The sequence below is a fragment of the Coptis chinensis genome, chromosome 5, assembly GCF_015680905.1.
Source record: "Coptis chinensis isolate HL-2020 chromosome 5, ASM1568090v1, whole genome shotgun sequence".
Taxonomy (NCBI): Eukaryota; Viridiplantae; Streptophyta; class Magnoliopsida; order Ranunculales; family Ranunculaceae; genus Coptis; species Coptis chinensis.
The window spans coordinates 91,128,757-91,272,935 of NC_141460.1; the positions used below are offsets into that span (position 1 = coordinate 91,128,757).

The following is a 144,179-nucleotide window of genomic DNA, read 5'->3' on the forward strand; positions in this document are numbered from 1 at the left end:
AGTTATAGCCATTGAGTCCTGGAAAATCTCAAACATATGCCTTGGACTGCCGACGTATGATGCTGGTAAAACTACGCGCCTTCCAACTTCATCTGGATTTAAGATTTCTATTGGGACATCAGTGAAATTTTGATATAATTCAGCACGAAGTACATCTTGCCTAAATCAGAAATACCGTAATCACATTACGTTCGATTGGCGGCCCATGCATCAACTAAGAATTCTGAAATAGTTTTTCCCTCGCGGAATAGAAAGAATATTCGTTTGAAACGGCAGTAAGAATAAAAGTCCATCATGTGGTGAGGCGGTCGTGATGGTGGTTGAAGTTGAGGGGTCCGAGCATACCGGATCCGGTGACCACCCAAGTTCTCCACGATGAAACATTAACACATAGTGCAAAGGTAAGTATCTTTGGATGACATTCAACGATATGAACAAATTCATTTCCCCCTTTAAGATAAATCACAATGTCTCGCGATCTCGTGTCCGCTCTCTCGCCATCTCCGGGTAAAATAACAGCAATTTCATCGGTGATGGCAAGTTTAGCGGCGTCCGTCGATTGGTCGCCTTTGTAATGTAAATAAGCATGGATGTTGAGATTTTCATCATTCTCAACGAAGGCGATCTAAGAACCTCATATGCATGGAGGAAAGTGTCAGAGAAACGGTTATATTGGAGCATAGTTTCGTGCAGGATCCTAAGAACATCTACATCCAGATTAGGATTTCGAAGCTGCCGAATATCAATCGCACTTGGATCATAAATATAGAGTTGAGAGTATGTTGCCCGCCCGCTGGATCGGGGAATAAGAGCTCATGTTGGTGCGTAGTTATCCATGTATAGTGAAAGGTCGTGGACCTCGACCAACAAAGACATGTTCATCAGCACCTAGACTTGTAAATGCAAACGCCTGATTGTATTGTCTTCTGTACTTTCGAAAAGACTTTGACTTGCAATCATCTCCCTCGTACAAAGTTTTAAGGGCAGCAGGCAATGTCTGCAATGGAGGCATTTTTATTTTTCCTTGCAAACAGCAAGTCCCAAACCGAGGATTTGCTAGCGACGATCTACTCAACCGTTCGTCTTTCCAATGAAGTGCATGGCGAAAGGACTTGAACATTCATTCCCCTAAGGAGTGGCGTCCTTGTTCAATTGGGACGGTTAAGAACATTAGAAGGAAGTACATCATCTTCATTGTCTGTCATGTCATCATTTCCATCATATTGTTGTTGTCTACATAATAGCGATTGTGTCAGCAAAGTAGACGAAAATGCAAATAATGACAAATTTTTCGATAAGAACAGGCGTATACCCTGCATTTTGGTGATGCAATGTTGAAGCACCATTTGATGTTGTTGGATGTGGTATCCCATGAAGTAATGATGAGGTTGAAGACTCGGGGGGGCATACGCTGTAGAGAATACATGTAAGAGTTATTTGTAAAAGTAAAGATCATCTGAGGTAACAAATAATTGCCTATTTAAATACCTTGCATTTTGATGACCCATTTGCAGAATCGGTCGAGCGCGTGATGGGAGGACATCGTAAATAGCCTTACAGGATTAAGATGTCCCACGACTCGTTGAAGAGATTCAGAGGAAGTGAGTAGCTCGAATCCAGGAATAGGTGTAATAGGGCTATGGTGAGTTGGGCGTCTCACAGCTTGAGGAGGAGTACATAGATTTGTAGGAAAGATATTTTGTGAGGACCCGGGCAACCGCTGGAAACCGGGTAAGACTGGTGCGGTAGATTGTGCGAATAAACAGTGCGAGTTATTGTTTTGTTTAAGGTGTTTTTCTCGTTCCCTTCTAACACGTTGTGCCATCATTCTTTTTGTTAATATCTATAGCAAAGGAAACAATATAAAAATCTATATAATAATAGCTATAAATGTGTTGGAGTAGTGACAACAATTTGAAATTTCAAAAATAAAATCAATTAAAAAAACAAGACAGAAAGTAAGAGCTCTATAGTAACACGATAGACAGTATATATAATATAGTTTGGTGGAGAAATAATCGTAGACGATGGTAGAATAAAACACATCGACAATATTAATAATAGGGGAAGTTCAATTCGGTCGACTGAAAGCACCGAGCGACGGTTGAAGAGGGAGGAATGTCATCCGTTGGTATTTGAACAATAAACAAATAAATAATAGTCTTAATTGCAATGCATCAAAGCAATGATGTATAGATAGTAAATCATGAGGTGATCAAGTAAGACACGGAAGGCACGAGGTGGTGAAGACTCAACCTATCTTGAGGGGAATGTAAATCGTCTTTTTGGTTTGAAGGTGCCTCGGGACGGGTGCATTGGGTGCTTGCCCTTATCCATTTGGTGCGGTGGGTTGCTTAATAAAGATAAAGCGAGAAAAAGATTAAGTCAATACTAAGCAATATAGAAGAAAAAAAAAAAATTAATAATTAGGAGCAACGGGCATCGCACAAGTCACGAAGGGTAGTAAAATTCATAACAAAATAATAGAAAAGTGTGAGAAGTTGAAGTAGTACCCGAAAGGCGGTGGTGGTTGAAGGGTCAACCTATCTTGAAATTTCGGATCGTAATTATGGTTTTCATGGTTTGAAGGATCCTCGCGTGGATTCATGGGGCGCTTTGCCCCCGTCCGCCATTTGGGAGGTCGTGTGAAGAAGAAGGCATGAATGTAAAAGCATGAATATGTCTAGCTTACATCACATAGTACACAATCAAAGAATCATTCTTACAAGTACTTGGATGTAAGAGTGAAGTCTCAATATATACTCGTGGAACTACTGGAAGCGAAGTTCCAAAGAACTACCTAGAAGCACATGACAATGGCACGAAATTCACCAACGAAGAAAATTAGAAAAGTTTCTCGGACATCCATAGAGCATAATGAGTTGGTGACAATTAAACGCGTTTGAACTAACTTGTCTTGTTTTTTCCAAGATAATCTCCCTTTGCTTTCTTTGTCAATTCTGATCATTTCCATATGAAGAATTTAAATTCAAATTAAAATAAGAATAAAAACTTATTTTACAAAATGAACAATACCCGCTTGCATTTTGCACATTTTGCAGCAGAGAGACTTTTTTACAGGAAACCCACCACAATAATGAAACAAAAGACGCAAACTGAAATTATTGAGAAAGTACCTTAATATTATCGTGCATAGATGTGATGACCTGAAATATCATAAAGCACAAGATAGCAATTATTAGATAAAGACTAACTCAAGGCACAACAATCATTTTAAATTCAGAAGAAGAAAAAAAAGTAGGAATCGAGAAAACATGATACCTCGGTGAATAAATGATGGAGAGTTATTTGGTTGGCTCTGTCAAAAGTTGAAAATGCTTTAAGAAAGTCCTAGAAAAAACATGGACCCACTTCACAAAATGAAACTATAGATAATATGAATGCATGGGACTGGTTACAATATTTGTTATTTTTCAGGAAATGGGACAACCAATATTAAAACCCATAGTCGGCACTGACATGAAAACTGCAGACTAATGACATGGATACATTTCTACAACCAACTTGTAATAAGTACAGTATTACATTGCATGTTGTTAACAGGTTTATTCTTACGATAAAGCTCGGAAAATAGTGATTTGGCCATCAAGCTCAGCTAGCTCCACACTGATAGCAGGCAGTATTGCCACAGGCAACAAAACTTCAACCCATTAGTACATGTACATTACTAACAAACAGTCTATACTTTCAAATGAGAAGAGTAGCTTTAATAGAAATGTGTATTGAAGTTTTGAGTCCATATGAAAATAGAAATACAATAAGGAAAATAAATGCACCTGAGAAATGAGAAACCGCCGAGACTAAATAGAAATAAGCAGCTCAGAAACGAAGAAAGTCAGATAATGACCGATCGGATCTACGTTAGTTATTTGTTGTTGGATCTACAACTTTATAAAAAAAAAACTTTATAAAAACAAACAGAGATTATTTGTTGTTGGATCTACAACTCTATAAAGTTTTTTTTTTAAAACACAGAGATTATTTAAGGTTGTTTTTAAAACAGAGAGAGTGAGGTTGTTGGATCTACAACTTTATAAAAAAAAGAAATTATTTGTTGTTGGATCTACAACTCTATAAAGATTTTTTTTAAAACACAGAGATTATTTAAGGTTGTTTTTAAAACAGAGAGAGTGAGGGAGTGGTAGAACTAAACTAAGAGAGCGAGAAGAGAGAGCGATTGAGAGAGTTAGATTAGATTAAATCCAACGCGGTCGGATGTTCTTTGTGTAAAAGAAAACAGACGGGCTTTACTCACTTAGATTGTCGCGTCATGCCAAAAGCGAGAAAAGAAGTTTGTAGCCGTAGGATGGGCCCTACGGGCCCTACAATGCTCTGTATTGTTAATATAGATATATATATTATTATACTCCACTAGGCAAAACCGCAAAAGCAAATAAGAAACCATTTTGTACTTGGAAACAAAGTCTAAAAAGTCGTCTGTTATCATTGTATATACTATATAGTAAAGCTGCCTACCACTATTTGCAGCGAAGATTGAAGAATTGAAACAGTGCAAACGATGGAGAAGAACAGGGCAAACAATGATCTCCCTCATGAGATAATTGAGTTGATACTCTTAAGGTTACCGGTCAAGTCTATTCTGCGATTCAGGTGCGTATCAAAATCATGGTGTTCTTTACTTGACGATCCCAATTTTGTTGATAGGCACTTTAGAAAACAATTAGAGGACAAAAACCAACTTGACAAGAAAGCCATATTTGTTTATCCAAATACAAGCTTAAACTCATTAGATTTGGAAACATTTCATTCTAGATTGATGACGATCCACTTAAAACCGGATTTTTTGGAATTAAGATATGGGGATCTAGCAACGGTCTTGTATGTATGACCGCAAAGCAGAACACCATAATGTGCTTATGGAACCCTTCTACTAGGAAACACAAGATCTTACCAACTAATACTTTGAACCACATAAATTATGTACAACGGAAAGTATATGGTTTTGGTTATAATCCAAGTATCCAACTATCGAAGATTATGAAGTTGTAGAAATTAGATTCTTAGCGCGTTTTCCTTCTGAAGTCTGTGTCTACTCACTAAGAAGAAATTCGTGGCGAAAAATCCAAGACATCCCTTACAGTATTCCGTACATAACAACAACGGGAGCGTTCACTAATGACGCACTTCATTGGACAGCATTTCCCTTAAGGTCTTTCAACGCAGTCATAATTGCATACGACGTTGGGGGTGACAGTTTCCGTGAGGTGCCATATCCGGACCATCTGATTAGCTATTCATGTAAGATTGACGCCGCAATATTGGATGATAATCTTTGTATGATGTGGTGTGATAAAGGCCCTTATGAATTGTGGATGATGGAAGAGTATGGTGCAATAGAGTCATGGACCAAGAAGTTTATTATAAGACTTGACCTTGAGTTGCAGTACACATCCCCCGGTTTAGTACCATTGTGCTTTATAAAAGACGGTGCAACTCTAGTACTAGACAGCATATACGATCTAAGATTGTTTGAATTGGGAAGCAAAATTTTGAAGAGATGGCCGGTCTCAACAAAAGATGGATTCAAAAGTTGTTGTTTTGAAGCAACTATCTACACAGAGAGTCTAGTCGCTATAGAGTGAGGATTACATATGTCCGTGCACTCTTCAGGCCTTCTCTTAAACGGACATGAGAAAGCCTGATGCCCTCTTTCGGTGAATGCGTTTTAATCCCTGCAACCGTTTTTAGAGGAGTTTCTTTATGTGTATTTAATGGTGTTGTACTGTTGTGTATTCAATGTCGATCCTATTGAACTTCATAGTTTTTTTTTACATGCCCTTCTTGATGTTGTGAACCTCCATAAATTCATGGGCGCGACTGTCACACATGGCCCAGCACAGAAAAAGACTTCAGAAGTCAGCTGTGATTGGCTGGTGAGGAGAGAGGAGAGAGAAGAGAGAGAATTTAACACATTATTTTACTACAATACACCAATCAGAATTGACTTCGGAGGTTTTTTCTGTGCTGGACCATGTGGGTTAGTTCTATCCTAATCCTAAATTCATTGTGCCTTGAGGTATATTTGTTTATTTATTTCATTTTTCTTTCCGCTAATTACTCTTGCTATTTGTCTAGCTATATTCTGTATCTCTATAGTCTCAAACTCTCTGAAACTTTTAAACTTTTTGATTTATTTGATCCCAAAGGACGTTTTGCATAATGGCAAGGTAATTTCTTTCGGATCCTGATTCTAAATAGTTCATATATGAAAAGACCACACAACTCCAGTTGCACCAAAAGAATAGGCGAACCTGAGTTCTGCACTAATGCTTAAGACCTCCATAGGCAATAGGCAAGCAGCACGCTGAGGCATTAAGTAAATTGGAAAGGTATTTACAACTGCACATTCTATAGTACAATTCTTACCAATACAGAAACATAATGGCACTATAAGAAAGCAACGGCCAAACATTCCAGCTGCCCTGAATTATATTCTTACCATCCCATATGTGTATGTAATACTGATTGGCTTCAAATGACAAAATTATTAGTCGAATTCTTTAGCAGTAACTGTTAAATGCCTCGACTGGACTTCGTGCTCCTTTTTCGGGATGATGTCTACAGCATTTAGAAAATCCACTGGACTACTCTCTTAAAATTCATTTGTTGTTAAAGCAATAAAGCTTAAATCTCTGTGAGGATTACTTGAAGCTTGTATTTGAGTACTGACTCTCAATACTGGGCTGCAAGTTACGAGACAAACTATCCACTAGTACAAGAAAGAATCATCTGCATCAAGCTCGACATTCCCATCTTCAGGAGGAAGCTTGAAAACCCAAGCAGTTACAGTATATGAACACAAACTAGGATGACTAGAGAATTTCAACAGGGAGTGATGAATTTGCCCTCTTTTGGGGGGGGGAGTAAAGATGGTGGCATTGTTACAAGCTACAAACCCTCATCTGTGTTGCCTGATTATTAGGAGCCATTTAGCAGGGTATAAAGTGGACACGACATGTGGAGGGGAACTGGGCTGGAAGTAAGGGTGTCTATGGGTAGTTTAACCGGAACCGGAACAGAAAAAATTATGGTTCCAGTTCTTATTTTTAGGAACCGTTTAAAAATGAGAACCGAAAAAACCATACCATATAAAACCGGAACCGAATAGTTTTTTAAACAAAAAAACCGGGCCAAAACCAGAACCGAACGTTATCGTATTTTTAACTTAAAAATATCGAAATAAAGATTATAAAAACTCAAAACGTTTATTTATATATTACTAAATTTTATTTATTAGTGTAATATGTAGTTTTCATAGTATTTAATATTATAAATAATATAAAAATATAGTTTACAACCTTAAATATATGGTTTTATTTAACTTATTATTGAATGACATTTACTTAAATCAATATTTAAAAAATGACTCGTTTGTGCAAAATTTTGTGTTTTTAGTACAATTTTTTAATAAGATCAATAAAAAATGTGTATAAATAGTGAATCTCTTAAGAACCGAAATGAAAAACTGGAACCAGAAAGAACCGCTAGGAACCGATGGTTATAGATATGGTTCTACAATTTTAAGAACCGCAAAGAATTGGAATCAGAATCGGAACCGAAACCATAAAATTAAATGGTTCTTAATTTTTACAATACTAAGAACCGGACCGTTTACCCTAGCTAGCTGGAAAACATTGCATCCAACAGTGGAATCTCTCAAATTCTTCAAAAGGTGCACTGAAGAACGTAGCATAATTCGATTACAAATTGTAACTTTTACTTCGTTCTTCACCGTTTAATAGGATTCAAAATGATGCCGGTCAATTTCCTTGACCCAATACCTCATATGTCGTCTAAATGTAACATTTGTAATGGATATTGATTTTTTTTTTCAATATTCAAGTGAAAATCCAGCTTCCTCTAAAATTATATGGATTTCTTGTTATTTGGCCAAGGTTATTTTGAATTTTAAGAGTAATCATACATGATACATTCCCCAACGGCCATGTGGTAGCGCCACTACACCTAATAGCTATTCATTATTATCATAACGTATCTCTAAATGTTTATTGAGTTCAGAATTCAAAATCAATTGACTAATTCTCAATGCTTAATTACTTATGCATTACAAACACTAGCAAAATGCATGTGCTCTGCACATGAACGATACACAAAACTTATTAAAGGGAATGTGAATATAGTTAGCAAGAGGAGAGTTAAGTTGCTCCATATTTAACCATAGTGTCTTCTGCAAAATATAATGCATTTCAACCCTCTTCACATCTTATATGATACATACACCATATAGCAGGAATATTATGTGTGTTGGCCCATTTGTGGTTAAGGGAAAAGTGGAAAACGCAGCATATAATTTAATTGTAATAATATGTTAAAGACCATTGCCCACGTATGCAGCCTTCTTATTAAATTTTATTTGGTTTTGGGCAAGACTTATGACTTAAATTGATATATTTTTTTTGATAAAGGACTTAAGTTGATCTGAAGAAAGCTCAAAAAGAAGAATCAAAACGGCAACCGTGATCATGAACAGTCATCAGCATATCGGCCCATTATGATTGTTATCCCACTATGTTTCACTTTTTTACTTGTTTTTTATTTATTATTAAGATGTTTTAAATTTGATTTATATATTTTTTTTCTGGGAATAATCACATTGCTTTAATTGAGATAAAAATAATTAAGTATGGTGATACCTGGGAAATTTCATACCACCTTATTAATGCGAAAATAGTATAAGTTTTCGAAATTATGTTTTGAGTTGCACATTAGTTATTTTTCTTCTTTTTTGATTCAAATGTACACATTAGTCGTTGCAGTTGGTATGCTAAAACTATGTGAACTCACTCGATCACTGGACTAATATAATATACTTATTGAACTAAAAAAATGTATATAGATATTCGCAAGAAATGATAACTTGCTCACATATTGTCTACTAAATCAATCTGACGTTAAAAATAAAATAAAGAAACCATAATAATTTCTAAAAAAAATGGAAAGAAAATACCACAAGAGAATGTAATCACACCACCGGTGTTTTTGTAGATCAATATGTTTTTTCACAATAGAAATATATGATCTCACATGAGGAATAGATCACATTGATCACTCACTGGTGTTTTTGTAGATCAATATGTTTTTTCACCAGTTGTATAAACTAGTATTACAACCTACAATCTCACAAGTCTCTCTAGTCCTTCTCTTCTCCTTTCTCTTCTCTCTTTCTCTTATGGATTCTCTTTTCTTTTTTCTTTTCTTTCTTTTCTCTCTCCTTTCTTCCTTTTTATTCCCCTCTCTCGTCCATGGTCTCTCCTCCTTCCACGTATCGCGGCAGTTACCTTGCAGTTATGGTTCCGCTCTCCATCTCTCCACGTCTCGCAGCACTTCCAAAACGGTTGGGATACCGGATCAAAATGTATAAACTAGATCTACAATGCAACAATGTCTCCCCTCTCTTTATACCAAGATCCGGTCCCATTGTTACCACTAACCTCCTATGTCATGTATACGTCCTATACACCAGTAGGCCTTTTAAAGCATGCTGCAGTAGCATCAATTCAAGGTGGCTGCTGAAGTTGACAGAGTTACATACATGAAAGCCAAAACAACAATATGAAAATAAAATACGATACCAACGGGACCTCAACAGTGTAATGTCAGTATAGGGTATGTAAGAGAAGGTGTTATTTGATAAAGCAGAAGTGCGCAAAACATCCTCTCGAAGTGGAGATCATGGAGTCCTAATAAATGCTCATTTCTTGCCTTCTAGGTGCAAACAGAAATGTCAAACCAACCAGTAAGCCCTGACATCCTATTGCAATGGATCGGTAACTTTCTGCAAGGGCAAAACAAATTGGTTATTGTATCGTTCAGATATCAGGCCAATTATTATATTTTCTATCACCACCAAAATATCACATACAACCAATACATGAACATAATAAAATAGAACGAATACCAGTTCCCATGCCTAACCAAGCTTAACACTGGCTGTTATTATCATGGCCCAAAATGTGTTCCTCTTTTTGGTCCACCAGCCAGCCTGCCTCACAGAAGCTTCATAGACCTTTAAGATTTGAGGTTATGTGTACTATGGAATAACCTGTTGCTATCCATAGACAAAGTTAAGACAAAAATGTCTTAAAGGTACGACGTAAATATCACAGGATGCCTTGACTATTCTAGGAGTTTCATCTAATATAAGCTAATCTAAGTGCCACAATATACATCAAAACACATTCAAGCACAAAACACTACAACAAAACACTTTTCCTACATCTAAACAGGCTGTAAGTGGCATTAAATCCATGGTTTACTCGGAATTTTATCAAAGATCGACACACACTACTCTAAGATAGAGTGATACAAAATGAAGAAACATCATATCATGTCGTGTCATTGAGTGGGTATGGATGTTATAAACCAACAAAAATAAGGATATTTAGAAGTAAGTTACATAAAATTCATTGTAATTCACAATACCACTCCCATCTTGGCTGGCTTTAGCCCACACCTCCTTCGTTTCGTTAGCACTAAGTCCATGAGGATGATCCGACCAACACCAAAGCATGCACTATCATAGGAAAGTTACATGCAACAACCTAAATGACAATGTAAAGAAAACTATAAACATATGACCTGCATTACAATTTAATTTTCAGCTACTTAGGTTGAGTATGCACCTGCATCCCATAGGTTACGTTACTCCTCATGATTATATCCTCCCTGTCCAGTAACCCACAACTTCAACTCCTTTCTATCACTGCCAAATAAAAGAAGTACTATATTACACTGGATGGTAAGCCCATCATGTCTATCCCTGCCTCTTTTATCATAGATGCTTCTAGGAATTCCTTCTAAATAAAATAATGTTTTCCATCACCGCTAAACCATAGTTGGAGTTTCGAGTCCCTGACTAATCACCATGAATCAACATGAATGCATTTTACACAGCGGCCGTGCAGAGCTGGAATTCTAAATGCAAACCGAAATACTGGCCAGAGCAATTGAAGACCTGCCAAAGCAAATTTATTCCAAAGATGGATACGAAGCATGTTTACATTGTATTTCAATCATCATACAAACGTTAATAAAATAATTCGTACACAATATTATAACCAACAACTTCATGACATCTCTCGTGTAAAAAATAAGATGCCATGCATTTATAGACATTAGGAATTGTGTATAAAAATTATGCAAATAAAGTAAACATATAATGAGCGTTTAGTCTCGTAGGTTTATAAGTTAAAACATTCAGTAAAGACACGACAAAAAACTGCAGCTCAAAGCACATAAATTAGAAGTCTGCAAGATTCAATCAACTCGAACCTAATGCACAGATGCATGGTGACGGTGGAGACACCTTTTAATTTAAAGAGAGAAAATAAACACAGAGAAACTCAAAGAAGTACCTTCCATCCTCTTCTTTCTTTTGAACTCAAACTTGAGGTTTGAAATTGAAGGGGAGAGGTAGCAAAGGGAAGAGAGAGAAACCATTTGTTATGGTCCAACACTCACATTATATAGTTTAGGAAAACTAATTCTTATACCAGGTTGTTCAATTATTATTTACAACGTGAAATATCATATTTAACGCTGCAATGAACAAAGGTGCATGGAGGGAGATAATGGAAGAGGGGATAGAAGGCAAGTGGTTTCTTGTAGAAAATATTATGAGTTCAATCAGTGAGATTTGAAAATCAATCATCTTAACCAAAGATCTAAAGTCAATTTTCTAAGCAGATGTTTCGAAAAATTGCAAATAATATTCGCCGAGTGAAAAGGGGTATGAAAATCATACTAACATTATACTGTAATATTTGTTCATGTACTATAGCATCAAGCAGGCTACAACACGTAAAGTAAAAATAGATAAGTAGTTCATTTGAATAGCTTTCAAAACTAAAAAGGAACATCTCCTTAAAGTTTCCAACCTTTGCTTCTTAGAAAGAAGTATAGATCAAAAGGAAGTCCTATAAACGTAGAAGAACACTATCTATCTCACATTATTTCTTTTTATCATAGTTCAGAAGTTTATGCTAGCATGTCTTTTACGTCATGTACGCAGAAGAAGTCAAAATGATGCTAAGAGATAATTTTATTAGTCAGATATTACCTCTCAAGGTCGAGACAACAAACTGAAAAGCAACCTCTTCATAACCTTATTTCCTTGTACATCTCATAATAATGGAATTGTAGAGTGCCACATCCCATACATATACGTCTTCAAATAGCCAAACCGAATCATCCAATCTGCTGCATTTGGAAAGCATGTCAATAGCTAAAGCACTCAAAGAGTCGTAGGAACCAAAGAGTCTTACAAAGACACTCAAGACAATGAATAAACTTTTTCGTCATAGAATAAGTTTCAGCAAGTTTTATTTAATAATCGCAAGGTTGGAAGACCTATAAAAAATTAAGTAAATTGCAAAGAAAAACAAATGGCAAATAATTTTTTTTACTATCCATTGAAAAAAAAACTTTATTATTACCCCAATCACTGTTTAAGTAATTAATGCAATAGGCCGCATGGCAGTATCTGTCATCAATGGTCTTTCTTGAGCATTGAAAGCCTATACTTCCTGAACCTCAAGCACCAAATCTAACATTGAAAGGAGTACTCCCGTAAATTATTCAAAATTTGCAACTATGCAATTTGATAGACGACGTAGCTGACCAAATCTTCCATATATAGAAAGCAAAGACCTAGGAATAAGTACTAAGTCATCTAATTCAACCAGACAACAATGATTGTTAGCTTGAGACACGCCAATGCAATCTCTCTTCTTCTTCTTCTTTTTTATGGCGTTATTGATTAAATAATTATGCTGAAAATCTGACCATTCTCTCTATACAATGAATTAGTACCAGCGAATTGCATGCAGTACATGCCAAAAACTTGACCAAAAAAAACAAATGAAGTAAAATCACAAAACATTAACTAAAAAAAGAGAACTAAAGAAATAAACTATGAAATTATTGACTGTTTGCGTAGGTTACAATTTGGCTTTCAATAGAGCGATTGGTACACTAAATCATAAAAAATTACAACTTTCAATAGTCTTAAGTTAAGTGTTGATCAGCAACATACATTATCAAAGTCGTACAAAAACATACGTATTGCAATTATACGAAGCCAAAAAACTGATGCAAACAGATTATTACAAAAGCAATAAATATATTACAAAAACTATTTGCAATCGATACCGAACCTGTAAACTTTGCTGCTTGAACCAAGGTGACTCCTTGTAATGTTTAAGATGAATTCATTTTTTTCTAGAAAAAATATAAATAAATAACTATTATAGAATACATTCTCAGTAGTACCTGACATCACCTGGATAGCCTGCAATGACATAGAGAAACTTCTGAAATGACTCACTTTCTTTCAATGATGGATTGATCCCAACCTTAATCACTTCTTCATGATGATCTGAAGTCACCTTAACTATATTCACAATAACAATATTCATGAGCTTGAGCTTCTAAAACACATCATACAAAAGTAATGAATCATCAGGTATGACCGTAACCAGCTACATTAAACCAAATTATATGGAGCAAACTTAAATTGGGAAATTGATCGACAGTCAAAAAAACCCACTTTGAGATAGCAAAACCGCCTTTTGTAAAATATATAAATAATAAATAATAAATAATAAACTCAAATAAAAAAAAAAAAAAAAAAAATCATATGAGAAATTACATACCTCTTTCTAAACTCTCTTTCTCCAATAATCATGTCAGAAGAAAACGATATCTTCAATGTTGATATGGTGTAGGAGTCTTATTATATGTAGCAACATTGGTTTTCGGAAGATTGCTTCCTTTAGGAGCTAATTCTTTAGCTGCTGCTTCCCTTCTCTTTTGCTTTTGCTCTCTCCATTTCCTCAGTTGAGCTTCAACGACTGTCTTAGCTTTTTCAGCTTGCTCAGCCTTGTTCACAGCGTTCTTTGCAACGAACTTGAGCTCCCTAATCTCAAACTCTGTAGCTTCAAGGTCCGTCTTCAAACCATGCAATTTGCGCCCCGTATCAGAATAATCAATTAAGTGTGATGTAACATGAGGTGATGATGGTGCAACCCGGTTCCGCTCCCTCGACTTTACGGACCAAGGATTCATATTATATTCCTTCGCTGAAATTGTAACATGGGCTTCACTGTCATCTCTTTCGAGTTCTAGATATTAAGTATATGCAGAAGCTTGGAGATTGACAAAGGTAAAATTTCCTAATCCATCTTCCGCTTCTTTTTTTCCGTTTGGTTTACCAAGGTAAAGCTCTCAATTTCTTCTTCTGTATCTACTTTCTCCATTTCTCGTTTCAACCTTTTCAGTTTCCTTTTTGGCTTTATCTGCTTCCATTGCTAGTTGTTTCACAACAATATTTTGTCCAAATTTAACACTCTTTGCCCTTTCTTCGTCGGCCTCAGCTGCTGCAATCATCGCCCTCCCTTTGTGAACATGTGCTTTAAGTAATGCAATTTCAACCTGTCTTGCGGACTCTTTTCCACCGATTTCATCAGTATCACTCTTTGCCTTCAGTATTTCACTTCTAAGCATATCAAGCTCATGATTCAAAAGGATGGATTCCTCTTTTGCACTTTTTAATTCTACTTCTGATTGCCTTAGCTCTGTTTCCAATGATATCATGTAACTTGCTTGATCAGAGCTCTCTTTTTCCAGTAGCTTTAGCTCTGATCTTAGTTTGTCCAAGTTATCCATGGCATTAGATGCAGCTTTCTCCAATGAAGCATGGAGCTCTTTTACTTGTTCCAGTTCTGATTGTAAAGAATCAATAAATAGGGTCCTCTCTGACAAATGATTCTCCAAATCTTGCATCATTTCGGTTCGTTTTCTCATCTCTTCCAACTACTCCTGAGCATGAACTGCTGCCACCCGCAATTCTTTCTCTTTCTCTGATAAAATTATAGAGTACTTGTTCTCTGCTTCAATTGCAGCCACTTTTGATAGAAGAACAACATCATTAAATTCAGAGACGCACCTCAAAAGCTCCTCGGTCTTTTCCTTCTCCATGTCAACAGTTGTTGCCATTAATTCCACTTCTTTCATGGCAGAAACCTTTGATTCCTCAGCGGCAGAAAGTTCAGCTTTAGCATTGCACAACTCTTCCTTAGTTGCATTCAACTCATTTATTACATGGATGAGCTGCTCTTGAGCGTCTCCAGCTTCAAGGAGCATATCAGACATCTCCTTGACCTTGGACTCAAGTTTGTCAATCTGTTCTCATGCTACTTTGGAATCTTCAATGGCTTGGTCTCTTTCAGCCTCACAGTTCTTTAGCTGAGCAGACAGTTCATCAACAGTTACATTATATGATTCGAGCTTGAGAAGAGCTCGCTTGTAAGCATATTCTTTTACTTCCACTTGCACCTTGTAGTTGGCTAAGTCTGTTAGCAGAAGCTCCTGATTCTCAGACCTCATCTTACCTTGAAAAATGAGGAAAATCAATTGTCTTAAATCATTAATCACGAACAACATCTGAATATATTGGGTAGACCAACATCAAGGTCGATCCTGTCACAGTAATAGCACATTAATGGTCTAATTATACAGTTCCAACCAAGTGTTAACCATGAACTCACATTAAACTTTGTAAATTGTACCTCAGTAGTGCTTATTGACATATGCTTTCTTTGATCATTTTTCTGCCCAAACAAAGAAAGTGCAGCTTGAACCGATTCAATTGATTTTGTATCAATTTCACCCATAGCTTGCTATTTTAAGTTCAGTATGAACCTTGCGGAATTGAACTTGAACGGCAGTGTGAGGGCTGTAACACATACAAATAATACTTAGGAGTTTGGATAGTCCTGAAATTAATCCGATAAAGGTTTTGAGCTGATATATATCATATTTAGTCATAGAGATTATATATATATATATATATAGTAAATGGGAACAGGGTGAATACCAAAAGAAGGTAGAAAAAGAAATTCTTCAACAATTGTAACATAAGATTGGCCACCATATTGTGCCTTCGAAGAATGAAGACACCCACTGACCAAAACATGCAAAAACCAAATTTCACAAAACTCAAAAGTCATTAACACTAACCTGATGAATATGGAATTGGTACAAACAGGACACTCGAGCAATTCATGAACGTCAGTACGTAGCAGGAGGAATAGTTGTTGTTGGTGTTGAAGCAGTATTAAGATGTTGTGAAAAAAAGAAGAAAACTGATGATTGCAACGATGAGATAAAGATGGAAAGAAAACTTTGTTAGTTAATTTCGAGCCTTTTCAGTTTTGGAGAAGAATGATCTTGACCAAATGAAGAGAAGGGTCAATGTTTTAATGGTGTTGAAAATGTTGAGAGTGAATGAGGGGAGATTTGAGAGAGAGAGAAAGACGTTTGGTTTCCTAGTAATTGAATTCGGTATTAATGTGAAGCGTAACTCGCGAACAATTGAATAGTGACGTGTAGTTGATTTTCCACTTGAATTTACACATGAATTTCCACTTAAGTTACTATGTAATCTTAAAGGTATAAATGGTAGTAAATTTTGAAATGACGAAGTAGTCCTTCTTAATTAAAGACATTGAATAATTTGGTTGAATATTTTATCAAGGGTATTTAGTGGTAGAAAAAAAGTTGGTCCAATTTAAATGTCCATATTAATTATGGTGTACTCTATTAATTGAGATGTTTTATGACGATGTCCAATTTCTTTCTAGCATCCATAATATCATATTTGGATTGCTATTGCGCTAGTGCCTGACTTCTTCTCTATGTTGCACGGACGCGGACACTGACGCGGGTGCGGACACAGACGCAGCGACTCGGTTATATCTCAAAAAAGTAGGACGCGGACGCAGCAAAGGACGTGGAAATTAATTAATATTTATAATTTTATTTTATATAAATAGAACATTAAAAACTAAATTAAATATATCAACATTCATAAATTTAAAACTATTAAAGATAAATAGCCACAAAATTAACTTTAATATTTCTTAATCAAACTTTAAAAAATGTCATAATAACAAAACAAAAAATAAAAAAATTGAGTTTTTCAATATTATTTTGATTTATTTTTTATTTTTTTGGGTCAAAATCTGCGTCCTGACCATGTTGACCGCGTCTTGACTGCGTTTTGACCCATGTATGGTTTAGTTGACTGCGTGTTGATTGTGTTGACCGCGTCCGACACGCGTCCATGCCGCATCCGTGTCCGATGCGTTTCTGACGTGGACACAGCCCATTGGTAGGTGCGTCCGTGCTTTAGAGCTTCTTCTATATTTACCGTCATGACTCATGATAACATGTTCTGAAAACTAGTGGATGCCTAGGCCCGACCCAAAAGAAACATTAGCATCGCCAAGGCCCATGGGAAATGCTTCTAGAATCTTGCCGATATATAGATAGTTGTGACCGGGACATGTTGCCCATTTGCTTTTTTGTCACTTTTAAGTTTTAAGCGCTTCTTTTAATTCCTTCATGGCCACCTCTTCTTCCAGCAAGAAACCTCGTCATTCACCGAGCCCATACTCAAATCTTGGTTTGTATATTTTGTCACGTACACATTTTTAATACTGAATATCCCATTCCCCATTTCAGCCTCTAACTAACACTTCTTCTTCGATCTTCTTCTTCTTCTTCTTTTTCTTTATTTTTTATTTTGTTTACAGATCAAAGAGTATACAGGCTTTTCAAAGCTGCTTCAAGAGGGAAGTTAAACCTTTTCAAAGGTTAGATGATTCTTTATTGATTACTACCCATGTTTCTTTTATTTATAGTTAGTTTTCTTGGAGTGATGTATGTTTTTGTGTCTTTGTATAGATTTAGCTGTCGATCTTGTTGAAGAAGAAAAGGGGGTTCTCAAAACCCTAATGGGGATCACAGATAATGAAGGTCGTAATGTTATGCATTTTGCAGCTGCGAATGGGCAAACCCATATATGCCAATATTTGGTGAAATTAGCCGAGGATGTTTTGGATGTCACTCAGGGGCGGCTCAAGATAATCGGGGGCCCTAAGCAAAGTTCAAATAGGGAATCTTCTATGATTAATATATACTAATAAAAATTGTTACATTTTTTTTATTTTTTTTTCTCACAACATCTTATTGATTTGTTTACGTTATTTCATATGATCCCAACTTTTTCTTTTTGTCTTTCTTGAATAGTCTTCACACAAACTTGAAACTTCAATTGATTTATTTAACAAAAAATTGCAAATAGAAAGAGAGAATGCAGAATAATTATATACCAAATAAAACAAATATAGAAAGAAAGAGAGATTATAGGGAAAAACCATAAAAGGCAAAAATATGATATAGATAAGATTGAATTGTTGGCGTTATATATACTTGAATATTTGTTATAGGGTGATGAAGAACTTTAATAAGTTATGGAAGCATGCTACTTTTTGTTGGAGAAGGCGAGGGAACCGAAGGAGTTTAAGTGTTTAACACTACTTCAACAAATAAAAATTGTTACATCTTTTTTAATTTTTTTTCTTACAACATCTTATTGATTTGTATACATTATTTCATATGATCCCAGTTTTTTCTTTTTTCTTTCTTGAATAGTCTTCGCACAAAGTTGAAACTTTAATAGATTTATTTAAGAAAGAATTGCAAATAGAGAGAGAGAATGCAGAATAATTTTACACCAAATAAAACAAATATAGAAAGAAAAAGAGATTATTGGGAAAAACCAGACAAAAAAATAATATAGGTAAGATTGAATTGTTGGTGTTATACTTAATTATTTGTTATGGGGTGATGAAGAACTTAAATTATATTAGTTATGGAGGTGTGCTATTTTCTGTTGGAGAAGGCGAGGGAACCGAAGGAGTTTAAGTGTTTAACACTACTTTAATAAATAAAAATTGTTACATTTTTTTTTCTCACAACATGTTATTGATTTGTTTACGTTATTTCATATGATCCAAACTTTATCTTTTTTATTTCTTGAATAGTCTTCGTACAAATTTGAAACTTCAATGGATTTATTTATTTAACAAAAGAGAGAGAGAGAGAGAGAGAGAGAGAGAGAGAGAGAGAGAGAGCAGAATAATTCTACACCAAATAAAACAAATATTGAGAGAGAGAGAACGAGATTATAGAGAAAAACCATATAGAAAGCAAAAAAATAATATAGGTAAGATTGAATTGTTGGCGTATATATACTTGATTATTTGTCATTGGGTGATGAAGAACTTTAATTAGTTATGGAGGTGTGCTATTTTTCGTTTGAGAAGGCGAGGGAACTGAAGGAGTTTAAGTGTTTAACACTACTTTAACGTGATTTTATGGTTTCCAGCCAATGTAAAAACATTTATCCAACAGTTAAAAATAAATGAAAAACAATAGTGGCTTTTGGTTTTAATTTTTTTCTTTATTTCAATAGCTGGATTATATTGTGGGGGGCCTTGGGCTACGTGCCTAAGCGGAGGCCTACTTTGCTATATAGTTGAGCCGGCGGCCCTGATGTCACTAATAAAGATTTTATTGATTGTAAATCAACTAATGGTGAGAACTGTCCTTCAATATTAATCGTATTAGTTTTTTTTATGTTTGTGCGTTGTGTATTGTGTATGCAAAACTAGTGTTTAACAAGTGATATCTCAAAGAAATAAGTGTTGATATGGAATGCCTGTCAATGTTTGATTTCCCTTCAAGCAATGATGAAAAACAACGTAACTGTTAATGGTTATGATGTTATAGGTGCAACTCCCTTAATCTGGGCATGTATGGGTGGCCATTTGAGCACTGTGTCATACCTTTTCCGAAAGTGGCGCTGATGTTAATGTAGGGGATGAGAAAGGCTTCAGCCCATTACATTATGCGGCAGAAAGAGGTATTTTCTTTGCTAAAATTTTCATTGAAATGACTACTGATATTTAGGATAAATCCAAGTGCTTACAATTATTGTTTACGGATATATATTCCTACACCTAATATTGCTCCGGTATGGAAATAATTTGTAACTAGAAGTCTAGAATACTGCCATTACATCTTAAATTAACTATTTTTTTTTCTAGAATAACTATTTATTTCCATCTTAAATTAACGACTTGCTTAGATATTACTGACTAGTACCAAAAGTAGCTACACAATGTGATCACTTGAACCATAAAGTGCCTGCAGGTAGTGTAGCATTCACAATAAAAGACTGATTGTGTAATTAATAAGATATGGTGATACAATGTTCCCCTTCCTCTCTCAGCGACAGATGGCCATGACATCTTAACTTTACATGACATCTTAAGTTTACATTCTCTCTGTCAAAGAAGCCCATGGAACTCAAATTTTTTCTATGGTTTGAGATATTCACTTGCATTTGTTTAAGTACAGAATCTTCAAATGTGAGGAATAACAGAAAATTTGCGTACTAGTGATCAGATGAAACACTATTTATACTTAGTGATGTTAATTTTTTCAATTGATCACTTGTCAAATCCCTGGGATGTACACATGCAGGAGATGAAGGCTTACTCCAATTCTTACTTGCAACGGGACTTATGAATGTGGATGGCCTCTCAACTTCTGGAAGTCCCTTGCAAAGGGCTGCTACTGTAGGGGAGGCTGGGGCAGTAAAGCAGTTGCTGGATTACCATGCGAATGTAAGTTTCCTGCTCTGGGAGAAGGCTTGGAAGTAGTGTGACAATTGCTTCTTCCTTTTTCGTTGTACATTAATTTTCATATCTTGATACTCAATTATTGTTGTTCTTTGCAGACAGAATTTTATTTCTACAATGTCCATACTGCCTTGGGGGCAGCAATTGTGGCAAAATCCATGGAATCTATTGAACATTTAGTGGAAGTAAGAAAGTTATTAGTCTTATTACCCATTTCACATGCACAACTGCATAAGATGGTCAGTAGCTTATTAGGTATTAACTGTTTATTTATCTTCCCAAATGAATGAAAACATTATAACTTCCAGCTTCATTGCGAGTATGGCTTTATTTCTTAAATGCAATGTCTGATTGCACTCACTTCTGTTAAAGCTTGATGATATACTTTAAAGTTATGCTAAATAGGTATTACGTATATATAGTCCTACTTACACGCTTGATTATTTCTCGGTGCCTATGTCTAATAAATACTTGGTTTGATATTGACATTTGGATAGGCTGGTGCTGATGCGGATGCTATTTCACGTGGTGTAACTCCGTTGGCTCTGGCAACTTCTCAAGGAAACATTGATATTGTGAATCGTTTGTTGAAAGCTGGAGCTTCCCCAGATCTTAGAACCTATGCTGTATGGGAGATTCTCTCTCTCTCTCCTTATGGTATACGTACACACTGAGAGGACCTATCATAATTATTTTTTTATTTTTTTTAACAGGTTTGGCTAAGACCGGTAGAAATTGCAGCTTCAAATGGTAATGCTGAGCTTGTCAATATTCTCTTTCCTCTAACGACTCCACCAATGCCACCGTCTTATGAATGGAGCTTTAGAGGAATAATGAGGTACTTTTCTGTTCCTAAATTATCAAACCCAAACAAACCCGACCTATAGTAGAAACTGGTTAATTTCTAACTGAACCAACTTAATGGTTCAGTTTCCGGTTCCAACTGGACTAAGCCCACTGTTAATCCACTTCAAATTAAAAGGACCACTACTTCATTTAAAAAGGCCAAGGCCAAAGTCAAGTGGTATACAGTCACTGATCCGTACGTCCAACCTCTTTATAGAGTTCTCTCGGCAATCTTTCTTTATTTTTTTGTACCATTTTCAACATACAGTTATTATGGAAAAAGTGATGATCCCTAGAGCGAGGAGGGTGCATATATGCTCGTGAAGATGAAGAAACGAGGAAATAGAGCTTTTATGGCGTTCATGTTCTATATAATAGTTTCTGCTTTAGACTATGTTTACTACTGCCCTTTGTTTTTGTGTGGTGGTTTAAAACTAAAGTTTTTGTCATTTTTACTGTGCCTCAGATTATAGTGCATTCTTACGAATATCTTCTAATGCATTTTGAATGATTAAGTAAATCTTTACCACAATGTAGAACATGGTACTGTTACTTTGAGAGTTTGAGTATAAATATTTTTTTCCTCTTTTTTGAAGAATTTGCCATTTTAATGAATTAGCGGCGTACGTGTTATGAAATTCTTTTGGGTGTTGTCTGAAGATCGAACATGATTGTTGGTTTTTTCTATTTCCCATTTAACATGATTGGGTGTTATATTGCTTAACTTGCCCATTGATTGATCTTAAGACACTTGATGAAGATATGTAAGTCACCCAGTCGCCCCTTCTAGGACTTGGAGACCCAATCTCAGTTAGCAAATGGGCTGAGTACGTGTTGCAGTCCAAACTAACTATTCTCCAACAAAGATCAGTTTGTTAACTACTAACTGACTATTAGAACACGAAGCCACTTTCTCCAATCTATTGTCCCTAATCTGTTGTGAAATCTTTTGGAAGCCATATAAGCCATACCTGAGTGATAGGCTGATTCTAGGATTTGAATTTAGGCTTCATCTACTTTTACATTTGGGGGCATGTTCTGCTTGGGTCGTGACTCGTGGCCTTGTTATCTCCAACACGAAATAAGTTCTCTTCTCTCTTATACCCTTCTATAATTGACCGATGTTAGGAGTTAGTTTTTTTTTTTACATAAAACTGTCCTAATTGTATTAATCAATAGGTAAATTCTTACAATCATAAAACAAGAAAACAAAGCTGAAATTAGTACAGTTGAAACAAACCTAAGCAATGTACTTTTTTTCTTGCTCAAAAATACATGGTACTTCTAATTTTTTACAATCAATACATTCTGTAAATTAGATAGGACGGCATGCTAATTGGCCGTGAGAAATGGTGATGTGAGTTGCATTGCAAACTCTTCTCATTTCACATATATGACTAAAATACCCTTAAAAACTAATCAAAATTTCATGCTTAAATTTTCAGATTCCATGGTCTAGCATCATAAATTCGTAACTCTCGTAACACTAACTCAGAGCAGTGGCCCTTCAACAGATATGATTCGTCTGCACCACTAATGTTAGCGATCCTTGATACAGTGAGAATCAACATTCCAGGACAAGTTCAAACGGGTACAAAACAATGAGGAATCACCATAAGGATTGCAGTCTCCATAAACAATTCCTATCCATTCACCAAACCTTAGCTTTTGCACAAATAGTGATCCAAGTGATGGTTACGAGCAGCAGAGCACCATACCAAGAATATCAACCCATCGTAGAATCTGAATCTCCAATCTCTTAATTGTTTGATAACTTATTGTTGATAACTGTGAATCAACTTTAAGGTTTAATTTAATACTCTTAATTTAGTGCAATTGGGGTTAAACACATTAAGGTATTTGTTAATTACGAACCCAATTTGTGTTGGGCAGACTCCCACAAAAAAAACTATTATTACAAGTGTGATATTGGTTTAAAAAAATCTAAAAAAAAAAATTATTATAAGTATGCCATTGGTCTCCAAAAAATTGAATTCGAAACTCCAAACTTAAACGACCCGACTAGGACGTTTGGACTAAGTCCCAAACGACTTGGCCACACCGTTTGGAACTTAGTCCAAACGACCCGGCCACACCGGTCAAGAGCCCAAAAGCAAACTTTAAATTTTTTCAAAGTTCAAATCTCAAACGACATGGCCACACCATCTGGACTGAGTCCAAAACGATGTGGCCATGTCGTTTGGGATTTGGACTTAGAAAAAAATGGCCACACTGTTTGGACTTAGAAAAATCCCCATCGATATGGCCACACCGTTTGGACTAAGTCTCCAACGATATGGCCACACCGTTTGGACTTAGTCCAAAACGATGTGGCCATGTCGTTTGGGATTTGAACTTTGAAAAAATATAAAGTTCTGTTTTTTGGGCTCTTGACCGGTGTGGCCGGGTTGTTTAGACTAAGTCCCAAGCGGTGTGGCCAAGTCATTTGGGACTTAGTCCAAACCACCTAGCCGGGTCGTTTAAGTTTGGAGTTGCGAATTCAATTTTTTGGGGACTAATGACATACTTGTAATAATTGTTTTTTTTTTAGATTTTTTGAAACCAATGACACACTTGTAATAATTGTTTTTTTTTGGAGTCTGCCCAACACAAATTTAAACTACAGTAATAGGACCCTAATTTAATTGAATGAGTTTAGCTATTGAGGTTCGATTAATGTAATATCTTCACATGTTTAAATTTATCATTTACGGCTGCCTTGATTTGTTTAGATAACAACCCTCCCGCGATACCCCACTTTATAGAATTGGCACCCCTTTGACCAATTCAATTGTACTAGCACCCCTCTATTAATCACATAAAAAACACTCACAGCAAGAAGTTGCCGCGAGATCACACAATCCAGAGCATCAAGTTGCCGCGAGATCCCATATCCCACGGAAGGTGGTTGTCGTGAGTTCTTTTTTCTTTTAAATTTTTTTTAATAGCCACAGTAAAAAAAGTTAGTTATCGCGAGATGGTTGTGTTCACTAAAATGGAGTTTTTGTTTGTGTTAATTATCAAGATTCTTCTTCATTAATTTGATCAAAAAATTTCTTATAACATATGAAAATATTTGTCGCGAGATAACAAAATTATGCATCGATTATACATTTTTTTGTCATGGTTTTAGTGTTGTTCTTGGAGTGTATAAAGAAGCTTTAAAGAAGAAAATGAGGTATTCATATGTCGTGTGTGTTCAATATGCAAAATTTGAAGTGAAAAAAAAACAAAAAACACAAAAAAAAAATGTTCCGCGGCAACAGCCTGCCGTGGGATATGGGATCTCACGGCAACCCAATGTCGTGGATTGTGAGATCTCGCGGCAACTGCCTGCCGTGGGATATGGGATCTCGCGGCAACCCAATTATGTAGAACTATAAGCATGTGGAGTGTAAAGGGATCACTACAACAAAGCATGGTTTTAGCAGCGCCATACTCCATCGCTAAAGGCGCCTTTGAGCGTGGCAAAAGATCTGTCGCAACGCACCAGATGGCGTTGCAAAGGCGTAGCTAAAAAGTGTGTCTAAAATACTCAAATGCAACGCCAAAGGTGGCGTGGCAAATGTTCCTAGTTTGTTGCGACGCCTTAGGGTGCTGCTAATACACTAATTCCGTTGCTACTTCATTTATTAAAATTAAATTAATTGCAAAAAATTTTTCAAACTATTTGCAACGCATGGCGTCACAAAAGAGAGCTTGTAACAACTAGGATGGCGTTGCAAAAGTGATACCTTTAGCTACACAACTAGGCGTCGCAAAAGGCAACCTTTTGCAACACTATTTCAGTTGCGGAAAGTTTAAATATTTGCCTACATAGTGCGGGAAATTTAAATATTTAGCTGAACATTTGGCGTGGCAAAAGATGTCTACAGTACTGTAGAATCAAAGCTTTTAGCTACACCAAAATTGTTGCAAATGATATAAACTCCTGTGCTTTATTTGGGACGCATTTAGCATTACAAATGGTGCAATTCATACATATACCTGTACATTTCCATTTACATAATCCTACCCAAAATAATTTTTATAGAACACAGTAACCCTATAACAATTCACTACAAATCATAACAAAATGAATTTCATTACTAAATCATTCAATACAAAAGATCTTAAAGAATTCACATAACTATTTTTTGCGAAAAAACATCGTCTCACATAATCTTAACAACGTTCAACTAAATTTAGACGAATTATTCAAAACTAAAATTCCACAAATAATGTCTATAACATGCTAATTTGAGCAGCATCCACTCGGAGCTTCTTCTTGATTCTACTACTTCTGGCGACCAATCGACCAATCTGGCACAACAAATTAAAAAAAAAAAAATCACGTAAGTAAATTTATTAGAAACATTAATAAACCTAATATACACTCAAGTTGGCAATGCATGTGAAACTATGCACCTCCTATATGCGTAAATTGGTGTCCATGGCTAAAAGCTTAGAAAGAACTTATCAAAGTTATAACTCGATCACATTCATGAAGGTACAGATCAAATAAGAAGACAAAAATAGTCAAAAACTAATAGATTTTGAACTAAATTGTACATGTAAATGCCAAACCATTAAAAACCTCGCGGTCATAAAGTTATCACCAATGAAACAATAAAATAAGCAAGGCTAAACATCAAGTAAATCAAGCAAACAAGCTCAACTACAAAAAGCAGTTCCAACAGATGGCAGAGTCAGATGTAAAGGTATCGACCAACCTATAATGAGATTTTTAACCCCCTACCTATGATTTAGGATTCAAGAAGTCCTGCCTTCGGCTATTCCTTCTATCTCTTGCTACTGTTTAACAGGAGCGGAATATCCTTTGTCATAACCTTTATCCTTCGGCTATTCCTTCTATCTTTTACAACTATTTGAAAAGTACCAAGTTCTACTCAAAGAAGTTTATCAGAAGAAAATTTACAATTTCATACCTCCGATGTCCCATGGCCAAAAGCGAGAATCAGATATAGTGTTTCAAAAATAACAGAGGAATCTATATGCTCATAGTTGTAGAGCTCCCCCAAGAAACGCATATGTGCAATGCGTCTTTGCTGAAAACTATAATCGTTCAACTCTAAACCCAATCTAATCTCCTCCAAAACCTGAAATAATCATAACAATCTATAAGAAAGCTAGGACAAAGTGAAGGTATACACATAACAATGATCAACTGATATAACTGAAGAACTGCAATTAATCACGTTTGAATATCCCTATTTTAAATAGTAACACTTGATTGTCAAGTGAAAGCCTAACTATGAGTGAGTCTGCATGTTGTGGTGTGTGATTGTCAAGTGTCCAAGAGCTCAACTAGTCATGGCCCGGTGGTTGTATTACTAAGATTAAACATATAAACGGAGAAAATCTACCAAAATACATTTATAAGATAAACTGAAACTTGTCACTAAATATTAAATAAAACAATATTAACTTTGAGCAACGAACTAAAGGTAGGCAAGTGCGGGGGAGCGATCATGGTTGATCCGGACTTAATTTGTTCACTTGAGAACTCTCGAGAATCGGTGGCCTAATGGATCGTGGTCAGTTTTAACACACCATATGATGTTTCCCTTTCGGTGAGTAGATGGAGAATGGAGGGTCGATACAACAATTATAGGCACACCATGACCTTGGGACTATTAACATACCACCAGCCATCCCACAAGGAGCCGCTTGTGTCACTTCTCACCTACCTACGGCCACCACCCTCGGGATGACATCTTGCCGATTGTGTCATCCATACCCTCTCCATACTGAGAGAAGAGTAGACCCATGTCCGTGCCGGCTAGAAATCTATACTAAAAAGAACATAAACCTCCCCTATATAGAGGTTCTTAGATCGTGGGGTCCCAATTTGTCCCTTAGAAATCTAACAGTTGATAAAAGAACAAAACTCACCCTCTATTTTTAATATATTACAATACACTCACGGAGGTTCTGAAGAAGTACCGTGAAGAAAGAGAGAGAACTCTACGAGGAACTTACCCGGGAAAGAATATAATTAAGCCCTCATCTTTTGGAACTACATCCATGACTGTAGAACTAGGGCTTGATGGAGACGCCTAAGATTCTGCTTCAAGGTCACCCTCTTCATCCCTTCCTCCTTCAATAATGATCGTGGAAATCTTCAGCCCTAACAAAATTTCCAGTGGAACCAATCGGGGCGATTCTCGTGGGCTACGCTTTGCATCTTGTTCAAGGAAAGGTTCAAACTTCATTGAGGTATATGGATGATAAAAGCTGCTTGTTCCCACACTTCCTTCATATATATGCAGCCCTTCATAACCAGTGAGTAGCAAAAATTCAGAGCTAATGTCACAACAAAGAGAATACAGATGGTACATTTATAAAGAGCAGATGCATCAGACTGGCATAAGTGGACAAATAAATTACCACTCATCCAGTATCTTGCTAAGTTCCCTCTGCTTCCCAGCTGAAGTGTTCCACGTTTTCATTTGCCTGTACATGCAATAGAGTTCATTCCATTATCAATAATTTATATGGGATAACACTACAGGGAAATATCAATGTCAGGCAGTGGATATGAAGCTAGAAATGAGATTTGAAGAGCACAAACAAGAAAGAGCATTTGACAAACAAATACTTCTATTGGGCACATACCACAAGAGTTAGGACTAAGAAAAAAAAAATCACAAAATAAGAATTATTAGTCACTTCATGACAAGGCTCTCATATTAGACTGAGAATTTGTCTCATTTATTATTGGAATCATACATCTCCCAATCTTGTTCTACCAAATTCGTCCTATTAGAACATTCATGTAATTAAACTTACCTTAAATAGTAGGCTTTGTATGCTGCCGGACCTTCTTTGAAGAGAACTGACAAGCCATTGCGAATAAAAAATGTCCATAACTAGATGAACAACCAACATTCATAATCATATGGTGAGTATCAACATAATTTACTCAGCAGGTGCAGATAGAAAAAAACAAAATGATAAAACAAATCCCAAGACCTCAAGAATTCTAATCAGTATCTAAGCCAAGCAACAATTACATGCTTTTGCATCAAATCCCAACCCAAGTAATACCCAAATTTTACAGATACACTTTCAAGAATTCTCAAAAGTCAAATATGAAGTCGTCACCATGTTGTGAATGTTGTCCTTCCATTGTTGACCCAAGTACCGTTTTATTTTTCCCCACAATCATATGTTTTGCATTTAGTTTTATAGTTTTACACCAAGGCAAAGGACAAACATCACACCATCACCAGAAAGCAGGACAGACAGAAAAACACTGGCTCAACATCCCCAGAGACCCAAAAAATAACACCACCACATGCTACAAATGCTAAGCAAAAATGTAAAGGAATATTAAAAGAAAGAAGAACCAACCTGAATAATGAATGTTTCCGACTTTTATTCTCTAGTAGTAATTTCAAATTCTACACCTGTAAAATAAATTAAAAGAACCAACCAGAAAAATTAACCCAAAAAGAATCCAAAACTAAAACCAATTAACCCCGAAAAGAGTAGCAACCAAAAACTCGAAGCTTGGCCGGTTGATTGGCACTTAGTCCAATTGAAGTGAAAGTGTAAGGCGCTAAGAAATATATGCAATTGAATCTTTATTCTGATGGTTTTTCTTTTGGGTTTTCTTTCCGTCCTTATGCTCAACCGCCCCGCCTTTTGCCTGGTGCTCATGACGCGCTACGGATAATGAGGCCACCTTCACAACCTATTATTGACAGAGAGTATGTACAACGTACTATGAACACCAACAAAATTCAAAATGCTCTTTTACTATCTCTGTTGACTGGGTTTTCAATATGGTGGGCGGCAGCAAGAGAAAAAGATGAGAAAAATAAACCCAATTTAGGGTTTTGGATTTTGGATTTTACTTTTTTATTTTTTGGTTTTTTGTTGGAGCGCCAACAATAAAAATAGGCCCGCCCATAAAAAAAACTTTTAGAAGAAATTAACTCCCGCCCATAAAAAGCCCAATAGCAACGCTTCTCTAGCTGCAACACATACTACATCCAATAAAACATGGACATTTACAAAAGGTTTTTACAACGAAAGTGGCGTCACAAATGATTGAGTTAACTTTAACAGCAACTATGGCGTGGTAAATGATAAAGCCCTCTATAAAAATTGCATTTTCTGTTTTTTGAGAAAAAAAAATTATAACTATTTGCCACGCAAGAGGTGTCACAATAAATAAATTTATGTACAGTTAAGCTAATAGCACGACAAACCTTTAGTAGCCCCATATGGCGTTGCAATAGGTGACCTTTAACAACAATTTTTTGGCGTTGTAAAAGGGTGCGCTGCAAAGACCCCTTTTGTTGTAGTGGATATATAAGGAATAATCATTATTTTTTTATTTTTTTCCCAAAGGGGTGTCAATCCCATAAAGTAGGGTGCCAATACCGCGCCCCAACCCATATTGAAAAGTTGATTTTGGGGTATTTTAGTCATATTAGTAAAATGAGAGACGCTGGGTAATTGACATGCCTATGACCAATCATACTTAAGGGCATCTCCAATAGAGGGTGTAAATCGTATAGAGTGTAAAGTTTATACTCCAAATGTCAAAAAACTCTTTCCAATGGGGTTGTATACCGTAAATAATAGACTATTAGTTTATAAAGGAGGTGGGGAATTCCCCATCTCGCTATTAGTTGATAAATAGTTTGGGCGACACTTTAACCAATGTCCGAACAAAAAAAAATTCGAACGTCACTTTAAGTAACGTCCCTTTCTAATTCTAAAGTAATTTTTTAACTCGGAGTTTAAAATCCAATTTTTTTTACACTTCTCCATTGGGGAGTATATAGTGTGGATATTTAGGGCATCTTCAATGGGGGGTGTAAAATTACACCTCCATATAGGCGCCACCTAGGTGCCATTAGGATTTTACTAGTCCAATTGTAAATTATTGTAGAGTCCATAAATATCCACTCTTTATTGTTCCCAATGGAAAAGTGTAAAAAAGTTCAATTTTAAACTCGGACGTCACTTCACCTCTTTAAATTAAAGTGGGACGTCACTTCAAGTGACGTCCGAGTTTAAAATTTTCAAATTGTGACTTTAGAAATAGATAGGGATGACACTCCAAGTGACGTCCGAATTTGTTTTTACTCAGACGTCTGTTCGAGTGTCGCCCGGGCTTTTTATTAGCTGATAGCGAGAGGGGGAATTCTCCACCCTCTCTATCAACTAATACTCTATTACCTACGATATAACACCCCCATTAAAAAGAGTTTTTTGACATCTAGGGTGTAAAATTTCCACTCTATACGGTTTACACCCCCCATTGGAGATGCCCTTACAATAGTATGCAATTAGAGTTAAAAAATCCTAATGGCACCTACGTGGAGCCTAGTTGGAGGTGTAATTTTACACCCCCCCCCATTGGAGATGCCCTAACAAATTGCATTAATTGTAATAAATTAAGAGTTCGTTGTATTTTTAGGCAAGAAAAAAATACATTGTATTTAATATAAAAAACACCAAAGTACATTGTATATTTAAGGTCATTATGTCATAATACATCTACTTAACAAACACAGCTCGGTTGGCTGGTATTCGATTTCATAAGGTATAAATCGAGGGCCACCATTCCACCATGTGGATTAGGAATTAATTAGAGTTTTAATTCTGAAATTGAATAAAAAAAACCCTTCGGTTAAATTCTCCAAAGCTTTAATTGTGAAAATTAACAAAAGAACCCTTCATTCTCCAAAGCTCACAAAAACCCTTCGTTCTCCAAAGCTCGAAGTTCTCAACGAAGGCAAAAAAAAAAAACGCATGATACAACGGTGGCTTTTGCAGGTCAATTTCTAATTTCTCTAAATGGGTTTCATCAATTGAGGTGTTTCTTTTTATTTTCAATTTCCAGTCAATTGTTTATATTTTCGTACTTATTTTTCTCTCATCAATCAATTCTTCTAAGTTTCTTTTTTCCCCTGCTTTGGTAATTATATATATAGCTATGAAATTAGTTTTTCATAATTGTTACTTAAGTTAGTCCCTGCTATTTTGTTTCCTTGATTGTCGTAAGGGAAGATCAGCTGATGTCTCGATCAATTGGTCAATTATCGATTGTTATCTTCTAACAAAGGAATGTGAGCACTCCTCTGATATTTTTCCTTTGATTTTGCAGTTATATAACAAAAATAAATAAAAAACATGTATTGAAATTGGTTTTTTGTAATTGTTACACAAGTTTGTTCATGCTATGTCACATGATTGTCGTAAAGGAAGGTCGATTGAATTCTCGATCTTTCGTTTTTGAAAAAAAAAATGAAAATAAACCACGATTTGGATTCTCAATTATTTTAAGAAAAGACAATTTGCAGTAACTTAAGTCATTCAGTTCGGCGTTGGCGACGCTGTTGTTATTGTGTGTATGGTGACAAGTGCTGATTCATTTGGTCGAAAGATGAGGTATGCGTACTATTCTTTTCTTGGAAAATTTATGTATCTTATCTCCCTTACTATTTAGGAGGCATCCGCCCTATATAAACTACCAATTTTTATTTTGTAACGACAATCCAATGTACAAGTTCATTGAGCAAAGGTGAGGGAGCAACTTCGAGCTCAAACTCTAACAGAAAAACCCAAGTAATATATATACTTTTCTACACAAAAAAATTCAACTGAATAGTTTAGCGATCCTGTAGTAATGGTGACTGAAACTGAGGTATATATATGTGTGTGTGTGTGTGATTTTATTTAAAGTATGTATAGTATACAAATTTCAAATGAACTTAAAGTATGTACATCTTCCTTTTTCCTTAGTAACATCTCTATAAAATGGTCAAGGAAGTTGGGATATGCATATAATTCTTTTCTTGGCAAATTCGTTTTTCCCACTGCTTGCATGTCTTAATTTTTTTTGTAAAATTCATTTTTGCCCCAGCTTATTAGTAGGCATATGCCAAACGACAGTTAAATTAGGCAAATAATTATGTTAGAAATTAATGTTTGGCATGCACTGTCTTGCAGCATTCGTATTCAACACCTTACATGTTTTGCTAAAGAAAAATATGGATTGGTTTTCCACTAAGATTTGGACTTTGGACTTTGTTTGGTTTAAAAATCATATAATGTATTAAATCCACTTTAACTTGATAAAATTATCATTTTGAGGCATGTTACCTTTTGATGTCGTGGTATGGACACACATATCGATACACCATGTTATACTTGCGAGCTTAAAGGAATGATCTCGACCTTTGAGTTGGGATAGTGTAGCTTCATTTCAGCTTTGTAGTGTGTAATATGTTAGTATTCATTTGTGCATTATTACATATGTCAGTATATGTTTACTTCTTGTATACCTTCTAGAGGCCCACGACCATTGATAATTTCTCCAAAGCAACAAATAATAGCTCTTGACATTTGAATAGTACCCCATAATAAGGCATGATTGGAACATTTGAACATATCAATTCTGGATATTTAAGGATCGTATTGGGTTTGCGCAAAGTCCACTGAGGTCAATATTAGATTGATGACCCATTTATATATTATACGTATAGTGGTATTGTATACTTTCTTATTGTCCCTAGCATACCTAATACTTACACTTATCCCCCTTTCCCTTTCTAGATTTGCTATTCCATTTTAAAAATGTGCGAGTCATTGATGTGGTTTGCACTCCTTTAGAACCCTGGCACTCGCTAAATCGATACATGCAACCTCATGCTCTCCAATATTGTTTGTCCTTCTTACAATATATACACAACCAAATATTCATACAAAATTTTGTGGAGAAGTTTTGAAGGTAAATATTGTCGTGAAGGTGTATAATTTGGGTTGCTCATATAGGATAGGTTTGTTGGACTTAGCTCTTTTATCAATTTATTTATCCTACAGACCTAGGGTGATGAATCATAAAAATTGATTGGTTTTGCAAGTTCATCCCTCAAGACCGCAAGTAAAACGTGAAATTGAAAGTTTGCAAAAGTGATTATCTCTTTAAACTGCCTAGAGATTTGTCAAGATAATAAAATGCTTTAGAATCCTTAATTGTTAATTCTCCTTGCTTAATTTTTTTTTCTCTTAGGTATTTTTCAGAACTTATGTGGCAGGTGAGGTGGTATTGAACATGGACAGGGAATGATACAATACTGTCATGATTTTATCATTCATTTGTTTATTTTAATAGAATCATATATTATGGTTACCATCTGTAACACATTGCTTCTTTTAGTATTGGTTATGCTGCTTCTTGAAATGATTATAGTTTTATGTGGCTCACCAATCACAACCTGTGCAATACCAAATCCCAGGTAATTATATTCTTCATAACTACTCTACTCTCTTCTCTGTTTTACCATTTACTTTAGGGAGTTTTGATCTCAAGATGATGATTTATTTGCTATTCAATTCAATCCTCAATCCAACCTACTGTATGTCAGTTGGTATATTCTCCAAAAAATTTAATCACCAATTTGAAAGTCTGTGCGATGTGGTTAAGGGCCATCCATATAGCCAATTTGTGAGTCTTCCAATTGCAACTTGCAACTGTTTGAACTTGAAATATTTGAAGGTATGTAGGAACTGCTCCGTCAACCTTGACTATCTATGTATTATCTTACCATTATTTGTACTTTTTATAGTTGAACGGTCAATATTAAACACCATCCTTAATGGGTTTTCTGTATAACAGACATTATTAACGTTGCATTAATGAAGTTAGAATTTTTGAAAAGTTTTGTGTCAATGAATTTCTTTTATGTACTATCTTGGGTATTCTCTTTTTTTCAATTCCTTCATAATACTGCTTTAATGGTTTTTAATCAGCATCCTGATGACTAATAAATTATAATGTACAAGAGATTCCAACTGCGACCAAAACTTATAATTCTTTATACAAATAGGCCTGCTCAACTAGAAAACCTCATGGTTTTTTTTGTTCGCTAAAGTTCTTCACCTCTTGGTGCACATTTGGTAAGTTAGCAACTTATCAATTTTTTAAGACAGTTTATGTTCAAGCTAAGCTCAGAGTGATAGTAATAAACGACATGTGAATCATAGGTAAGCTTATGACAGGAGATTTGCAGGGCTCAACATCGGAACGTGAATCTTTGAATGGTGTTGGTATAACATGTGGAACTGGGATGCTTTCATGGCGTCCACCTTAACAAATTGAAATCAAAGTTCTAGGTAACCCAGGTCATGGAGGTGCTAGGATAGTCTGCATAGGCCATGATGCTAACTTAATTGGTATCATGGTATAATGCCATAGTCACATTACTATTGATGGTTGCAGCTAGCAAGAATTGGAACATAAAAAGGTTAGAAACTGACATTAGTGCAGTGGTGCTTGCTTCTAACAAGATGTGCCTTGGAAGTTCTGAGCATGGTGGGAAAGACCTTATGCTCAAATAACATAATGGAGGCTCACATGGATGTTTTGGGAATCAATTTTACAGCTCAGTTTGTTACAACTTTGGAGTGGCCTTTTAGACCATACCATAGGTTTTGCTGATGTACTGTTTTTGATGTTAACTTTATGATACCAATTTTATTATTATTATTTATAATATTGCTCACTTTTCTTGCTAAAGGAACATTTTCTAAAAGAATATTTCTCCTACTTTCGGTTGTGTTTATTGTGTTGAACTCGATCACCATCTTACCTTTGAGAATAGTTTTGTAATTGTTAGTCAATATGTGTTTGCTAATCTTACTTGAAAGTTGAAACATATTTATATGGAAACATAAATAACTGCAACAATTATTTTTCACATATGCTAATGCAAATTATTAAAATGTAATTATAACTTTATGCAATTTCGGCACGGGCATTAACTAGTATATTACCATTTTAGGTTCATAACTACAAAAGTTCATGGACCCTTGTGAGTAAGCCCATCATCTGGCAAGTTTAATTAATGGCCCATGAGGTACTACTAGACTACTAGTACTAACAAGTATGCAAACCTTGCTACGCATCGGTTTTTTTAAGTCTTGAAACCCGTCCCTCGAGATCGATAGTTAGCATGGTTTATTTGGTTTCTAATTGTAAATGGTAATTGTAATTATATAAGAGAGACTCATCTATTTATTTTTTTAAAACAAAATGGGAGATAATTATGTTATTTAAGTGATATTAGAGCATCTCTAGGTGGTAGTATAACCTGCCTTTTTCTTCATATTTGAAGAAAAAATTCGGAATTTCTCGGAATTCCATCTCTAAGTGGCCTCATTCATGGTCGCATCACCTGCTTGTTCGCATTCTTATTCGCAAATTTGGCAATTTGGATGCGGATGCGGAGCGACAATAGTAATGTCGCACGCCAGTACAAATGTCGCCCCACTTTTTTGACTTTGACCACAACTACTGAGCGCCATTACCACTGTCGCGCGCCACTCATAATGTCGCGTGCTCCAACGGGGAAAAAACGGGCAAAAAACGGCCGGATTTCTACATCCATATATCAACACTCATCTCCTTCTTCATTTTCACACACGACACTCTCAACCATTTCACACACAACACTCTCAATGTCACAACCAAAACAAGGAAGGGGTCCAAGTTGGACAAATGAAAAAAATATTGCTCTTACTAGAGCGTGGATTGAGATTGGAGAAGATCCTATAGTAGGGAATGATCAATCGGGACAAGTTTATTGGGAACGAATTATGGCTAGGATGAATCAAATTCAAGGTTTTGACCGCAACCGTAAGTGGAAGGGAGTCTCACAACGTTGGTCGATTGATTCATCGTCTCACAACGTTGGTCGATTATTTTACCGTTCTTCAACAAATATCATGCTATACTAAGAAATCTTGAAGAACAACCTCCAAGTGGGTGGGGACGTGAAGACATTGTAAGATTCGTTTATACTTCGTTTTATTTATACATATTTCGTTTTATATACTACTTGATATTGATTTTTTTTTTTTTTAATAAACGTAGCTTTCAGACGCATCAACAACTTATGCGGCTACTACTGGAAAACCATGCATATGGCAAGATTGTTATAATCTAGTCAAAAATACGCCAAAGTGGCAAAGAACTGAGTTACGCAACGAAACGCTTGCTCCAAGACCAAAGAAGAAAGCAAGATCCGGAGATGTTGAAGGTTTCGATTCTTTACCCTCAACCCCAACCCCTTCAACGCCTTACTCTACCACCCCTTCACCTTCATTGTACTGGGAATACGATCCTAGCAATACCGAAGGTTTTTTAGAGAGGTCGGTCGATAGGAAGCAGAGCAAAGAAATTGAGAAGAACAAGAAAGTTGCTTTTACTGTCGAGGGTAATGTTGCATCCATTGCTAAAAATATGGATGAATTTCTTGAAGCTTTTAAAGAAAGTCGAAGAAATAAAGAAGAGATTCTAAATGGGCAATTTCAAAGTATGATGAAATTGAAGCAAGAGAAGGCACAAAAAAAGTTATTTTTGAAGCAATAAAAACTCCATGTTAGAGAGAAGGAAAATGAGACTAGGTTGTTGGCAATGTCACTCGACAAAGTCAATCCTCGTTTGCGAAGGGTTTTAGAGCTAAAACAAGATGCAATTGTAGCTAAATATGAAAAAAAAAAAAAAAAGGCTGGAGCAAGTAGTACAAATGAAGCTTCCAACGACGAAGAAGCCAATGATGAAGAAAATGATGACTGGCTTGATAACTAAAGTAACTCTAGTAGTATGTAATAAGAGTGATATGTAATAGTTGTCTTTTTTATTTATTTATTTTTATTTTATGTTTCATGTATTAGTTGTCGTTCTATTAATAAAAATTGCAATTCATTTGCTAAATCAAAAGAAGTAAATTAGAATATATCAAAATGATTAAATGAACAATTCTAAATCACACAACATAATAATAATCGTAATACAACAACCTCCTCGACTGTCCTACATACGCCTCCTCTGCCGTGAACTCGTCCTCGACTGTCTTTGTGCTGAACTCTCCGTCTGTCCATGATGTGATGAACTCACCCTTGTGTGATCAATCTAAGCCTGTAACTCATCAATCTGGCATTGCAAATCGTCATAATCCACATGAGCCTGGGAAAGAAGTCTCTCTCAACAACTTTGAAGCGAATACCGAGGAACGCAAGCCATCATTTACATGAATGCTTGTCTTATATCTCATGCGTAGGTCATCCTGAAATAATTATTCATTAATAATTTATGACATTTTCATAATAAACAAAAATAATAAACCAAAACCAATAAAAATAATTACCAGAGATAGATATCCAAGGTCAGGCTCTAACTGTACGACGCGAGTGTCATCAATAGAAGAAATGGGCTGGTAAATCGTCTGGCCACTCGGATTACTCAAACTGAAAACCCAAGGCCACTCTGACTGAGGGGGATCTGGTGCTGGAACAAATGTGTGTACAGGTCCATGCTGAAACGTCAGCTGTGACGGCTGGCCAATCTGGAATTCACGTTTGACACCCAAATTGCTAACCGTATGAATGTTGCCTGTATGACCCATAGCTGGGAGCAAATAACCAATAGACACCCTAAACCAGTAAGGGTAGTACTGCTCATAAGTCTGCAATGTAACTAGGTCAGAAGCTTCTAGCCAAGTCCAATGCACGTACTCTCGATGACTTGCTCTAAGGTCATGTCCTTAGCCTCTGATACATGGGTAGGCGGATCAGGGGGGATACCAAAGTATGTTGTGAGCTGTTTGTAATATTTATCCCCTAAATACCACTTCATATCACTCCCACAAGTGAATACCATCCTCCTATGAGAAATGAACAATGCATATCTACAGTCATTCGCGCCGATGTGCTAAGCTCGATCTGGGTTCGGACATAAGTTATGTTATGACTGATCTCACTGGTCAGACGAGCTCGACGAGGTCCGTGCCAAGCCCTGAGCCTAGGCCTCTCATCGGTATACTCTGTGAGGATAGGATTTGCAGCATGGAAATACTCATAAAACCATACCTCTAAGAGAATGACAAACCCTCCCATCTGGAGGCTACTAACAACACCAGTCTGCCGATAAGCCCTATCTAAACAACGCAACAAATGACAGTATATGGCTCCACCAAAATCAATACCGCCCAACTCATGCAAGTGCTCAAAGTTGGCTAGATACCCCAAGTTAATCGTGGAATGGCCAGAAGGAAAAAAGAAGACGCCCATCAAATACATACAGAAAGCTCTTACATACTCATCAACATGTGCTTGATCATCATCAAAATCAAGTGACAAATAATTTATCAAAAACTGCAACCCTGAATCAGTCATCAACGGTGTAATGTATGCAGCCTTAATACCAGAAATCCTAACACCAGCACTGTCATATGACTCCTCGGTCAGACAAGGAAAGAAAGTCATCATTTGGGCACAACTCTGGAATCCAGTGCTACATCTCAACGGATTACCTAATCCTATACTCAAACCAGATATCATGCAAAAATCTAGTGGAGTGAAGCCCAACTCTCCCTGAGAGAAGTGAAAAGTATGTGTACTATCCCACCATCTCTCAACTAAACCATACTCCCTGAATGTCAGTTTATTATAAGGGATGTCAACTAGATGAGCAAAAGGAGTCTCTAAAATTACATCTCTAACATGGTTAAGTGCACCGACTTTTTTAATATCATCCCACCACGTCTTAAGCGCATGTGGAGTGCACCGAACCTGATACATAACACATCTCTGATGTACACAAAATGAAACTAAAATTAAAAAAATAAAAATAAAAATGTACGTATTGAACTACTAAAATCAACTACTACTACTAATGTATGAAATTAAAAATATATGAAATTAAAATACATAACTGTTGTTCAAGAACAACTCTTGAGACATGCCTATCATGAAACCTCTTAGACACCGGCCTAAGATGGCTGAAATCAATAGCCTCCGCAGGAAGTTCAAAATCGACTTGCTGATATTGAAGCAACAATGGATCGTCAGCCTCAGCTCCCTGATTTCCAACTCCAAAAGTGGTTGGTTCATCATCTAGATCACCAATGGGATTGTTCCAAACATATGCACTATTACCACTGTTTTCTTCTTCCTCACCGTCACCACTCCATCGTGTTTGGTTATTATAAACGTATTCGTCGTCGGAACTCATTTTTTTCTTAGAACTAGAGTGACTAAGTTGAAAAAAAAATTGTGAAATGACAAAAGTCCGACTGTCACGCAACATTATATTAAGCATAGCACGCGACATTAATCTTGTGGCGCCCGCCACCTTTATCCTTAGCACGGTGATCTTGGCGTCGCGCCCGATACTAATAATGTCAGCAGGGTGGGCTCTACAAGTGATTTTGTGGGCGAAATTTGCGACCACCTAGAGTTAGTCGAAATTTTCGACCAACTTCTTCAAATTTTTTCTTCAAATATGAAGAGTATGCTACCACCACCTAGAGATGCTCTTAGGGAGTTTTTTTTTAAAAAAAAATTATCAATAATAAAATAGAGTTTGTTTTAATTTCAATGTGGGAAATGAAGGTAATTATTTAATTTAAGTGACATTAGAGAGGTGTTTTAAATTATTAATAATAAAAAAAAAAACCTTATTCAAATTATATTAATAAAAGTGGGGTTTATTCTAAATTTAGTGAGGGAGATGCTTCTAAATTAAGTAAATACAGAGATTTAAATTTGCTTAGGGCTTCGACCCGGAGTTAGGGAGAGGGCTAAAATTTAACCGACCCGGCAATGTTATCAAAATATAGGGTAGAGATTGCTCTAAAATTTAACATAATTAAAAGACGTGTAAATTGGGTAGAGATTATGAAGTTGTAATACTAGTTCCTGGCGCATTCTTCTTCAGAAGTCAAGTGTTTACTGACTGAAGAAATGCATGGTTAAGGATGGAAGATAAACACCCATTGCAGTATTTGCACTCGCTGAAGAAATTCATGGGGACTGGCTGCATCTCAACTACACGGCTGTAAATTTTAAGACTGTATCTACTAGCATAAGCTGCTCTTTCTGTGGGCGAAGAATCATCTTATCAAGATTGACATTCCCATCTTCAGAGGAAAGCTTGAAGACCAAGCACAAACAGTATGAAAACAAACTTGAAGGACTGAAGAATTTCAAGAGTGGTTCAGACAATTTAGGTCTATTTCAGGAGGGGGGCTGGAGATGGTGACCTTGTTACAGGCTACAAACCCTCATCTGTGACCTGGAATTAGGATTTAGGAGGGTGCTTCCTGCAGTAATATATATAGGAGCCAAGGACGCCAATGGGTGGGTATAAAGTAAACAAGATACACGTCTAGGGTCAGCTGGGCTCGAAGATATTCTATCCAACTGGTTGAATCTCTCAAATTCTTATGCTTATAGGTTGCACTCTGAAGCTCAACTACAACAATAATGACGACTACAAGTTCCAGAAGAAAGACAAAAAATCAAATTCCCTCAAGAGGAACAAATCACAAGTTAACTACAAAATGTTTTTGCTTCTTCAATGTCTAGTCCTTACATGTCTGTCCTATATAAGATTAACCATGATGTCAATTTACTTCCTCATCTGTCAACTAAATGGAGGAATGCAACACTGTCAAAGGGTAGTGAATTTTTCTGTTATTCAAGCATGGAAAGCCAGATTCAAGATGGGTGTGCAACATATTCAATTATCTATAAAACAGAGGCTTAACATACAAGAAAATGAGCAAATGACAAACAAAAGTAACAGAAGAAGTTTCCCTCGAATAAAAAGTCACCCTCTGGAAATTATATTGGTATATCATGTTGCATAGCCATTACAATGTTGAATTCCTTAAATAATGCAACATGCAGTACATGAATTTACAAACAAATTACATCAAAATCAAAAGAAAACTCAAACAGATACCTTGTCCATCTATAGAGGAATGATCATCAAATCCTGAGTTCCAACTATCCAAATTAAAAACAATTCATCCACAGCTAAAAGAAGCACACGATGCAGAACAACAGTTCATCCAAAAATCCCCCAACTCCAAGAAAGTAGAAACCAATAAAAGAAACGACAACTACATTCATAATCCAACTCAAACACAGGTATAACCTCTTGTTCCCCTTGAACGACCAATTCATCCACAGCTGAAGGAACCCCACAATGCAGAATGATAGCCGAAAATCCAAAACCGCATAACCACGAAACCAGTAAAGAACGACAACTGAACTACATTCATCATTAACCTCTAGTTCCTCTTGAACTACCAATTCATCCTCTGCAGCTAAGAAAAACCAGATTAACAAATATGGACAACTCATAACAAACATTCACCGTCAAACTTCAAACACGACTATAACCACCCATGGACGACCCCATGGAACCGCTAACAACAGAAAGCAACCCACCTTCAGCAACTTCATTCTCATCAAGAAACAAATCATCCACACCTCTAAAACACCCATGCAAACCAACAAGGAAACATCCAACCACAACCGAAACCAACACATTAACCCAAACATGAGTAAAAAGCAAAGCCACAATAGTAACAAGACTCAAAATGAATAAAACAACCCTATCATCAACAACCTTATTAAAAACAACAATAGGTTCATCTCTAAAGAAATATAAAAAGAACCATCCTATAAACACGACTAGAAAAACAATCATGGAAACAGGATGCCATAATAAACTTAGAAATAGGATAAGTAATACTATGAGAGTGTAATTGACACGAAAGTAATTGAGATTACGTTTGAGACGAACTAATGCTTCGTTAAAAGTATAGGGGCGGGAGAATGAGGTGGGATCTGTTAGTTCGCGCCATGGTTTACGTGTTGTGAGGATTGTTTGACCACGTTCTTTTGCACGTGTGAGGAATTCGTAGTTTGAGGTTGATGATGATGATGATGTTGGGGGTGGTGGTGTGTACGTGGCGTAACTTTTGTTTGACATTTGATGGAGAGAAGAAGAAAACCTAGGAGAGAGAAATAAACAAAAAACAAAATTTTCCTGGTTTTTAATGGCGGGTTTTAAGAGCTGGAAAGTGGAAAGGCCTCTTTTTTTTCTCGTTTTTACGGGAAAGTTCGTCTTGGGCTTGGGCTTGGATCTGCCATGTTGGTCAAGATGCATCACGTCCCACCATAATATGGAACAATTTTTTTTTTAAATACTGGCTGGTTCGAGCCCCAGACTTCTAGTATCATCACCCAAAGGTTTTACCGACTTTGCTAGTCGACACCTGCTTATATGGAACAAATTCAGTTGTAGTTGTATGACTAATAACTAACTAAAATACTGATGGTACATGACTCTTGAACTTGATCAAATTTGCGAAAAGAAACACTTCAACCCATACGTTTACCTAGACCAAAACTTACTGTGTAGTATATATGATTACATTTTACATGGATATTTCCTGATAGGAGTCATAAGTAACTAGTTTCTCTATAATGAACACAAGAAAATTCTCAACTCTGTAAAGCAAAGTAATGTCATTAGTCTGATCTTATGCTTTTGGTTGATCTGTTCCATGAAATTTCCTCCCAGCTTCAACAGCTTCCCTGTAAAAGAGAAATGATATCAATGTCAAAAACAAAGCACGGAGAAAAGTTGTGTAATCATTAGTTTGATATATCACTTATAACCATGTATTCTACAATTTTTGAAATGAGAAACCCAAATAAGTCATGCAATGCTGTCATACATTATTCATTTAGTTCTATCGGTGCATTGGTGAGAAAAGACTTCGTAAATATTGTACTTGGATATTTTAACCTATTAAGCATAATGCAAATAACATTATCCAAATTGCTATACATATGAAACGGTTTCAAATCATCCAGGTAATCCACAAACGACCTATCTATGAATAGCAGATTAAGTATAACAGTTTTTAAAACATTGCTGGCCCAAGACTGGAAGAAGAATCACACATTATGGCTGAAAACGGGACAGCTTTGGATCAGGTTAAGGTAAGATGTGGTCAAAAGCACGCGCCAATTCCACCACTACTGACATTAAGTTGGCAGCAAGATTTTCCACATATAACATGGGAGGAAAATAAACAGATTGTTCCATAAAGTTCAATATCAGCTATTATATGTTAAATATCTTCCTGGCCAAGTTTTGATAAATTTATATTCAAGCACTATGAAGTGAAAATATGTGGAAACGAAAGAGTTGTTTTTGAGCAAAGACCTGAAAGCAATTACGAGTTCCTTGTTTTCAGGATCTAGCTGTACACCCTCGTAGAAAGCATTTGCTGCTTCTTCAAACCGCTGCAATTAAAAGAAATCGCATATTATAATCCAAGTGGTCTATTGCATGATAATGCCAAAGAAGAAAGAAAATTCTTACCTGCAGCAACCGTAAAGCTGCACCTTCTCTGTAGCAACCTTTTGCCCATTCTGGCTTCAGCGCTCTGCAGGCCTTGGCGTCAGCTAAAGCATGGTCAGCTTGTCCTAACCGGACCCAACAAAGACTCCTATTAGAGAGTAAAGCTGCATTGCTGGGATCTAAATCGAAGGCCTGCATGTGATGACTGTCATCTTCCAATAACAACTGTAGCTTATATTAATTGTAATTAAACCATATGCATTTAGGTAGAAAGTTATTAAGAGAGAAGGGCAAATAAAAGCGTCTTTAACTGCATATATATTTGCTAACCGAACTCAATTATATGTAACATAAATAAACATTCGTGGCAAACATCAATAACAAGAAGAAACTCAAAACAGCATTCACTTGGTCTACAATTTGGATTATCTTCCCTTGACAATGAATTATGCAGGCTTCAAAAAATGAATTTCAAATGGTGAAGAAAGTAATTAAGAGTTATACCATAGGACAATTAGCACTCTCCTACAATTGGCACTATTTTTTTTTTCAAATGTAACAAAAATTGCCGACCTTGTCCTCAAAGAAAGCAAAGAATACTCAAATCAAGTGTAGTTGACTTAAAGTCTGTTGCAAGTCAAAATGCAATTTTGAAAATTAAGAGAAGCTTCTCCTACCATAATGCACGAAAAAACAATGTACTCCAGAATGAGAAATCAGGGAAGAAAGCACCAATATTATTGGGTCAATTTGTCTTACTGCATCAGTGCATAGGGCATGAGATAACTATGGCAGTTTTTTTCTACGTAATCAGATCCCAGATATTTGGAATACTCTGAAAGTGAATCTATAGCCCATAACCTGATCTACTCTTGAAGCCATTCATTCCAATCACACTATTGCTGTTGACAAAATCATCACTAGATATATAAACTTCTATGCAATACATTTGCACAAGTCATGAAGTAGTAATATGGATTCTGTTTCTTAGCCTGCATCCCAGGGTTTCATGACTTTAAAACAGCTTGTGAGTGTTCGATGGAATTGTTCAGAACTAGTTTGTTGCTTAGTCCAAATTAACCAATATACAGTTGATGTACATCTTCTTTTGGGGTATCCAATATAACTACATATGCAGATACTTAGGTTTCTGAAGACGCTTTTAAATTTAGTTTCATCAGTATAATTTTACAAAAATCAAATTTATACCTCAGATGAAAATGAAAACTAAAAACCTCTTTTATGATGTAGAAAACACCATCCAGTAACATCTAATTAAGACGGGTGAGACTAAAACCTCCTAACAAAGTTACCTGTGTATATGCATCCACTGCCATACGATAATCCTTCCTTCTGAATGCATCTTCTCCTCTTGCTTTAGCTTCCAGAGATTTCTCCTTTGCCTCCTGTGTAACCTGTGAAGAGTATAGAATATTTAAGAGAGTAATAATCACCAAAAAAAAGTTGAGGTCCAGATATCCAGAATGAAACATAAACTATATACCATTGCCGTCTTGGACCTCCTTGGCGCCGCCTTTATTAACATACAACTCAAGCCCTTCCTTTTTGTGCAGAGGTGAGCAGTTTAATTGCAATTCAATTAAGGTAACGAACGATAACTAAATTACTAGATTACGATTACAAAGTATCCATTCATACAATCTGCTCATGGCAAGACTTCATATAGAATCAATGTACTTTTAACCTCAATGAACGGCCCAGCATTCAACGCGGGTCGAAGCATATGGCTCAACGGTTGTGCATCTCTCCAACATGTGGGAGATTGTGGGTTCAAAACTTCCTAGCAGACCCTAGAAGTGGTACTCATGTAACTCTTAAGAAGTTTCCATACTCCATGTACAATTAATATCCGAGCCTGGTTTCCTTAGTGCCAACGATGGCTCTCTGTTCGACAACTTGTGGGGCCAGGGACCTTGTTTTGTGGCGGTGACATGGCTTCTTAATTGGACCACAAAGAAAGCATGTCATCATAGAGAGTGGATAGTAGCTCTGATGATGTACTGCTTAGGTCGCAATTACCCTGACAATATAGCCTTCGGGTTAGGTTCCAATAGTCTATAATGACTCCCTATTCTATTAACCTTCGGGCCTAACTGTACTTCAAAAAACACTAATACTAAGAATACCACCACCTTAACCTATTTAAATGTTGTTAAACTGCAGCTCCAACACCTATGAGGTTCTGACCTACAGTTCATTTCACCTTCTAGCCTCAAGAAAAGTTATGCAACTCGGAAAGGAGGATGTGGCAGTATTTCAAATTTCACACATAATTATTAAAAGTTCAAATAACTTAAGTAAACCACCATCCATGATCAATGTCTACACAATTGAGCAACCGTGCGAGTCAAATCAGTCAATATATAACTGCAAGGCAGGACTAACAGTGTAAACAAGAAAAATAAAATGCAGGGAAAGAAATATAGTTGCAGTACCTCAGGCATTTCTTGCTTTTGCGCTCTGGCAATCTCTTGCACATCAGCTTCTTTCACATTGGGTCTTTCCTGCACAATCAATTCCACAAAATTAATAAAAAAAACTAACAAATATATAAGCCTGTAACGAAGTAACTACAAAAAAAAATTGAGTTTTGCACAAACAATGAGCAGATCTAAAACCTGATCTTTGTGGCCATCAGATTGCATATGCTCGATGATTCCATCAATACTCCAGTTGGAAATAACTTGAACAGGAGATGTCACTGGTAAAAGAACTTCAACAGCTGAGCGGTTGCTTCTTTGAGCAGCAACTTGAATAGGCTTCAGGCCATCCTGTGATGACGAAACACATTTAAGTAAAGCAGACTAGAAACACCAATTTCATGATCCAGAATATCAAATAAATTAAAATCTATAGATTGGAAGAGATGAGAAAGGATATGTTTGGAGTCTTCAAAGATTTTAGAACTAGATGCATAAGCACCACATTCAAGAAAACGTAATCTGTTGAAGGCTCCCACTTGAAAGCATCACCACAACCATCTCTCCCCACCCCCAATCCATCCTTCTCAAAGAAAAAAATATAGAAAAATCATAATCAAATTGGCCATAAACTCAGAAAGTTACTCTTAATTTTGAATTTTTGTTCCAGAATGAAGGTTTCAAGATGTTGAAATTGGAACATTATGAATAAATGTGAGAGAATCTAAACAAACAAGATTCAAGGAAAGTTAAGCTCAATTGGTTGGATACTCTCCAGGACCCAGGATTCATGGGCCATGAAAAACCAAAAATCACGTGGAGAAATAGTATTATCACAAAAAGAGGCAAAGATCACCCTCACCTCATCAGTGACATTGGGATCAGCTCCAGCCTTGAGCAAGCAGTTGATGATGTCAGGGCTCCCAATGTCAGCAGCAACGTGCAGTGGAGTTGCTCCTCCAGCACTAATGTTTGGATTAGACCCTGCCTAAACAGAAAAAACCAATGCTTACGTCAGTAAAACAATGAAGTACAGAATAACGCACAACCGCCACAACAGAGCAAATATAAGACAAAACAAGAAAAGGAAGAATGTTCTGGACTCATTGAACTAGAACTGTGCTTTATGACAAAATAGCCAGTGTAAGACTATCATTTGTTTCTGAAAACATTTGACTCAACAGCATTATGTTAAAGGTGAACAGTTAAACAGTAAATATAATTTGCCGCAGAAACCAGGGACAAGCTTATTTTCATCTCATCAAACATCAAGGAGAATCAATCTATATAACTTGGACTTCAATTCAAACATACCCACTTCTAAACACAAGGAACCTACTTTAATAAATATAAAATTACACAAGAAAGAGGTGGGAATATTGTGTGACAATCTTCCGTCAGTGCTTAAAAGGACGCGTGACAAAACTGGAATGCACTAGGGCATGCAATACTATATCTCGCCCTTGGGACAACCTGCCTCAGACATTAAATTGGCAATGTCAATATATAACAATTTATTACAGATATAACTCATTTTTCAACAAAATATTCCAGTGATTAATAGAAATACAAACAATATAGATTCATAAATGACTATTCCAAATTTTCTTGAATTACGAGTGTCATAACATGAAACAACAACTTGGAGACTCATTCATGGAATAGGCAAGTAACACTGAAGTAACCGTTTTACAGAAACAGTATGAAATTATCGACAGATACATGTCCCATATCTTATAAGTATACAAGCCTTGTAGTTTTATAAACTGGAATACTGAATGATTTGAGTACATAATAAGAATACTCCTCCAAAGTTTGAAGAAACCGTTGAATGGGTAAATCATGTACATAATCTAGGTCAATGCAACTTCAGAACCAAATTATAAAGTACACCTAGTAATAACTAATTCAACGCAACTTCACAATCAAATTACATGGGGCACGCACTTGCTTGGAATTTGAAAAATAGTTTGATGGGGATAGACATATGCAAACTACTATTTTTTTTTGTTTCAAAGTGTTGTGATGTCTAAAAAAAATGAACATATCATTCTCACCTGAATTAACAGCTCCAAGCAAGGAAATGAACCAGCCGCTACAGCTGATAGCAGTGGAGTAATACCATCATCAGTTTCAGCATTAGGCTGCACAAGCAACAATGAGAATCAGGACAAGACGAACACGCATAATATTTCATGCTTTATATAACATCTTTATGCAATTTAATAACATTAAGTCTAAGAATGGGCCATGGTCCACCCTTGAATATTAGCTCACATCAGCATGGTATTTTAATAAAATCTTCACAGCCTCTTGTTTGCCATGACCAGCAGCCCAAATCAGCGGAGTACCCGCATCACTTTGTGACTCCACATCAGCCCCTTTACCAAGTATATACTGAAGCAACTCGATGTTCCCTGAAGGAATTTGCATTTTTCAGAATAGTGAGCATTTTTCGTATACGGAGAATGAAGTCAACACGACAATCAAAAATAATACGCATCTCTTAGCAATATTTTAGAGAGAGAGAGAGAGAGAAAAAAAACAACGCGTATTAAACAAAATTTAGTAAATACCTGTTCCAGTAATATTAACGATGTAATGCACAACATAGAGAAGGGCATAGTTCTCGTAACCATGAATCTTAGATTACCGTTTTTCTTGGTTAGGTTACTGTTGTTAGAGTGTTAAGTCACTGAAAAATCATGTTAACATGGAACAAAAACATAAATGACTAGGCCAACAAAATATAGTAGAGTCATCTAGAATGGAACACTTTCATAAACATCATAAGAGGGCCCATACGCCACTTTTTTTAAACTTGAACAGAGGGTAAGTAATACACTACCAACTTGCTAGTTCATTTCGAGTGCAAGATAGCCTTCTTACAGTAAGAGGTCAAATGTAAGTCAATATGTCATATGGACACTAAACTCAGTAAATCAGATCTATAGTATGTGAGAGAAACAAAAAAATGTCCCTGTTGCAACACTATGGAGAACGTCGTCAAGATCACAATCAAAAAGTACACAATCTCTTACCAATATAAACAAATAAATAAAACTATCTCCTTCTCCTTCCTGGAAAACAAGAAACTTTCTTCTAGCTACTTTGTATTTGCACATATATCCTGACAATCAATCCCACCATCTTTACTAGAAATAATACCATCATTCATGAACATTTTGAGGTTTTATTGCAATTTAAATCTGGATATTGCCATGATCAAGCAAATTTTCATTCTTCTCTATATTGCAATAGAACACATAAACATATTATAGTCCAGATACATCTTTATTTATCATGAGATATATTGCATCTCTATAGCAATATACAATCAATTTGCATAGCATAACAAGTTAACAACCCCTAAACACAGTATATACAAACTCAAGCATTTATTCAAAAAAATAAAACCACACGTATCGACATACAAGAAAATACCTGTTCCAGCAACATGATGCAAAGCAGTGGCTCCCAGTTCACTAGAAGCATCAGGACTGGCACCACACTCAATAAGATACTTAGCAGTGTCAATGTGTCCTTGTCGAGCTGCGTGAAGTAAAGGAGTCTCACCTGTCAAAAAAAAAACCCAACATAACAATTCATATCAGTAAACATAAACAAGCAATCATTTGTAAATAAAATGAGAAAATAAACAATACCATCTTCGTCTTTTGTGTCGACCTCGAGCTTCAATTCCTCTATGATGTACTTGCATACATCAGTCCTGCCTTCTCTAGCAGCAAAGTGAAGTGCCCCACGTTTGTTAGCATCCTTAATATCTTCCACAGTCTTCTTTAATCCCTTTCCTTCTTCATCTAGCTGTACAGCAAGTTCTACACACCAACAACAATATAAGCTACGTTTTAAATAAATAAACAGATAAAAATATGCAAGGGAAATAAAACTTACTTTTGAAGAGGTCGAGGTTTCCAGCTCGTGCAGCGTTGAGAAAGTTTTCAACTTTTTGTCTCACTAACAAAATATAATATAGCATTAACGAATAATAATAATAATTGAAACAAATACAAAGTAGTAAGTTATTATTTTACCTGCGAGAGCATCAGAAGCATCTTTTTGTGCCATTGCTAGTTTCTTCTTCTTCTTTTTTAGCTACTTTTATTGTAGAGCAGGTTCGAGTTCGTTCAGGGTTTAAGGAGAGTTTAATGGGTTTTAGTATTTTGGGCTCGGCCCAAACTTAGCCCATTTAAGAAGGCCCATTGGACCCCACGTAACATGTTTTTCGATACATCGATCGAGCGAGCCATGCATGTATATTATGCTAGCCCTTGGTTTCATAGATGGGTCAATTTGAAGCTTTGAGGTTTGGTCGTCAGCCAGTGGAAGTGAAACTTAGTGAGGAGGAGCAACACTTGTTGGATGCGGATTATCGGCTTTATCACGATAATGGCAGTGTTGCTTATCTGGCTACTGATGATGCTATAGAATTGGTTAGGAAACTTTTTGTTAGTCCTATGGGGCAAATCACTGAGGCATATAAGTCCGTTCGCAAATTACAACCTGATATTGATATTGTCAACTTCCTGCGCAGTGATGATGCTATGTATGCTTTGCAATATCTCTCAGCCGCTTTTATCCGCACCAAGGAAGTTTTATTATCTCTCAGCGAATCTAGGATCGAACTGCTTTCCAAACTGTACCACATCCCGCCGGTTGTATTTTGCCCCAGCACTAATACGCGTACTGTTGTCCAGCAACAAGCTTTCGAAGTGCCACAACTTGGAGGGGAGACAGGCCAGCTGATGTATTACGTATTGCTGGTTCTCAACGAGATTATGAAGCAAATGGGAATCCGAGGATCTCTCAGTAGTAGCGGGTTTGCTGATTTGTACAGTGGCGCTGTGGCTGCCTTCAATGTAGTGAAGACCGGGTTGGAGGAGGAAGAGTCTATGATCAAGGCATTGCTCAAATCTGTATCCGAATCATTTCCATACGATTCTGATGAGTGCGGTTGCGGTCGTGCTATTGCTGATTTTAGTTCGAAGCTAAAGGAGGAAATGGTTGACGAGTTGATTGGCTGTGTTTCCTGGATGCGTATGTGCAGTCAGGAAATGAACAAAGCAATTCAAAAGTTTGTTGACACGATCAATCTCATTGCGGGGAGATCTTAATACCATGGGATAACTGAATCTTTAAAAGTTGATGTGTTTATGCGGCTTAGGACTTTAGGAGAGATCCATGTATTTAAGTACCGATCTTCATTATATTAGATTAGACGTGAAAATAGTTTTTAAATTATGCTGAATGAATAATTTTGTATCTAAAGTCGAATTTTCACTGCACCGGGTCCATGTCATGCGAAATTCATTCTACTGTTCCAGATTTAATAGCGAGATTGATGCTGCCTTGAGCTAGTACTTAAGTATAAATAAATGGGAAACCAAATTGAGGATTACTAATCAATTTGACAAGTCATTGATAGATTTGATCAAATTTATTCTCTATTGTATTCTACGAGGAGATCCTAAAATTCAATGTATAAAACCTACTTCCAAATTTCAGTTTGAGGCAATTCCATTATCAATCATACAACTTAATTAGATTCAATAAAACAGCCTAACTATTTTACAGTCAATTAAGGTTTTATATGCAGTAGTTAGCTTACGACAGTTGGATTTTCATACAATCTTGGTTTCTAAGCAAACACCTTATATCATTTCAGACCAAAGGCCTCAACACAGACACAGAGCAATATTTAGGAAGACATCTGGGATAGCTGATAACAATCAGTTCTACAATATGTAAACACGATTGTAAACTACAGCCTTTAAGTAAATGACAGAAACAAGATTATGAACTGCAGACTTTAGTAAGTTGCAAAAGCTGTTGCTGAAACCAAGTACCAAAAAACAAAAGAAGACTATCATATACTAAAGAAATTCCAGCTGAAAGTCGTCAATCTAGATCCCAACTGAACCAGCATCGCTCAAAAACTTTCTCGGCGAGTATGACCAAAACAGCCTTCATCTTACAACCTGAGCAGTATCATCTTCACCGAGTTGCAGTGGTGGATTTCATTCTAGCTTCCCTGTCAAATGTACGTGAGAACAAGAGAGCAAAAAAAACATTATATACACAAAACGACATTCTCTTGGTGTATCAGTGTATGTTTGACATGGCAACATTGTACTAAATGATTGTATACAGCTCTTAACTGAAATGCATTGCGGAGATCCTGGTTTCCAGGATCCAGTTGCAGAGCGGCAGCAAACTCTAAGGCTGCTGCATCAAACTTCTGCATCATTCATACAATATAAAAGAGGAGAGAAGACATGTCAAGCACACATTCAAGAAATTTATGAACCAAATAATTAAATTGTAAAGAATGGTCATTTGAAGCTTGAATTGGAACAGAGAGAATATAATACTTGCAGAAAAACTGATGACAGATTCAGAAACAATGGACTACAAAATGTGTCATTCCCTGGTAATCCCTGCAAAATCATTGCATGGATACCAAACACAACCAATTTCCATAAATGTCCAATGCATGGCAGGATAAATACGAACATATCTTTGAACGGAAAGGAACCACAAACCACCTAGCCACTATAAACAAAGTTTTGACAGGCCAACTTTATCAGCAAATCTATAATATATTTAGTCTCATATATGCAACCTAAGAAGTAAGAAATAAGAATAGATCATATAAGATACAAATATACATACTTCCAGTATACTCCACGCAACACCTGCCCTGTAGTGCGCTTTTGGCCAGTCAGGCTTCAGCATTACACACTCCATGGCATCTTCTAGAGCCCTGTTCCCATTTTTCTGACGGGCATAACAAAGACTCCTATTGGATAGTAATGTTGCATTGAGAGGGTCTTTGAATAAAGCCTAAAATTAAATTAGACAAACACAACCTAAGCTCAGATAAATAAGTGGCGGAATTTGGAATACAACAAGCTTATGACTAAAATGAGATTCTAACACAATACTTTGGACCAAATACGTGCTTGTTATCAAGCCCTACATTGAGAATGAGTTCAGGCATATCTAAGTAGAAGTACTCTAATGAGTGACAATAACAAATTTAGGCATGCTTAGCTGTAACAGAAGTGACTTCATTTAGTTTTCGTATTCCCTCAACAGGGCATTACAGGTAGTTGAAAATAAAACATGCCAGGATACCTTTGTGTACCAAAAAGTTGCTGCAAAATAATCATTTTTCCGGAAAGCATCTTCCCCCTTTGATTTTGCCTCGGCTACCTTCTCCACTACCACGAGCTCCCACTACATGAATAAAATGTTTAGTAAAAAAATTACCCAAACACTGTAAATCATGTCATGATCAATTCCAGTGCAAAAACGTTGACAAAGAATATGCTCAATTAAGGCAAATACCTGCACTTTTGCTTCTTCAGAATGTACTTTCCTCATTATTCCACCAATGCTCCAGTCTGGATAAGAGGTAATTGGTGAAGTCACAGCAAAAAGAATGCAGACAACTTCAGGATGACCTACTAAGGCCGCAACTTCTATAGGTGCATACCCTTCCTACAAATAATAACATCATTGTTAATTAATAAATATGACCCAGCCAACATTTTTATTTAAAATTCATGTAAAGGTAGCCCTATCTTTGATTCATATGCTCTTATACGTTTATATAGTAGTGACTGGTGAGCAAGTTGAATCTAACGTCACTGTACTTCTCAAAGTTGTCAAAAACAAAATTTAATTACTACGTAGGAACCGCATTTCATCTTGTTTTTTGTTGCCAGTAAACTACGAATACATCATGAGAGAGAGAAAGAGAGAGAGAGGAGTATTCCTCACCTCATTTGTCACATTTGGATCAGCTCCATGTTTTAATAAGCATTTGACCATTTCTACTTCTCCACTAGCAGCTGCGATTTCTAGAGGTGTGTAACTAGAGACATCGTCATTGGGGTCGACACCAGCCTAATATAAATGGTATACGTATTAGGCACCAATAATTATGAAGCATATAACTTTATGTATACCTATGTCAAGGCTTTGTATCAGGACAGGACTAGAAGTGGATAACTTTCTTACCGCAAGCAAAAGTTCCACACATGGCAAGGACTTCATAGTAACAGCTGTGACTAGGGAAGTGTAAAGATTACTAAAGGATAAATTGGGCTGCAAACACAGAATAAAACAAATCATTTCAGAAAAGACACGCCTGATATTGAAAGAGGAGGAAAAGAAACAGAAGAAATACATAACAAAGTATAAAATCAATAGAAGAACCATACTGCACAGCCAATTATTCCCTACTCAAACTACAACATAAAACAGATCATTGTGCTTTTTTTACCTATAAAGCAAAATTCCTCCCTTACCTGATCTTAAAGTTGAGACTGTCCAAATAAGTCGCAGATCACTGGACTCCAATAATGAGTAAACAATGTTATAAACACTATTCACCCTTATCATCCTCCTCAACTCTTGTGTGTATTCTCACATTGTTAATTTGCTTTATTATATTGAATTTTAATTAATATATTCAGTATTCCATTTTAAGGGAAAATGCATTTAAGTGCTTTCTCTTTAACAAATTCCTTAAGACCCATAGGCGGGATGCTAAGTGATCAGATATTGCTTTATGTAAAGTGATAAAACATTAAATTACTAAACTGCCATAAGTAGTAAACACCTTTGTCTCCAAACGATTAAGGAATTCGTGCTAGTTATGTAAACATTACTTGCTATCTGCAAACGTTCATAGTTCATACCCATTTAAAAATGGGTTTTTTGCAGTTTTGTCCTACTATTAATAGAGAAATTAAGATTTGGTACACAAGTAATCGTTTATTGCACTTTGGTCCCAAATTGACAGTGGCAGTTAGTGGACTTTGAGTTGACTGTGAATTTGGCAAACAGCCAAAAAGGCTACATGCTAGCCGTTGGTACTTATGTTCTTACTTCACCTATATAAGGCCATAAGGCCATCTTATACATCTTGTCTTCAAACAACTACCCACAAGTAAAGTACCCATTCATCCTATCGAAATACTCAAAATTGAGATGGATGGATCTTCAGTTCAGTTGTATTTTTCTATCCACCAAAGGTAAGTTTTGAAACCTTATTTCTCTCCATTAATAGTGGATCTGAATGACCAAACGCTAAATATACATATAACACGCAGGACAAAAGGCTAATTATATAAGACACAGTTAGGACTATTCACTGATGTGTTGTTATGTTTTACAGGTTTGCCAGTTTTGCAAAGAAAAAGGGCATTATGCTTCAAAATGCCCTTACATTGGTCTTCACTACCCAAATGCACATTGTTGGGTTTTATTCGTGTGGCTATAGAGTATAATGAAATGGGTAAACTAGAAAACAAGTATCTGAAGTGCTCATTGAACTATTGTAGGGTTGTGTAGGAGATTTACACCAGCAAAGAGGTGATTGTTTCAGTCTGTCAACTGTGTAGCAAGGAACAATTTCCTCTCTGCAAAGAGTGTCGCGTATGCGATAAATGTCATTTACCTACCACTTGTGCAAATGTGTGTGAGTGAGTGAGACTAGATCAGTTTCCTATTGTAATCAGTAGGGTTTCCCTAATCAGTACTATTTTACATGAATAAATATGAACTTTCTTACATTTAACACATCAGTAAATAACCAAAATGCATCTCTTCCTTCATTCAACAAGTCAAAGCAATACATAAACCAAAATAAAGCAAGTTAGAGCAATGAAACACCACCAAAATGCTACAAAAGCTACAAAGTATCATAACCAAGCTACATCATCTCAAAACAAACCAAACAAAGTACCATAACCTAGTTTAATAGACATAGTATTATAACCAACATAAGAGGACACCAAAAAGTACTGCAGTCATTGTCTACAAACACAATGCAAGTGATCATAAGTACTGAGGCTGGGATTGAGTCAAACACTCACTGACAACAGGGGTAGGAGTTGATGGTCCTAGTTTCCTAATCCACCCGCCTAATCCTCTACCATTGCCTCCAGTGGTGGAGCCAGGTACCCCTGCCACCGGGCGTGCCCTCAACTTCAAAAAAAAAAAATGCCATCACTGATATGGCACAAGTGATAAGGAAGCAAAAAAAAAAAAAGGTGGTATGTACGTGCTGACTCGAGGACGTTGATGGATTGCGAACTCCTACGTCTTTGGATCATATGATTCCAGTGAGCAAACAATGCTCACCTGCACCAAGGAACCGAAATCACTCCCAACGAAGAAAAGAAAGGCATCCTCAAATGTTTGCTATAGTAGAATGGAACTGATTTTTCCTCCTTTAGTCCCAGATCTAGGCAGCAAGATCAAGAAATCGCGTATCTCAGACTTCACCACAAACTAACTCATTATCTATCACCTTGATGATATTTGGTATGCAAATTGTATTTAGTATTTAGTAATCAAAATACCTTGATTATGTATTTACTGAGGTAGAAACGAAACAAAAGGGATGTGTTGATGTCTGAATTCTCACTATCTGAATGATCAATATTTGGTTTGATACTTTCTGAAATCTCATATTTACGTTCATTTTCAGAAATAGTACTATAAAAAGAATTGATTTTCATAATAGAATTCTTCAATAGGATAACAATAGGATGATTTCTAAAAACACAAAACGTTCGGGAGGTGAAACTTCCTGTTGAGGGAATTGAACTTCAAGCTGGTCTCCTCGGCTGTTTCAAGCCTTGGATGTTGATCGCTTCCGATCGTCATATCTTTAGGATTTATAACTTAACGAGGTCGTACTCGGGTTGTGCGGCCACCTTTTTTGCTTGATCTGCAACTGCTTCTTCCTGACTCTTGGGCTCTGACGCTCTTGCCTTCTGGCTCGAAAGTGAGATCGATATCCTGGAACTCTAAGCTGCCATTGAAGCAATTATTGAACCAAAAGCAAAGCACACAATTACTTCTTTGCATAACATGTTTTGATCCTTGTGAGTCGTTTGCTGCTTTCGATAAGCAAAAGTTGATCCATTTTGCTCGACTTTATCCTGATGATTTTTCAGAGATAGATCAGATGGAATTATCGGATCAGCTTAAGAATTATATCATTGATGTGCGTTCCAATACTAAGTTTGGCAAAGTAAATGGAATTAGCGGTCTAGCCAAAAAAATAGTTGAGACAAAGAAAGACATTGTTTTGTGATCGGGTTTAAATTTTTAGTTAAAAAAAATTAGTGTATTGTTTTTTTCTTATGCTTGGTTTCTGGGTGGCTCACCCTCACTTACATTCCTGGCTCCGCCACTGATTGCCTCTACCATCTCTCTTGCCACCTCTAGCACCACCATTACCTTCAGCTTCATTCTCCTGCACATTCCCAACTTCAAAATTATTTTGTTGTTGCTCCAAATTAACATTACCAGTTTCTCCTTTATTCTGATGCACATTCCTACCACCTCTCCTGCCACATCTAGTTCCACCTCTAGCACCACCATTCCTTTCACCTTCATTCTCTTGCACATTGTCAACTTCAAAATCATTTTGTTATATGTTGTCCACATTATGCACCCTACCACCCCTTGTACCACCTCTTCTGCCACCTCTAGGTGCCCTAGGTATATCATTAACACTAGGATTTTGATGTTATTCTTCTTCTTGTTGTTGCACATTTTCACCTTCAACATCCACATTTCCACCTCCAGCCTCTACCCGGCCACCTTCAACTTCATTGCAGTTAGTTGTCTTTTGTTTCTTGCCATTTTTCCCATTCTTACCATGAGGACATGTCCTACTATTGCGCCCTGGCTCCTTACATTTTCTGCATTTCCTCTTGCTTGTTGCTCTCTCTTCATCATCACCTCTTATCCTTTGTTTTCTAGGTCTTCCAACCTTCCTTTCAATGGTTGGAGGTAGTACCTCATCACCAGGCATAATCTATAAGTCAAAATCCTGTAAATATATAACTATATACAATATACTAAATAACAAGTAAACTTAGCAAGACATTCTACCTTGCCCCATTCATCCTCATTGTCAAAGGAAAATATCCAACCAGCATAAGTTGCCCTAAATGCATTGACATGGTATGTAATAAGGACTGCAGTACTTGCATATCCCCCAAGTCATTAGTATGCAACCTTATTATAACTAAAATTGACAAATACAAAACTTAAATGAGACTAACCTAGCCCAACTTTCTTTGGAAGGTCTTAATTGTTTTATAATTGTTATAGCATGAACAAATGATACCCCAGTCATTTGCCAAACTATGCACGGCATTTGCTTAACCAAGTCAATTATAAACTTCTTATATATCACTCTTGATATTAATAGCACAATATAAAGTAGGTGGCACACCATGGGTCTTGTACCTAGTGGACTTCCTCTCACGTTTTTTAGTGATAAAGACAATAGTTGGAATCAAATCATTATCATCCATCTCCATAAATAGCAACCTTCTATCATGCAATAACCCCATCATTGCTAAATTGTACTTGTTCACAAAATTAATGAGGAGTTTATCCCTAATCTTTAGAATCCACGAGTTAATTAAATGACTCACTAAAGTTGTTGGCTATAACATCACATTTTGTTGTGAAGTCAAAATATGATCTAGCCCAAGTACTCTTGGCTTCTCTTTCCAACCACACATTTGCATCAGGTTCATCATCCTCCAACTGATCCATAAACATTTCATGTTCCACCAGTTTATATGACTTTGCTACACCCCAACTCAAACTTTCCAAGTAGTTACCCTTAAAAGTTTGCTTGAAATTCTTATACACATGCCTAAAACAAAACCTAAGCATTGAAAGTACAACACACAAAAGTTAATACTTGCCATATAATTTAGCAGTTTAAGAGCAATGTAAAACATATAAACACATAAAAATATACTTGTGATTAGACTCAGGAAAGTTTACATGAACAATTTCTATAAGTCCTTTCTGCCTGTCTGAGATAAATGTAAAGCTTCTCTGCATACTTGTTCACATGTGCTCTCAGATTGAGTAAAAACTTATTCCAACTTATCTTCACCTTTGCATATGTAGATAGCAATGGGGAAAAGCTCATTCATTACATCTAGACCAATTGCACTCAGCACACAACCTCCATACTTGCCTTTGAGAAATGCACCATTCAGACCAATGATAGGTCTACATCTATTAACAAATCCATTTAATGATGCCTTATAGGCCATAAAAAAATCCAACAAACTCACCTGTTTCCCCATGTCTATACCATTTTGCAATTGATCTTTCATTGCTCTTCAATATTTCTGTTTTTAGTACAGATATCTTAGTGTGACTCTCTTCATAGTTTCTATTAATCTTTTCCAGCATTTTAGACCTTGCTCGACCTACAAGCAGTCCAATATGAAATAGCAACCCCAAACTCATATAACACTTGTGCCATGAGGTCCTTTGGTGACAAATTTGGATGAGCTCTCACATATTCTTTTAACTTATCAACTACCCAAGAGGTCTTGGCTCGATCATATTTGTTACTCCCCCCATCAGCCTCACAAGTGTGAGTAGGTACAAATTGTCTCAACCTAAAAGTATGCTTACCTGACAATCTACAAAACACCCTCCACCTGCAATCAAAATCCTTACATCTTAACCTCGATCTTTGTTTGTCATTTTTTATCTGGTGATAAGTAAACTTTTGATCAATGGCCAAATCCTTCATGAATTGTCTACATTCCTTGTATAGTTACCAACCACTATACTCCTTTGGCTCTCATTTCTCTCATTATCTTCAGCTTCATATTGGTTCATTCTTAGTTATTTTAACAAAAGACCTAACTTCATCATCACCATCATCATCTTCAGAATCAGCCAAGTCAGGATCCACATCATTACCACTGTCACTGTCATCATTAAGGATAAATTCTCCATCTTCAGAGTCAGATGATTTAGCACTTACATAACCATTATAGATGACCATATGAAGGCCAAATGTATCCCCAACTTCCAGCACCCTATCAGCTTCATCATCACTAATTCCAGCATCAAATTCCTCAACTTCATTGTCAAACAAATCTTCAAAAGCCATGCCACTCTAAAAAATCTCTTAAACCCAAGTACTCACAAGATCCACATCATCAAACTGAACCCTAACTTCACTAATAGGCTCTTCAACCTCAACTTCACTAACATGCTCAACCCTAACCTTTGTGGCTGAAGTACAAAATTTAAATTTTTTTACTACTTTGATAATGGTGGGAAGTGATTTATCTAAATGAATGACAGGGTTAAGTCTAGGGGATTTTCTCAGCTTAAAACTGATATTTGGCGGTACTGGAGAAAAAGTGTTTAATCTAGGGGATTTCCTCACTTCAGTGTAAGTGGTAACTGCTTTTGAAGTTGTTGGAATATGAACAAACCTAGGTGATCTCCTTAGTTCATGGACAATAGTTACTGAGTTTAGAGTAGGTGGGGAAGGGGAATAAAATAAAGTGGGCTTTCTAGATGGGATTTTATGTGGCTTATTGGTTAATGGATTCAAATGCACTGGGCTTTTATGTGGAGGCCTGGTGATGTCAACAGTAACCATGGACACAAATAAGTGGTACTTCTTATCCCCCTCAGCCCTAATTAGATCCCACATTGACAATATTTCTCCATCAGACTTAAATGAACACAAATTCCCTCTACTGATATATTTAACACATGAAACAGGTGCATCCCAACATGTTTTATAAACTCTTTAATCATATCTAAGTAACACATCTCATCACCGTCTATAACTAACTGACTTTGTGTGCCACCTCAAAAGTCAGAATACTTTATTTTTCCAGGTAAAAGTTTGGCCCAAATAACAAAACAACATATTAACTATGTTAACCAAATTGCATTCAAAATACATATAATGATATATACATATACAAAATAACAAAGTAATGAATTAAACATGTTAACCAAATTGCATTCATTTGATTAACTCAATATATCATTTGATTGAACATAAAACATTCAATTGATTCAACTTAAAACATTCATTACATTACATAAAGTCAATATAATAAACAAACTACAAAGTACTCACAGACAAACAAGGACAACATTACACAATCATTTCTTCCTCTTATTCTTGAGTGAAACTTGTAAAACTTGATACTCCTGACAACACATTAAAGCTAGCGCAATCACCCTAGCTTGAGTTGAACTTCCTTCTCCTTTAGCCTCACTCTGACCCTCACCCTTACACTTACCATTACCTTTATCCTTACCCTTACCCATTTCCTCATTTTTATCCTTACCAACATTTGGTTCATCCTCTTCATCAACATCTATAACCTCATTCAACCAGTCTAAAACCTAGAAGAAACAATCCTCGTAATCCTCCTCTGGATCATCATCTGAACTATCACATGACCAATCACATGGGAGTCCTACAGGCACCCCATGTTGAGCTCTAACTTCTTCTTTGTGTTCCCTATATTCTATGACATGAGTTATAACTTCTTTATGTGACACATCATCACCATGTTGATCAACATATGCTCTAGCAAACATAACCTCATCTTTTGGCCAATTGTTATAACCAAACCTGACTACAGACATAAGGTGATCTGGGTAGTCCTCACCCTTCCTAACTTTAACCTTAGCTTTACCCTTCCCCTTCCCCCCCCCCATTTCAGATATCTGTGTGTGATAGAGTTATGAGCGAGTGAACTAACATCAACATTCATTTCATTCAAACATGATATAATATATATTGATTGAAACAAAAACAAACATAACCATTAACACAAACATAATGATTCATTATATTAACTTAAGTTCATTTGATTGAAACATAAAACAAACATAGCCATTAGCTCTAACTTCCATCCAACCCACACATGAGACACATAATCACTTCTTCCTCTTATTCTTAAGTGAAAGTTGAAAAACTTCATACTCCTGAGGACACATTAAAGCCTGCACTACCTCCACAGGTTGGCTTGATCCTCCTTTTGCCATAGCCTTGCCCTTACCTTTACATTTAGGAATATCAACCTCCGGACTATCAGGTTCAATGCAACACTCCCTCATATAGTCAAACCAACATTGCTTCATCAACTCTTCCTCTTCATCATCTTCTGGAAATGAACATGGTAGTCCTATAGCAACCCTTTTTGCTTCTACTTTGTCTTTCCATTCAAACAAATAAGCATGGAGTTCTTCAAGAGAAACATCATCCCCATGCTTATCAACATAAGCTCTAGAAGCCATAACCTCATCTTTAGAACAATTGTTATACCCAAACCTTATTGCAGACATTAGATGTCTTGGATAATCCTCACCTCTCCTATGATTTGGAGATTCTCCAGCATTCCTAATCTTACCCTTACCCTTAGCATTACTCTTCCCCATCTGTGTGAGAGAAGTAAATTGTGTGAGTGAGTTATGTGTAAAAGACTAATGAGTAAACATTAGACTCTTGTTTTGCTTTTATAGAACCAACCAAGTCAAGTCAATATATTGGGAAACAGTTACGTTTTGAAAATTTGAACATTGAACAAAAATTAGCTTAGAGCATAACAGTTAGGGTACACATGCATGGTTGGATCAAGACAATTCAATACAAACTAAATACAAACAAAAGTTCAACTGAACATTGATTTCATTAAAATAAAAAAAGCCCCAATTAAGATTTAAAAATTAGGGTTTGGTCCAATATTTAAATTTCAAATTTGAAAGTACATGCAAAAAACAAATAAAGTACCAACATTCAAACAATAGTAAGGAATCAAGCATGGCAGAAAGGGAAACAATGAAACATACTAGCAAACCAAGCAAAACAACTCATTTTCGTATTCAAATAAATCGATCTTCAACTCCTTCAGTATTTCTTCAAACTACCGTCTTTCATTTCAAGTCTACTCCACCTCCACCTTCTCACTCTCTAAATCATTTTATGTACTAAACTAATAAAAGATGATGATGGAATGATGGCACGATAAGGATCACACTGTGATCGAAACTTCACCAAACTTAAAACCATAGATTATCAACCCTAATTTTTTGAAGATGAGCGAGAGAGAGAGTGTGTGTGTGAATGATTTAGACACGTGCAATTAATCTACAGTCATCTCGAGCACTCATGGGCGAACATGAGTCGTCAATCTAAAATGAAGATGATCAACACATAGCCGTTGATTAATTTCACGTGTAGTACACGTGTTAGGGTAATTTGGGTATTAAGAAAGTATAGACGGACCTCTGTCAATTTGGGACCAAAGTGCAATAAACAATTAATTGTGGACAAAACCTTAATTTTGCAATTAATAGTAGGACTAAAATTCAAAAATTCCTTTAAAAAACTAAACCAAGCTTACATCAGCCTTGCGATCCAACAAAATTTTAACAGCTTCATGATTCCCATATTGTACAGCCCTTTGCAAGGGGGTGCCTAAACAGGAGAGGGAATTCACAGTAGAACCTTTTGAAAGCAATAAGTGGAGTAACTTCAAGTGTCCTGCAATTACATAAAACGCGTCTGAAACTGGAAATGATAATAAAAATGGAAATAATAATAATAATAATAATAATAATAATAATAATAACAATAATAAAGTGTGGGTTTTTTTAAATTTTCTGGGTGTAATCACAAAAGAAGATAAATTGATTTTTTCATCAACCTTTGATAGATGTAGTTTGAAAGTTATTTGAAATAACAATGGCAGGGTGCAGCCCACATTAAAAATCTGTGCCTTCTCTTCATACTCACAATTCAAGCCTTGTGACCTTGTCTAATAGCTCGAGCTATCTTAATAAAAGGATAAATGCTTCAACACTATCACTATATCGAACTTCATACGTTGTGCTTTAAGTGCCCCAATTGTAAACTCAAGATGTTAAACAAATGTATATTTGTACGTTTTGGGAGTGACTCATATATATATATATATATATATATAGAAAGAGAAAGAGAGAGAGAGAGCTATTTTGGGAAAAAAAAACCCAGAATAGGGCTTTCGAGATCATAACAAACGGTTATCAGGGAATTTGCAGTCTGATAAGGTTAATTGTTCATTCTTTTTATTTGAAATTGTAACTTGGTCACTATTTTTACTTGGTCACTCATTGTATTAAGCTATTACAGATCGAGATATCATATTAATCATCTCATTTCATTGATTTGTTCTACTCCTGTCCTTCCTTTTCTGGCGTGTTTCCCTTTTATCCAACCAATAAACTGAGTTGGCATCAACCAACTCCCCTATAGACATGAAGACCATATGAAAAGCAAAAGCACACTACGCCCACAATTGAGGAATAACTCTGCATAATATACTCTAAAAGACATTAAATTAAATTTTTATAGATTAGCTGAAATGTAAAAGCGAGAAAGAGTTGTACCTATTTCTGCAGCATAATGCAAAGGAGTAAAACCAGAATCATCCGCAGTATTAGGATTAGCACCCTTTTTCAGTAGATAAACAGCAGTTCCCAAATGTCTTCCTAAAGTTGCACTGTGTAATGGGGTTTCACCTGTAATAATAAACCAAATCAACAATACACCGTCATGACGACTGTTGTTTTTCAGTACCCATTTCACCCGAAAACACATAGACTCAAGGTTAAGTATTATGGACCTTTGTTATCTTTGATATCAACATCAAGTTTCAAATCATTGATCAAGTACTTGCAAATATCAGTGTTTCCCTCTGCAGCAGCAAGATGAAGAGCAGATTCGCCTTTTGAATTCTTAATACTGGCAACTGTTGCCGCTATTCCCTTTCCAACATCAAGTTCCGCAGCCAAATCTACTCCAAAAAATATCGGTTATAAGATAATACCATAAGTCGAGAAACACAAATGTAGAAAAGTTAAGAGTGAAGCTGTTACTCTTGAGACGACGTAGATTTCCATTGGAAGCAGCTTCAAGTAAGAGTTGAGCTTTTGTAGTTGTACCTAACAAATGAAAAAATAGAGAAATCAGAAATGATCAAAGGACAACTTGAATATGAAACAAATAAAGGGTTTGGATGTCTGCAAAGTAAAACAAACCAGAAGAAGCCATGAAGAAGTTGTTGCTGCAGTTGGACGTTTGTCTGAGTGTGTTTCTGGTGGTGAAACTTGGAAGTATATAAAGGTTGTAAAGAGGAAACGGTTTGTATTCTCATTGGTAAAACAGCGCCAAAGATATGAAATTTTGTGAAATGACAACAAGAGCCATCAGTAAGCGTGCGTGATATGGAACTGATTACGCATTGCTTTGGAAATATTCCAAGTTACCCTCTAAAAAAGACCAGTATTAATGTAGGCATGTAGCAATCCATTGAAAATTGAAATTGCCTCCTCGTTCACTGGGTGCACAACTTCCACCAAAACTTATTGCAGTAAATATACGGGCACGATAAACACTTACCCCTCAACCATTGCTGCCCTTGTTTTCGAACTATTCAACGTGAAACGCACACAAGTTTACAAATTTCCAACTTAAATTTTGATTTTTGACTTTTCAGAATCTTCATAATTGATGATTCTGTTTGACGGTTTGATCACAAGTCCACAACCCCCTGTATAACGGCAAATGGACCAGATCATTCCCGCCAAGGTTCCTATTCAAACTATGAGTGCTTTTATTATATTGATTGAAGCCACAACATTGCTTTTGCAAAATATCTACTAGAAAGATTTAGAAATCCTTAGTTAAGTGAGAAAGAAAAGAGAGCAAGATATAAGGAACTCGATCTCCAATGCACCTAAATTAAGATATAAAATAATACGAGGAACAGTAAACATTGATAAATACGTTATTTTCAGACCATTAACCATTAACCATTAGACCAAAGCAAAGAGCAATTCCAAAAAGGCTAACTATAAAATGTAAGCCAAGCTTCCCTAGAAGCACTGTATTATATTAACAAGATTATGAGCTGCAGAGTGCAGACCAGAAAACATAGCTTCCAAACCAAGTGGTAAAGATATGTACACATTTACTTGTGATACGTCATATTCAAAAAGCCATCAGATTTGTCTTCTACGGAAACACAAACACTCAGAACTGCATAGCGTGTACGACTATAGATCGTTCATGTTGCAAGCTGAGCAGCTGAGCAGTATCATACTATCATTTTTCCTCATTCGCCTTCATTGATTTGAATCTAGCTTCAACAGCTTCCCTGCCACAGGAAACAGATGAACGAAGTAGACATAAGTAGACATTTCTCTGAAACCAAATGAGGTATGTTGTCGTTTTATCTCCCAAGACTTTATGAACTCATCACATATCCTGATATCCAACTCCAACAAAAGAAAAGAAGATGCATGCCGAGTGCCCACATATATTACATTTTTCTAACAAACGATGGCTGTAAGAAGCTTTGCAGAAATCTGCCTTCAAAAAAAGGAAGAAAACTTTAAATATAGAGTTAATTGTTCATGAATCATCATGATGTCAACCTATGTTACATGGACACACCATATTTCAAAAATAATCTGTGTCAAACACATATCCACGTGTCCGTATCGGACACACAAGGACACATTGTGTGTGATATACCTTAGTTTTTGATATTTCGGTGTCAGACACTCCGTATCCGTGTCTAATTTGGACACACATGTCCGTGTCAATGTAACTCAGATGTCAACCATTATCAAAATTTACATTAAATATATCATTTACCTTGTAAATAGAACCACTGAACTTTGGGGAAAAAATTATAAAAAAACAAAAACAAAACAGACCGTGGATAAGGAAACACCTTCGTTCATTTTCGTGAAGATTAAAAATTATTTGACCTGTACGTACAATAATAATAGAGTTAAGTGACTATATTTACTAGAACTCAACTGTAAAGCGTTACGAAGATCTTCATTTTCTGGTGCCAGCTTCAGACCCTCAAGGAACACATCAGCTGCTTGGTCAAACTTCTGCAGTGATGCATATAGCAAGGAACAAAATGATAAGAGAAACAAAATCCTAATTCAAATATATTGGCCTGAGAGTTTATTTAGAAGCAAGGCATGATATTATGAAGCATAAATTTTACGTACTTCTAATATGGTATACGCTGCACCTGCCCTGTAGTACGCTTTAGGCCAGTCGGGCTTCAACGTTATGCAAGCCATTGCATCACTTAGAGCACGCTTCCCTTCTTTCATGCGAGCCCAACAAAGGCTCCTATTGGATAGTACAATTGCATTGGAAGGGTCTTCATTTATGGCCTATGTATTGTGAAAAATAATAATCAGCAGAGCAAGCAGTCAACGGTGTGTGAGAAAAGAAGGGAAAAAATGTCAGCTCAAGTGAATGTTTGTAGTTAGAACAAACAAATCTCAACAAGTTGAAAGGTGACAGACATGGGGGAACAAACTAATTCTCTCTGGGCAATAGAATTGAAACAACCTCTCCATGAGACGACAAAGATGTCAGACAAACATGTCAGTAAACGGACAAATAGAAAGAACTTTTCACCAATGAAAAACATGGTATCTATTTCAAACGCATAAAAATCAGCTTAATGATAATCCAGACAATCTCCTGATCTAGAAAAGGTTAGATCTATTAAAAAATTTAAAATACACCAATCTCCAAGAGAGAGCCATATTGACCAGACACAACGGAAGATCGTAAAAAACAGGAAAATAGAAAGAAAAGCTACAGAAATTGGAAAAGAATATAGTTCCTGCACTGTATGCATGCAAGCACGCGCAAACCTCCTCCCCCACCCACACACACACACGGGGGAGGAGAGGAGAGGGGATTGGAAGGTGCCTAAGGTAAATCATTCTAAGGCAAGAAGTTTGGTTTAAATAAATTTATTACTGTTCCTATTTAAAATCTCGTTATTATACTGTCACACGATAAGACTATCTTCAAAAGGGATAGAGTGGATGCTTCATATTTTCTCTTTGTTAATTGACGTCTTTTCGGCTCACAAGTTTGTGAGTTGTGACCATTCACGGATACTCTGACACCATAGACATAGTATAAACTGAGCCAAATGGAAAAACTGTAATGTATCATAAGTTCATAATAACCAGAGAAACTGACAATTATAAAAATTATAAAAGGGCAAAAAACCATTTTAAGAGAATCCCTCAGGTAAACCTTCGACATTCTTTGCATTCACAAGCAGAACTAAAGACTACAATGAGCTCCACCAACACGCACTCAAGGAAACACTTGCTAATTTATACTGTGGCCACAGTGAAGCATGCAGCAAACGTATTTCACCAGTTCACTCTCATTATCATGAGAAATAAGAAATTCAAAATTAGGTGCAAGTGTATTATACAGAAAGTTAGGTGTAAGTGCACTATATATAATAACAATCATGCACTGGCAAATCTAAGTTGAATTTCAGATTACTTCTAACATCATGAAGCTTCCCAGAAAAACCATACCTTAGTGTACCAAAATATTGCGGAGCTATAATCCTTTTTCCTGAAAGCCTCTTCTCCCTTTGATTTCATTTCCTCAAACATTTGATTAACTTTCAGCTTGCTCTGCATCCAATAAAAATTTCTCATCAGAAAGTTGAACTTAACTTTATAATCAAACCCAATGCAGAAAAGTTGTCAACTGGTGTAAAATGTGCCAGACACCATTAGTAACGCCTTGTCACATGTTAAAATGCAGTTGGCAATGCTGCCCAAAATCTTAAATCATTGGTGGGACTTAAACGCCTAATCAAATGTTAAAATGCAACTGCCCCACTGCTGCCCAAGAACTTTAACCAACTGTCGATATTTAAATGAAACAGTTCACTGATCAACTATGAAAAAAATTGATTGTGAGTGAACTGGTCAAAGAATCAACCAAATTTTCTCCGTCGAAGAAACCTACAGGAAACCTCTTTTATGTCACATTAATTACTTATAAATGACAAGGGAAAAGGAGAGTCCCCAAGGTGTACACTGAAAATAGACCTACAGAGTGCCTATCATAATGTAAAATGAGGAGATAACTGATGCTGTTACGAGAACAGATTAAAAAATAGCAGGACTGCATTACAACACAGAACTACCCCATCATGGAAAATCAATACCAAAGGGCATTTTTAAAATTTTCAAGGCGTAATAATATCTGTCTTTGTTGGTTATGGACAGAACAGCAGGCATGCTAGGCAGAGGAAGGAGAATATAATAATGCTACGGCCCAAAATGGAAAGACCAAAGAATCACCCACTTATTATTTCATTATATTTATTTATGTTATTTTATTGTAGGATTGGTGACGTGAAAAATTGACAACACCTAAATTTCCATCTTTGCAATAACTCAATGCAACTGTTTATACTTTAGTCTTTACACCGACCTCCCTTCCAGTTTGTAACCTCACGTCTTCACCCCTTAACCCAATTTCCAATCACTAATTGACAAAAAGACCCAATATCTTTCTTATTAGAACTTTCGTCCGAGTGGGTCTGACACATGAATTTTGGGACAAATCTAAACATTATTGCTATTTTAATCTTCAATTTAACCTACATTACCACTGATGGTCAGAGCTAACAAGAGCGTACAACCGGAAATAGGCTCGTTTGGTTCACGGAATCCTGATTCAGCGAAATGAAGATAGAGTCAGGTGGAGTCATTTTTTCTTTAAAAGGCAGAGTGTGGCAAAGAGCAAATTATTTATAAAAGTTCTAGAGAAAAGCAACAACTATATATTTAAAAAGTTATTTTCCACTAAAATTTCTACAAACATAGATCTCTACCCCTCTCCCTCCTCAAACATAACGACATTCTCTACTTACTCTCCATTTCCCAGGAAATCATGATTCCCTGAATCAAACTGAGCCTTAATGTTCTCCTGGCGACAAAAGTGACCCTAAGTACGATAGATTTAGAACCAAAACAAATCTCAACAGATTCTCAATACATTTCATTAACTATTTCTGGCACATGCCAAGTATCGATATAAAGTTCACCAGAGATAATGTTGGCATTAAGGAATAATAGTTAGGATGACACCAGATGGCTTAGCTCCCAAGAAATGGGACATTTAGTCATCTTAAAGTACAATGTTCATTTGTACCTGTTCCCCTGCTTCTTCAGAACGAACGTGCCTCATTATTCCACTATAGCTCCAGTCCGAGTATGTTGGAATTGGTGAGGTCACAGGTAAAAGAATCTTTACAGATTCATCATGACCATTTAAAGCTCCAGCTTCTATTGGTTTCAGCCCATTCTGTACAATAATGAAAAGAGTTAATTCCAAGAGCCGAATCTTATCCAAACTAAACATTTATATCAAAACCTACTCCTTGTAATGAGAGCAAGCATGCTATCAGCGGAAACTAAAGTAAAAAATGGTTAAAAGAAGCCTTTTCCTACATTGTCAGTCACATCTGCATCAGCTTCAGCCTTTAATAAGCACTTAATAATATCAATTTCTTCATGGCAAGCGGCAATATGCAATGGAGTTACACCGCATGAAACTGCGTCTGGGTCAGCACCAGCCTGTACAAATGTTAATATCAAATCAAGTATTAGATGCATGTAAGCACCACGAGGTAAAACAATCAAGGATAACACCACAATCAAGGATATGAAGGCATGTCAATGACAGAATATAACATGGATGTTATTTATTATCCAAAAAAAGAGAGAAAGAAAAAGAGAGAAAAACTACGATAATGCAAGTGCCAAGCAAATCATTTGCGTCAAAGACAAAGTATAATTCACGGATTGAAGGTGAGAGCTGAAAAAACCAAAAGTTTTCAATGAAGTTGGGAATATATACAATCCATATATAACTATCTATTAACAACATTATACAGCTGCAAATATGAAATGAGTAACATTCTTACCTCAATTAAAAGTTCAACACAACGCAATGAAGATGCTGCAACAGCAGCGGAAAGGGGAGTAGGAACATGATGGAAATATAATCCCGGCTGCAAAGAACAACAAGATATGAGTCAAGAATTAAACCCTGCCCTTGAACGAGGAAAAAATGGGATATATATATATATATATATATATATATATATATATATATATATATATATATATATATATATGAAAAAATAAATAAATAAAGAGAGAAGCAATAATATCACGCAAATTCCAGGCCTTGCCCATGGTGGATACTATGACGTTTCTCATATCGTGAATGCAATTTACATCATGTATAATTCTTTTCATATGAATGACTGCTTATACATGATGATTGTATCCTAATACTTGCATAATTGTCATAGTGTTCACGTGAGATGAAATCAAAAAATGACTACTCCTTCCAAAGGAAGCCTGTATCTACCATAAACACCAACAAGTTCTAATCCTAACACGTTTTCATAAAACTGTTCAACAAATAAAAACAAGATATCAGGGAAATATAAGGGACAGAAATCAGTTCCTTATATGAATATATGCAATAGTCTTCTTGGAGAAAGCTATTTTTTAAGAGTTCTATATTCAATAAAAAAATTAATTGAAAAAACACTAATATGGCGTAAAATGCAAAGAGCCCAAGAGATCTTCCGTTAGTGCGGGGATGGTCAAATGTACATGCTTTACCTCCGCACGTGGAGTGGATCTTTCCACAAAAACTATTTTAAATAAACAACGAGAAGTATACTACTGAAATAGTCTTAGTTGCTTCTGCAAACGTATGACAAGCACTGCCAAAAGCGATAGCTTACATTGGCACAGTGATCCAACAAAATCTTGACCGCTTCATGCTTCCCTTCACTTGCTGCCCTTTGCAAGGGAGTTCCAATACAAGAGAGGGAATCCACATTAACACCATTTGAAAGTAATAAGCGGATTAACTCTTCATGTCCTGCAATAACATAAACTCATCTGATTAACAAAGTACGTCATAGATTCATTCCTCAAATCCAAAACGGTGCAATAAATATTTACCTATTTGTGCAACATAATGCAAAGGAGTGAGACCTTTATCGTTCGTCGTATTAGGATCAGCACCCTTTCTAAGAAGATATGCAACTGTACTCAAATGCCCATCCATGCATGCACGGAGTAACGGAGTTGCACCTGTAACAAAACAAATGAGTAAAAATGTATAACAAGACAAATCCTAATTTAATTTGAAGACAGAAACAAGAAAGTATATATACCATTAGTAGTTTTCAAATGAATATCAAGTTTCAAATCATCAACCAAGTACTTGCAAATATCCGTCATTCCTTCGGCCGCAGCAGCGTGAAGAACAGTTTGGCCTACACTGTCTTTAGTAGTAGCAAGTGTTTTCGCTATTCCTTTCCCATTTTTATCAACTTCCCTAGCCAACTCTACACACAAAATAATTAACAAGTAAATAAATTGTTTTATATTAAATATGAAATAATAAAATAAATGGGAATGTTTTACTTTTGAGACGACGGAGATTTCCAACTGCAGCGGCTACGAATAGTTCGACGGTTTTTGAGTGAGCTTTGCCTGAAAATGTAAAATTAAAAGTTATTATTATTATTAGATTAAAAAAATTATAATAAATGAGAAATGGAATTGGAACTAACAAGCCATGGAGAAGTGTTTTGGAAGTTTGAGGGAAGGGGAATTAATAAAATAATAGTAAAAAGTGAGGCGGTTGGGTTTGGGTTTAGGTTTTTGGGAAAGGGCGCCAAGAATAGTGAAAAGTCTAGGTTATCCTTGGAAAATATCTCATGAACTGTTTTAGTACACTATGACATCAATTTTAGATTTAAATTATACTGAATGTATGCTTTTGTAGTATCATTGCTTCTAAAGACGAATTTTCACTGCACTGAGTCCAGATTTAATAGCAAGATTGATGTTGCTTGAGCTAGTTCTGAAGTATATAAATGGAAAACCAAATTGAGGATTACCCATCGTTTTGATCAGTCATTGATAGATTTGCTCAAATTTATTAAATCCCTAAGCTTTATGGTAATCCACGAGGAGATCCAAAAATCCAATGTATAAATCTTACTTCCAAATTTCAGTTTGAGGCAATTCCATTGTAATCATTAAATCATACAACTTGGATGCAGTAACTAGCCTAACTAGTTTACAGTCAATTAAGTTTTTATCTGCAGTTAGCTTAAGACACTTGGATTTACATACAATCTTGGTTTTTACACCAGGTTTAGCATACGTACACCTTATATTCAGACCAAAGGCCCAACACAGAACAATTTTTAGGAAGACATCTGGGATATATAACAATCAGTTCCACGATATGTAAACATAAAATTGTAAACTACGGACTTTAAGTAAATGTCAGAAACAAGATTATGAACTAAGTTACAAAAGCTGTTGCTGAAGTCCCACAAACAAAATAAGACATTCATATACTTGAGGAATTCCAACTGAAAGTCTGGATCCTAACTGAACTTGCATCACTCAAACTTTCTCGGAGAGTATGACCAAAACAGCCTTCATCTTACAACCTGAGCAGTATCATCTTCACTGAGTTGCAGTGGTGGATTTCATTCTAGCTTCCCTGTGAAATGTACATGAGAGAGAACAAGAGAGTAAAAAAAAATATAGAAATCAATGCTGAAGCTTAGACATTATATACGCAAAACGACATTCTCTTGGTGTATGTTCAATTCTTCAGAATCAAATCTCCAAGGTTGAACAAATACAAAGCAACCAAGAACACATCGTTGGAGACAAAATACTGATTATAGAATGACCTATTGTTTGGCTGTATAATGCTTATATACCAAGGGATGTAACTCATCCATTTCTAAATTGTAAAAAAAAATGTAATACTAGGCATATAATTGGAGCCATATTTTCAACACCCACACACACAATAACTATCCTCCATTGGGGTTTACGATGCTGCATAATGCATGTGGCGTGCACCAATAACTACCCTAACCACCATGCATGCTTTCACACAGTAGTAACATATACGGATTAGAAAATGTCTGACATGGGATCATTGTACTAAGTGATTGTATATAGATCTGAACTGAAATGCATGGCAGAGATCCCGGTTTCTAGGATCCAGTTGCAGACCGACAGCGAAAGCCAAGGCTGCTGCATCAAACTTCCGCATCACTCATGTAAAAAAAGAGTGAAGAACGAATTGTCAAGGATACATACATTCAAAACTTTATGAACCAAATAAATAAATAAAAAAGAATGTTAGACAGAGATATGAGGAATGGAACCACCAAGCCACTATATACAAAGTTTTGACTGAACGACTTTACCTGTAAATCTTTAATATATTTATTGGTATACCACTAAGGGATGGTCTGACATTTGGATTGAAACAGACTCTGAAGCAACAGTACAGGCTTTTGGATCGTCACAGCTGCCATGGGCCTTTATGCACAGATGGAAACATGTCCAAAATATGCTACAGAAGTTTGTCATCACTTCAATTTGGAGAGAAGCAAACTTCTCTGCTGATGTTGCTGCTAGAAAGGGAGTCACACTTACAGACAACATGGGAAGAACATATCTCGGTAGACCTTCATGGGTTACTGATGTAGAACATTAGTCGAGTCTGTCAGTGTCATAAGTGTGCGCCTATGTTCCCTCTATATGTTATGGGCGTGAGCCCCTTAGTTGAGTCCAAGCCCATGGTTCGAGTCTATTAGTTAGTTAGACACATGTCGTGTTACTATTGGTTTATGCTTTCTAGGCTTACTTTAAATAACGGGCTTGTAGTTAGGGTTTCAGTAGTTGTGTTTATGTATGTGATTTGTGATTGAGAGATTCAATAAAAGAGTGATTTTTAGGTCCTCTTTTAATTGTGTTTCAATTAAAATGTAGATTCAATTAAACTGAAGCTTCTGCCAGTAAGATCTACATTATTTGGTATCGGAGCAAATTAATTTCAGGGGTTACTATTCACGGTACTGTTAACCGAAACACTGTTCATCAGGCACTATTCACTATGCCACTGTTCACGGCAATTTTTTTTTTTCTCTAAAAGTCAATTTTTTTTGTGTTGTTATGATGAATCACAAAGCAACTCGAGGTCGTCCTCCATCCATAGATACTCGCATGTCTCGTTTAGAAGAAAGCATGAAAAACATGACATAGATGTTCCAGAACCTGATGGAAGCAAAGTTTCCAGTCCAAAGAAAGGTGCAACAACCACTTCCACCACCACAGAATAATAGTTCAATGGCTAGTACTGATGATGCATTTCAGGTTGATGGTTCAATCCCTCTTCTGAACCTTTTTGCGCCTACAGATCCAGAAAACAACAGAGAGAACAGAGTTGGCATGAAAGATAACACCAACAGGGAACCTCCTCTCAATGAGAAACGTGAGGGTGTACCCCTCAATGATGGCGCCGCTCGGCTGCCGGCAGGTGTTGAAGCCCCCCTATTGGGCGCTCCACCAATCTTTGATAAATATGAAGACGAGTCTTTTTTTGATAAGTACGAAGATCTGATTTGGGAAAATTTTGTGACTCACTTTGACAAATGAAGTGATTTGTTTTTCAAAAAAGCACGATTGCAGATTTGGATTTCCTTAAAGAAAGTCACATATGTTGGTGAAGTTACAAACTTTCAAGATGAGTCATTGGTACCAAAAAATTTTGGTGCATCTTCTGGTTATTATTTTCATAATTTGTGTGCAAGAACATGTTGTGGGTTACTGATTTTAAACCAGGGAAACTGCTATAAAGGAAAAATTCATGGTCAGATTCCTTTCAGCTGGGGTATTGGCCGATTTTCTAAAACTTGTGGACGTGGTTCTCTTTACCTAAAGTTTTTGTTGATTAGAAATTCGATGACGAATTTTTTTTGGTTGGGGAGAGTGATGTAGAACATTAGTCGAGTCTGTCAGTGTCATAGGTGTGCGCCTATATTCCCTCTACATGTTATGGGCGTGAGCCCCTTAGTTGAGTCCAAGCCCATGGTTCGAGTCCATTAGTTAGTTGGACACATGTCGTGTTCCTATTGGTTTATGCTTTCTAAGTTTACTTTAAAAAACGGGCTTGTAGTTAGGGTTTCAGTAGTTGTGTTTATGTGTGTGATTTGTCATTGAGAGATTCAATAAAAGAGTGATTTTTAGGTCGTCTTTTGATTATGTTTCAATTAAAGTGTAGATTCAATTAAATTGAAGCTTCCACCAGTAAGATCTACATTAGTTACAAGATAGGAGCATCCTGCTAGTACCTACTATAGATTTAGATAGTGCTTTGCACTTTTCTGAATCTTTGTAAAGACCTAGTGCTGATTCTGAGTGAGATGTGAACTTGTCACAATCCACTCACACCATTTTTTTGTTCTTTTTTTCCTTTTAATACAATCGAACGAGCTTACCCAGCAAAAACAAAATATTGGTATACCAAATCCAACCTAAGAAGTAAGAAATAAGAACAAAATTCCAGTATACACACACTACACCTGCCAACCAAATATACATAATTCCAGTATACACACACTACACCTGCCCTGTAGTGAGCCTTATTTGGCCAGTATATTACGCAAGTCATGGCATCTTGTAAAGCATTGTTCCCATTTTTCTGATGGGCATAACAAAGACTCACTATTGGATAGTAAAGTTGCAATGAGAGGGTCTTTTAATATAGCCTAAAAAAAAATAGACGCGAGTATGAGATGGAAGAGGAAGAAAAACACAACCTAAGTCAGATAACTAAAAGGTGGAATTTTGAATACAACAAGCTTATGACTAAAATGAGCTTCTAACACAATACTTTGGACCACGAATGTGCTGGTTATCAAGCCCTACACTGATAATGAGTTCGGGCATATCCAAGTAGCAGTACTCTAATGAGTGACAATAACAAATTTAGGCATGCCTTAACTGTAACAGAAGTGAATTCGTTTGGTTATTATATTCCCTGAACAGCGCTTTAGAGGTTGTTGGAAATATAACATGCGAGGATACCTTTGTGTACCAAAAAATTGCTGCAACATAGCAGCATCTTCTCCCTTTGATTTTGCCTTGGCTACCACGAGCTCCCACTACAGGAATGAAATGTTTCATACAAAAAAACAAATAAAGCAAAACATTGTAAATCATGTCAAGACCAATTCCACTGCAAAAACATTGACAAATATGCACAATTATACCAAATTACCTGGATTTTTGCTTCTTCAGAACGTACTTGCCTCATTATTACACCAATGCTCCAGTCTGGATAAGAGGTCATTGGTGAAGTCATAGCAAAAAGAATACGGACAACTTCAGGATGACCTACAGAAGCCGCAACTTCTATAGGTGCATGCCCTTCCTACAATTAATAACTACATTTAGCTAATAAATATGACCCAGCCAACATTTTTATCTAACATTCATGTAAAGGTACACCTATCTTTGATTCAATTTCTTTATATAGTAGTGACTGTTGAGCAAATCGAATTTAACATCACTAGCTGTATGTACTTCTCAAAGTTCAGCAACAAAAGTAAATCACTACAAAGGAACGGCGTAGTATCTTTCTTGTTGTTGCCAGTAAATTATGAATACATCATAAGAGAGAGAGAGAGAGAGAGAGGTATAACTCACCTCATCAGTCACATTTGGATCCACTCCATGTTTTAACAAGCATTTGACCATTTCTACTTCTCCATTAGCAGCTGCGATTTCTGAAGGTGTGTAACTAGAGACATGACCATATATATATATTGGGGTCGACACCAGCCTATATAAATGTTATACGTATTAGGCACGAATAATTATGAAGCATAAAACTTTATGTATACCTATAGCAAGGCTTTGTATGGACAGGACTAGAAGTGGATAACTTTCTTACCTCAAGCAAAAGTTCCACACATGGCAAGGACTTCATAGTAATAGATGTAAGAAGGGAAGTGTAAAGAGTTAAAGACTATGAAAGGATAAATTGGGCTGCCAAAAAAAAAGAATAAAACAAATCATTTCAGAAAAGACACACCTGATACTAATTGATAGAGGAGGAAAAGAACCAGAAGAAATACATAACAAAGTATAAAATAGTCATCGGACTAGATTCGTGAAGTAGGTATGACAACCTGCATCATTTCTACAGGTACAAGACTAAATAATGCACATAGAAGAACCATACTGCACATCCATTTATTCCCTACTCAAACTACAAGAACATAAACAAATCATTATGCTTTTTTACCTACGAAGCAAAATTCCTCCCTTCTCTAGCTGATCTTTCAGTTGAGACTAAGTCATCCAAATAAGTTGCAGATCACTGGACTCCAATAATAAATAGCCAATGTTATAAACACAATTCACCCTCATCGGCCTCCTCAACTCTTGTATGTACTCTTGTATTATTAATTTGTATTATTATGTTGAATAGTTAAAGTAATATATTCAGTATTCCATTTTAAGGGAAAATGCATTTAAGTGCTTTTTCTTTAACAAAATTCCATGTGACTCATACGCATCCAGATGCTAAGTGGTCGGATATTGGTTTATGTAATGTGGTAAACCATTAGTTACTAAACTTCCGAAAGTCGCAAACACCTTTGTCTCCAAAACCATTACAGAATTCTTGCTAGTTATGCAAAGTTTACTTGCTATCTGCAAACATTTACTACCCATTCAAAAAACTGAACCAAGCTTACATCAGCATTGCGACTCAACAAAAGTTTAACAGCTTCATGCTTCCCGTTGTGTACTGCCCTTTGCAAGGGAGTTCCCACACACAAAGGGAATTCACAGTAGCACCTTTTGAAAGTAACAAGTGGAGTAACTTCATGTGTCCTGCAATTACATAAAACACGTCTGAAACTGCAAATGATAAATATGAAAAAAAGAATCATAATACTCAAAACCAAACAAGAGTGGATTTCTTTTAATTTTCTGGGTATAATCACAAATAAATTGATATTTTCATCAACCTTTGATAGATGTAGTTTGGAAGTTATTTGGAATTACAATGGCAGGGTGCAGCCTACATTAAGGTTATGTGCATTCTCTTCATATTCACAATTTAAGCCTTGTCTAATAGCTTGGGCTTTCTTAATAAAAAGATAAATGCTTCAAAACTGTCAGTAGATCAAACTTCATAAGTTGTGCTCAAAGTGCACTAACTGTAAACTCAAGATGTTAAAAAAAATATAGAGATTGATAGAGCTCTAAATTTTGACATAAACAAAAATACGGCTTCGAGATCATAACAAATAGTTATCAGGGAATTTGCATAGTCTTATAAGGTTACTTGGTCATCCTTTTTATTTGACATTTGCTTTTGGATTTGGTGGCATCAAACCTCTTATTGTATTAGGCTGTTATAGAGATAAAAATGTGTAAAAGACACAATCAGGAAATGTTGAAAAGGAGGGAGTGAAACAATCCATGCTCACATTTTTTGCGTTTCTTCCTCTATATTCTTTCATCAGAAAGACGAATCTTCCAAAAAAAACTAAAATTCTGAGAAAGTGTTCGCCCAATACGCTATTGCCTTTGTGTTATTGATAGCATACAATCCTAACATCCAACATCATCATCCAAATGGTGCATATCGTAATATATACAAGTATATCTATCTTCACAGATTCACTCAGTTCGTGTCTTTAGTCCATACATTTTCACCAAATGGAAGTTCAAATTAAGTAAGCAATCAAGCAATATCATATTAATGGTCTCATTTCATTAGTTTATTCTACTCCTTGTCCTTTATTTTTTTGAGTGTTTCCCTTTTATCCAACCACTGAACTGAGTTCACATCAACCAAAAATCCTTTATAGACATGAAGACCATACAAAAAGCAAAAGCACACCATGCGTACATGATTGAGCAATAACTCTACATAATATACTCAAAAACACATTGAATTATCTTTTTATAGATTGATTGAAATGTAAACGCAACAAAGAGTTGTACCTATTTCTGCCGCATAATGCAAAGGAATGAAACCAGAATCATCCGCAGTATTAGGATTAGCACCCCTTTTCAGTAGATAAACAGCAATGCCCAAATGCCTTCCTGAAGTTGCACTGTGTAATAGGGTTTCACCTGTAATAATAAACCAAATCAACAATACACCGTCATGACTTTACCTTTCATTCTTCTTTTGGAATACGTATCAGACAATTGTTGTTTTTCAGTGCTCATTTCACCCGAAAATACATAGACTCAAGCTTAAGTATCATGGACCTTTGTTATCTGGGTGAACTAGTGTTACCCCCATCTAGTGGGGGGAATCGGGTTGACCGAATTTTTTTTTTGGTGTATTTGGGGGGAGACCCTAATTTCCCATCTAGTGGGGGAATCCTAATTGGCTCATCTAGTAGGGTAACACTACTTCACCCAGATAACAAAGGTCCACCGATTTTTTTTTGTGTGTATTTGGGGGGAGACCCTAATTTCCCATCTAGTGGCGGAATCCTAATTGGCTCATCTAGTAGGGGGTAATATTGGTTAACCCTTGTTATCTTTGATATCAAGTTTCAAATCATTGATCAAGTACTTGCAAATATCAGCGTTTCCCTCTGCAGCAGTAAGATGAAGAGCCAACTCACCTTTTGGATTCTTAATACTGGCAACTGTTGTTGCTATTCCCATTTCCTTTCCAACATCAAGTCCCGCAGCTAAGTTCACTCCAAAGAAATAAATAAATAAAAATAGGTTATATAAGATAATACTCATAAGTTTGAGAAACGCAAATGTAGAGAAATTAAGAGTGAAGCTGAGACAACGTAGATTTCCATTGGAAGCAGCTTTTGTAGTATTAGCTTTTGTAGTTGTACCTAACAAATGAAAAAATAGAGAAATCAGGAATGATCAAGGACAACTTGAATATGAAACAAATAAAGGGTTTGGATGTCTGCAAAGTAAAACAAACCAGAAGAAGTTGTTGTTGCTTTGTGATACGGATTTGATTATGCTTTGTGGGTGCACAACTTCCACTAAAATTTATTGCAGTAGACACGACAAACAGATGATCAAATTGAAACCCTCAACCATTGCTGTGCTCTTGTTTTCGAACTATTCAGCGTGAAACACACAGAAGGTTCCAAACTTCCAACTGAAATTTTGATTTTTGACTTATTCAGAATTTCAGAACCTTCACAATTGATGCTTCTGCTTGACAACAAGTCCACAACCTACCTGGTATAAAGGCAAAGGGACCAGATCATTCCCGCCAAGGTTCCTATTCAAACTAGGAGTGCTTTTACTTTACTGTAGCCACGAAATTGGCCTTTGGCAAAACAGTCTACTAGAAAGATTTAGAAAATCCTTAGTTAAGCGAGAAAGAAAAGAGAGACCCAGATATACGGAACTCGATCTCTAATGTACCTATATATCTTGATGTAAAATAATATGAGGAACAGTAAACATTCACAAAAACGTTATTATAAAACCATTAGAGTATTAGACCAAAGCAAAGAGCATTTCCAAAAAGGGAAACTGTAAAATGTAAGCCAAGCTTCCATAGAAGCACTGTGTTATATTAACAACGTTATGAGCTGCAGAGTACAGAATAGCGTCCAAACCAAGTAGTAAAGATATGTGCACATGTACTCATGAAATCTCATATTCAAACAGCCAACAGATTTGTCTTCTACGGAAACACAGACATTCAGAACTAGCGTGTACTACTATACATTGTTCACGTTGCAAGCTGAACCATATCAATGTATCATACTATCATTATCCTCATTCACCTTCATGGCTTTGATTCTAGCTTCAACAGCTTCCCTGCCACAAGAAACAGATGAACAAAATGAAATAAAGCTCATGCTTTCTCTGTCACCAAATGAGGTACGTAGGTCGTTTTAAATCCCAAACTTTATAAACTCTTTACATATCCAACTCCAACAAAAGACAAGAAGATACATGCCGGGTGCCCACATATATTACATTTTCTTTTGGCAAATGCATGGCTGTAAGAACTAAGAAGCATGGGAGAAGTCTCCCTTCACAAAAAGGAAGAAAACTTTTAATATAGAGTTAATTGTTCATAACATCATGAGGTCAACCATTACCAAAATTTACATTTAATACAGAATTTACCTTGAAAATATCACAGGATGGCAGCAAAGATTGTTGAGCAGAGTGAGCATCCCTGTAGGCACAATAGTACTCGTCATTTCCATGATCTTTGTCCACAGCTTTGCGGTACGCAGGGACAGCTTTATCAAGTCTCTGCAGATCAAGGAGCAAATAGTTAGTGGATCACCTTCCAAATGCCATTGTATGGACACTAAGGACATAAAACTGAAAATAAATTATCAACTGAACAATGGAAAAGAATGTTCATCATAGAGAGTACAGAAATAACACAAAGAATTCACATACCTCCAGTATATTCCACGCTGCACCTTCCCTGTAATATGCCTCTGGCCATTCAGGGGTTTCAGCATTACGCAAGCCTGGGCATCACTTAAAGCACGCTCTCCTTCTTTCAAATGAGCCCAGCAAAGGCTCCTATTGGATGGCATAGTTGCATCAAGGGGATTTTCAATATGGCCTACAGGAAACACAGTTAACAACAAAAGGAGAAAAGGAGTTAAAAATAATAAAGTCTATGCATAACTGAATGAATGCAATATGAACACCAAGAAAGTAACTAGTTGAGTAGTTGAGAGCTAGATGGAAAACATATCACCAACATGCAGAATTAACATTTAGCAGGAAAAAAGAAAAGAAACAGAAAATAAAAAGTTGTGTGTGTGTGTACACAAGAAAGAGGATAAACTAGTGGTGTTCCACTCTACCCTAACAAGTTATAACTATGATTGAATCAGCTGGGCTTTCTATAGAGGACATGCGAACTGATATACAGGATAAACTAGTCAGGTGTCCTGACCTAACTGGCAAGTTTTCTACAGCATCAGCTCATGAACAAATCAGAATGAAGAAGCCCAAAATCAGCTGGCACATAGCCATTTGGTGCAAGTACATACTACATTACTACATACACCCTAAGGTATCAGCTATATCCCAGAAACAGCAGCATGGATGTACCGCAACAGATTACATGATCAAGAGAAGGGTCTTAGGCTGGCTGCTGGCATCTAAGTTTGTTGTGTGTGGTGAAAACGAAGAAAACTTGCACCACCTTCTTTGGGAGGGCAGATTCACAAGGTCTGTTTCGAACTGGTTGGGGGGTAATTTCAAGTTCAAGCTTGATTTCCACATGTTGAGATATGCTCTTAAGCTCTCCCAGTGAAACAGACCACTAACTTTGGGAGCAGCTGTTGTTGGCACCATTAAACAAAATGTATTTGCAGCAGGAAAACTCTCTGAAGCTATTTCCTACAGATGCAAGCATGAAGATGAGATCTCAGTTCTTGGGGCATTAGTTCTAGATATGCTCAGCCCAAACCACCTTTTCAGGGAACTTGGCTACCTTCCACAACCCAACAAGTAAAGATAAATACTTATGGTTGCAGGGAAAGGACTACGCTATGGAAATTTGCAACAAATCACCGGGCGGAATGTGTTGCTATTTTGGAAAGTGTTGAACATGCAGTGACTCATGGATGGCTACACTTATGGGTGGAGTCCGATGCTGCACAGCAGTCACTGCTTTCAAAACACAATCAGTACCTTGGAAGCTACAGGGCAGATGGAATTTTATCCAACAAAAGATGCAAACTATTTGCATTACCCACATTTGGAGGGAAGCAAATATATCTGCAGAGATTGCCGTTAATCTCAGTCCAGGATGGTCTAAATCAATCATTTTGTGTAACAAACGCTATTGATTTGTAAATTTTTCATTATTTTTAATATATATTTAAATTACTAACCAAATAAAAATAAAAATCTCATACTGTGTGCATTCATAAACAGAACTACAAACTGTAATGATACTCCACCCAGAAAAAAATACTAAGGCTGGGTGCAATGGCACCCCATTCCTTCAAAACTGGAGGGAGTGGCGGTGGTCATTGCCCCCCATCTCTATTTTACTCTCCATATATAGAGAGTGAAATGGAGGAATAGAGAGTGCATTCCACGCCACTTGAAGTGGAGTGGTTTGTAAAAACTCAAACGGCGCCACTTCAAGTGGCGTGGAATGCAATATGCAATTTCAAACCGCGCCATTTGAAGTGGAGTGGTTTGCAAAGTGTCCCCACCAGATAACATGGTAATTATGAGAACAGTGAATTACTACACTACCCCCACTATTTCTATTTTATTACGGATGTATCCTATTAGCTGAGGAAGAACAAAAATTTCGGTTAAAGGGCGCAGGGGCAGTTTCGTCTTTTACAAAATGCGGGTTTTCATTCTGCGCTGGTTGAAGTGGAGTGGAATGGTTTTTTTTTTTTTTTTTTATTTTCAAACCACGCCAGTTGAACTGGCGTAGGATGGTTCAAACCATTGCTTCGACCAAACCTACTCTCTATCCTCATACCACTGTGCTATTGAGGAATAGGGATAAAGGGTGGCTGACCATTGGACTCGGCCTAACTTATTGTATCTTATTTTATAAATATGGGCAACTGTGCACATTTAATATATGAGGTACAATACTGATTTGCAGATATAGATTTAGAACAAAACAAACAGTAAAATGACACCTAAGCAGAAGCTTCAAAGACAAAAACATGCTAGGTTACCTTAGTGTACCAAAATATCGCTGAAAGATAATCCTTGTTCCTGAGAGCTTCGTCACCCTTTAACTTCGCCTCCGCAAGGCTCCGGTTTACCTTGACCTCTCTCTGGAAGAAGTTAGATGTTTCATCAGCAAGTACAAGTGACTGTTTAGGAAAAAAGATTGCAAAGTCCAATTCATAAATCTTAAATGGGACTGGATGTACCAACATCAATACCTAATCATCTATTCACAAGTATGTGACAAGGTTTAGTGGGTGTTTGGTTCTCATTTTTTCAAAAAAGTATTTTTTCTTAAAAAACACTTTTATGAAAAAGTATTTATTCTAAAAACAGTTTTTCAATAAACATGTTTGGTTGTGACTTTTCTTAAAAGCTATTTTATCAAATCAAACTATGTTTTCGATATATTTTGGCATATCGTGGCATAAAACTAAAGTCTAAAACATCCCGGGAGTTCATTTGCCTTTAGCTCCAAAAGTGTTTCCTTCAAAGAAAAAAAATAGTTTTTAACTTAAAAACAAGTTTTACCTAATTATCATAAAACAAGTTTTTGGGACCAAAAAGTGTTTTTGGATGAAAAACTATTTTTTTTTTAAATAGAAACCAAACACATTTATTTTTTCAAAAAATGTTTTTTCACTAATAAACACTTTTTAGCAATAAATAAATAGGATCCAAACACCCCCTTAGTTTTATGTGATCTTGATGTAAAAACTTGTTCATTGATAAAATGGAAAAAACAAGGCCTCCATTGGAAAGGACTAGTCATCTAAATGAAAAAGACTACAGTGAAGGAACCTATGTCGGAATATACCCTTCCAAATTGACACTAGGATTTTTACTTTCTATGTCGGAGTATACCCTTCCAGAAAATGTAAGTTTAATTTAGAACCCTATATTCCAAGAACACACTTAGGGAGAAAAGTAAAAATTGAACTCTACAATTTACTTTTCTATCAGCAAAACAATGAAAGAAAAAAATAGGTACTTAATCCAAAAACATCCCTCCCCCTCGCACACACAATTCTTAATGTTAGGATAACCACCAACAAACTAACAAACTCAAACGATGTCTTAGTCCACTTACCATTTCTCGCAATGAATATATAGTTAATGTGGGATAGTGTTATAAAATCAAACATAGGTCCTTAGAAAACCACACCCCCACCCCCCACCCCCCAAATAATAATAATAAGATATTAATAAAAAAATAATAATAATAATATTTTTGTAAATGATAAAATAAGATATATTTATGCAATAAAAAAAAATGTAAACTGCACTCCAAGAGAAGACATCTAGCTAAGACAGCCAAACAGGCTGGCATCCCTTAGCCCACATCATTTTTCATTCCATCTTTTGCTCCCTTATAGCAAAGTATTATGGTGAACATTACATCCACGAAAACGCTGCATCAATAAATGAGTGCTTCTACAGCAACACACACTTTGAACACAATTTGTGAACACAAGTCGAGAGATCTTGATTTTCAGTACTTCTTTCTAAACGATGAAGTCCCATGAGTGCCACGTCATTGTGTTCACAATTTTCGGTTCATTTTGTGTGTTGCTAAAGACAAAAGCATATGCTTGACGTTTAGGATAATCCGATGCTTGGGATCTAGATTATTCATGTTAAACATCGCTCTCCTATTTTGTCCACCCAAAATAACCGCTCTGTAAGCGCGGGGGGGCAGCAATTCCCTAAAAAGCTTTTTATGCTCATAGGAAAGCACAGTTAACAATTCATCATTTCTCTCTTCCTTTGGGATCTCTCCTTGCTCCAGCATTTCACCTTCTATCATACACATGACACTACTTGTGGTTGAGATGGTTCCCTCATTCTTATCAGTGTAGGAGGTAAATTGCTATAGTGATTTGATGCTATCACACCACTTACTCCCGCCGAATCCCATTTCACTTGATCGTAGTGGGTTTCCAGATCAGATTTAAAGTCCCAAGTGAAGGGCAACTCTGAAACCGTAAAGAAAGCAGAGCTGACACGGCATCATGAAGGATACATGGTCCTTGCCATTCTTTAATTAACTACAAATACTTTTTTTTTTTTTTTTGGGTATAGAGGGGCATTTAAATCAGCCCTCCCCTATACATATAATATGAAACAAGGCAATAGACCGAATTTCAGTTAAAATTGCAAAGTTGTTAGGTAAACTCAAATAAAAATTGGATTAACTAATGTAAAATTTGAAATCCATGTCGAAAAGAAAAATCAATGATATATAATTGAACCATGCCAGACCCAAAGAAGATCTAAGAAGAAAAAACGCAATCACCCCGTAGGCGGCAAAGGAAAAGACCCAATTTTCAGGTTAATCTTTCATAACAAAGTGTGCTTCATCTCTATTGCAAGTTGGCCTTACCATTAAACATCACTATCCAACAGGGAAATTGAATATGAAAGGAGTCATACATGTACCAGGCTTTAGACACATTTAAATAATGGTGAGCAAGAGAGCCTCAAACAGATTGAACTGAGATGAACAAGGATTATGATTTAAAGTGATAATCTCCATTATATTTTAAAGTTTAATCCATACTTTTCAAGCTTGGAGCAACAGAAACCGAAAAGGCATATATTTTTGGCAAAAATATACAACCAAGTGCCATACTACATGCCATTTACCTACTTCACTGAGAAAGTACACACTACTTCTAAGTGTTTCCTAACGATATGTATTCATCATAAAAGATGATGTGTTGCCCATGTAATATGTAAATTCTTACCTTAACCAACAGATCTACGCAAGGTAGTGATTCTGCATCAACAGCTGCCGCAAGTGGTGTCTTCGTGAGGCTGAAGTACAAACTTGGCTGAAAACCATGAATTAAACTCAGAAAAATATAGAAAAAATATTGACATGTACAACAATGTTATCATCCTTATTGTTGGCGTCAATGTTTTGTGCAACTATTGGTATATTGCTAGTCATATGTGTTAGGAATATCTGACTTAATTATCTTTACTTCTTTCCAAACTATACAAAAATTCTTACTTCTTAATTAAATCCGTTGAGATACATCTTCTTAAGACAGATTTTCCCCCTCGCGCGGTGCTTGAAGGTTGATGGGAAACTGCCTATGAAATTCAAGACTTCAATTCTATAGCTTCGGCCGAACACAACATAGTATTTGTAGGGAGAAGAGAAGTCTGTGTGATGCGGTGTATTTTCTCTCAAATTCATCCACCAGAGTGGTGTCTTTTAGGTGACTCTTGGGAAAAAGTAAGCAACTCTTTGAAAAGTCACATGTTTTGAAAGGACACACCATTTCAAAGAATCGTTTTGAAACGATTGCCTATTTGAAAGGTTGCACCTTTTCGGCATGATGTATTTCGCTTTCAAACCGTTTGCACATTTCGAAAAGGTCGCGACTTTTTCGGCATAATGCACTCGTTTCAAACAAATGCATCATTTTGAAAAGGTTTTCTCACATTACGTCTTGTTTGAAAAACCCATTTCATCTTAAGTGGGGTAACTTGGGAGACAAAACTACTCATTCATATTTAAATGGATTTGAGCAAATCATTTTTCTAACAATCCCGCATGAATGAAAATTTGGCTTCTTCTATCATAAACATTGGATTTACGTTCTTTTACAAATGAAAAGATACCGCGACGTCGGTCAAGTAGCATGGGAGGCCTTGAACTTGCCTTAGTGAAAAAGATCCGGATTTAATTGGACGATCGGTAGACTTCAATTAATGTCCTTGAACCGTCACCGTTTGTATAAACCTAGACAATCATCTTCCGCAGCATGCTGAGTCTCGAATCTTTGTTGGTTCTCCGCGTTTGTGTTCATTTTGGCCTTGAACACTTCTTGGTTTGATAGTGCTTTTGAGACATTTGTCTTTAAAATTCTCATAGAAGCTGGCCCCACTAACACTAGGTGATTTCTATAAAAAGTATCCTGCAATACTTCACTTGGATAACATAACTTTCAAGATATAGTAAATCATTAAAAGCTTGACTTATCCCGGTTCTCATGGCCGGATATGCCTTTATCTTATATAGGAATGGGTTAGAGTATAATATTACTCCCCGGTGCCGAGTCACAAACATAATTGAGTTGGCCCATTGAACCTAGATCTTGGGATCTCCGATCCAACTAGGTTGGTTTTCCATTATGATGACTCTTGGTTGATTATCTCAAAAGCTTTAAGCCCATTCCCCTTGATAATCTTTCTCCTTGCTCTCTTGTTAAACCTTTTGTAAGCGGATCCCAATGTTATCTTTTGACCTTACATTGTTGATTGAGATAACTCCATTTGAGAGCCGGATTATTATGTACGACGATATGTCGAGAGACTTACATCTTCTATACATGCTACTCGATAGCTCTACCAATATAGATTCCGCCATGCACAATCGGCCTACAGTGATTTAGCCCCCTTTGGAATATCCTCTAAGAAGTTTCAAGTCATGATTCCATCGATTCCATAGTGGACCTTTTGAAATTATGACGTCCCTCGATTCCATATATGAATTCCGATTCCATATATAGTGGACCTTGCTATGTCGCTTGTTATAAGGATTTTCTTTGAAATTTATGCATCTCTCCTAGAGCAAAACACCACATTTGATGTCTTTTTTGAGTAATGCTTCAACAAATTTCTAATTTTGAATTGATTAATTCAAGAAGATACATGATCCCCCACATTTTTTAATTTCTCATGACAAAGTCAATAAATTAGAAAACCATTTAGATATATGTTTTTCAAGTGAGGCCTTGTTAAAGAATGTCACATATCATTCATATAGTGTCTAAAACACTTCTAAGACCTCAATTTTGCTTACAAGTATGCTTCTGAGAACAATATCTTAAACAATCTTCTTTATTGGCACTCTTTTGTATAATAGTAAAATGCATACATCTTACAAATAATACAATATTTTTAGAACCCTTTAGCACTAGCCATTCCTAACATCCGGAATGAAGCAAGGATTCTCGGAATCTTGGATCCTAATTCTCTCCAAGTGTGGCATTACCACCACCTTGTTTGCTTTCAAGAAGTCCATTCCAAGAATGACTTGAAAATGGTCTAAGCGAGCTACCATCGAGTCCACCTTTCCTCGCCCGGTTATTGCATCTTAATGTCAACTTCCAAAGCGGAGTCCTTTCACCGTTCGGCTTCTTGGTTCAAGCCTCTCATAGAGCCCTGTACATTTTCGCGAAGTTTCAATCCAATAGCCTCGGATACATACTTAGAGATTAACATTATGAGTTGAACCGGTATCCACCATTGCTAGTAGACACACGTAGTTGTTGAGTTCCACTTCTACTACGAACATAAGGTCGTCATCGGGGACCAAAATGTTCATACCATTCAACGAACTAGTAGGTCTAACAAATGAAATAGGAACAAACATGAATAGGAGAACACGGTGGTGTTGTCATTTCTATTCTAAAAAATAAAACACACCCCGTTATTTCCTTAAACCAAAAAGAAAACAAAACAAAACAAATTACGTTGGGTAAAGAAGAAGAAAAAAAATGCGTCTTAAGTTGTTAGGAATATACAACTTAATTGTACTTACTCTTTACCAATTACCAAACTATACAAACCTTTTGTCTTGTAAGTGTCTTGTACTTTTAATTAAATCCAGCCTAGTGTAGATACACTATGTCCTTAAGATGATTTTCCCTCCGCGGTGCTTGAAGGTTGATGGGAAACTATCTCCCAAGATAGAGCGGATTCTTTTATAGAAAGCTAGCACTTCAATTCTATAGACTCAAACAACACAACATTTAGTATTTGACTAAGAACAGAGGGAGAAGAGAAAGATCGAGGAACTCTCGGTGATCTCGGTGTATTTTTCTCCAAATTCATCCACTATTCTGGTGAGTGGTGTCTTTTCAAACAACAACGGTGACTCTTGGGAAAAAGTAAGCAACTCTTTTGAAAAGTCACATGTTTGAAAGGACACACCATTTCAAAGATATAAGCATTTGTTTCGAACCGATTGCCTATTTGAAAGTTGTTGCACCTTTTCGGCATGATGATTTCGAGCTTTCAAACCGGTGCACATTTCGAAAGGTCGCGACCTTTTCGGCATAATGCAATTTTTCAAACAAATGCATCATTTTGAAAAGGTTTTCTCACATTACGCATCTTGTTTCAAAAAAACCCATTTCATCTTAAGTGGGGTAACTTGGGAGACAAACTACTCATTCATATTTAAATGGATTTGAGCAAATCATTTTTCTAACAATATGATGGAAAATTGAAAACGTTGAGTATCTTCCTACATGCCTTGAGCCTTTCACTATGTAGAGTTCCAGAAGGTCTTAGGCTACACTTCAAAAAAGATAAGATTTACCCATTATTACCAAAGGATATTGGCATTGGTGGTAGTTACCCATTGTTGTGGTGATCATTGTTGTAGTAGAAATATATATATGCCATATAGGTTCGTGCTATCTTTGTTTCCTCAGTTCAGGCATAAATAACACTGTACTTCCATGCCATGTAACATAGCAACCAGACCTTATACCACAGCGTAAAATTAGTAGACGCCGTCTTGCATGATAATCAGCACTATTTAAGCGTCTGCCAGGTAGAGCTACCTTGCCATCCTATTGTTTGTAGAAAATTTATTCCTTTTCATTAATATCTCTAAGAATATAATAAACACTAGCTTTGTACGTATGGTGTTTCTGTGGACACATGCAAGAGCACTTATGAAGTTTGGATCAACAATATATTGAACCAGATTTGGCATTTTTGCTATAGTGGTCATCAACAATATGTGGATATTTTCAAAGTTAGAGCACGCTAAAACTTCCATTATTCATTGTTTGGCATTACTTTTCTTGACTTGCAGCAGATACTACCACAAAATAAAAATAAAGATGAAGTCGGGATTTAGAGCAAGAGTGGACAGCAGCTTACTACTGCAAAGCATAGTACAAAATATCAGGATATGGGTATTTATTGATATTCAATTTCTAGATATGTATCGTGGATATATCCCCCTCTTTAGGGATATTTGATATTGTTTCACATGCAAATATCGTGGATATATCTAAAATATTGACAAATATCGTAGATATTGTGGATATTTATTGATATATCATGATACATTATTTATATTTATTTGAAATATAATGGTAAATATTAACTAAAATTGTTATATATACAAAATATCGTCAAATATCTCCAAATATCACAAATATTATCGAAATATCACTGATATTTACAGTCTTATATATCTCTAAACATATCGTGATATTTATATATCTTTTTCTAAAATATGGATAGATATCTCTAAATATCGCGATATATCGGGATATTTTGTACTATGCTGAAAAGAGTAATTATGTTATTAGAAGCATATATGCCCTGATCCTCTTTGATTTACCAAAGTGCATCCTAGACTTAATTGATTGGTGGGAGTGTGGGACTAGGTAGGGCAAATCATGAAATTGAACTTATAGATGGCATGTTGTATGTGTGCAGGAGTAATTTTTATCTTTGTAGACCTTTCTTTCATAAACTGTGGTTAGTCAATTCTATATTGGTATTTTCTCAGAGAGTGGTCTGGACTACATCAAAGCTATTAATTTCTGGTATGTGTTAATTCGTTATTCATGTGGTGAAGGGTGGCAATATGTTTGAGAACTGTTAACATTAACTTTTTACAAATATACTATTATTTCATATTCTATCAATAGGCTCTACAAACCTCTTACTTCCTCGCTCGGGTTCATTGGGATCAACATGAAAAGTTACTCACAGTATAAGAATTAATTTGCGTCTCCTCTCTATAGTGCTATGGAGTACGGACAAACTCGCGCTGCCTCTGAAGTCTGAACAAGGAAGTGTATGTAAAGTCCAACTTTACAATGAGAGGCCAACTTCAAGAAATTGGAAGTCTTATGAGGTAGGTATGGCTCACAGGCAAAGCGAATTACTCTTACAGAATCAGTTGAGATTCTTAATGCATCATTAAATTTCTTTTGTACCTTCTCTTAGGAAATTTACTAGATTTTTGTACCCGTTCGTTGAACGGGAACCATTTTTATATAATTTTTTTAAATTTTTTTTTATTATGTATAAAAAATTTTACTTCCAAACTATATTGAAACTCATATAATAAATTAATTTACCAAAATTCCCACCCAATAATTTGTTATACTAAAATTTTTTTTTTTAATGGCCTTATGATATCCAAATTTTGGGCTATCGACTAAAAGACTGTATTTTTGTTTGTAGAACTACTGTGTATGATGTGCATTCAAAGAACGGGTGCAGTTTTTATATGTTTTTTTTTAATTTGTTTAATGTATTTTAATAAAATTGATTAACTGTCATTTAAATTTTTAGTCGTTGCTTGGTTAATTAAATTGCAATACAAAGGGATCTTGTATGTATTCTGATCCGTTTTTTGCCGATTGGGGCTAAAAAATATATACAAACTCAAAATTGAATTGAATTAAATTAAGAGAGCAAGTTATTTATCAAACCAAAAGTTTAGTGAAATATGCAATGGGCCTCATTGTTTATTATTGAAAAGTATGGACTTTTGTATGTTTGGGCCTCATTGTTTATTATTAAAAAGCCCATATATTATCCTTGAATAGCACGTGTTTGATGATGTTGACACTTGTTGAATTGAGTAAAAATATTTATCTCTGTCTTCCCATTTTCTTATAATTGACTTGAGTCACCAAACAAAATTGACTTGAGTATCCCTGTCAAGCCCCAGTCACCGTCAAATTGGTTATGATATCTCATTTTGGTTTTCAGAAGAATTCAATTACAGGTATCCTTTGCTTTATATTTTGTTATTGACATAGTTTATTTGTGCTTTAATTTGTTAATGTTTTATTTTTTTGGAGAATAAATATTGCTTAAGCATTGATTGAATTATTTGTTGTGTTTTTGCTTTTACATTATAAAATAAAACAACCGTGATGTGAGATATATTTTTGTTTGTCCTGTAGAAGTTTTGTTTAAAAGAAATGAAGAGAGAAATGTTGTACGTAGCAGGAAGAACAAAATAAACACCGTTATATGACCCTGATTTTTGGAGTCCTAATTTTTTTTTAAGGCGGTAACACATGCAAGAAGAGATTGATGAGATGAGTTGATGAATTAGATCATTCTTTGCGGCACTTGTAGAACCGTGTGAGTACTAATTGTTTCTCTTAATTGTATCACAGGAAATGAAGATACTATCTTCTCTCTGCATGGTCTCAGGCAGTATTATAAGTTCCTCATTCCAGCATACGTCCAGAGTATCTTTGTGAAAACTTGCACACGTTTTTTGTGGGTAAGTTCTTTACTGCAGGAATGATAAGCATAAGTAACTTTAGGATAAATTAAACTTTAATTTGCTGTAAACTTATAAATGTCTATCTCATTTGAGTGTTAAGTCCAATACCTTACTCAAATTGCCTGAAAAACCGCTTTATACACGATGTTCTGTGTATGTTCTTTTGGCTTATCGTCTTTCCTTTTAATTTGAAATTTTAATCCCTGTCTAGATGTTGTTCTTGAAACTGCCTCATATAGTTGTCAATGTGTGTATTGGAGTCCACCCTTTCTAAAACTCTATTGTGTGTATTGTTGTAATTAATAATAGGAAAATATTCTCTCTTGCATATAATAAAATTGAATATGAGTTTAAGGTAAGCTTTGGTGCATGAAGAAGATTATTCAAACCAACATAATCATAAACATATGATAAAAAAAAAATCTTACTTGCTTAAGCGGAAGAGAGGGGGGGGAGAGAGACTACATGTATATATTAATATATTATGATGAATTTCTAAATTTGTAAAATAGTAATTTCTGTGTACATGTCTATTATGTCAATATACTCATCTTTAGATCATTAGGAACAGATGGGAAGACCCCGTTGCTCCATTTTGTGGTTCAAGAAATTATTCAATTTGAGGGCATTAGAGAATCAGAGATCACCATTAAAAAAACTTTCAAAGAACTAAAACTAAGACCTCACAACACAGAAGAATGGTATATAGAAGATTGTGACTTGATCTTGTTTTAGGTCTTAGTGTAGAGCTCTGCAATGTAAATAAGACAGCAACTATAGACTTGGATGTCATTGCAAGCTCGGTTTAAAATTTATCAGATGGAATGTTTAAACTACAACATCTAAGTTAAGAATCTACGTCATCCTAAGAATCACTTGATATTTGTTTTGCAATGAAATGATTCATGTTCCACTGGGTAATCAATTCTCATGGTCAATTTGCAATATAAGAAGGCTTCTATTAGTAGATAATTGCAATATAAGAAGGTGTTTTTTTAGTAGATAATATAGTATATGTGGTGATTGTGGTCCTTGCTAAGCTCAACTAAGTATTAGTAAATATATGGACGTATGGAACATCTTGTACTTGAACTCTGAGTGAACAAAGAGAAAAACAAATGAAAAGACATTCATGCTTATGGTTGTGTGCAAAACTTGCATTCGAATTTTTATTTTGGGGGTTGTCAGGGTTTGTGTCTAGAGAACACAATTGTCATTTTGTTAAATCCATGAGTTCTTTCTTAAAATATGCAGATTATATTATAAAGGAGTTGCAGAAAGATGAAGACCGGGTTCTATCACATGTCATAGAAATTACAGAGTATTTCATGGACATGTCAGGGAAGATGAAGCAAACCCACTAAGAATTTTCGTGATTGTGAGATACTTTTGTGTATGTGTTAGATCAACTGTGTAAAGAGGTAAGAATCTTAAAGAAAATGTATACTCCAAACTTTGTAACCCCTTTCCAATAGCTAAGATACAGTGAAGATCTGAGTACAAACACTAATGACAGGACCATGATCAATGAGGATTCTAAACTTTCAGGACTCAATAAAGAACTTTGTCTTTTTAGGAGTGTTTAGCTTCATATTCTTGAAACTACTTGTCAAGAAATGTTGTAGGGATGTGTTTTCAAATTATTTCTAAAATTGAATATATACGTTTTGGAGTACGTTTATACATATAAAACGTGGTCTTATATGTAGTATTTTACAAATGAAAAATGATTCGGTGAATAGACAGATGATTTCTTTTCTGACTCAACAACACAATCATATAATTTACTATTATTATTGTTTTGTTTTTAAAAAAAAAGAAGAAGAAGTCTCATCTGCCCAATTGTTTACATTGTTCTATTATGTTCATATAATAATTAATTTGTTTCTTTACAACTTAATTGCAGGTTGCAAATGTAAAGGTACTTTCGGAATTCAGTGACCTCTGAAGCTCCTCCAATTGTATTCTTGTTAGCTAAATTACATTCCAACGCTAAAGCCTCTATCTGACTATTGTTTATAAATTATCAATTGTGTCATTGAGAGACCTTATTATAAGATCTATTTGTAGTTTGACACATATGTAACCCACTAAAATTGCCTTAACTATTCACTGTCACATAATCAATATGGTTGTTTCGTTTTGATTAGTTTAAACTTTATATATGGGCATGATGTAAACCTAATTTTTGTAATCAATATTGTGTATATTGCTCTAAACAGTAAAAGTACCCGTTATTTCTTGGATATAATTAAATAGTTAAAAGAAAATGCATATAAAGTTTGACCCACCCAAGCCTTCCCAAAATATTTGCACAAAACTGATTGAACAATTCCACGGAGTAATATATCCAGAGATGACTATTTCAATAAAATTCTTAAGATACATTGTTGGCGGTTAATTATATTAGTATTTTCTTATGTGTAGAAGAAACTAAAACTGATGCGTAGACACTGAGAAAGATCTTAACATAGTTACCACATCTAATAACAAAAGATTTTGTAATACGACAATACTGAAGCTAGAATTGTCAACGCTGAAGCTGAAATTTAAACAAATGTTCTATATCTTGAATTGGTTGTTTAATAAATTGATTGTGACGTGTGTGTGTGATTGGTGGTGGAGGTTGGAGGGGCACCTTCTATGCCCTTAGGGTGTTGTTGGGAGTCTTGTGAACTTTTAAGCACAGTGGTTGTTGACGTCCATATTGTGATGTTTATACGTGCAAGATACACATGGAAAGAATATACTTATATTTTTGTGTTTACACACTGGATATTCTGAGAGGAACTTGGTCTATATATTGTGTCTTGTAAGATGTCTTAATGGGTGTTGGATATGGCTGTCTTGATCTAATATGGAAGTGCTCTAGAAACTGTATGCTTTTATTTGTTTGGCTTGCACACTGTGAAACTATTGCATCTTTCACATCTATATGCCTCTTAATTTTTTACGTTGTACACACATCATTTTGCATTGATATCTGCCACTTTATGCATTTACACTAACTTGATTCTTTGTTTGTGTTTTTACTAATTTTGTTGCTGAAGATGTTGTATTTGAAACTGCAGTGACATTAGGACTTCAAAAATAAGCTGCTTTTTTTTTTTGTTTTATCAGTTAGGAATCAACCGAAGCAGATTATCGAGGTATGTCAGAATTCATGGAGGCAATATGTTCTTCTAAAGGAAGCCTGCTGGGTGTAGCAATAATCATCTATAATTTATTTGGGATATTTGAGAAGTAGAGAGCTCTTATTGGTTTTATTGGTATGTGAATTGTACTATTTATGTAATTTGTCTATGATAATGTGAAGCAGTTAAATGTTACTTTAATGAGCTTAGATGACTACGTTGATTGTTATTTAGCACTCAATGATCTACCTATTTCATTTCTAATTATTTTTTTTTTGTACGCATTTGATATTTGAGTGCATATCATTTGGTAGGATCAATTTCTGAAAGTTTTTGCAAATGGGTTTAGTCTTGGTTCAATTGCTTTTCATTGGGTTTTGCTACCTGCTTTGGAGTTTGTGTAAGTTTATGATTTTAAATAATTTTTTTAGGATTTGAATGTTGTACTATTGTTGCATTTAGCAATGGGAAGCTAAGATAGTGTACTTCACCTATTTAGCAAATGAAAGATTCCTATATCAATATGTTTTAATCTCTTTTTTTTATGGGTGATTCAGAGATAGATTCACATGTTTAACGGGGTGGGTGACTTGACAATGGATGAGGACATGGAAAGGATTGAATGTTAGCAGGAGCTGTTAGCTTTTGCTTATTACTTTAGTTTTCATTCACAATTGTTGTTTTGTGTTTAAGTAGCTAGTTCTGGTTTGATTTGAGAACAAACACTTTTATAAGCAGGGTAACAACTTGTTTTTTTTTGGATACTCACTGTGCTTAGAGTCTTGTTTTTCATGGTCTTAGATTGTTGTGGCAGTCATGGCAGTCTTATTTGATCTTATGAATATTAGGAAAAACAAAAACATTTAAATAAGACATGAGACAGTTGAAAAAAGGGAAGGGAAAATTTTGAAGATTACCTGAAATGAATAGGAGGAAGGAGAACTCGTGGCAGGTTTTTTTGTTTTTTTTTTTGGTGAGTAGGAAAAAGGAAAAGAAAAAGAGACGGAAAGAATATAAACAAATGTCGTGGGTGGTTTTCTTTGTTAGGTTTTTTTACTTTGAGGAGGCGATAGAAAATTAAGAATAGATTAGGGAGATTTAAATAAATCTGGGGAGGTGTTTCTAATTATTAGGACCTCATTTTTTTTAGGAACCACTAATATTGCTCGGGTTGGAAAATAGAGTAATATGGTGAAGAGAGAGAATATGCGCGAGCTTTTATATATATATAGATTAGTGAGTTAATCTTAGGCCAATACATCGTTAACTTTGTTTTGTACCTTCTCTTGGGAAAGTCATGACAAATTTGGCGTTGCAAACACATACAAGTACTATGAAGTAGATTCTTTGCCTCATGACATGTTCAACGAGCCGTCAAGGAGCTTCTTTGTAAAAAATACCTATATCATCAAAACTCATGTGACATTTACGACCTACTCTATTTGTTTTCAAGTGTGAAGGCTCTTCATGGTATGGGGTGACTTTTCAATGTAGATTATGTCTTCAAGTTCTTTGTAATTCTTTCGCTTTATAAGAAGTTCTGATGAATTTTGAGGCCTCCATACTGAACATTTCTTTCTTCAATAAAGTGTTAATTGATGACTTTTAGTTCCGTCACACTAATAATTTAAATAGGACTATCTACCGGGTTGTAGATTTCGAAGTTTGCCTTTTGAAATTTCAATCGGATTTTCACAAAAAAGACAAACTTACCGTAATTTGAACCAAGGCCCAAAATATCGATATCGATCAATATATCGGTGTACCCAAAAACCGATATATATCGGATATTTCGGATATATCCATTTTTTTAGTAACCAGTTCAAACTATTTAAAATATCAAAAATATCGGATATATCGGAAATATCGGATATATATCGGAAATATATTGGAAATATCGGATTTATATTTTAAAATGGTCAAAAAGTCAACCGATATATATCGATTATATCGGCGATATAAAGTTTCATATCGGAAATTCCGATATATATCGGAAAAAAAAGAGTTCTATATTCGGTGGATATATGTCGGAAATATCGATGTCGGTGTACCAAAACACCGATATATATCGGCGATATATCGGATATATCGGCGATATTTTGGTCCATGATTTGAACAAACAATTTGTTAGAAAAATCGATTTGTGATATGAATGAGTAATTTGTCTCCCAAGTTACCCCACTTGAGATGAAATGGGTTTTTCTTGAAACAGTACGTAAAGTGAGAAAAACCTTTTCAAAAGGATGCTTGATTGTTCAAAGCGGTGCATTATGCGAAAATGTGCGACCTTTTGAAATGTGCACGGTTCAAAAAAGGTGCATAATGCGAAAAAAGGTGTGACCTTTTCGAAATAAAGCGGTTCAAAGCGATGCTTTATGTCGAAATGGTGTCTTTTCGAAACATGTGACTTTTCAAAGAGTTGCTTACTTTTTTCCCAAGAGTCACTGTGGTGTTTCGAAGAAGCATCGTTCACCTATAAATAGTGGATGAATTTAGAGAGAAAGACAGACCAGATCATACAAAGTTCTGATCTTTCTCTTCTCCCTCTGTTCTTAGTCAAATATTATGTTGTGTTCGCTGAGTCTATAGAATTGAAGTTCTAGCTTTCTATAAAAGGAATTTCATTCTATCTTGGGAGACAGTTTCTCATCAACCTTCAAGCACCGTGAGGGGGAAAATCTGTCTTAAGGACATAGTGAATCTTCACTAGGCTCGGATTTAATCATTGGAAAATTAAGTTCATTAGTTGAACTAAAAGGTTAATTTGTTTGTTTTTTGAACTGAAAGTTTGTTCATGATATATTTGTTATATCAATTTGATTTTCTTATTTACTTAACAATAAGTATATTTTTGGAATAAGTTTCCTACACAATTAACATATTAAAACAATAATATAACAAAATGCCCAAAATTTGTGAAGTATTTAGTTTTAACTATCAACGCCACATACTGAAGAAGTGGACACATGTTGAAGTATCTACTACAAATGGTGAGATATTTTGGCTATCAAAATTTTAAAACATATATTTTTAATACTAAAAACAGTGCACACATGAAAGCTTACATTCCACATATGTGTACTTCTGCACAATTGTGTAGGCATACCACAAGTACTATGTGTGTAAGCAATATCCTAAAGGAGATTAGGGTTAAGTAGTATTACCCACCACTAGATGAGCCAATTAGAATTCCCTCCCCCCCCCCCCCCTCTTCCCCCTAGATGAGCCAATTAGAATCCCCCCCCCCCTAACACACAGTCAACTTGGTTTGACTGTTAACTTTTAAGTCAAATGGCTGAAAATGACACAATTGCCCCCACCTAATTAAAATTGAACATTTGTTTTTTGAAAACAATGAGGGCATTTGTGTAATTTTTAGTTACTTGACCGTGTGTTTAGGGGGGAGACCCTAATTGGCCATCTAGTGGGGAATCCTAATTGGCTCATCTTGTGGGGGGACAGGGGGTAATACTAGTTAACCCACCCTATCCTAAAAGTTCTCATTTTGAAAATTTTAAAGCAACACTCAATAGTAGTTAAGACCTCCTTACATGGTTAATCAAAAGGAAGTATCACACTCCTTTTTAAGTAGTTTCCTCAATGCAAAATGAGACACTCAAGCCATATATTATGACTATGTAAACCAGCAATATAATAGTGACTATAGTATTCTAGACTAAGTTTATATTTTGTTATGCATATAATAAAAAGAAAAACTAGAGAAAACTTACATCAGCGTTGTGCTCTAGCAAAATCTTAACTGCCTCATGTTTTCCAGCACCCACTGCTCTTTGCAGTGGGGTTCCAATGTTGGAGAGGTCATTAATAGTAGAGCTTCTCAAAATCAACAAGACTATTATGTTGTTGTTGTTTTCTCTTGTAAAATCAATCGAATCAAACATCAAAAACTTCATTACCTACTTCCAATCTATATCACATTCAAGATTTGTTAGAAATTCCCTTGTTAGAAAACATAAATGTGATTACTTCCTTGTTTTCATCATCACAAACAAATTCTATCAACACTGTTCCAACACAAATACATTCTCCTCAGTTTCAAACAACACAAAATTCACAACATAATCCTTTATCAAATAACACAAATACATTGATTTAAACCTTGATGACGTACCTTTTTCAGAGGCAGCATGTAGAGGACTGAAACCGTGCTTGCCTTTTGTATTTGGATTAGCACCATAGATAGATATAGGGGGTGCGTGTGGGGGCGGTCGCACCCCCCCTGAGATTAGAAAAGCTCCACTACCACATAACTAATTGCCTAGAAAAATCTTCAAACTGTAAGGACTTGCACCCCCAATTCTTTTTAGCAAACTTCCACTACTACACCCCCAAAATTTTCACAACTATAGTAAGAATATTATCAACAAAAAAAATAGTATTAAAAAAAAACTAATAAACCAACTTTTTTTTTACTTCTCTTTTTACCCTTACAAAATTATCATTTATCATTTATTTTGAGTTCAAAACCATTAAAAAGATAAATGTTTCTTTAAATGTTTGATGGGTTGATGAGACTAAAACAAATAACCAAAGGCCCAAAGCCCAACCGATCAGTTTGTATAATTCTAATCGCCAATAACAAACTTGTATGCTCTCCTTCCTTTATTTCACTCTCAATTCTTAAACAAACAGTCAGACCTCAACCTAAAAAAAAAAAAAAAACAAAAAAAGTAAAAAACACAAAACACAAATTCAGAAAGGACTTGCGGCAGCTTGTTGCACGTTTGTCCTAATTATTTATAAAACTCATTATCATTATCAATATCAATAAAATTTCTACGTAAAAACAAAACAAAACAAAACAAGGTACTTTTTTATTTTCAATGTTAATCTTTTATAAGTCTATATAATATTATATGTACATTATATATAATGTTATTTCACTCTCAATTCTTTAACAAACGGTCAGACCTCAACCCAAACAAACAAACAAACAAACAAACAAAAATTCAGAAAAAGGACTTGCAGTGCAGCTTGTTGCACACTTGTCCTAATTTTGTCCTAATTATTTGTAAAACTCATTATCATTATCAACAAAATTTCAACTTAAAAAAAAAACAAAACAAGATAATTTTTTAGTTTCAATGTTAATCTTTTATAAGTCTATATAATATTATATATTATATATAATGTTATATATAAATAACATTATATATAACATATAAATAACATTATATATAACATATAAATAACATATAATGTTATAATGTTATATATAAATAACATTATATATAACATTATAAGTCTATATAATGTTATATAGACTTATAACATTATAGGAAGTTAACAATTTGTTGAATCTCGCACCCCCTGGCTCCGTCCATGATCATCACCCATATCCAGAAGGTATTTAACCATCTTGAAATCCCCAATCCTTGATTTGCAAATCAAGGGAGAAGCACCTGAAATCATTTAGATATCAATTAGAAATCATTTTGAAATCATTGTGAAATTGAATACCTGACCGATCTTTGGAATCGACATTCCAACAAAGGTCGTTAATCAAGTAGTCGCACATGTCTACATCTCCTTTCTTAGTAGCAAAGTGTAGGGCATCAAAGCATGTTCCAGTTTTATATCCAACAATGGTCTTAACCAATTATGTGTAAACTTTCGTATCTTTTACAACATCTAATTAAAACAAAACCCACAAACAAACAAATTCAAATTCGGATTCAAAAAATCAAAAGCATAATTCGGATTCGAAACCCTAAAACATACCTTTTAAATTCTAGACATTTCCCATTATCATCGATAAAAGTACATTTGATTTTTCTGTTTTTAGATTTAAAAAAAAAAAAAAAAGGTAGAAACGAACGAACCTAAAGAATCCATGGGTTGTATTTCTTTTGGATCTTTGGAGATGAATGTTTCAGTGTTTTGGCGCCAAGAATGACGTGTTTTAACTTTTAATCATTAGTGTGGTGGCGGTGTGAGATAATGGGATGTTGGGCCTGCTTAAAGTCAATGTATATGTATAGGCAAGCCCATTGAAAATATGAAACGATTCACATGAACCTTATTGAATTGGAATATATTGTGTGAGTCTTGAATTATGTAGGAAATGACAATTACTCCAATTAGAATAAGATCTTATCTTTTTTTCATGGTGCTTTTAAGTTTATTAACAAGGAGCTGTTGCAGCTATCTGTCTGAATCGAGATGGAAAACTGATTTCAAAGCTTCAGATGGCATGGACACTGAAATAGTTGTTCTATAACAATTCACGTCTATGTTTAGTATCATGAAGACTGTCGTAACCATTTGAGATATATAACATTGAAAAATCCATAGAAGGAAAAAAGAAAACTACAACAACAAACAATGTGTAAAGATTTTTTACCAATAATGCAAGAGAAACAATTAATTGTAACTATAATGTACAATAGAGATACAAGAAATTGGGCTAGAGAGTCACATTTATAAAAAAAAAAACAACTCAAAAGCCCGACCAATAATTTTTTTGGGTTTTAATACCCCCTGCATTGTTTTTATCTGCGTAAGTTTTTTTATAGAAAATCTTTAGAATCTAAGCTTTTGACTCAAGACCAGTCCACCACATGTTATTTTTTAATATAATTTATTTTCTTTTTCACCCTTGCAAGATAACTGCCTGCAGATATTTTCTTTCGAAGAAGGGGGAAAAAAAAACTACATGTAGATAAGAAGTTTCGAACCGCCCCCATATTTGTTTCCTTCTTTACATGCTATTTTTTTTTTCTACAATCATCATTATCTTAATCACTTCTAAATTTTATTGTTAGAGATTGACTAAGAAAATGTTAGATTATTTTTTGCTATAGAGTATGTGTTTCTACCTTCATTCTTTTGTTAAATTAAATTTCATTAGGTGTTGTTGTGTTAGATTTGTTAGTGTCTTTTCTGATTAAAGATGTTTATCGCTCTTAATTAGTTGTTTCTTCTTTGATATTTGAGTTTTACTAGTTTTAATTAATAAACTCTTTTCTATGTCAACATAATTTTATTCCTTTTAAAATACAGTTGTGTTATGGAGATTTTTGTAAGGATTGACAAATGGCTCCAATATTTTTTTTTTATTTTTTTATTTTGTGTTCAACAGTATAGCTTTTTTTATTTCTGCATTAAATTTGCGACAATGACCAGATAACTAACATGTTTATATTTGGTTCAATTTACATTACACAACAATTTTATATATCCATTTTTTTTCGGTGCTGCAGTTTAATGTGAAAATCGGGCTGTTAGTGGTTTCACACAGTATGGATACAATCATACACTTTAAGTTTGCATTGCGTAGGATTATATGGTTAGTGAAGTTAAACGCACGCGTGAAAAATGGCGTTGGGATTTTGTAACCAAGCTTTTTATTGAGATGGGTTCAGTTGGAGATGGGAATCAACTTGCCTTACGTACACTCTTCAAGTTGAATATTTAGTGTTAAAAGAACAATCGAAGAGTCACTAGTTTCAAATATGTAACATGCACTTTGAAATGCACTACGTGTTCACTACTGTTGCTTTGATTCCCAAAAAAAGTGGATTTTGCGTTTGAATAGAATTTAGATTTATAAATTGACAGCTATATGTATTCATATTATATGACAAGAATAAGAAATCAATATTACATCTCGACCTTTTATGTTCGACTTTCAATCACTTGAGAGTGCATTCATATTTCCCAAATGAGCTACTTTATGCATATTTTTCTACTCGTATTTGAATCTTTTTTTGAACTTTCTATTTTGGATCATCTTTAAAATTAGAGTCACTGCTAAAATGAAATACGAAATGAATTGCATTTTTAAATGTATAACATCATATGAATTTGTATTTCTAAATTTGGAGTACGGCCAATACAAGAGATTTTACATTCTAAAATGTTAAATAATGATTTCACATTTTAAAATATTGGCATACACATTCCTAAAAAAAAATTGTAACATCTATCTACTCAATTACAAAACAATAATGCTAGACCGACCCACTTATTTGACCTACTATTTGGACCTACTGATGTGTCAAAAGTCATAATCATTGATTTACATAGAGATACGTGTCCATGTATATTGCAATGCAAACCAACGTTATCTAAATAGTGAGTCACAATAGTAGGTCCGTATTATCCAAGTAATGCTAAATAATTAAGTTTCCTTTTCTGGTAGCTTAATGTAATAATGTTAACCAATTAAATAAAAGATTTATAAGGAATGAGATAAACATTTACCATAAGCTTAGAAACCTTTTCCATAAAATATGAATTCTGATTGTGGAAATGAAAGAAAGTTAAATAGAAGATGTTATTCTAAGGGCGTTGAATTCATTAGTTAATGAATTTCTATGTCATATCTAATAAAATTAATATTTGTTAAAATTGGAAATAAATTTATTACATATATTTGATCACGTTTCAGAATTGACGTCGATCTTTCCATTTTTTATTCCTTCACAAGCTTAATTTTAGTTCGAGAATTTAGTTGTCTAAATTTAGTAACTGTTCTTATCTTAAAAGATTTTCTTTTTAGTTATGTAGAACCACCACATTTTGAGTAGCTAGTCGGTTTTGGTTGTTTGCAATATAAGGATATTTTCATCTACTTCTTGTAAAATTGGGTGATGTGTGGACCCTTCTTTTGGCTAGGTCCATTTACTGCAGGGTAGACATTTAAGAAAATTAAAGAGATAAAGATGGAACCATAAATCAAGGGATTTGGTCATAAAATAAGGAACAGGTTCCTTATCCCCAAAAGGATAAGAACCCCATTCTCAAGAGGATCACACACACTCTCATCATGTACAAAGAAAGATTATCATTCTCAAGGGAGATCTCAACTCTTGTAACCAACTAGAAATCAAACACCATTAATGAAGATCAGTGTGGATGTAGGCATCTTTTTTGGCCGAACCACGATAAAATTTGTATCTTGTACTATTTATCTTTCTTGCCGTTTTACGTATTATTTGTGGCGTTGTGTGAAAAATGGATTATCTTCATCAACAAAATATGTGTCGGACCAGTTTAAATTTGGTCCTGACAGTGGCGCCGTCTGTGGGGAGAAGACGAGAAGTCAATGTTCTATCCATGATTTATCAAATAAAAAATCGAAATCTTCATTAATGCCTTTTGGATCAGATCAAATACTCTAGTATATATCCAAATTGTTATCTATCAGTATTATGGTCTACATGTTACTGGGCTACATGTGAGTGGTACGGTAACGATTTGCTACTTTGAAATGGAGATGCGAAATCTTGCATCATGCTTTACTGATTCAAACCCGAGAACTCGAAATTGATCTCAAGTACCAGTAACAAGATAGGCAGATAACTTTAATGTGATCCATGGTTCTTGGGTATAGGTGCAAGTGTTATCATATCAGATAAGTACCTCATTCTCCAATCATAATATTTAGTATGCATGCTACCAAGTGACTTATTGTTGATATTCAAGTACGCTTGATTTCTGTCACTATTATTGTGTGATGTCCCGTAGCTTGTTTATTCAAAATATAGAAAATTTCGTATTCATTGTCAAATATTAAGGAGCCTTAGTTCAAATCCACCTGCATATGGAGAGCCCCATTCCATAAACTTTTCCAAATATTTGAGTATGTAAATTATAATAATGTGGATTACATTTCCTGTTTTGATATAAAGCATTACTGTGTATTCTTGTGATTAAGAATTTAAAAAAAAAAAAAAATACTCCGTGTTTTGATATATGCATATTTTGTTGATGAAGATAATCCATTTTTCACACAACGCCACAAATAATACATAAAACAGCAAGAAAGATAAAAAGTACAAGACACAAACTTTATCGTGATTCTGCCAAAAAAGATGCCTACATCCACATTGATCTTCATTAATGGTGTTTGATTTCTAGTTGGTTACAAGAGTTGAGATCTCCCTTGAGAATGATGATCTTTCTTTGTACAGGATGAGAGTGTGTGTGAGCTGAGAACCCTCCTCTTGAGAATGGGGTTCTTATCCTTTTGAGAATAAAGAATCGGTTCTTTATTTTATGGCCAAATCCGTTGATTTATAGTTTCATCTTTATCTCTTTAGTTTCCTTAAATGTCTGCCTTGCGGTAAATGGACCTAGCCAAAAGAAGGGTCCACACAGGTGACATGTGTCAGTTTCCTATTTTGGTCAAATTGAAGTATTAAATCCTATTTTTTTTTACCCGAGTCTTAGGACTACTAAATATTCTTAACTAACCCCTCTAGCCTAATTTTTTGAATAGAGATAACAACTTTTACACGAGCTCCGTCAAATGTAATTGAAATTATGGGGGTGTTTGGCAACTAATAAAAAGCCATAAGCTACCAAGCTAAAAAGTCCTTACTTGATTTTTCATTCAATGTAAAGTATAAACAATAATTTCCATTGCTTATACTAGTGTGATACATATCATTTTGTTTTAGATACGATACATATCGTGTATCGTACAATATTGAATATATATAGACGTGTTGCGGTGTTGCCAAACACTTTCTAACAGCATCATCAACGCATTGCCAAATCCCATTTCTAATGTGACAGATGGAAATGAATTTGGCAATCTTGACCCCCAACGCGCTGCCAAAACACGATTTGGATTATAACAATTGTCAAATTCCAAACCAAAATACTAAGAAAAATATAAATGAGTCGCACGGGACAAGTTGTCTCGTCCAAGAGGGGGATGCGACAAGTTTTGCCGTAAGCATTTTTTTCTTTTTTTTTTAATAAAAAATTATAACGGCTCAATTTTGTAATGTTGGGCTTTTCTACCGTTGGGAACGGGACAAAACCCCAAATTTTGTCCAAATGTGTTAGTACTTGACTTGTTTTTAAGAATTTTAGACTAAAAACGCTGAGGTGTCACAAAAAAAATATAGCAGCGCATTGATGATGCTCTAAATAGTTTACATGAACTAAATTAGCATATGTCAAGTTTTGAGATAAAACAATTTAGTCCTTTCTTCCGAACTAAATTAGCATATGTCAAGTTTTGAGATAAAACAATTCTAGTCCTTTCTTCCGAACTAAATTAGCATATGTCAAGTTTTGAGATAAAACAATTCTAGTCCTTTCTTTCTTTCGAAAAGATCTGATGAGGGTGTTTTTTTTAAGTACCTAGCGAAGGTAAGGTTGGAATATTGGATTCATCTAAGAGTAAACTGCCAAGCCGAAATGCTATTATTACATGTGATGTCGCAATTTTAACCATTGAAAAGTCATTAAGGAAACTTAAAAAAGATAGTGCTTAAATTGATGTCAACAATACACCTGAAGCCACATTTAGTTCATAAAAAGTTCACAACACGAAGAAGCAGATAGATTATGAAAAGAACAATATATTAAACGTTCAGGAGGAGAAAACATGGAGACATAAATAGAGGGAATCGTCCCATTGTGTGTCTCTCACTATACAGCAACTAGGCTCTCTGAGTAGTCTGTTGCTTGACAGCAATAAGATCCTAGGTATTTGTGTCCATCACGTGTAGGAGCAAACTGCCGTCTCTTCAAAGTTTGGGTTTTCAGTTCAAAGAAATACAGATTGCTTTTGTTGCTCAGTACCAGAGTTGCACCTTTGTTCAAAAAGCACAATGGCAATAAAAAGGTTGATGTTCGAAACTCAATTCCAATAGATAGACGTCCTATGATAAATAGCTTGGTCCATGACTCTCTTGCACCATACTCTTTCATCACCCACAGTTCAAAAGATGCTTCACCAGAAGATACTAGACAAAGATTACCATCTAATATTGCGACTCTTAAGCGACATGAACTATCAAATGTATTGTCAGGATATGCCAATTCACGGAAACTTTCACCCCCAACATCATAAGCAATTATGGCTGAGTTCAAAGATAAACCATTCTTCCGTGATCTCTGTGCTACCCAGTGAACTGCGCCATTAGTAAATGCTCCTTCCCATCGGAAAGGAATACCGTAAGGGAAGTCTTGGATCCTTCGCCATGAGTTTCTTTTAACAGAGTAAACTCCGACTTCAAAACAATTCGATAAGCTCCCAATATTTACAACTTCATAATCTTGGAGAGTTGCATTGTAACCAAAACCATAGATATTCATCACTGGTTTCTCCTCAAATAGTGCAGTTGGTAACATCTTATGTTTCTGAGTAGCAGGATTCCATAAGCAGTTGTTTTCGGATGAGGTGATGAGTACAAGTCCATTACAAGATCCCCAAAACGAGATTCCAGACATTCCAGAAACCCAAGTCTTCAGTGGATTGTCAATCACTCTCGAATTAAGTGTTTCGAAATCTAAGGAGTATATGCTATTAAGTGGATCAAGAAATATAGCGCTTTTATTAAGACAATTTCTCTCCATTGATTGATTATTAAAGTGCCTATCCACGAAAGCAGGATCGTCAAGTAACGCATACCATGCTTTTGATACGCACCTGAATCGCATAAGAGACTTGACCGGAAATAGTGAGAGTATCAACTCAATGATCTCCCGTGGGAGATCATTGTTTGCTCTCTTCTTCTCCTTCTCCTTCTCCATTCTCATCTTCTTTTTTTGGTTTGGAAGTGTGGCTGTTTGGTTTCTTATTGAGATTAAAACTCCGTATTGGTGAGAAATTTAAATTTAGAAAAAACTACTGAAGGAACACAATTCTAAAGCCGTTAAATTAAGTTAAACTTACCATTTACAAGCTCGATATTTCCGGAACGTACTGGAAGAAGAGTTAAGGCCCGAAAACAAAAAAAGTTTCAATGAAGCAAAACCTTCTAAGGTTTTTGCCACCATTGACGAACTTGTCTGTTTTTTTTTCAAAATGACAACTGGCTTACGTACCGACCCAAATACCCAATATACACGACCCTATAAGCCTGTAGAAAGTCCAAAATAGCCCAAACATTGAAAGCCCAAATAGCCAAACTACGACCCTAAAAAGCCCATAAAATTCTTTATAATTGCAACTTTGCAATTATATAAGGTGATTCCATAGGGCATTCATCAAATTGGATTGGGCAACCCCTCAAAAAAAAAAGAAATTTTACAAATTTGCCATATTACAAGTTTGCCATCAAAGCCCAAGCCCAGCAACCAATTCAACCGGTATCGCCAAAACGAACCCTAAGATTCGGTTACATTTTACACTCAAACGATTTGGCCAAGTCGTTTGAGTGTAAACAGAAACGACTTGTCCAAGTCGTTTGAGTGTTAGTTTGAGTTTGAGTTACACTCAAACTACATGGCCAAGTCGTTTGAGTGTATACTCAAACGATATGGAAGTCGAAGTCGTTTGAGTGTTACTCACACTAACACTCAAACTGGCGGCCATGTCGTTTGAGTGTGCACTCAAAACATGACCAACGTTTGAGTGACCATGGCGTCGTGGTTTGAGTGTTACTACTCTAACACTCAAACTACGCGGCCATGTCGTTTGAGTGTACACTCAAACTACGCGGTCATGTAGTTTGAGTGTACAATCAAACTACGCGGCCATGTCGTTTGAGTGTATACTCAAACTACATGGACACGTCGTTTGAGTGTTACTCACACTAACACTCAAACTACGCGGCCATGTCGTTTGAGTGTACACTCAAACTACACGGCTATGTCGTTTGAGTGTATACTCAAACTACATGACCGCGTAGTTTGATTGTACACTCAAACGACATGGCCGCGTAGTTTGAGTGTTAGTGTGAGTAACACTCAAACGACGAGTTCATGTAGTTTGAGTGTACGCTCAAACGACATGGCCGCTTAGTTTGAGTGTACACTCAAACGACATGGCCGCGTAGTTTGTGTGTTAGTGTGAGTAACACTCAAACGACTTGTCCATGTAGTTTTTGAGTATACACTCAAACGACTTGGATATGTAATTTGAGTATACACTCAAACGACTTGGTCGCGTGTTTGAGTGGACACTCAAACGGCGTGAACACGACTCAAAGCGATTCCAAACGACTCAAAGCGATTTCAATTGAATTAGAAAAATTGAAATCCGATTTAAAAAATTGGGTTAGAAACAACACAATTACATCAATAAAATTACATGCACTCTTTATCTGTTATGACATAGTATCTTTATAACCAAGTTAAAACATGTAATCAAACATGCTAAAATCTAAAATAATAATTTGTTTCATATCTAAACTTATTATTATTATTATTTTTTCAATTGTGAATCATAAACTAGTTTGGGGTTTGGGGTTTGGAGTTCAGGGTTTAGAAATTTCGTACTAACATATTTCACTTAATCATTTGAAATAATAATTTGTTTTATATCTAAACTTGTTATTTTTAATTTTATTTTTAAAATTGTGAATCATAAACTAGGTTGGGGTTTAGGGTTTAGGGTTTAGAGTTGTTTACAAATTTTGTACTAACATATTTTACTTAATTATTCAAAATAATAATTTGTTTTATTTATAAACTTATTATTTATTATTTTCTTTTTCAAATTTTGAATCATAAACTAGTTTGGGGGTTTGGGGTTTGGGTTTAGGGTTTAGGGTTTACAAATTTCGTACCGACATAAAAAAAAATTTAATTTCAAACATATTTCACTAAATTATCTAAATCTAAAATAATATTTTGTTTTATATCTAAACTTGTTATTTTCCATTTTTTTTATTCAATTGTAAATAATAAACTAGTTTGGGGGGTTTACAAATATATTTCACTCAATTATTCGAAATATATCAAAATTTCAAATATATATAGAATACTCATTCACTCAGTTTAGAGTTTAGGGTTTACATAGAATACTCAAGTTTCTCTACATACTCAAGTTTCTCCACATACTCAAGTTTCTCTAAATGAAACATGAAGATGAAGAAGAAGTATTTGAGGTAATGTTTGAGGTACAACAACAAATTAGAGAAGAACAACAAATTAGAGAAGGAGAAAATAGAAGATATGTTGAAAGTGAAGAAGTGAAACAAAATGTTGAAGGTCAAGGTGAAGAATTTGAAGATGCGACAAGTCGAGCAAATGAAATTCCGAGAAATCGTCGACGACAAAGTGCAAACCTAAATAATGAGGTAACACTTGATTAAAATGAATACAAAACACTTGATTGATTGAATGAATGAATGAATGGATGCAAAATGAATGAATGCAAAACCCGAGCCCAAACGACATGGCTGGGTCGTTTGGGAACACTATCAAACGACATGGGCATGTAGTTTGAGAACACTACAGAACGACATGGCGGTGTAGTTTGAGAACACTATAGAACGACATGGCCGGGTCGTTTTATTACACTATAGGACTACATGGCTGGGTCGTTTGGTAAAACTATAGAACGACTTCTCCAGGTCGTTTGGGGACACTGTAGAACTACATGGCTGGGTCGTTTGAACTCTCGATGAAACTACATGGCTGGGTCGTTTGGACTAAATTTAATTAAAAGTTTTTTTTTTTTTTTTTTTTTTTTTTTTTTTTTTGTGACTTTGAAACTAAATACAAATTGTTTGAGACTCTTGTTTTATTCTTCTATATGTAGAATTCTTTGCCGCTATCCGGGAACCGATTCTCTGCAAACTCGAATGATGTGGATTGTCAACCGATTTTAAGTGATACAACATAAATTTTTACTACGGAAGAGGTATGATTGAGTAGGCATTGATTTCATTTTTTTTTAAAATTTTCTAAATATAATTTTATTAGTAGTGTATTAATAATAGTTGTTGTTTTTTATGTGTTTAGGTTTTTCATACACGTAGCGAGGCAATCGATTGGGCAACCGCTAGAGGAAGACAAGTTAATGTTGTTGTGGTCATTGAAAAGTCGGAGTGTGCCAAAGGAAACTGAGTAGCAAGATTGAATTTGGCTTGCGAGTGCTTCGGGTGTGTATTGGTCACACAAGAAGAAGGCGAAGAGAGGGCTAATAAGAGAAGGTCGGGAACCAAGAAATCGGGATGTCCATTTAAGTTAAAAGGTGTTTTCAAACGGCAATTGTCGATAGTTGGAAAATTATGGATTCTTAATGGTGTTCACAACCATCCATTGGCGAAGACCCTTGAAGGACATGCATTTGCTACTTTCGACTAACCGTTCGAGTTCGAGTATTTGTCGAGATGAGTAAGTGTGGAATAAAACCTAAACAAATATTGGATTCCATCAAGAATAGGCATCATGATAACATCTCTAGTATATCCCAAGTCTCTACTTGCAAGGCGAAGGTGAGGAAATGGATATGAGCGGTCTCACACAATTCGCGAGATTGCGTGAGTTGTTAGCAAAAGAACATTATTTTGAGGAGTTGAGGCGGGATGAGAATACCGAGGAGATAGCGGGATTGTTATGGGCCCATCCGAGGAAGGTGTTAAGTTGGCTCGGACTTTTCCAACAGTTTTTTTTCATGTTAGGCGCTACCTACAAAACTAACGGTATCGGTGGCTTTTCGTGCAGTTTGTTGGGGTGACTTCAAGCGTGGAAATCTTTCACCGTGTGTCAGTCTTTGCCGATCCGAAACAACGATCGACTATGAGTGGGCCCTGCATCATTTTAGTGGCTTGTTTGGTGACATAAGCCCATCCGTGATCGTGTATCCGCGGGGACTTAGCCACGATGAGTGCGGCGCCGCCGAGTTTTCCCTAACGCACACAAGCATCTATGTAGATGGCATATCGCTTACGTCGTCCTTTCAAAATGTTACGATATTTTTCCAACTACTGAGAACTTGTAGAAGGCCGGTTCTCGTGGAACACCGTAGTCAAATCGAAAACGAGTTTATTTTCGGCGTAGATGGGATGCTTTGGAAAAATATTACGGGGTTGAGTACTCAATTTTGTTTGTTATTTGCGAGAGACTTGGTTTCCTCGCGGGGGGATCGATTCGTATGTTGTTGGGACCAACACATTCACTTTGGGGAGTACAACGACCAATAGAGTTGAAGGGTCTCATGCTTTCGGTGAAGCGTGTACTAGGAAATGCAAACTGTCATGATTTTTGAGTATGTTTAGCTTAATCCACCCGATTCTAGAGATCCGGATGTCGAGATTAGAGCTACGCCCGAGAAGTATGATTGTAACTTCGGCACCACCACCACGGATTCCTTTGTTTCGTGAACTTCGAGAGGCCTTGTCTCACGCAAGTGTTTAGACTTGTTTTTTGAAGAAATAGATACCAGCGTAAAGCGTGTTAAAGATGGAGAGATAAGGTGTTGGTGCTATTTGGCATACGAGCCATGGACTGCCATGTGCTCATGAATTAATTGAGTTTGAAGAGCAAGAGCGGTCCATCCCTTTGACTGCTATCGACCCCTTTTGGAAAATATTGTCTACTTCTCCCAATGTGTCAGTGGGTGTTGGTCCCGATGTTGCACCTTCGATGGACTTGTTCATGAATAGGTTTGCAATGGTTTCTGAAGAAGAGCAGAGGGTTATGATTAGGAAGCTTATGGAGATTGCCATACCAGAAAGTACATGGCTAGTACCGCCTTGTGAGGAAGCAAAAACCAAAGGTCGGCCGAAAGGTAGCTGCAGTAGAAAGCTTCAAATTGGAGATGATAACTCTTCAAAGCGAGATCCATCTCATTTTGAACATTCTCAACGTGACCATGAAGAGTGGGTCGTCACAACCAAACACTTCCCCCCAAAACACCCACACTACACCAAGAAAGAAGTCTTCTCCAAAACTACCAACCCAAAACATCCACACCACACCAACAAATAAGCCTTCTCCAAAAACACCAAAACAACCACACCAAGAAATAAACCTTCTCCCAAAACACCAAAAAACAACCACACCACGAAATAAGCCTTCTCCAAAAAACAATCCACACCTTTAAATGTGAGAGATGGCTTAGACTTTGGAAAGACGAGGGGTCTAAGGATTACGGGTTGGATATTCTGAAGAAATGCATAAATACATTGTTAGAGTCCATGACCACGTTGGCGATGGCGACTACGGTTTATAGAGCTTTCTGCATTGCATTAGGAAGAAGTCAAGAAGAATGGCCACGGATGAGAAGGGAGTTATGCGAAGAGCTTATCGACAACCTCCCCTTTATTGTACTTTGTACAATCAAAGTGAGGTTTTATATTCGATGAAGGAAATCCTACATGAAGAAGGTTCGCACCCTTAAATAAGTGGATGAGCATGCCTTTTCTTTGGATACTTATTTGCTTCAAGATTTAATGTTGTCCTTATGCATTTAGGAGCTCGTCGGTGCTTCCTTCTCATGCCGTGAGAACCCAAGCAAATCTGAGAGAGTGACCCAAGTGTTGGGTAAGCACATGTTGGTGGAAATCATTTTGTTAATGTTGAACTTGTTGAAGATTGTCCGGTTCCTCCAGTAATGCGCCAATGGCTTAGAGCTCGATATGATATTGCTGAAAGTTGGAATTTGGCCTTGACAGTAAGGCAATTGCAATTTATGGCATTGAACATTCCCAATTTAATATGAAAAAAGGAGCTCATTGAAGACCCAACAGTACATGTTATCGACTAAGTTGTTTGTATGTTATCGATATGATATTTTGATGTAATTTGGAACAAGTGTAATTTGATTTGATTTTTATGTTATCAATGTTAGGGCTTTTATTTGATTTGATTTGGAAATCGAGTAATCGACTAAGTTGATTCGGATGGCAATCGAGTGATTTTGAAATCGAGCAATCGACTAAGTGATATATTGATGTAATTTGATATTTTGATGTAATTTAGAACAAATGTAATTTGATTTGATTTTTTTGTTATTTGGAAATAATGTTAGGGCTTTTATTTGATTTGATTTGGAAATTGAGTGATCGATTAAGTTGATTCGGACGGCAATCGAGTGATTTGGAAATAGAGCGATCGACTAAGTTGATTCGGACGTCAATCGAGTGATTTTGAAATCGAATGATCGACTAAGTTGATTCGGATAGCAATCGAGTGATCGACTAGTTGATTCGGACCGCAATCGAGTGATTTGAAATAATGTTCGTATGTTGTCAATAATGACCGAAACTACACGGTCAAGTCGTTTGGCTTTAATACGAAACGACCCAGCCAGATCGTTTGGCCTTTAGACGAAACGATGTGGTCATGTCGTTTGGCCTTTAGACCAAATGATGTGTCCATGTCGTTTGGCCTTTAGACCAAACGATGTGGGTGGGTCGTTTGAGATTAAAAGAGAACGATCTGCCGTGGTCGTTTGGTATAAAGGAAAAACGATCTGCTGAGGTCGTTTGGCTTTTATGCCAAACGATGCGGCTGGGTCGTTTGGAAAAACAAATTTTCAAAATTCGTTTTGTTTTTACAACACTTTCATATTCATCAAATTCCACTTTTCCATTCAAACATCAAATATCAAACACTCTCATTCATCAAATTCCACTTTTCCATTCAAACATCAGATATCAAACACTTTCATTCATCAAATTCATCCATACATAAAATTCCATTCAAACATTAAACCTAAACCAAAAACAAATTACATTCAAACATTAAACCCTAAACCTTAAACATTAAATTCCATTCAAACATTCATGCAAACATCATATCCATCAATTCATTCGAAGTTAACAAAATTACAAACTCTAAACTGAAACAAATTACATCCATCAAACTAAATTACAAAGTTACAAACCCTAAACTGAAACAAATCAACTATAAGCCCACCAATGTACTTGCACCTAGTCAAGTTATGCGCTGTTCGAAGGAGGACCTTGCTTCCTCACGGCATATCATTCCCACCAATTGCAGACTTCTCTCTAGCAAGCGACTGGTTTCATCGATGGCGTGGACGTCATTGAAAAAAGAAAAATCAAGATAAGTTACCAATCGAATGCAAAAATCCGCAGTTAGAAAACTTAATTAAAAATCACAATACTTACAATCGGTGAGCGGTTAGGCGGTGTCTCTAGGGAGGGATGAATAGGAAGAAGCTCGGGATTCACCAAAACTACATGAGAATTCCTCGCATACCAAGTCATGTAGTTTTGATGACACTCCCATGGATAAGGCGAAATAGGTCCTCGGTTGCGAGAGTTGGATCGCGTGATTACGCCATGATTCGAAGTAAAAGTGGCCCAATATTGGTCCGGCTCACCTCATACCGCGTGGCGTCGAAAACGACCGGTTTCATCGATGGCGCCGCTTACGAAAAAGAAAAATCAAGATAAGTTACCAATTGAATGCAAAAATCCGCGTTAGAGAAAACTCAATTAAAAATCACAATACTTACAATCGATGAGCGGTTAGGTGGTGTCTCAGGGGAGGGATGAATAGGAAGAAGCTCGGGGTTCACCAAAACTACATGAGAATTCCTCGCATACCAAGTCATGTAGTTTTGATGACACTCCCATGGATAAGGCGAAATAGGTCCTCGGTTGCAGAGTTGGATCGCGTGATTCTGCCACGACTCGATAAAAGTGGCCCAATATTGGTCGGCTCACCTCATACCCGTCCCCGCCACGGTTCTTGTTCTCAATTTGGCATTGGAGGATCTTTAGGTACAAGTTGCACGTGACCCAACCGACGCGACTAATGCGGCAGCAGTAAAGCTCGACAATGTTGAAAAAAACATAGCAATCCCTCAAAAATGCAATGTCATCGATCGGGTTTGTATCTACGATATTTTTGTAGGGATGCCAAACAACTGAAACAAAATCAAATGTGTCATTAACAACTCTAATGATCAATTACTAAAAATAAATATAAACAAAATTAAATACCAAATTGTCATTGAATTTAATACTTACATTGAACTCATTCAAATCATCAATTATCGCATTTCGATAAAACTGCAATGCATCGTTATTGTGTCGTAATAGTGTGGAGCGATTTGGGATGTGTCTATGAGCACGCCTTGTGGTGAGGCGAGATATAGTTGAAGTTTGGGGACTGTCATGAATACCGGAAAATACTCATAGATCCATGCCTAGATATACACAAATAGTTAACATATTGATAGAGTAATAAAATTAACATTAAAAAAATAAACTCTAAAATACTCAAGTTTTACGTAGAAGAGTCATATAGCTGTAACCCCTTTCACCTTCGCACATGTGGCGGCCCGAGACCTCTATATAAAAGCGCCAAAATTGCTGCACCCCATGCATACTCTTCTATCTCTTTGAATTTCAACAACGGCCTCGGATAACATATAGGCACTCCGGTCCCGGACTTGTCGATAAAAGCGGCACATCCAAAGAAAAGCGAATAAAAGCTCTAACGGTCCGTTGAACATCCCGGAAACTTCGAGGCCTTATCTACCACATTCCAAAGCGGCGTCACATATAGGGCTATCATGAACCTTGTTAGCAAAATGCTTCGGATGAATTCTAGCCTTACTTTTGAAGTGAACTTGCTAGCTTCCATCTCCGCCCTAATCAAATCGATAGGGAGCCCCAGACCAAGATGTAAGAGATTTATCGATTCTTGTAAGTTGAAGCTTTGTCCCCTTGCACCGCTCTTCCTCTAGCTGTGACTCCACAGATTTGGACAACATCGTCCAAAGTCACAGTCATCTCCCCAACTGGCATATGGAAGGTGTTGGTCTCCGGATGCCATCTCTCCACAAACGCAGAGAGATCAATGGTGGATCCATATGCTCGTGATAACCTTCCACGAGATCAAAACAAATGATCCTTCTTCTCAACCGCGGCAAATCTCGAAGACCTTTCACATTCATTTTGAAATTCCATTGGGATAACTTCGCTAAGTGTGAAACACACTTCAGCGCTCAGCGATCCTCACGAAACAACCGAAGCACGCATTAGATATATATGAAGCGAAACAAAAGATTTTGTAAAAGAAAATCAAAGTACACAAGAAAAACAAAATATTACCCTTCTCTCCAAAAACATCGAAGCGACATGCACGCGTGATAGTCATACAACAACTCGACTCATACGGGCCTCCCCATACACACCTCTTTGAAACTCCAAATCATCATTGGATTTTCTTACGAAATCCAATACCGGAGGTGCTTCTTCCACTGGTGGTACGTCTTCTACCACATATTCTTCAACATCATCATCCTGCTCATCCTCCTCCTCACTCTCCTCCTCACTCTCCTCACTCTCCTCTTCTACTATATTCTTCCCTTTGTCTAAACCTACATCTAAACCTACATTAGTATCACTATCTACACTATCTACACTATCTTCACTAAACGAATCAACCTCAGGACCCTCAGGAACCTCTTTTTCCAAATGGTCCCCTCTACGCGCTGATGCCATTAAGCCGTCTGCCCTATGTCTTTTTCTTCCAACTGCATCACCGCTAGAGGAACCGCCACCAAACAATTTCTTAACACCCTTGAATGTAGTTTTCGCTACATTCTTCACATTCTTTGATCGAGGACCCATCGCTACAAAGAAAAATAAAATAAGTATTAGTAAACCATATTTAAATAAACAATGTACAAAGAAAACCACTAGAAGAAAGAGATCATCCCAGTCGTAAAACTAATATACTTATAAGCTTGCTATGATAACTCCAAGTATATATGAAGAAATAGAATGAAGTTACACTATCCAAATTCTATCGATTTTTTGGGCAAAGTTTCCTTTGTTTAGTCAACATTTAGTATACTTAAACTGTCATAACACGGAAATCAATAATGACATCCTTCCAACAACCATATGTACATATAACACCCTATAAAATATTCAACCCACAATACAATTCTGTCCCTCGTCAAGCATAGGGGAAACCACCCAAAAACCACCTTGATTGTACATTCAGTAAATTTGATAGCCAAAGAAAAAACTTCTCACCTATAATGCTTTACAGCGGTTTTGTTCCCCCGTATCCGGACCTAAAGCAAGTACTCGTAAAAGCTGCATGTAATCAAGGTCATTACTCATTAGTCAAGACTCAAGAACATAAGCAATATAAAAGGTGAGTAATGAATGTCTGAGACACTAATCATAAAATGGTAAAAGTATCTTCTCTTATAACATCAAGCCCTAAAGGAAAATACTAGGTATGAAAGATGAGCACTATGAAAGTTTAGCAACAAGATGTAAAGCAACTCATTTTTCAATTTTCAAGCGGGGCTCTAAATCACATGTTTGGGGGTATCACCATGCTACCCCCCTCTAAGGGGTAGCATCGCTAGTATTTCTCTAAAAGCGTATTATTACTAAAATGGAGAACTTTATAGAATGTAAAATAATCTCTAACAAAAGTAGCTTCAAGTCTTGACTTTATGCAAATTAAATGCGAGTCCAAGTCATATTGCAGCTTATCTTTGCAATATGACTCCTCGTGTCATTTACTCGATCATACTATAGACCAACTTAATAGCATCCTAGATAGTAAAACAACAACCCCAAGTCCAGATGATACCCAAACATGGCTAAGCACTGCGATCACCCATCAAACTACATGTTTAGATGGTCTTCAAACTCACAAGTTTTTTAAAGAAAAAGAACTTATTCACGCTACTTTACAAAGCAATATTCAACATGTTAGTAACTCACTAGTCATACACAAATCAATAGTTTCAGTGAAGGCGTTGAAAGTCGATCTTGCAGGCGGAGACTCTTGTCGGATGATTTTCCGACTTGGGTATCAACCAGGAGAGCGAAAGCTTCTAGAATCTTCTATTAAGGAGATTGAGGTCAATCTTTGTGTAGTTGCTATGGATGGAACAGGTACACATAGGACCATTAGTGAAGCACTTGCATTTGCTTCTTTTTTGGTAGGGCGGTGGCGAGAACAATAATTCACGTAGCTGGCTTTGGGACTTATAATGAAAACAATATTATGGTTTTACGCCAAGCGAGTAACGTAATGTTGGTTGGAGATGGAAAGGGCATAACAATTATTACAGGTTCTAAAAGTCTTTGGTGGTGGTTCCACTACCGCCCGATCTGCATCTTTTGGTAAGGAACTAGTACATAAAACTTTATCTAGCTCTTGAAAACTCTAAAGCAAATTTCATGGTGATATAACTTTAGGCTATTCTTTATTGACATCACATAATTTTATGTGACAAGTTAATATTTTGAAGACTAGCTAATCCTATCTTATCAATGAAAGAATCTATCTAAGACATCGAATTAGCTGGTCTTAACTTATTCAATGGTATTTTTTAAACAAACCACACATCCATGTCAGTGACATCTGTTTAAAATAACCATTGAATAAGTTAAAGTTAAAGGTATGAATGTACATCCGTACATAAATATATCTTTAATTACCAAAAAAAAATAAACATATAGTATATGTGAACGTTTCATTATAGGCATCCCATTCGATCTATAAGTAACATCAAGACCGAACCAGATCATCTAACGTTTGACTTTCTTACATAAGGTCGTACAGGTCATACAAACACATGCTTGTATAATACGCAATAATTCTTTTATTTTTATTTGTAAATTTTTTTCTTTCAATCTCTTCTGCAATGGCATGCTCGGAGCTCAAAAGGAGATGTTGTTTGCCCAATACCTACACCAAACTTTCTCTTAAACGGACGGTCCATCGGAAACTTATATAGTGTATTTGATTATTAGCTTATATAGTGTCGTTCGTTAAACAAATTAATAAGACTGTAAACTAAAAGGTTTTGAGACTACACTGTGTAAGCTTATGAAGATATTATATAAGTTTTCGACGAACATGTCCATTTAAGAGAAAGCTTGATACCTACACTATAATATAAACACATATTACAATATAAAGATTCTCAAATACTAGAACTACTATATTTTTTTTTATGTCAGCTGACTAAGGAATGAGCAGCATTTTTGTTGCCCATCCCACATGACATGATATGAATGGGCTTATAACTAATAAACACCAAAATTCAACAGTATCCAATTATAATATGGATTCATAGGCGGACAGTGGATTGAACTCACAAGTTAGATAAAGTACCATATCATAAAGGAGAAAAGCGGGCTGTTAAAACCGGTCGCTCTTCTATATGATCAAATATACATGTTTACTGTATTTGTTTTTACAATATTGTTTTGGTTTAGTATTAATTTTCCACATTGTTAACTAGCTTATTGTGTATATGTTCTACTTAGGTCTTTGGCGGTGATGGCTTTATTGCTCGAGACATATCCTTTGTCAATCTTGCCGGTCCATCTAAGGGTCAGCGATCGCTCTTGTAGTCACTTCGCAGATAAATCTGTGTTTTATCGATGTTCCATTATTGGTTACCAAGACACTTTGTACACCCTCTCGAATCGACAATTTTACAGAGAGACTGATATCTATGGAACTAAAACCTAGTACACTTTAGTTCACACAATCGACACTTAGTACACTTTGTACCCTTAAAAAAAAATATTTTGTTGTTCACTTTCAATGCATTGATTCTCTTTTTCAGTTTCTCTCGAAGAAAATATATAGGAAATTCGAGCTCATTTTCTCATACTATATAAAGATGAACAAGACAAACATCACATTCCCATAACTCATCAAATTAAAATTAAGAAGAACTAACCTGAATTAATTAAAACATCACATTCCCATAAGGAGAGACTTGCTGGTCGGGGTGTTCGACGATCGTGGTTTCTGTAGGCGAGCAGCTGGAGCCAAAAAACGTGAGCTCCCCTTTCCGCTTCTTTCTTCTTTCTGCAGCCACTCAAAGTAAAGCAAGCACCCTTTCTACAAACCTTTCGGGTTCAATTTTGCTATTGTTTATGGAACTGAACTGTTTCAATTGGATTGTTTATGGATTGTTTCAATTGGATCGTCGAAGGTTCAATTGGATTGTTTCAATTTCGCGATTGGATTGCTTCAATTCGGATTTTGGATTTTTTTGGTTAGGTTTCGCGATAATTGGTCGAAGGGTTTTGGCGAGAGAGATGACCGAAGGAATAGGTTTTTCCGGTTTGCGATTTTTGGTGGGGTGTCTTTGGGATTTCTTGTTTGGACTTTGTTGTTTGGGCTGGGCTGGAGGCTGCCCGATCTAATTTCAGTGGCGCCCAATACAGCACCCTTATATAATTGGTGACCAACTGACCATCCTTTTACATGCGTCATACGTGGTAGGGGTTTCATCATCTTGAGTCAATGCGGACATGCCCCATGTTTTAACTTGTAAGGTCAGGTTGCCGAAAATGAAAAATGTGCAAGTTTGCCACTTCGCATTAGCGACGATTGGGCCTGTTTCCAGCGTAACATTTAAAATGGGTTACTCACTTACTTGTCATCTCTTTACGATGCCGATGCCTCAACAGTGACTAGTGATTATTATTCATCTCTTTACGATGCCGATGCCTCAACAGTGACTAGTGATTATTATTCATCTCTTTACGATGCCGATGCCTCAACAGTGACTAGTGATTATTATATTAAAAAAAAAGGTTTTACTAATATTATTCCTGGATGAATAAATTAGAATTTTTCTAGATGGGAAATTAGGGTCTCCCTCCAAATACACAAAAAAAAAACACATTTAATCTGAATTGACCCGGATTATGTAGTGGGGTTAATACTGGTTAACCAAAAAAAAAAAAAAAAAAAAAAAGAAATACAGTGATCAGTGATGGACCAGAAATTTTCTGGAGGGTATATTCAACCTATTCGAATAGTGAAAAATCCGCCTTCGTGTTTACGAACAGATCAATATAGGTTAAATATTTTTCAAAATATTGAAGCGTTTAGAAGCTTATCTTTATATATATATATTATAACTCTCCCCTCTTTAATTGAGGAAGCCTAGCTAGAGTGTCCACGTGTACAGGCTAATTACGATAAATTAGGAGAAAAAAAAAACTGTGGATAGAAAATAAAAATAAAAACGAACTGGCGAGAAAACCCACCGTACCTCTTCCTTCCCAAAATCCTTCGTCTTTCTTCCTCTCCCATCCCCATCCCATGGGATTACTAGAAATCAGGAGACTAAATAGGAAATCAGCCTTTCACAAAACACTAAATTCTCAAGTCAAGTCCTGTCACCAAGGTGGAGGGAAGAGACCCCTAACTTTGTTTTGGCATCATTTGATTCAAACTTATCCTGTCAAAAGTACAATAACATCCGTATTATTCCTTTACCGAAATGATTCCTGTTATGTGTCATGTTGTCTGCCGATTTGAGGAATGATTCCTGTTTGCTTGACAGATTTGAGGTTGGTTCTTTCTTCCCCTTTTCATTATCCTCAGAAATCTTCAAAGGTCTTCTCTAATAATCTGGCATTACTGAAGCTTTGTTGTCAGTGCAACAAGAAGCCTTCTTTGTGTCACTGGGGAAGCTTATCCTGAACACTAGGGCACTGGGGCAGCTTTGGTGGAAATTGTTGCAGGGTTGTTTGGCTTTAAAAGGAAATCACGAAGTCATCAGTTCCAACACCATTGTCGAATGAGATTATTTTTGGGCCACTTCATGAGAAGTATATGACTTGCTTGATGCAGCCTCTCATTATCCGGACATGATTTGGCGTGGATATGTTCTCCTCACTATATGGATTATCTCCACACAAGATCAGATTCATCCAAAATATATAGCATAACCAAGGATACTCCACTTTAAGGTGAAAATGAGTGACCCTGAATTCTCCAATTGGTACTTAACCTCCGGTGGGTGTAGACATTGCAGATTGTGTGTGTAGACATTGTAGATCATTCCATAAACAATCAACCAAAACCAAAATTTCAAATTGTGCCGATGATCCTGAATTGTTTGTGTCCCTCCATTGTAATTATGTTATGATTGGATAATGGATTTATGTGTTAATGCTATCGCTCAATTTTGTCACAGTGGAGTAATTGGTTTCATGCTTTGCTCTGGAAGGGGCGGTGATTGATTTCAAAGCGCCCGGTGAACCCACTAGATGAGAATGAGGACCATAGCAAAGCAAAGGGACCCTTGAAGTTCTACAACCCAGAGGTAGATTTCCCTTATTTGGTTCTTTGGATTAGTATATGAGTTTATATTTTCTCATCTGTTATGTTCTTAATCCCGTCTAGATACATTCACGGTTTGCATTACGTTTGCCATCGTTCATGAAGGTGATCAACAATCAGAGTATGTAATAAAGCTTCCAATAGCATTAAGAAGCAGGATTAGCTGTTGAAACTCACTCAACACATTTCAAATAGTAAATAAGTTGAGGTTATAGTTGGTTCCTGTTAGCGTAGGTTGAATGGGAAGAGAGATGAAGATCAATTGTCAATTGGAACTTGGACAGGTTTTGTACCATCTGATCAGTGTTACATTGTTATAACAATGGTATTCAGTTTGTGGTACCCTCAAAACTCAAAAATATTTGTTAAAGAAATCCTTCTCTATATTCTCTTTGAAATCCAAACTTATTTCTAGCAATCCCCGTCGGTATGGTTTGTATGGTTTTCGAAGTTACATCAATCGTTTATAGATTTTTTCAATTATGATTTGAAATTGGATTAGGCCATTGTGGGAAGGTACTAACAAGATTAACGATTTGTAAGCAACTGAGCAATAATAATTCTCTTCATTGATAATATCCATCTTTAGCTTTGTGAGGAAAGTTGGGAGTCTTTGTTAATTGTAGTAAACTTAGAAAGATGTAACTATTTCTTTATCTTTAAGTTTGTGTGACCCTTCATTTGTCTCACATTGACTTCTGTTCTTTCACACATTTTTACCTCTGGCACATTGGTTATACTATTTAGATCATTCATTTTCATCTTTGTACACAGCGTGTTCTCTGGTTTGTTATATGTTTTTCAGAATATCATGTATCTATGTCCAAACTTTTTATTGCTGATGTCTACAATGGGTTCAGACTTTACGTGATAGGGGATGTTGTAGAAGATTTGAAAGCCTTAATAGTTTTTTCGTTACTTTTGCCCAACAAGTGAATGAATGGGGCAAGTGCTTATCATGGACATACACTCTTTCTGTTTACAGGTATTTTAATATTTATACCCATTTGGCTGCTTTCATTGTCACAAAATCCTTCATATAAACCTACACAATAAAGCTAGAACATGTAAATTATGCACTATATTCCATGTAATATAAGTCTGACTTATAAAAGTTGGAGTGGAAATATATTATAATACAATTATGAAACGCAACCCGTTCATAGGTTGTTCCACATGACATAGATGGCTATTGGTTTTATAAATCACAATTTATATTGTGTTTTTTCATTAACTATAATTTCTCTTATCTGTAGACCAAGTTAAAATTTACTTGCGTCAAGATTGATGGTTGTGACTAACAAGAAAGTTGGACCATTTGACGAAACTTCCAATCTTCTCCCCATGCTCCAGTTTCTTTCTGTAGAAGAGGATTGTTTATCATGTGTTTGTTAGCATAGGAAATGAAACTTGCTTCATCAAATCAATAACTTCTTTTTCAATGTGTTTAATGTTGTGAGAATGTGTGAAAGTCAACAACTGACAGGGTCTAAAACTCAATGTTGCCTCACCTCATGCAAAATCATCTTTAGCTCTTTCGAAAATATGCTAGACCTACAAGATGTATAAACATCTCTTTGTGCATATTTGTATACATCTCTCTTTTAAAAGTGGAATTTTTAGAATGAATTTATGAATGTTGATCTGACAGAACATTTCATAACAGACATATTACTTTTCCTTCTTATAAGTTTTAGTTTTTCTCTTTATGATTTGTTAAAATTATATGTTTTTTGTTTGAATTGTAGGTCTTTGAGAGTCGTGAAGAACTTATCGGATGGGCTGGGCGAATAGGGAAGGAAACTAGTTCCATTATTGTGATCAAGAAATTTGATCATTCTTCAAAGGAAGGACACCCAGGTTGTTCCTTGGTTGTGAAAGGGCTGGGCGTGATGATAAGTGGAAGGTGGGGGTCATACATATGGGGGTAGGCTAACACCTGAGGAGCAAAAGGTTTTGTTTCAGATGACCTTACGTGGAGTCAAGCCAAAACAGGTTCTTAATGTCATCAAAGAGCGAGATCCAAATAATTTTTCTAAGTTGCAACACATATACAATGCACGCGCCAGATTAAGAAATGTTGAAAAGAATGGAAGATCACAGATGCGACAACTGATGCAATTGATGGATGAGAATGACTACATTGAATGGAATATCTTGCAGAGTTAATAGATGTGGTTGGCTGTTGGTATAAAATTTTACTCCTATGGACAATACAGAAGGCAATCAGTTATGTTTACTCATCGGAAACTGTGAAAATAATGTTGCAGGAGAAGAAATCTGTGTCGTCGAGGCCATTGAACATTGCAGCTGAAAAAGAACGCCTGAGGAGAGAAATGGAGGTGGCAGAGAGCAAAGCGGAATAAAGGCGGAAGTGGAGAGGATCCAGGCCGGGCTAAAGGAACTGGAGACAATTTTCGAAAGCGAAAAAGGGATTGGACACCAAGGCTGTGAGGTTGGCGGAAATGAACAAGAAAAAGAGGGCGGTGAACTTCAAAATGGCATCTGAAAAGAAGGCAATTAACACGGGCTTGAAAGAGGGTGAAGAAGGATATGATCCATTCTCTAGGAGATGGATGAGGTCAAGAAACTATTATGTATCAAACACCGCAGGAGGAGATGAGGCCGCAACTTCGCAAATGGGGACGTTCTTTCTTTGAATCGAGGATTAGGTGTAGGTAGTGGATCAAGTAGTAGCGAGGGGTCACTAGAGTGGGCTGGCTTGAGAAATGCGACAGATTGGCATCTTTGGAAGTAGTAGCCAATGCAGGAAAATTGGTAGATACAAATGCTCCCTGTTGATCAAGGAACCGTGTCAAATTCCTTACACGCAGTTTTTCAGCTTGAAATCTCATTTGGATAATTTTGAAGCGATTTGCGGGATTCCACAAGGGATATATGGGAAGAAAGCAAAGGATAGAGGCCACCATTGGACGAAAGTCCCCAGAGAATGATGGTAAGAGGCACGCGATCCTGCGACGGTTAGTGACGCAGAGGTCTTCGTGAAGTATGATAACAAGGAAGTATTGTATGAGTGACTTCTACTAGCTCAACTAAACATAAATGAATATCGGTTGTGTTCATTTTAGCCAAACAAGTCATAGAAAGTACATTTTTTCTCTACAGCCACCATGTTGTTATGAGTAATCATACAATGATATGCTCTTATCATCGGACACGCTCACAAGCTGGCCACCCTCCGCCATCGATCACTCACGGTGGAATAAATGCCACCCCCATACTTGGTCTTTGTGGCTGCTCATTGTCTGGACAGCAGCTCTCATGCTTAAATCCCAAAGTCGGACGGTCCGGTCACTTGATCCTGTAGCAAGTGCAGTACCATCTGGGCTCACATCCATGCTTAACACCCAACTCGAATTACCTGACATAGCTCCAACCAAGCTCTTCCCTTCTGCATCATACATATGTATGTGTGCATCGTCAGAGGCTGAATAGAGCACACGTGGATGAATAGGAGAGTATGCAAGTGACCTAACAGGCATAAAGTGGCCCTCAAGGTGGTGTAGGAATTTAGCTCGCGCTACGTCAAATACAGAAATTGTGCCATCCATGGACCCACATGCTAAATTTCTCCCATCAAGACTCCATGCGATGAGAGGACGAACTTGCTTAACGCCACCCTTATCGAGGGCTTAGATGATTCGAGGACGAGGGACTAACAGAGTCACAATCAATTGCCAAATGGTGGTGTCCCACAACTTGACTCGATGTACTTCCCCTCCAAAGAATCGCCGAGCAAGTACCTCGAAGGAAATGAAATTGTGGCAATGAGTTCGCAAGAGAGAACTACGATAAACATAACGAACATGTTACCTTAGGGGTTTGATTAGCAACGTAGATATTTAATGGGATTCACTATACACAGGTGATAGCAAGAATGCAAATGCAGTTAATGGTTAGGTTGATACTTATCATGTAGGTTCCTTTTCTTAGTCACGGGAACAATATATCCATAAAAGCAAGTATAGAAAACAAAGTGACGAACAGTAATGGTTTAGGAGTTCACAGAGATTGACAGTACTAACATTCATCCAATACTTCACGGGAGCTGTGGGCAACTGCACATACATATTTCAGGATGTCTTTTAATGCTTAAACGAACAAGGCATGACAACTTAAAGGGACAGACTATGGTTTCTGGATTTCTCAATGTATATGTGACGGGCAACTCTTCCCTAAAGCTAACACATCCACAACATCACTACAAACAAAACATGATCACAACTGTTTTCTGTTTCATTTCTTTTCTTTTTTCGACCGGTAAAACATGATCACAACTTCAACGGAATACTTGTTGTTAAGAACCTAAGTTATTCATCTGGGCATATCGAATTAAAATAATGATATTGTTGTTACTATTAATAATGCAGTTCTTCTTTTTCCAGAGTGACAAACACGTAGTGGGTGCCATCTTTCTTCAGTCATAATACAAACCGATACTTTATAATTGGTCAGAATTCATCAAAATATTCAGATCATCTTTGCTTTTGCATAATATTTATTAGTTATTGCCACAGCATACTTCAGTGAAGCATAAAGAAGACAGCATGCGTATTTAAGTATAATCTCACTAACTTCCACGCAAACTACAAAAACAACAACATTGAACGTGTAAAAGGAAAGATATTTTTTTAACCAATCAAACTTTACAGCATCAAAGTAAATACAAGGATAGGCCTAGGAGCGAGTTTGTCTTATTCACATCATGATGAGTTACTCTGTCAAAGTTTCTATGCCAGAATTCTTTACTCACATTAACAAACCTTCTCCTTATACGCTAATGCACTGGGTATAGCTAGGAGGAACCAAAAGAAAAAAAAAAAAACTAAATGTCTTCATCACCAGACCCATAGGCTACCCTCTCTAAAGCATCAAACATGGGCTTAGCTCAACACAAGAGTTGACAGCATTCTAGGGACAGGTGCCTAAATCCGTTCATTGAATCAGGAAGCTTACCCAAGAACCCAAATAGCCAGAAAACTTCTCGATCCAATCAAATAAAAAATTGTACACAACCATATAGTGTGAATACATAATTACTTGACTTTAACAGCCATACTGACATCAATAGAAAAATGTTGTTTGAGTCCTCAGAAAAATTACCTAAATTCTTGCTACTATATACCTTAATCAAAACTTGGGAGTTGATACACAAGAAACAAAACTGGAAGGTTGAGGCAATGATTCAAGAGTCAAAAAATATAATTGTTCTTCCCTTAAAAGAAGTCTAGGGGATGGAGATTGCAGATCGAAACTATCCCCATATAGTTCGCCGCTCACTTGGCCTCAAATTAACAGCTACTACAAATTTTTAATCAGGGTTCACTCTCCAACTTTGCATTGTACAACAAGGTATGTACGCCTAAATGGTACACTCCCACTTAATGTAAATTTCAAGGTCATAGTTCATGGGTATCCGTACATCTTATATATAAAATAGGAAGCATTTGAAAGGAAAATCATATAATTGGTAACAAAACTGAAGCGAGAAAATAACCATTAAGGAAACCGACTAAATAAGAGTGTGGAAATGTCAGTACTTTAAGGACTCATAAAAAGGGTTGCATCCATACTTTACTTATCCTCAGTCATATAACAAGTGTTTTTCCACCTTTTGTAAAGAATATCATACACTTCTTTCTTTCTTTCTGAAGCAAGGATGATCACTTTCCCAACCTACTACTACATACCTATCCCCGATACCGTTGCTACGTTAACATAATATCGTTTCGGACTTTAAAACAATAAAACATACCCGAAAGGAGTTTTTTTTCTATCATGCCAGAAAAACAGTGCATCAAAGTACCAAAACAAGAAGAAAAACGAGTGGAAGGGAAGAATTTGGATGTAGTAGTGATGGGGACTGAAGAATTTGATGTCAAACCAAGGATTACTACTTCTCCACAGCTCAAAATTGTGAGTATACGCATACTTTATATGTATATATGTATGAATTTGCTATTTGTTTTACTGCTTAATTTTAAACTTGGATTGGATAACATTGCATGACTTCGTGATTTTGTCGTATTTGTCACAAGCTGAATTGTAATTGTGAATGTGTGATAGAGAGGCAGAGCACAATAATATAGAGTCAGAGTGACTAAATAGCTAACTTTGATTTACTTTGTTAAATAATTCTCGAACCCTACTGGTTGCTCATAGTATTGTGGTTTCTTATTGTTAATCGTCTGTTTGTTAATGTAGGAGCAAGTTGGAATGTCGCACCTAGAAGTATCGCCATGTGTGACACCTCAGGCTCAGGGCACAACCTTAAGGCTAGACTCTACGACAAGGGGGAAAGAGATTGTTGAAAAGCCTTATTACAGCTGAAGTGTTGCACCAGTGAGAGAATCCATCCTGTTTTGAAATTAGCACAAGGCACATTACCCAGGATTAGTTCTTACCCTATTACTGGAGCAAATCAGAAATGAGACAAGTGGAGTAATGTTTAGCAAGTTCAGCAAAGGGTCCATGACTGCAGCAAATAAGAAATGAGCCAACTAGAAGAATGTAAAACCTCAAGCCAAGTTCATCAACATAGAGAAGCTTTCTTGATAAAATAAAGTTTTTTTGATACTACAACAGGAAGTGTATATGTTATGTGGTGTGTTTTCGCGTGATACCCAATAAATTTGTAAAAATTTTCTTTTCTTTGGCTATGTTGTGTTTTTTTTTACTGCTTCTGGTGAATTTCTTTGGTTGAGTGAAGGGGTTCTTTGCATTTATGATTTTTTTTCAATTTCTACCGTTGTTGAAAATGTTAGAATGTACATCGCAATAAATTTGAACAGAGTTAGAAAGTCACTTCAATAAAAGGCCACATATCAATGGACTCTTACTTATGTTGACGCACATATTCTGCTTTAGAAAGACAATCCAAATTTGGAAATAAACATCATGACTGAATTAGAGTTTTCATAAAAGATAAGTTTAACTGAACTTCTAAAATCATATCACAATAGATCCTTATAAATTTAACAACACAACTTCCCGTATACGACAATTCAGTAGCAGAAGGTAAAAAAAAACTTTTTATACTGACAATTTTTATACAGCTTATCATAATAAGTATCGTAGTGAATATTGTTTTAAAACTTACACAATTTTTATTTTCTTTTGCAGATTATTAATAAGAGATAAAATCATCTACGAGGTAATTTCATAATCTACCATGGTATTTATTCGCTGTATTTGTTCTTAACAATAAAAATAATAGTGCATGTTTTACAACCTAATACGGTTAAAACCCTAATTCGAATAATAAGAAAAAAATAGTTCAGTATCATATTCATATTTTCTGTTATATATGAATCAAATTTTATATTAATTGTGACTAAAATTCTATAAAATAATGCAGGTAAATCACATGGATAGCATAGATGTTGATGAAAATAGTTTAAACTGCAATGGAATGGTGATTACTCAAAAATTAAGTGATCCGTGGATTATAATTGAGCAAAACAGACTCTGTTAGTACAGGATACACAAGAATAATATTTATTATGAAGACTACAAAGGATTGACAGATGAAGTGGAAAATAAAGTCCAGGGAGATCGTTTAGAAAAAAAAAGAAGAAAAGACGAATTTAGATGAATAATTTGGAGAAGAAGATGAAATACTGATGAAAAGGAGCAAATAAAAAGTTGTGATGGAAGACTTACCTTTCGGAACATATTAATTAAGATCTTTTGTAACCACTACTTCTTCTAAGTTCTTTTCTTGCATTCAGAACTTTTATTGTTTCAACTACATTGCAAAGAATAGGGCTTACAAACAAATAAATAATGTGATGTTAAAGGACTAAGGATAAACATGGAATGTATCTAAACTTCCGATTTTCAGTAATTCATTATTACAACATAAACAGACAAAAAACATTTTCGATTTCACATGGTTCAGATGGTAACATCACAAATAATAGAACATGTTAATTCGTCATCCATGAGAATAGGATTTAATCCACATAGGTAAGCAATTGTTGAAACCATAATCTCTTCAACTTATGTCTAATCAAATAATGGCCCTCTAATTAACCATGGAGAAAATATCAGATAACCAATTAATTTGACGTAATCGCAGGTCGGAGTACTACAATTTAATATCTTAGAGAATATGGACTCCAGAAAACACAAAGGATCTAGCAATCTGGACAGAATCGACACCAAAAGTTTTATCTAGACTATACGATGAGTACTATGACTGAACATTTGAGAAACCGTCAAGCCAAACTATTATAGCTTTACCAGAATGTGTCCTTACTTTCATATATCTATTGTAACCATCACAATAAAAGGAACGATTTAGATTAAACATGTCAATTGAATGAATGGTTGGATTTACAATGGGGCACTAGAATTACGAGTTATGAATTTGATCTAGACTACTTTGGTGTCCTAAGAATGCAGGAGGACCATGCATCAAGCCGGAATTATCATGCATGTCTATTACTTAATGTTTAAGAATGATCACACCAAGAGATTTGGTAGGGGGATGCCTGATGGAGTATTTGCACTAAATACTATATAGAGTGGGCCAAACTTGGATTGGTCCGGCCTTTACCATACTAAAAACAATTCTATTTTATATAGTTATATTCGTTTCTAATTTAGATAAGTATTGCTTAATTCAACTTCTACATACAATCCGTTTCTAATTTAGATAAGTATTGCTTCATTCAACTTCTACATATGGTACAAGTCCAAAACAGGTATACTTCTAAAACTAGAATAAGACATTTGGAACTTATAAATATAACACAACAATGCCTCGAGTAATATAATTTTCAGAAAACTATAGAGCTACTACAGAGAAAAGGTACACATGACAATATTTTCTTTTTCAATCTTATTAGATTTTTTAATAGTATTAGTAACCATGTGTTATTTTAATCCATGAATTCAGCATAAATAATACATCTGTTCATGCATACATAGCAAACGGTTGAATATTCATCATAAATGTGATAAGAAATGTAATTCTAATAGCTATATATATTGTAACAGAACATTATGACTGGAAAATTGAATTTTTTCGATGAGGTGAACGACTTCGAGCATGCATAAAGCGAGAATGGGGAAGTTGTTAATCTGAGGACAAGACACAATCATATGGTCTACACATGCTGCTACTTGACGAAAAAGTAGAACAGACTAAAAAAAAATGACTTCTTTTATATCAAAAAACTTTTTGAATTTTAATCCACTTATATTACATTGTGCAGTCGAATCAAATTCATGCAAAGATTTCACTAGGAATCCAACACATGTTTGGAAAAAAAAAACTGATAGAAGGAGACATATTTGTAATTGATATATTTGAAGTCAAAGAAACAACCGGAAAATATCGTCTAGTAAGATCTAAGTACACTATTTCTTTCACTAAAGATACTATAGTATCTCCTTCGAAAGAAATTGGGACGACATTCAACAAATATAAATTTTCGTTCGTAGAATTTGAAGATCTTATGATACCTAAATAATACCGTGTTGAAATTAATAAAAACTGAACTAATAATACAATATAATTTTTGCAGGGAGAGCAATTCACTTGCAGGACAAAGTTTGTGAAGATATTTGAAAACCAATGGAGCTACAAATCATGCAAGAACTGCACTTATAAGCATGTTGACAAAGGATCAGAACCTTTTTGCACTAACTGTGAAACAACATACAAGACTCCACAAGACAGGTAAAGAAATCACTAATAAATACTCCATCTTCGGTTTTATAATTCATTACTAATTACAACTTTAAAAATTAAACATGTACCTACTTAAACTATGCGTACAAGATGAGAGTGGAGAACAAACAACTTTTGTCGTCTTTGGTAAATAAGCGCAGAAAATAGTAGTGTTTCCTATCCAAAAAATAATGGAGCTGACTTTTGAGGCAACTACGAAATAGCTTCCAGTTGACATATTTACAGTGAGCTCTTATGTAGAAGAAAAAAACATGCCGATAATCCGAAGTCATTCACATGCTGGTTTGGTATCAAAGCTGCTCAAGCAAATTGCAAAGGCTTGGAAGGCTGAGAGTGGGTAACAATAATCCATAGTGAAGATATCTTTCCCTATTTTTCCAAATTGTAGTATTACTTTCTCTTGTTCTTCCTGTGTAACATTGTGGGAAGGCTCGACAGCTGCCACTAGCTGGAAATTCTTAACAGAAGCAATTGTAACACATCCTCGAAAATTTAAGCACCAACATTGTAGCTGCTCATGCCATCGAGGTGCTTTGTTCTTCAAGATAAGTGGTTCATTTGCACCCCGTACTGGTAGTAGTGGTTCTGATAGGTTTTTAGAGCTGAAATCAACATGTTGATCGATCCTTGGAGATCGGTGTTGGCAAGAGACAAAATTGTTCTTCAAGAGACTGAGGGAAAATATTAGCTCGAGTATAGTTTTGCAATTAAAATGGTGTGTTTATCATGTCCCTATTGATATAATCGTGGACGCATTGGTAAGTTGCTATTCAAGTAGTTTCAATACGATCTTCATTTTGTCGTAACTAAAAGTTACTGAATAAATTTAATATTCATATCTCATAACTCTGCATAATTATAAATATTTTTCCGAACAATTTAATATAAGGGCACCCGTTCGTAGGACGGGTTCGAAAACTAGTACCATACTAAAGGATATTTCCAGACACGTGATCACACTGCATTGGTGATTGTGCTTGGATTTTCACGCTTCCTCTTGAACATGGTAATGTAAAGCTTGGTATAGATCATAGATGATTCCCTATCCACAGAAAGAGCAGCTTATACTAATGCACACTTTGTCTGGAAATTTACAGGCTTTACAGCAGAGTGTAGTTGAGATTCAATCCTAAATCACAAACTTAAAGCAATCCTCACGGACCGTAAGCTTTCAGTACAAATGAATTTCAAGAGAGCAGACATGCACAATCTTTTTTTTCCTTGCGATGTATTATAAGAACAATGAAGTAAAGGGTTAGTACTAAAAGTGTATGCCTAAAGATCCCCTTTTTTTTTTCTAGGTAAGCGAAACGTATTATAAGATGAAGCGAAACGTATGCCTAAAGATCCCTTAGGCTCTGCAAGAGTGCAAGCCTTGCAAGGTCTAAACTGGAGGTCAGCCAGCAAAATTCATTCCAACATTCAAGCCTAATTTTACACCAAAGTTTGCCATACAATCAGCACAAGAACTCACCTCTCTCCATGTAGAAGTAAATAGTACATGGTTGAGGGAAGGCATTGCTTTCTGCCACCTATCCTCATGCTCCAAGGGATCTCTGTTACCAAAACTTTGTACTGCAGAAGTGGAATCAGCTCCTATCCGCAGGTGTGTCCACCCCTGATTAGCATTTTAGCATCCCACTCTAAAGCTTAAGAAATGGCCCAACATTCAGATAGGTAACTAGTTCTAGGAGCAAATCCCTTGCTTAAAGTACCTTCAAAGTTTCTGCACATAGCTCCAATACCTGCGCAGGACCTGGCATGGATTGCATTTTGCAGGTCCATCCTTATTGTAAAACATTTATCAAAAGAAGGGTTATCATTTGCGTTGCCTAATTGTAGCTCCTCTTGGTGCCCTTGAGTTTATTTAAGATCTGAACTTCTACTTGATCCCTTTGACAAACAATTAGTGCAATGGAGCCATTTCCAGATACAGATCAGATCTTGTATTAGCTTCAGAGAAAATAATATTGTCAAAGGCCAATATATTCCTTCCTTTACACATTTCCACCATATCAGCTGCGCACCAAAGATCCTTCATAAAAATACTGGGCAACCTTACCGCACCCACTGCTTGTTGGAAGTTGGTGAAGCGAACATGCATAAACATAAATAGAGCCTATCGCCCCTGTGTGACTCTCACTCTACAGCAACTAGGCTCTCAGTGTAGTTTGTTGCTTCGCAACAATATTTTTTAAATTTGGACCGATCAACATGCCCATAATGTGAAGGAGCCAGCGGCCATCCCATCAAAGATTGGCTTTTCGGTTCAAAGTGAAATAGAAACTGAAAGTCGTGCACTGCGAGAGTTTCACCTTTGTTTATAAATTAAGCACAACGGTTCCAAGAAGCATGATAGTCCCAACTCAAGGTCATAAGTTTCATGTCTTATGATTAACTGCTTAATCCATGACTCTCTTGCACCATACTCTTTCATCATCCACAATTCAAAAGACGCTTCATCATACGAGACTACACATAGATTCCCATCTAATGTTGCGACACTTAGGTCACATGAATTGCAAATCAGATGGTCATCAGGATAGGGCACTTCACGGAAACTTTCACCCCCAACATCATAAGCAATTATGACCAACTCCACAGATAGTTTGCCATTCTTCACTGATCTATGTGCCTTCCAATGAAGCGCACCACTATTAAATGCTCCTACCTTTCCCGTAGGAACACCGTAAGGGAAGTCTTGTATCCTACACCATGAGTTTCTTCTCAGTGAGTAGACTGTGACTTCGTAACCACGATTGGAACAATAATGCGATACCCTCCTAACCTTTACAACTTCATAATCCTTGCCAGTTGCATTATAACCAAAACCATGTACGTTACGATTCGGTCTATCACCACATAATGTAGATGGTAAGATCCTGTGTTTCCGAGTAGAAGGATTCCATAAGCACATGACCTCGCTGATGTTTATGCAGATGAGTCTAACATTTCAGCAACTAAATCATCCTCACTGATGGTTGAGAAGGCTGCAGAAAGCACCGAAGTTGAGGGGGTTGAAGTGATTAATGTTGCAGACAACCTGGTTGTAGAGAATGAGCAATTTGTTCAAGCTTCAGCAGGAAAATCTCTGTGTCAAGACGGAAGTGAAAACTTTGCTGGTGCACTGGAAGATGTAGAATATGGAACTGATAATGAGGGTAAATAGTGGCTCTGAACCAGAATACTCGGATGCCCTCAATGCACCAGTTGAAACTCTAGTCCCTACGCAGCAATGAGGCAACTGCTAACTTGGCTGAAAATCTTGTTACTACATATAAAGATTTGTTAGATGATGTTGACAAGGGGGGATATGAGATGAATCAGATATTAGTGGCTCCTAACCCACCCCACCGATATAGATAAAGGCACTGCAGTTGGGAGCCCGAATAGTTGAGTAGACTCCTATTCTTCTTCATCTACAAGATATGCAGATCAATCTTCTTCCATTACTGGAGATGGAAACAGACTCAAATTATTGAATGAGGTAAATTCACTGCTAAGATCGGTTAATTGGGCTGACCTCACAGATGATGAAAATGCCAAAGATGGTAAAGAAGTAGTAAATAACCATGGCAGAAGATAGCAATGAAAAAGTATAAGCTTGCATGGATGTAGTAGGAGCATGTTGATGACGAGGATAACTCACAGGATGGTGATGAACCATGGCAGATTCAAAAGAAAAAAGGAAGCAAGGAACCATGGCAGATTCAAAAGAAGAAAGGAAGCAAGACAAAGGGGAAAGATGTGGATTTGACTCCTCTACCACCCAGGGCTAGAAAAATTCCAGCAAGATATAAATGAATTACTTTTACGGGAAATACACATGGTTTAGACATTAGACTAAAGGCTTTATGACCTTCATGGAATTTATTTTTTGGTTTCAAAGTGGGAACTTAATGGGTGGTGCTTAACTCCTAAATTGTAACTTTATTATTATATATAATATATTCACATTTTGTCTGCAAAAAAAAAGCACATGACGGTGTTATCCATTGTCGACATACATACAAGCCCGTTGCAAGATCCCTACAATTTAATTCCGCTAAACCCAGTTTTCAGTGGATCGTCATCAATCACTCTTTAATGAGATGTTTCCAAATCTAATGAGTTTAAGCTTTTATGTGGATCAACGAATATAACATACTTATTAAGATGGTTTTTGCCCTTGGGTCAACTAGTGTTACCCCTACTAGATGAGCCAATTAGGATTTCCCCCCACATGGGGGTGGGGGTGGTAATGTTGGTTAACCTTTGCCCTTTGATAAATTCTTTAAGTGCCTATCAACAAAAATAGGATCGGAACGAGCACCATGATTTTGATATGCACCTGAATCGTAGAATAGACTTGACCGGAAGCCTTATATTAAGAGTATCGACTCAATCATCTCATATGGGAGACCATCGTTTGGCCTGTTCTTCTCCACTCTTATCCGTTTCTTCTCCGTTCTCATCTCTTTTTTTTTCTTGAATCTTCTCTTTTTATACTTTGTTTTGAAGTTCTAGGCAGCTACGCGGTAATTTCTTGTGAAACCAAACGATAGATCTTTTCTTGTGGTGCATGGCTGCATGGATTGCATGGTTGGCACGGTATTCACTGGACGGCCATATGGTTGTGTCTTAACTCTTAACCAAGCAGAGCAGTTGCACAATGAGCGAAGAAAGACTATAATTCAAAAGTCATACGCTGCAACCATACATTGCGAAATACAGTAAGCGTTGGCGTTGCTAGATACTTGACCAACTGATAAATCCCGTCATCTGAAGTGTGCCTTCGGCTGTGGAACCATTGCGCTGTGTGCAGGTTTGCATCCCAGCAATCAGCGTAGGCGTGTGATTCACGGGCACAATCACTCATGGCTGCGAGTTGTACGTGACCAATTAATTTCAAAGCACTACTCTTGGTGACCATCTCCTTTCCATATACCGACATCCGGAATGGATTTAATTATCTCAATGCTAATAACCATCCCATGCAGCCATGCTCAATATTACAAAAGGTTGGTTCCATGTGCAACACCTAAAGTGGCTTATTATCTCTTCAGCATGCCATATTGCTCATTTTGTTTGTACAATAAGTGGAGCACGTTCGTAGCCATTTTTGTTTTTTTGCTAAGAGTTTATATCCGACCTTGTGTGACACCTAATCTATCTATCTATAACAAAACAGAACGGTGTGGAGCCCAAAGGGCCATCCGAGCGGCTACAAATCTTCCTCACAAAATATGATATGGCGAATCCAAGTGATTTAGGGGTTTGTGCAATTTTGTTAAACCAAATCAGTATCCATGTGATCTATCTAAAAATCACTCAAACGTAAACAATTGCAGCTCGACTTATAAACACTGGGTTAGCCTATAAACTGTTGGGTCTCCAAATTTAACATGGTACTGCATATAGGGCTAGCCCAATTGATGCTATTGGGCTTACGGATAATGACCAATTGGGCTGGTAGAGGAGATAGATAGCGCCGAAGGCGCATTGAGTTCATGCTAGGTAGTGCCGAAGACGCGTCGAGTTCATCAGTGTCGTACGCCACGGGCATACCCTAGTAGTAAACAAAATAGAGATCGAAACCTACATGATATCCTAGTGCCTAAGTAGTAAATACAAGTTTAACAGAAAAGAATTAGGAAGTTCATACTAATAGATTATAGATGCTCCAAATTATGCAAAAACATGTCGGTGCTTGGATCTTCAAGCTTTCCCCTGCACATGGGAATGTAAGGCTTGATAAATATTATTTGTTGTCATACAAAGAACAGCCTATACGAATGGTTGCCTCAAAATTTACGGCACTGTAGATGAGATTCACTTGGCTTGAAGCAGTCCAAATGGACCGGAAGCTTTAACTATGAATGAATTTTAAGAGAGTAGACCTAGCATTAGGATTCTCTAATCGCTGCAAATAACATTCCAAGAAAGGGGCAAGTGCAGTGCAGGTACGTAACAATTACTGCTAAAACATAGAAGGATCAACGGTACACATGCACTATGCTAAAGATTTCTTTATGAGAGGTACCTAGGTCATACGTTGCTCCTAAAAGTTCCCAAGATATTTAGTGCCATGCGATACTAAGGTTCGATTCATTTAAGAGTTCACTGTTAATCCAAATGCTACGATTACACACGATGGTGCAATTTCAACCACTGAACAGTCATTGGAAGAACCATAAAAACGAAGAATGCTTATATTGATTTCGACAACATATCTAAAAGCACATTGAGTTTATACAAGTTGACAATATGAAGCATAATTATTATGAAGAAAATAAAATAAAACGTTCAGTAGGAGGGAAAAATGCACATACATTAGTTAGAGGGTATTGTACAATTGTGTGACTCTCACTCTATATCAACTAGGCTCTCTATGTAAGTTGTGGTTTCGTAGCAATAAGTTGTAGACTTGGACCAATCATTTGCCACATTCTGAGAAGGAGTGAATGGTTATCTCCTCAAAGTTTGGCTTTTCAGTTCAAAGAATAATAGATTGCATCCATTGTCCAGTACAAGAGTTTCACCATCGTCTATAAAGCATAATGGTGCTAAGAAACATGATATTCGCACCTCAAGCTCATGAGCATGGCGCCCTATGATGAACTGCTTGGTCCATGAATCTCTCGCACCATACTCTTTCATCACCCACAATTCAAAAGTGGATTCATCGAGCGAGACTACACATAGATTCCCATCTATGTTGCGACTCTTAAGCCACATGGACTGCGAATCAGATGGTCAGGATATGGCACTTCACGAAAACTTTCACCCCCAGCATCATAAGCAATTATGACTGACTCAAAAGATTGTAGTAAGCCATTCTTCCGTGATCTATGTGCCTTCCAATGAAGAGCGCCATTAATAATTACTCCTCCCCTACCGGTACGAATAGCATAAGGGAAGACTTGGATCCTTTGCCATGAGTTTCTTCTTAGGGAGTAGAATGTGACTTCTGATTCACGTTTCAGAAACAAGCTAATCTCTACAACTTCATAATCCTTGACATATGCATTACTACAAAAACCATATACGCTGCGACTTGGTTTGCCATGAAAAGATTTGGATGGTATGATATTGCGTTTCCGAGTAGAAGGATTCCATAAGCAGATGAAGTTGTTATCCTTATACATACAAGTCCGTTGCAAGATCCCCACAAATTAATTCCATTAAACTTAGTTTTGAGTGGATCGTCATAAATAACTCTTGATTGATATGTTTTGAAATCTACTAAGTTTAAGCTTTTATGTGGATAAAGAAATACAGCTTTCTTATTATTATTATTAAGATGGTTTGATAAATTCGTAAAGTGACTATCAATAAAAACAGGATCGTCAATTAATGAACGCCATGATTTCGATACGCACCTGAATCGTAGAACAGACTTGACCAGTAACCTTGTTAGTATCGACTCAATGATCGACCATTGTTTGCCACTCTCATCTTTTTCTTCCCCATCCCCATCTCTTTTTTGTTTGCCCCGCTTATCTTTCTGAAACGCCCTAATATAAGAGTTGAACAAAGTTTTGATTTTTATTGTTGAACAAAGTTTTGATTTTTATTGGAAAATTGAAGGGCAATGTTTTATATGACAATTGTATTTTTTGTCTCAAATCCCAACCCGTATCATATGTGATATGGAACACGCACACCCATAAAAGAAAGATTTCCACACTTAGAACATCCATCATCAACCATGTAGAGCTAATTGGCTTTTAAAAGCACGTCCATATAGTAATCGATCTACTTTGAAATGGTTTTTTTTCAAAGACCATTAATACTGAGTAGTTGAGAATGCTACCAGTGAACCTACGTAAGTCTCTTTTTTTACTCTTAGACTGACACATCAGATTTTATATAAAAAAAGGAATTCTATGCCCTTTTTTGCCGATTTCAATTGTTTCGTAACCCAAAATAGATAAAAACCTCTTTCTATATTTTTTTTTTCAATTCTACAAAGCATTCCCAACTCTCCAAAAAAAATTCATCTCTTCGAACCCTCTCTCTTATTCTTCTTTTCTTCCAAAATTAAACGAGATCAAAACGTATCATCTTTCTCTCAATTCATTTTCTTGTACTTCTTCTCCTCATCTCAAATCCAAGTTGCTTTGTTGGTAGAAAAAAGAAGACAAGATCGATGAATCCTCCAATTGGGTAACTCCTCTTTACTTTTTTCTTCTTCTTCTTTTTCTATAACCCCTTTTCATCAATTTGACGAGTTTTGATATCGTTACCTGGGTAAGTAGTATAGGTCACCGCTTAGGGAGACAAAAACAACTTCCTATCATCTATAGAAGACGAGAGTTTCAAACTATAACCCGTCCGTTAGTGTTCGTTGCCTTCCATCCAATGACATAGCACTGCCTTGCTTGATAGCCTCAAACAATTTTTATATGTAATAATTTTTGTTTTTGGGTTTTTTTATCATTTCACAAACAAAACCATGATATGGATTCTTTTCTATTTTGATTATCGTTGAATATTTTGTTTCGTGTGTATTTTATAATAACTATTCTTTATCCTGGTGGTGCACGCAAGGCTCTTCATCATAAGGTGCTAAGCTCTTCTATTTTAGTTTTGAGTTTAATTCTTCTTCTTTTCAAAGTAATTTATTTATTTTTAGTTTTCTTTTAAAATGCTCTCCACCTATTAACTAGATGATGATATCGATTGCTGAGATGATACCATGGACAAAATAACCTGTAAGTCTTTTTACTTTATTATCCGATAATTTTTGGTTGGCCTGTCTGTTGCTACGTAGATTATTGGCTATTGTTCACTCATTAAAGGGTTTGAGTTGGAGGTTGCAAGGAAATATGTATATGTACTACTTCAACCAGTTATCGATCCCACTATATAGGAGGGTTGAACTTCTACTTGAAAATTTATAATAATATGTTAAATATTAATGTGGAAATCCACATACCAAACTCCTAAGTCCCTATCCCGAGAATCTAAAGTAAGTCATGGTTGCACAGTAAATCCACATCCCTGTTACAAATTTCAATCTACTTTAAATGAAAAGTCCTTATCGATTTCTTAGTAAGTCAGAGTTAAGTATTGCAATTGACAATAACAATCTGAAGTCAGAAAGCCCTGAAAATCTCGAGCTTAGGTCCAACGTCAAACCCATTTTCTTTTTCAATATCAAGTCATTGTTCCCGTGGATGCAGACAATCGAATACGGCTCCATGTGCAGTTGATTTCATAACTGATATACAGCATATTAATATAAAAAATATGGATTTCCTCCGTCTTTGGGTTTTTATTCATAGAGTTGGAAGCGGATTGTTATGTATTTATCTTATTCTCCATTACTGATTGATCCAATTAATGCACAAACATGTTGGTAATCATTGCTTGAAGATGTGTAATCTCTTCCATTTTTTTTTTGTCGTTTCCATTCCTCTTTTATTTAATTAGGAAGTTTTTGATTAAATGCTTATTTTATGTTTATGTCTTCTCACCAGTTTTCGATTCTGGCGTTTATCAATGTTTGGGTAACATCGATCTCCGAATTGAAGATTTTCTTCTCATTCGCTTCTTAAATCTTATTCTTTGTTATTATTATTTTTTCCAATTTTATGGCGCTATGATTTTCTATGTAATATGGATAGCAGATAATGCCAAGTGTTGAACGGCTTCGTTGCCAAGTGTTGAACGGCTTCGTCGCCAAGTGTTGAACGACTTCGTACACATCAACAATGAATCCCTGAGAGTGAACAGTGACGACATACCTGTATGATTAGGGATAGATATCGCTATCACCGGCGTATAAACCAAACTGAAGGTACAACTCTACTACTCTGTCATGGCCTTCTTATTAAAAGATT

General features: G+C 36.1%; 5 protein-coding genes, 4 long non-coding RNA genes and 3 pseudogenes across 20 annotated transcripts; 3 read left to right on the plus strand and 9 right to left on the minus strand.

Moving 5' to 3' along the window:
- Nucleotides 1–4,747: 4,747 nt before the first annotated feature.
- On the plus strand, nucleotides 4,748–5,819 carry LOC147500006 (F-box/kelch-repeat protein At3g06240-like; annotated as a pseudogene).
- Nucleotides 5,820–12,125: 6,306 nt separating this feature from the next.
- LOC147500007 (uncharacterized) lies at nucleotides 12,126–13,779 on the minus strand. Its single transcript, XR_015194578.1, has 3 exons — nucleotides 13,716–13,779; nucleotides 13,333–13,448; nucleotides 12,126–12,261 (listed from the first exon to the last, which is right to left on the minus strand). It is a non-coding gene; the product is annotated as an uncharacterized LOC147500007 (long non-coding RNA).
- An 11,744-nt stretch (nucleotides 13,780–25,523) lies between these two features.
- Nucleotides 25,524–26,557, minus strand: LOC147500008 (uncharacterized). Its single transcript, XR_015194579.1, has 2 exons — nucleotides 26,387–26,557; nucleotides 25,524–25,760 (listed from the first exon to the last, which is right to left on the minus strand). It is a non-coding gene; the product is annotated as an uncharacterized LOC147500008 (long non-coding RNA).
- A 14,961-nt stretch (nucleotides 26,558–41,518) lies between these two features.
- On the minus strand, nucleotides 41,519–42,394 carry LOC147500009 (PRA1 family protein E pseudogene; annotated as a pseudogene).
- Nucleotides 42,395–42,644: 250 nt separating this feature from the next.
- LOC147500010 (uncharacterized) lies at nucleotides 42,645–50,263 on the minus strand. The gene is made up of 13 exons (XM_086561732.1): nucleotides 50,150–50,263; nucleotides 50,010–50,072; nucleotides 49,760–49,933; nucleotides 49,539–49,670; nucleotides 48,372–48,511; nucleotides 48,152–48,238; nucleotides 46,957–47,082; nucleotides 46,293–46,445; nucleotides 46,110–46,178; nucleotides 44,967–45,068; nucleotides 43,675–43,845; nucleotides 43,516–43,595; nucleotides 42,645–42,878 (listed from the first exon to the last, which is right to left on the minus strand). The coding sequence occupies exons 1-13, from the start codon at nucleotides 50,181–50,183 to the stop codon at nucleotides 42,824–42,826; spliced, it is 1,386 nt and encodes a 461-aa protein (XP_086417858.1). The 5' UTR covers nucleotides 50,184–50,263; the 3' UTR covers nucleotides 42,645–42,823.
- Nucleotides 50,264–51,810: 1,547 nt separating this feature from the next.
- On the minus strand, nucleotides 51,811–65,190 carry LOC147500011 (uncharacterized). 2 transcript variants are annotated; one of them, XM_086561733.1, is made up of 12 exons: nucleotides 65,031–65,190; nucleotides 64,869–64,934; nucleotides 64,616–64,786; nucleotides 64,380–64,511; nucleotides 63,356–63,495; nucleotides 54,141–54,227; nucleotides 53,901–54,026; nucleotides 53,466–53,618; nucleotides 53,253–53,354; nucleotides 52,788–52,958; nucleotides 52,274–52,353; nucleotides 51,811–52,146 (listed from the first exon to the last, which is right to left on the minus strand). In XM_086561733.1, exons 1-12 carry the CDS (start codon nucleotides 65,041–65,043, stop codon nucleotides 52,110–52,112), a joined length of 1,278 nt encoding a protein of 425 aa, XP_086417859.1. In that variant the 5' UTR covers nucleotides 65,044–65,190; the 3' UTR covers nucleotides 51,811–52,109. The 2 variants fall into 2 exon arrangements, with proteins under 2 accessions (XP_086417859.1, XP_086417860.1); XM_086561734.1 differs by lacking the exon at nucleotides 52,788–52,958.
- Nucleotides 65,191–65,767: 577 nt separating this feature from the next.
- On the minus strand, nucleotides 65,768–72,622 carry LOC147500012 (uncharacterized). 3 transcript variants are annotated; one of them, XM_086561735.1, is made up of 12 exons: nucleotides 72,464–72,621; nucleotides 72,315–72,383; nucleotides 72,062–72,235; nucleotides 71,847–71,978; nucleotides 71,624–71,763; nucleotides 70,787–70,873; nucleotides 70,311–70,436; nucleotides 70,012–70,164; nucleotides 68,376–68,477; nucleotides 67,023–67,193; nucleotides 66,820–66,899; nucleotides 65,768–66,148 (listed from the first exon to the last, which is right to left on the minus strand). In XM_086561735.1, the coding sequence occupies exons 1-12, from the start codon at nucleotides 72,468–72,470 to the stop codon at nucleotides 66,097–66,099; spliced, it is 1,293 nt and encodes a 430-aa protein (XP_086417861.1). In that variant the 5' UTR covers nucleotides 72,471–72,621; the 3' UTR covers nucleotides 65,768–66,096. The 3 variants fall into 3 exon arrangements, with proteins under 3 accessions (XP_086417861.1, XP_086417862.1, XP_086417864.1); XM_086561736.1 differs by lacking the exon at nucleotides 65,768–66,148 and adding an exon at nucleotides 66,161–66,359 and having other exon boundaries at nucleotides 72,464–72,622; XM_086561738.1 differs by lacking the exon at nucleotides 65,768–66,148 and adding an exon at nucleotides 66,173–66,363 and having other exon boundaries at nucleotides 72,464–72,622.
- A 525-nt stretch (nucleotides 72,623–73,147) lies between these two features.
- Nucleotides 73,148–87,344, minus strand: LOC147500013 (uncharacterized). Of its 2 annotated transcripts, XM_086561740.1 has the most exons (8): nucleotides 87,170–87,344; nucleotides 84,428–84,529; nucleotides 82,155–82,326; nucleotides 81,870–82,001; nucleotides 77,421–77,556; nucleotides 76,993–77,145; nucleotides 76,800–76,876; nucleotides 73,148–73,410 (listed from the first exon to the last, which is right to left on the minus strand). In XM_086561740.1, the coding sequence occupies exons 3-8, from the start codon at nucleotides 82,295–82,297 to the stop codon at nucleotides 73,374–73,376; spliced, it is 678 nt and encodes a 225-aa protein (XP_086417866.1). In that variant the 5' UTR covers nucleotides 82,298–82,326; nucleotides 84,428–84,529; nucleotides 87,170–87,344; the 3' UTR covers nucleotides 73,148–73,373. The 2 variants fall into 2 exon arrangements, with proteins under 2 accessions (XP_086417866.1, XP_086417865.1); XM_086561739.1 differs by lacking the exons at nucleotides 73,148–73,410; nucleotides 87,170–87,344 and adding an exon at nucleotides 85,513–85,546 and having other exon boundaries at nucleotides 73,417–76,876.
- Nucleotides 87,345–92,850: 5,506 nt separating this feature from the next.
- Nucleotides 92,851–97,664, plus strand: LOC147500014 (uncharacterized). Of its 8 annotated transcripts, XR_015196150.1 has the most exons (6): nucleotides 92,851–93,207; nucleotides 93,608–93,717; nucleotides 95,627–95,641; nucleotides 96,841–96,989; nucleotides 97,169–97,254; nucleotides 97,412–97,664. It is a non-coding gene; the product is annotated as an uncharacterized LOC147500014 (long non-coding RNA). The 8 variants fall into 8 exon arrangements; XR_015196151.1 differs by lacking the exon at nucleotides 97,169–97,254; XR_015196154.1 differs by lacking the exons at nucleotides 97,169–97,254; nucleotides 97,412–97,664 and adding an exon at nucleotides 94,975–95,141 and having other exon boundaries at nucleotides 93,389–93,717; nucleotides 95,627–97,121.
- A 10,425-nt stretch (nucleotides 97,665–108,089) lies between these two features.
- LOC147500015 (F-box/kelch-repeat protein At3g06240-like) lies at nucleotides 108,090–109,656 on the minus strand. The gene is made up of 2 exons (XM_086561741.1): nucleotides 109,516–109,656; nucleotides 108,090–109,405 (listed from the first exon to the last, which is right to left on the minus strand). Exon 2 carries the CDS (start codon nucleotides 109,377–109,379, stop codon nucleotides 108,267–108,269), a length of 1,113 nt encoding a protein of 370 aa, XP_086417867.1. The 5' UTR covers nucleotides 109,380–109,405; nucleotides 109,516–109,656; the 3' UTR covers nucleotides 108,090–108,266.
- A 14,002-nt stretch (nucleotides 109,657–123,658) lies between these two features.
- On the plus strand, nucleotides 123,659–127,667 carry LOC147500016 (uncharacterized). Its single transcript, XR_015194581.1, has 5 exons — nucleotides 123,659–123,856; nucleotides 123,933–124,258; nucleotides 124,486–124,614; nucleotides 124,695–125,616; nucleotides 126,380–127,667. It is a non-coding gene; the product is annotated as an uncharacterized LOC147500016 (long non-coding RNA).
- A 101-nt stretch (nucleotides 127,668–127,768) lies between these two features.
- LOC147500017 (WD repeat-containing protein VIP3 pseudogene) lies at nucleotides 127,769–128,722 on the minus strand (annotated as a pseudogene).
- Nucleotides 128,723–144,179: the final 15,457 nt, after the last annotated feature.

Bases quoted from the DNA above. Each gene is read 5' to 3' on its own strand.
- LOC147500011 (XM_086561733.1), bottom strand. The intron at 53,355-53,465 runs GTATTTGCCTTA...TTATTCATGTAG, and splicing joins CTGAAGAAGCAAAAGTGCAG to TGGGAGCTCGTGGTAGTGGA. The intron at 52,354-52,787 runs GTATGTATATTT...TGAATGATGCAG, and splicing joins TTGCGTGGAGTATACTGGAA to AAGTTTGATGCAGCAGCCTT.
- LOC147500015 (XM_086561741.1), bottom strand. From the start codon at position 109,379: ATGAGAATGGAGAAGGAGAAGGAGAAGAAGAGAGCAAACAATGATCTC.
- LOC147500012 (XM_086561735.1), bottom strand. The intron at 70,165-70,310 runs GTAGGAAAAGGC...ATTATTGTACAG, and splicing joins ATGCAGATGTGACTGACAAT to AATGGGCTGAAACCAATAGA. The intron at 68,478-70,011 runs GTACAAATGAAC...TATTGGATGCAG, and splicing joins CTGAAGAAGCAGGGGAACAG to AGCAAGCTGAAAGTTAATCA.
- LOC147500010 (XM_086561732.1), bottom strand. From the start codon at position 50,183: ATGGCACAAAAAGATGCTTCTGATGCTCTCGCAG. The intron at 43,846-44,966 runs GTAACTTTGTTA...CATCACATGCAG, and splicing joins CAGTGGATGCATATACACAG to GCCTTCGATTTAGATCCCAG. The intron at 42,879-43,515 runs GTCTTTGCTCAA...TCTCTTTTACAG, and splicing joins GAACTCGTAATTGCTTTCAG to GGAAGCTGTTGAAGCTGGGA.
- LOC147500013 (XM_086561739.1), bottom strand. From the start codon at position 82,297: ATGCCATCCAATAGGAGCCTTTGCTGGGCTCATTTGAAAGAAGGAGAG. The intron at 82,002-82,154 runs GTATGTGAATTC...CTTGATCTGCAG, and splicing joins CAGCGTGGAATATACTGGAG to AGACTTGATAAAGCTGTCCC. The intron at 77,557-81,869 runs GTAAATTCTGTA...ACATTTATATAG, and splicing joins CATCCTGTGATATTTTCAAG to GCTGGTGTCGACCCCAATAT.